The sequence below is a fragment of the Mobula hypostoma genome, chromosome Y (genome assembly GCF_963921235.1).
Source record: "Mobula hypostoma chromosome Y, sMobHyp1.1, whole genome shotgun sequence".
NCBI classification, from domain to species: Eukaryota; Metazoa; Chordata; class Chondrichthyes; order Myliobatiformes; family Myliobatidae; genus Mobula; species Mobula hypostoma.
Genome location: NC_086130.1, coordinates 3,108,255 through 3,220,112, shown reverse-complemented (window position 1 = coordinate 3,220,112; position 111,858 = coordinate 3,108,255). Strand labels below are relative to the sequence as shown.

Here is a 111,858-nt window from a genome sequence, read left to right as displayed (position 1 = left end):
CATATTTGCCACTTCGCCTGAACGAGGCCCAGTGTCAGCCTCACCGCCAGCACACGTGTAGGAGAGCAGCACATTGTACCTCTCTCTTCCATAGTTCCACGTTTTGCACGCGATCTTCCACCTTCTCAATTCAAGTCTCTGACACCGCTATTTTCTGATTGACATTGGCGAGCTCTGACTTTATATCACTGAATTGCTGCTTTATATCTTTTTGGAATCCCCGTATCTCTTCCAGAATCTTTGTCATATTTGCCACTTCGCCTGAACGAGGCCCAGTGTCAGCCTCACCGCCAGCACACGTGTAGGAGAGCAGCACATTGTACCTCTCTCTTCCATAGTTCCACGTTTTGCACGCGATCTTCTACCTTCTCAATTCAAGTCTCTGACACCGCTATTTTCTGATTGACATTGGCGAGCTCTGACTTTATATCACTGAATTGCTGCTTTATATCTTTTTGAAATTCCCTTATCTCTTCCAGAATCTTTGTCATATTTGCCACTTCGCCTGAACGAGGCCCAGTGTCAGCCTCACCGCCAGCACACGTGTAGGAGAGCAGCACATTGTACCTCTCTCTTCCATAGTTCCACGTTTTGCACGCGATCTTCTACCTTCTCAATTCAAGTCTCTGACACCGCTATTTTCTGATTGACATTGGCAAGCTCTGACTTTATATCACTGAATTGCTGCTTTATATCTTTTTGGAATTCCCTTATCTCTTCCAGAATCTTTGTCATATTTGCCACTTCGCCTGAACGAGGCCCAGTGTCAGCCTCACCGCCAGCACACGTGTAGGAGAGCAGCACATTGTACCTCTCTCTTCCATAGTTCCACGTTTTGCACGCGATCTTCCACCTTCTCAATTCAAGTCTCTGACACCGCTATTTTCTGATTGACATTGGCGAGCTCTGACTTTATATCACTGAATTGCTGCCTTATATCTTTTTGAAATTCCCTTATCTCTTCCAGAATCTTTGTCATATTTGCCACTTCGCCTGAACGAGGCCCAGTGTCAGCCTCACCGCCAGCACACGTGTAGGAGAGCAGCACATTGTACCTCTCTCTTCCATAGTTCCACGTTTTGCACGCGATCTTCCACCTTCTCAATTCAAGTCTCTGACACCGCTATTTTCTGATTGACATTGGCGAGCTCTGACTTTATATCACTGAATTGCTGCTTTATATCTTTTTGGAATCCCCGTATCTCTTCCAGAATCTTTGTCATATTTGCCACTTCGCCTGAACGAGGCCCAGTGTCAGCCTCACCGCCAGCACACGTGTAGGAGAGCAGCACATTGTACCTCTCTCTTCCATAGTTCCACGTTTTGCACGCGATCTTCTACCTTCTCAATTCAAGTCTCTGACACCGCTATTTTCTGATTGACATTGGCGAGCTCTGACTTTATATCACTGAATTGCTGCTTTATATCTTTTTGAAATTCCCTTATCTCTTCCAGAATCTTTGTCATATTTGCCACTTCGCCTGAACGAGGCCCAGTGTCAGCCTCACCGCCAGCACACGTGTAGGAGAGCAGCACATTGTACCTCTCTCTTCCATAGTTCCACGTTTTGCACGCGATCTTCTACCTTCTCAATTCAAGTCTCTGACACCGCTATTTTCTGATTGACATTGGCAAGCTCTGACTTTATATCACTGAATTGCTGCTTTATATCTTTTTGGAATTCCCTTATCTCTTCCAGAATCTTTGTCATATTTGCCACTTCGCCTGAACGAGGCCCAGTGTCAGCCTCACCGCCAGCACACGTGTAGGAGAGCAGCACATTGTACCTCTCTCTTCCATAGTTCCACGTTTTGCACGCGATCTTCCACCTTCTCAATTCAAGTCCCTGACACCGCTATTTTCTGATTGACATTGGCGAGCTCTGACTTTATATCACTGAATTGCTGCCTTATATCTTTTTGGAATTCCCTTATCTCTTCCAGAATCTTTGTCATATTTGCCACTTCGCCTGAACGAGGCCCAGTGTCAGCCTCACCGCCAGCACACGTGTAGGAGAGCAGCACATTGTACCTCTCTCTTCCATAGTTCCACGTTTTGCACGCGATCTTCCACCTTCTCAATTCAAGTCTCTGACACCGCTATTTTCTGATTGACATTGGCAAGCTCTGACTTTATATCACTGAATTGCTGCCTTATATCTTTTTGGAATCCCCGTATCTCTTCCAGAATCTTTGTCATATTTGCCACTTCGCCTGAACGAGGCCCAGTGTCAGCCTCACCGCCAGCACACGTGTAGGAGAGCAGCACATTGTACCTCTCTCTTCCATAGTTCCACGTCTTTGCACGGCAAGCTCTGACTTTATATCACTGAATTGCTGCCTTACCTTCTCAATTCAAGTCTCTGACACCGCTATTTTCTGATTGACATTGGCTCTGACACCGCTCTGACTTTATATCACTGAATTGCTGCTTTATATCTTTTTGGAATTCCCTTATCTCTTCCAGAATCTTTGTCATATTTGCCACTTCGCCTGAACGAGGCCCAGTGTCAGCCTCACCGCCAGCACACGTGTAGGAGAGCAGCACATTGTACCTCTCTCTTCCATAGTTCCACGTTTTGCACGCGATCTTCCACCTTCTCAATTCAAGTCTCTGACACCGCTATTTTCTGATTGACATTGGCGAGCTCTGACTTTATATCACTGAATTGCTGCTTTATATCTTTTTGGAATTCCCTTATCTCTTCCAGAATCTTTGTCATATTTGCCACTTCGCCTGAACGAGGCCCAGTGTCAGCCTCACCGCCAGCACACGTGTAGGAGAGCAGCACATTGTACCTCTCTCTTCCATAGTTCCACGTTTTGCACGCGATCTTCCACCTTCTCAATTCAAGTCTCTGACACCGCTATTTTCTGATTGACATTGGCGAGCTCTGACTTTATATCACTGAATTGCTGCCTTATATCTTTTTGAAATTCCCTTATCTCTTCCAGAATCTTTGTCATATTTGCCACTTCGCCTGAACGAGGCCCAGTGTCAGCCTCACCGCCAGCACACGTGTAGGAGAGCAGCACATTGTACCTCTCTCTTCCATAGTTCCACGTTTTGCACGCGATCTTCTACCTTCTCAATTCAAGTCTCTGACACCGCTATTTTCTGATTGACATTGGCGAGCTCTGACTTTATATCACTGAATTGCTGCTTTATATCTTTTTGGAATTCCCTTATCTCTTCCAGAATCTTTGTCATATTTGCCACTTCGCCTGAACGAGGCCCAGTGTCAGCCTCACCGCCAGCACACGTGTAGGAGAGCAGCACATTGTACCTCTCTCTTCCATAGTTCCACGTTTTGCACGCGATCTTCCACCTTCTCAATTCAAGTCTCTGACACCGCTATTTTCTGATTGACATTGGCGAGCTCTGACTTTATATCACTGAATTGCTGCTTTATATCTTTTTGGAATTCCCTTATCTCTTCCAGAATCTTTGTCATATTTGCCACTTCGCCTGAACGAGGCCCAGTGTCAGCCTCACCGCCAGCACACGTGTAGGAGAGCAGCACATTGTACCTCTCTCTTCCATAGTTCCACGTTTTGCACGCGATCTTCCACCTTCTCAATTCAAGTCTCTGACACCGCTATTTTCTGATTGACATTGGCGAGCTCTGACTTTATATCACTGAATTGCTGCCTTATATCTTTTTGAAATTCCCTTATCTCTTCCAGAATCTTTGTCATATTTGCCACTTCGCCTGAACGAGGCCCAGTGTCAGCCTCACCGCCAGCACACGTGTAGGAGAGCAGCACATTGTACCTCTCTCTTCCATAGTTCCACGTTTTGCACGCGATCTTCCACCTTCTCAATTCAAGTCTCTGACACCGCTATTTTCTGATTGACATTGGCGAGCTCTGACTTTATATCACTGAATTGCTGCCTTATATCTTTTTGAAATTCCCTTATCTCTTCCAGAATCTTTGTCATATTTGCCACTTCGCCTGAACGAGGCCCAGTGTCAGCCTCACCGCCAGCACACGTGTAGGAGAGCAGCACATTGTACCTCTCTCTTCCATAGTTCCACGTTTTGCACGCGATCTTCCACCTTCTCAATTCAAGTCTCTGACACCGCTATTTTCTGATTGACATTGGCGAGCTCTGACTTTATATCACTGAATTGCTGCTTTATATCTTTTTGGAATCCCCGTATCTCTTCCAGAATCTTTGTCATATTTGCCACTTCGCCTGAACGAGGCCCAGTGTCAGCCTCACCGCCAGCACACGTGTAGGAGAGCAGCACATTGTACCTCTCTCTTCCATAGTTCCACGTTTTGCACGCGATCTTCCACCTTCTCAATTCAAGTCTCTGACACCGCTATTTTCTGATTGACATTGGCGAGCTCTGACTTTATATCACTGAATTGCTGCCTTATATCTTTTTGAAATTCCCTTATCTCTTCCAGAATCTTTGTCATATTTGCCACTTCGCCTGAACGAGGCCCAGTGTCAGCCTCACCGCCAGCACACGTGTAGGAGAGCAGCACATTGTACCTCTCTCTTCCATAGTTCCACGTTTTGCACGCGATCTTCCACCTTCTCAATTCAAGTCTCTGACACCGCTATTTTCTGATTGACATTGGCGAGCTCTGACTTTATATCACTGAATTGCTGCCTTATATCTTTTTGAAATTCCCTTATCTCTTCCAGAATCTTTGTCATATTTGCCACTTCGCCTGAACGAGGCCCAGTGTCAGCCTCACCGCCAGCACACGTGTAGGAGAGCAGCACATTGTACCTCTCTCTTCCATAGTTCCACGTTTTGCACGCGATCTTCCACCTTCTCAATTCAAGTCTCTGACACCGCTATTTTCTGATTGACATTGGCGAGCTCTGACTTTATATCACTGAATTGCTGCTTTATATCTTTTTGGAATCCCCGTATCTCTTCCAGAATCTTTGTCATATTTGCCACTTCGCCTGAACGAGGCCCAGTGTCAGCCTCACCGCCAGCACACGTGTAGGAGAGCAGCACATTGTACCTCTCTCTTCCATAGTTCCACGTTTTGCACGCGATCTTCTACCTTCTCAATTCAAGTCTCTGACACCGCTATTTTCTGATTGACATTGGCGAGCTCTGACTTTATATCACTGAATTGCTGCTTTATATCTTTTTGAAATTCCCTTATCTCTTCCAGAATCTTTGTCATATTTGCCACTTCGCCTGAACGAGGCCCAGTGTCAGCCTCACCGCCAGCACACGTGTAGGAGAGCAGCACATTGTACCTCTCTCTTCCATAGTTCCACGTTTTGCACGCGATCTTCTACCTTCTCAATTCAAGTCTCTGACACCGCTATTTTCTGATTGACATTGGCAAGCTCTGACTTTATATCACTGAATTGCTGCTTTATATCTTTTTGGAATTCCCTTATCTCTTCCAGAATCTTTGTCATATTTGCCACTTCGCCTGAACGAGGCCCAGTGTCAGCCTCACCGCCAGCACACGTGTAGGAGAGCAGCACATTGTACCTCTCTCTTCCATAGTTCCACGTTTTGCACGCGATCTTCCACCTTCTCAATTCAAGTCTCTGACACCGCTATTTTCTGATTGACATTGGCGAGCTCTGACTTTATATCACTGAATTGCTGCCTTATATCTTTTTGAAATTCCCTTATCTCTTCCAGAATCTTTGTCATATTTGCCACTTCGCCTGAACGAGGCCCAGTGTCAGCCTCACCGCCAGCACACGTGTAGGAGAGCAGCACATTGTACCTCTCTCTTCCATAGTTCCACGTTTTGCACGCGATCTTCCACCTTCTCAATTCAAGTCTCTGACACCGCTATTTTCTGATTGACATTGGCGAGCTCTGACTTTATATCACTGAATTGCTGCCTTATATATTTTTGGAATTCCCTTATCTCTTCCAGAATCTTTGTCATATTTGCCACTTCGCCTGAACGAGGCCCAGTGTCAGCCTCACCGCCAGCACACGTGTAGGAGAGCAGCACATTGTACCTCTCTCTTCCATAGTTCCACGTTTTGCACGCGATCTTCCACCTTCTCAATTCAAGTCTCTGACACCGCTATTTTCTGATTGACATTGGCGAGCTCTGACTTTATATCACTGAATTGCTGCTTTATATCTTTTTGGAATCCCCGTATCTCTTCCAGAATCTTTGTCATATTTGCCACTTCGCCTGAACGAGGCCCAGTGTCAGCCTCACCGCCAGCACACGTGTAGGAGAGCAGCACATTGTACCTCTCTCTTCCATAGTTCCACGTTTTGCACGCGATCTTCTACCTTCTCAATTCAAGTCTCTGACACCGCTATTTTCTGATTGACATTGGCGAGCTCTGACTTTATATCACTGAATTGCTGCTTTATATCTTTTTGAAATTCCCTTATCTCTTCCAGAATCTTTGTCATATTTGCCACTTCGCCTGAACGAGGCCCAGTGTCAGCCTCACCGCCAGCACACGTGTAGGAGAGCAGCACATTGTACCTCTCTCTTCCATAGTTCCACGTTTTGCACGCGATCTTCTACCTTCTCAATTCAAGTCTCTGACACCGCTATTTTCTGATTGACATTGGCAAGCTCTGACTTTATATCACTGAATTGCTGCTTTATATCTTTTTGGAATTCCCTTATCTCTTCCAGAATCTTTGTCATATTTGCCACTTCGCCTGAACGAGGCCCAGTGTCAGCCTCACCGCCAGCACACGTGTAGGAGAGCAGCACATTGTACCTCTCTCTTCCATAGTTCCACGTTTTGCACGCGATCTTCTACCTTCTCAATTCGAGTCTCTGACACCGCTATTTTCTGATTGACATTGGCAAGCTCTGACTTTATATCACTGAATTGCTGCCTTATATCTTTTTGGACTTCCCGTATCTCTTCCAGAATCTTTGTCATATTTGCCACTTCGCCTGAACGAGGCCCAGTGTCAGCCTCACCGCCACGCGCACCCGTAGGACAGCCGCTCGCTACACCGCCAGCACACGTGTAGGAGAGCAGCACATTGTACCTCTCTCTTCCATAGGCTCTGCAGTGATGCTTTTTTTTAATCTCCATTCTTCCTCCCCATTCTTGCCTGCCTTATCCATTACCCCTACAATATTAGTCCCCCTCCAGTTCAGGTGCAAACCATCTCTTCTGTACAGGTCCAACTTCCCCTGGAAGAGAGCACAATGAGCAAAACTCTGATGTTCCCTCTTACACTAACTCCTTAACCACATAATAAACTATATTCTTCCTGTTTCTGCCCTCACTAGTACACAAAACAGGTAACAATCCTGAGATTACAGCCTTGAAGGTCCTGCTCTTTAACAGAGCACCCAAATCCCTGAACTTATTACAAAAGGACTGGCCCTCAGGCAAAACCCATTCATCATGATTTTACAAAAAGAGAATGCAAAAGTCCTGATATCCATAAGACATTGGAACAGAATCTGGCCATTCAGCCCATCCAAAGAACACCAAGAAAAGTCCAACAGATTTTGGATGACATTGCCTACAACCTCACACCACAGGGTGATGCATCTTTGGCCAACCATAAAGGCAATGATTGGTTGAAGTGTATGTTGCTTCACATTGTGACAAAGCTGCTTTGACCTTTTCAAAAGCCTCTTAACAGCGATCTTTCCTGAGTTGTCAATCTTGTTTTTAAGTGACTGTACATTCACTAAACAAGATGGTAGGCAGATGAAGCCTCATTGCTCTACGCTTTAGCCTGGTTTGAAACCCACCTCTACTGGCCTTGGCATTGACCATTAAAGATGTTACCCTTTAAGAATCCACATTTAACCATTGAACGTGAGGTCTGAAGATTATTGATGTAATTTCATAGTCTGATATTATTCCCCCCTCCCCCAAGTTAAGATGCAAACCATCCCTTCTGTACAAGTCCCACCTTCCATGGAGGAGGATCCAATGAGCCAAAAGTACCATGCTCTCCTTCTTTCTCAGCCGCACATTAAACTGAATAATCTTCCTAGTTCTGTTCTCAATTGCACATTGCACTGTTCAAATGTTGATTTATTATCAAAGCATGTATTCAACACAAATCTGTACTGCTCCAGAGAGCCACAAAACAAAGAAAGAAACATAGAAACATAGAAACATAGAAACATAGAAAATAGGTGCAGGAATAGGCCATTCGGCCCTTCGAACCTGCACCGCCATTCAGTATGATCATGGCCGATCATCCAACTCAGAACTCTGCACCAGCCTTCCCTCCATACCCCCGATCCCTTTAGCCACAAGGGCCATATCTAACTCCCTCTGAAATATAGCTAATGAACTGGCCTCAAAAGAACATGAATGTCATTCAGAGAGAAACATCAAACTCCACCCCCCCCCCCCAATGGTACACGATGTTACATATCCCGTAACTGGGTTGCCAAACCAGCAGAAATGGATCACTCAGTTGGAGTCTGGATTACTAGAACTAAGAAAGTTTTATTAAAGAAACAAGCAACACAGTACTCTAATCAAAAGGGTAATAAATGCAACAGTTCAGCAATGATAAACACACATGTACACAGAATTAAGATAACAGCATCAATCAAGCTCTATCGTTGTCTAGGGGTAAATGACCAATTTCAAAGTGACGCAAAGTTCAGTTCAATTTAGTTCAGTTCAGTTCACAGTAATCACTGCCGTGGTGATGGACAGTGTGGGGAAGGAGAGAGAGAGAGCAAAACGAATGAATATTCAATACGGCTTCTACACACACACCTTCGCAGTCAGCTTTCGGGCGAGTCCTTTGTGATGTCATCTGAGGTCACCGACCGTGACCCCTCCGTTTCCAGATACGATCGTTTCTCTGCGGTGAACCTGGCACCCAGGCAAGGGTGGACACACACCAGGTTCCCGCTGATCGTGCCTTTCCTCCCTGTGCGTCTATGGCTTGATCCCGCGATCAGCTGTCCAAAAGCTTCCCACCGACTTGTGAGAGACGCACCGCTTCCAGGGTCTCGTTACCTTGGGTGTCGTGTGTGTGCTGCCTTAGCGAACCTGTCCCTTTTTATCCCCCTGCTGGGGTATCACCTGTCCATCACTTCAAACAGTTCAGGGTTCAAAGGGGGAGCCGATCTTGACAGCTCTCTCCTTCTGTTACTCTCTCTCCCGTCCCTTCATTACACATCTCCAAATGCTGCTCCATTGTTTTCCTTATCTCTCTCTCTCCTGAAGACAGGTGGCAGACCAACTGCTGATCCCACTGGTGCCAGCACAGAACAGCTACATCTTAATCTATGTGTATTCTTGTCACACTTCCCCCTTTTAAGGATTTTTACTGGGGGGGGGTAAAAATTACAAACGTGAATACATTATTTGATACACACACAAATACACATCTTTATCAGCTATTTGGCTAATACAGAGAATTTGAAGCTGTCAACACCTTGACAGACAGTCATCACATTTTCTGTTCCTTTTACACGTGTTATTAATAATCCCTTAGACCAGGATCCAACTCAGCAAACTTCATAGTGGCCAAGAACACTGATGAATTGTGATCAAAGTAACCTCTCATTTGGTTTTGTCCCGGACCACAATAACAAGGGTCGTCCCATTCCGACTTAGTTTTCTCTCGCAAGGGCTTAGTAGGAGGGGGAGGGGTAGTGACTGCAGAGTTATTGCAAAACTTCCTACAGTACCCCACCATCTCCAAGAGCCTTCTGAGGGCCCTCTTGTCTGTCGGGGTTGGGAGGTCAGCGATAGCCTGCACTGTAGCTTGCATCGCTGCCAGCTGCCCCTGTGTCACCACAATTCCCAGGTAAATGACCTTCGTGTGGCCGAACTCATTTTTTTCAAGGTTCACTATCAAGCTGGCTTCAGACAGCCGTATTAAATTGCCAATACACACCTCTGTGTTCGTCAGCCCTTTAGTCACTGAATTACTCATTATATATGGATGTTGTTTGCTAGGCTGACCTACTGTAACAGACACCACCCAACATCCCAGTTCTTTGCATCGCCTCGGGACAATCAAACACATGGGTGCGAGTCGTTTAATTACTTCTCCTAAAGAGTCGCTTTGTTCGGGGATTAAGGGAGAGACCTTATCAGCAGCGCTGGCCAAAACAATAGCCTTCTCCCATCTGGTCGATACCATACTCATCTTTTCAAAATGGTTTTTTTCTCTTATCAGGGTTCATATCTAGCTTCATTGATTTCCGTGCTAACACCGACTGGGTTTGTTAGCATATCAAAAGCCTGTGACCGTCTCAGTTCGCGTCGGTCATAATCAATAACATCCTTCCTCCTGGGCAGCTGGTTAACCTCTTTCATGATTCCACCAACTGTTCTCTCCAGTACCGCAAAATGTCCACTGGGGGGTACCTTGTGGGCCAGGTTAAAAAACTCATCCCCATAACTCTTTTGCACCACCCCCCATTCCTCATCTGCGGGTACTGTACTTGATTTCCCTTTCTTCCTTAGCACTTCCTCCTCCACCAAAACCATCAGCCCCTCGTCTCGCTCCTGCGTCTGCACAAATTCTTTCCTGGCTACTGATACGTCTGTCCCAGCTCCCTCACTACCTCTTGTCTCACTACACTCCTTCTTTTCACTTTCTACCCCCATCTCGTACAAGGCTGGCAGAAACGTCTCAGCTAAATTCACTATCGCGGTCCCGTGATGAACCTGTGCGTCCATGAGCGGGGCCTCAATGCTGGCAGGCTGACCTGTCAATCTCACGATTGGGAACACGATTCCCCCGACGATGTCATTACCGAACAAGACTTCCACGCCTTTCATCAGTAATTCGGACCTCACCCCGATTGTGACTAGTCCAGAGACCAGGTTGCTTTGTAAGTGTATCTGGTGCAAAGGGACTGACTCTGTCCCTTCCCCAACATCTTTGACCTCTACCTCCCCAGTCTGGGTCTCTGAGCTAAACTCTAATACACTCTTCAGTATTAGTGACTGACACGCTCCCGTGTCTCTCCAGATCCGCACTGGAACTGGTTTTAACCCCTCCTTCACTGACACCAATCCAGCCGAGATAAACTTCTCGCGCCCTTCCTGAACTTTTTCAGACCTGTCCTTCCCTAGCGGTTCGTTTACCAGCTCGATACAGCCAATCAAAATTGCCATTTTTCCTTTCCCCGCCTCCTTCTTTGGGGCAAAGCACCTGGACGCAAAGTGTCCGATTTTCCCGCAATTATAACAGACGACCCCAGGAGACTTCCTACCAGACTGCTCCCGGTCTACCTTATCCTTTTCACTAGATCCTGGCTTACTTTCTGACTTTTCCGGCGGACTCTCCCCGCCGTCCTGACTACCCTTCTAGTAGCCTTTACTCGGGGCAAACTTCATTTTATGCGTCAACGCATACTCATCCGCTAACTTAGCGGTTGTGGCTAACGTGGCTGCCTCTTTCTCATCTAGGTAGGGTCTCATACTCTCAGGGACACAACCTTTAAACTGCTCAATCAGGATCAGCTGTAGCAGTCTGTCATAATCCCCCTCCACCCCCTTCGAGGCACACCAACGCTCACAATATGTTTGCATCTCATGGGCAAACTGTAAATACGTGCGGTCCCACCGCTTCCTCGCATTCCGGAACCTCTGCCGGTATGCCTCCGGGACCAACTCATAAATCCTGAGGATGGCCTCTTTTACCACCTCATACCTCTGGGCATCTTCCACGGACAAAGCTGAGTAAGCTTCTTGGGCTTTCCCTTTCAGTACACTCTGAAGCAAAACAGCCCACTTATCCCTCGGCCTGTCCTGACATATAGCAACTTTTTCGAAATGGAGAAAGTACCGATCCACGTCGGTATTGTCAAATGGGGGAACCAGCCTAACCTCCTGGGTCGCCCGGAACCCTCCACCTTGGTTTGGCACGAGCCCCTGCTCTGCCCTTTAACTTCTCCAGCTCGAATTCCCTTTCCCTCTGTTTCTCCTCTCACTCCAGCTGCCTTTCTCTCTCTGTCTCTTGCCTTTCTAACTCTCTCTGCTTCTCTTCTCGCTCCAACTGCCATACCCGGAACTTGTGCTCGAGTCTCAGTTTTTCAAGCTGCACCTGTACCGTGTCTCCAGCAGGTTTTTCAATAGACACCACCCCCAGCTCGCCTTGGGGAAACACACCCTTCGATACATAGTGCTCTACAATAGCTCTGTGTATCTCCTCTCTCCTCATTGTCGACTTCCCCTTAGCAAGATTCAACCGTTTGGCCACAGCTACCAATTCCGATTTCCTGGCATCCTCTAATGCCTCCAAGGTCGGCGCCTTTATAAATTCCTCAGCCTCCATTTCTGCTGTTTGTCTTTTCTTTCTTTCGGGAATTTTAACCCAATCAATTTACTCCGTCCCAAATTTAGCGTTCAAAATCGCGGACGAGAACCCCACTTATGTTACGTACCCCGTAACTGGGTTGCCAAACCAGCAGAAATGGATCACTCAGTTGGATTCTGGATTACTAGAACTAAGAAAGTTTTATTAAAGAAACAAGCAACACAGTAATCGAAAGGATAATAAATGCAACAGTTCAGCAATGATAAACACACATGTGCACAGAATTAAGATAACAGCATCAATCAAGCTGTATCGTTGTCTAGGGGTAAATGACCAGTTTCAAAGTGATGCAAAGTTCAGTTCAATCTAGTTCAGTTCAGTTCGCAGACAGTGGGGGGAAGGAGAGAGAGAGCAAAACGAATGAATATTCAATACGGCTTCCACACACACACCTTCGCAGTCAGCTTTCGGGCGAGTCCTTTGTGATGTCATCTGAGGTCACCGACTGTGACCCCTCCGTTTCCAGATACGATCGTTTCTCTGCGGTGAACCCAGCATCCAGGCAAGGGTGGACACACACCAGGTTCCCGCCGATCGTGCCTTTCCACCCTGTGCGTCTATGGCCTGGTCCCGCAACCGGCCTTCCAAAACTTCCCACCGACTTGTGAGAGACGCACCGCTTCCAGGGTCTCGTTACCTCGGGTGTCGTGTGTGTGCTGTCTTAGCGAACCTGTCCCTTTTTATCCCCCTGCTGGGATATCGCCTGTCCATCACTTCAAACAGTTCAGGGTTCAAAGGGGGAGCCGCTCTTGATAGCTCCCTCCTTCTGTTACTCTGTCTCCCGTCCCTTCATTAACATCTCCAAATGCTGCTCCATTGTTTTCCTTATCTCTCTCTCTCTTGAAGACAGGTGGCAGACCAACTGCTGATCACACAGGACAGCTAACATCTTAATCTATGTGTATTCTTGTCACAACGAAAAAAGACATCCTCCCAAAACCTCTACCTCCACACAAAATTGAACAGGAATATCAACCCCACCCTGAAAGCAACCCCTTCCCCACCCACGAAACTAACAGAACACAACAGAACATCAACCCCCAAAACCCCACCCCTTATACAACAAAACAGAAAGGGAATGGCCAATAAAACACAGACTATAAAAACCATGTCTGAAAAAGTCCGCTGTCCGTAAATGCATAGTCCAATCTATTCAATATTATCACCAATACTCTTCAAAAGAGAGGGACACCACATAAGCACAGAGACCTACCTTCCGCAGTGAGTCACACAGTGATAGGCCACTCAAAGACTCCTTCTCCATCAGCAATCCAAAGGCAGGCAGTCAGCACTTGCCTTCTGCAATCACCTTGGTGTCTCAATGGTTTAATCAGCAATTAATGAACAGTTTAAACAGCGAAATGGAGCCAAATATCAGCTTGCTCATAGTTTCTTTGCACTGAGGCCGTCTGAGTATGCGCTCACTTTCCGGAATCATCTCAGAGCCGCAAAGCGCTGGATCACTCAAATGATCTCCAAGTTGTAGATCACAGGCTCTAACTTACCCTGAAAAACACATAGCAAAATACATACATAAGAGGAGTAAAAAAGCTATTTTTGTTAGCTATCTGGAAAATTTCAACCAAGGGAACAATCTTGAGATCACAACCCTGAAGGTCTTGCCCTTTAACTTGAACTCCCCTGAATTCCCTTTGTAAACCTCATTACTTGTCCTATCAATGTCCAAGATGCCACCCTCCTATGGAAGCCATGTGACGAGCTCTGTACCAACTTTACAATGTATTACTAATTACTGCAATTTCCTTTGCATTTCTTGTTCAAGTAGCTGATAGTCACATCATATGTGATAGTCTGACTCTTCAGCACATTGTGAAGATGGCATTTACACACAACATGCTGCCTTTTCTACACTGGCAACCCCTACTTACACGCTTTATGGGAGGCTCAATTATTACACCGTTGCTACCTTGGAGGCCAGGGAGAAGGGCCAGCATCGTGATGAGGCTGAGACGGTGTGCTAATCAGCTGCCGCTGTCTAGCATACTCCTGGCTAACATTCAGTCCCAGGACAATCAATTGTGTGAACTGAGAATCAAATTTCCTACCAGTAGGAAACAAAGGAATGTAAAGTTTGTATTTTTTGGAAGCTTGGCTGATGGAGGAGATATCAGACCACACTATCGCGCCCCCTGGGTTCTCTGTGTTCTGGACGGACAGGTCTAAAAACCTCTCTGGGAAGAGTAAAGGAGGAGGGGTATGCTTCATGGTCAACAATGCTTGGTGGGATCGGGAATGTGTATGCCCTCAAATCCTCTTGCTCCCCATACCTGGAATACCTGGTGCTGCTGTGCAGACCCTACTGGCTGCCAAGGGAGTTCACAGCTGTTATCATCACAGTGGTGTACATTCCACCGCAGGCTGATACTGACCTGGCTCTCAAGGATCTGTACAAGATCATCAACACACTGGAGACTGCACACCCAGAGGCTGCCTTCATCATCGCCGGTGACTTTAATTGAGTGTTATTGACTAAAGTCTCTCTGAAGTTTTGTCAGCACATCCAGGTGAGCAGATGGGGAGATAGCATACTCGACTACTTCTACTCTCCCTTCCGTAATGCTTACAATGCACTCCTCTGTCTACCATTTGCGAAGTCTGACTACTCCTCCATCCTGCTTCTGCCTTGGTACAGGCAGGTACAAGAGATGGCCATAATTAAAACAATCCACTGATAGCTGACCAGTTGGTCTCCATGCTACAGGACTGCTTTGATGACATCAACTGGAATGACTTTCATGATGAAGATGTCTCCGAGTTCACAGAAGGCGTCACAAGCTTCATCTGGAAGTGCATCGAGGACATTATCCTCCAAATCACAAACCCTGGTTCAACAGTTCTGTGCAAGGCGGAGCTTTCACCACCAGTAACCACCAGGCACTCAAGAAATGCAGCTACGATCCACACAAAGATCTATACAGGGACAAGATCCAGACACAACTCACCACCAACAGCACATGCAGCTTATGGCAAGGTCTGCGCACCATCGCAGACTTCAGAGCTGAACGCAGTGGAGTTTCCAACATCGATGTCTCTCTCCCAGATGAGCTAAATCTTTTTTACGCTCGGTTTGATGTCACCAACGCTGATCCCCGGAGGAGAGCCACTGATGCAACCTGCACCTTGGTCATCTCTGAGGCTGAAGTACGCAGGTGTTTCCAACGAGTGGACAGCCTCAAGGCTACAGGACCGGACGGCATCTCTCCCTCTCCCAGTGTAGAGTGCTCTCCTGCTTCAAAACATTTCACCATTGTCCCTGTACCTAAAAAGACCAAGGTAACATGTCTGTACAACTGGTGTCCTGTCACACTCACCTCAATAATAAGCAAATGCTTTGAGAGGCTGTTCAAGGATTACATCTGCAGCTTGCTAAACACCCACACTGGACCCTCTGCAATTCACCTACCAACACAACCGATCGACAGATGACACAATAGCCACAGCTCAAAACACCATCCTAACACATCTGGAGAAGAAGGATGCTGATGTGAGAAAGCTGTTCTTGGTCTACAGTTCAGCACTCAACACCATAATTCCATCCAGGCTCGCAAGAAGCTCAGAGACCTTGGCCTTGACCCTGCCTTGTGTAGTAGCTGGATCTTGGACTTCCTGTCAGATTGCTGACAGGTTGTAAGAGTGGGCTTCCTCACCTCTGCCTCTCTGACCCTTAACACAGGTGCCTCTCAGGGCTGTGTCCCAAGTCCCCTCCTTTACTCTCTGTATACCCATGACTCTGTCGCCACCCACAGCTCCAATCTATTAACTAAATTTGCCAACAACACAATACATTGATCGGTCTAATCTCAAATAATAATGAGGCAGCTTATGGAGAAGTCAGCTCTGTGACACAGTGGTGTCAAGAAACCAACCTCTTCCTCAATGTCACAAAAACAAAGGAGCTGGTTGTGGACTACAGGAGGAATAGAGACAGGCTAACCCCATTGGAATCAATGGATCTGGGGTTGAGAGCATGAACAGCTTTAAGTTCCTTGGCATACACATCATGGAAGATCTCACATTGTTTGTACACACCAGCTGTGTGGTGAAAAAAGCACAACAGCGCCTCTTTCACCTCAGACTGTTGAAGAAGTTTAGTATGGACCCCCAAATCCTAAGAACTTTCTACAGGGGCACAATTGAGAGCATCCTGACTGACTGCATCACTGCCTGGTATGGGAACTGTACTTCCCTCAATCACAGGACTCTGTGGAGAGTGGTGTGGACAGCGCAGCGCATCTGTAGTTGTGAACTACCCACTATTCAGAACATTTACAAAGACAGGTGTGAAAAAAAGGTCCAAAGGATCACTGGGGACCCCAGTCACCCCAACCACAAACTGTCCAGTTGCTACCATCCGGGAAACAGTACCGCAGCATAAAAGCCAGAACTAACAGGCTCCGGAACAGCTTCCTCCACCAGGCTGTCAGACTGATTAACTCACACTGATACAACTGTATTTTTAAACTATATTGACCATTCTGTTGTATATCTTACTGTATATACTATTTATTACAAATTACTATAATTTGCACATTGCACATCCAAACAGAGATGTAACCTAAAGATTTTTACTCCTCACGCATGTGAAGAATGTAAGTAATAAAGGCAATTCAATTCAATTCATTGGCACCTACATAGATCACAACTACCGGATGTTCATTCTCCCACTTAAGGATGCTGACTTGATTTGAGAATTTCTGGGCTCTGGCACCCAGGAGGCAACATACCATCTCGGAATCTCTTTCTTGCTGACAGAACTTCCTGTGTGTTTCCCTAATGAATCCCATTTCACCATAGCATGCCTCTTCTCTCCCCCACCCCCAGCTTTCCTTCTGAGTTACAGAGGCAGAGTTAGTGACAGAGACTTGACCACTATGACTGTTAGGTCATTTCTGCAAACAGTATTCAAAATGACTGACCTGTTGCTGAAGGCATGTCCACAGTGGTACTCTGCACTGGCTCCTTAACCCCTTTCCCTTCTTGACTGTCACCCAGTTTCCTGTGTCCTGCACCTTGCCTCTCTATATCTCCTACCTTTCACCTCCTCAGCCTCCCAAATGACCTGGAGTTCATCCAGTTCCAGCTCCAACTCTTTAATACAGATTATTAGAAGCTGCAGCTTGGGACAGCTCTCACAGGTATAGTCATTAGGATACCGGCAATTTTCCTGTCTTCTCACATCCTGTAAAAGGAGCATCTCTCTATCCTGCTTGACATCTCTACTATCCTAGCTGAGCAGATGTAAAGAAGGGAAGAGAAAAAGAAACAATCTAAAACTTTTCTTTTATTTGCTTTTTCTGACTGAAGCTTCTTCACGCAGAACTCTATCCACTATGACGATGGCCACTACAACAATGGCCACTGTGCTTGAGCTACCTTCCTTTAATTTGTTCTTACTAATTTATCTCAAATGTGAATAGGTCACTAGTCAAAGCTCTATTATGCTGCCATGACCCACTAGATCCCTTTCCTACTCAGACAGTGAACCTGAATGAAGTCCCCTCCTCTTAAACTTTCAATGTTTGATTGTTCTGTTTGTCTTCCCCGAACAGTTCATTACTTCTGTCTGTCTCTCATGTTTTTTAAACGTGCACAACTTGTTTCATTTTCTGCAAATTTCATCTTTAAACTTGTAATGTTTGGTGCATGTGCTCATGCTACAATGGTAACACAATTTGATTGGCCAGGCCAGTTCTGTCTAAACGCCTCAATTTTGTTCATATTTATTTTTGTTACTATTGTTCAATTAGCTCATGAGCCAGTGACCCATAGTCAGCCATTTCTGTTCTTTTTTTAATGATTACTATCACCCAGTATTCTTTCTTTATGAATCAATTAATTCTTCTGTTTTCGGACATTTAAAAAAACTTTATCCTAGGCTCCAAGAACATGTGCTGTGTTGATTTTTGTCTAAATTCAATCTCTTTGAATTTGCTGGGCTGCATTTTTTACTCAGTGCATTTTTTGAATTCGAGCATGTTGCTGCATTTCAACAGGTGCTTCGACCTCATCACCAATGTTTTGTTTTACCACATCAAAACATTAAGCTAATTCAAATATTATTTGAGCTACGCATAGCCACACAGTTGTGGGTGTACAGAGAGTAGATTTCTGAGTTAAGCATGAATCCTTGAGGTGCACCACGTTGATTATCAGTGAGGAGGAGATGTTATTTCCAATCTGCACTAACTGTGGTCTCCTGATGAGGAGTTAAAGATGCAGTGCAGAGGGAGGTACAAGGCCCAGGTTTTGGAGTTTGTTGATTAGTAAATATCAGTCTGATGCAGTTATTACTATTGTTCACGTGATCCAAGATCGAGTGGAGAGTCAGTGTGATTGCATCTGTTGTAGACCTATTCTTCTGATAGGCAAATTGCAAGAGGTCCAGGTCCTTGCTTAGGCAAGAGTTGATTCTGAACAGGACCTGCCTCTCATGCAGTTCATTACAGTACATGTGAGTGCAACTGGGAATAGACATTGAGGCAGCTCACTCTTCTCTTCTTGGGCATTGGTATACTTGTAGCCTTTGAAGCAAGTGGGAACTTCTGATTACAGCAGTGAGAGATTCAAGATGTTCTTGTAACACTTGCCAGTTGGTTTCCAGTACCTTACCAGTTACACCGTCAGTGGCTGATGCCTTGCAAGAGTTCATTCTCATGAAAGATATTCTAAAGTTGACTTCTGAAACTGAGATCATCAGTGATTTGCTCAGTTGCAGTTTTATTCTCCTTTTCAAAGTCAGCATAAAAGAGATTTAGCTCATCTGGGAGTGAAGCATCACAGCCATTTATGATAGGTTCCTCCTTTGCCATGCATCTGATTCTTTCTCTAACTTCAAATTGTATAATCTCTTCATAATTGCATTTTCATTCTCAGCTCAGGACAGGTCCCCTGAAATAGTAACATCTAGGAATTTAAAGTTATTGATCCTTTCACCTCTGATTCTCTAATGAGAACTCATTCAATAATCTCTAGTTTCTCTCTCCTGTAGTCCTCAATCTTGACGACATTGAGTGAGAGGTTGTTGTTGTAGCAGATTTTCAATCTTCCTCTTATATACTGATTTGCCACAACTTTGATTTGTCCCACAATGGTGGTGCCAACAGCAAACCTAACTATGGCATTGGAGCTATGCTACGCCATGTAGTCATAAGGATGAAGTGAGTAGAGCAGGGGGTTAAGCACACAGCCTGTAATGCCATCAGTAATACGTAAACTGTGATCATGATTATGGGGGAGAACTCCCTAGATAAATAGAATGAATGACATTTGATCATTAGGTATTCATGTTCAGGGAAACAAGTGTTTGACAACACTGCCGCAATAGAACACCACCAAGAGTTTATCATGAAACACATATCTTCACTTTTTGCCTTTTCCAAATCAGCAATTCAGTCTAGTCGGTAAATCAGGAAGCCTTCCAGTTTGACTGCTATTATCTAGCATGCAGGAAGACATCCAAGTTTCACTCAGACATGGAATACAACAGTCTCTCATTTCCCTCCAACACAGCAATCTTTCTTTCAGGTCCTCAATCTTTTTCTCCAGTTAACATTTGTTTACATGATGCTGGTTGGAGGAGGACTCAACCCTTTGTGTTTCAGATTGACTTGGAGTCCATTCCTCTTGCTTTATTCTGGCCATGGTAATGAATCTTTGTTCTTTTAAACATGCTGTACATGTTGTTTTGCCCGTCAACATAGTCTATTATTGTCATACATACTCAGAACACAATAAAAAAATTGTCTAGCATACTGTTCTACGGTTCAACTCATTACAACAGTACATTAAATTAGTGCAAGGTAAAAGATAACAAAGTTAAGAATAAAGTAGGACAGATAAATTACAGTGCAGGCAGACAATAAGGTGCAACACATTACAAAATAGTTTGTCATAGTCATAGTCATACTCTATTGATCCCAGGGGAAATTGGTTTTTGTTACATTTGCACCATAAATAATTAAATAGTAATAAAACCATAAATAGTTAAATAGTAATATGTAAATTAAGCCAGTAAGTAATGAAATAAGTCCAGGACCAGCCTATTGGCTCAGGGTGTCTGACCCTCCAAGGGAGGAGTTGTAAAGTTTGATGGCCACAGGCAGGAATGATTTCCTATGACGCTCTGTGTTGCATCTCGGTGGAATGAGTCTCTGGCTGAATGTACTCCTGTGCCCACCCAGTACATTATGTAGTGGATGGGAGACATTGACCAAGATGGCATGCAACTTAGACAGCATCCTCTTTTCAGACACAACCGTCAGAGAGTCCAGTTCCATCCCCACAACATCACTGGCCTTACGAATGAGTTTGTTGATTCTGTTGGTGTCTGCTACCCTCAGCCTGCTGCCCCAGCACACAACAGCAAGCATGATCACACTGACCACCACAGACTCGTAGAACATCCTCAGCATCGTCCAGCAGATGTTAAAGGACCTCAGTCTCCTCAGGAAATAGAGATGGCTCTGACCCTTCTTGTAGACAGCTTCAGTGTTCTTTGACCAGTCCAGTTTATTGTCAATTTGTATCCCCAGGTATTTGTAATCCTCCACCATGTCCACACTGACCCCCTGGATGGAAACAGGGGTCACCAGTACCTTAGCTCTCCTCAGGTCTACCACCAGCTCCTTAGTCTTTTTCACATTAAGCTGCAGATAATTCTGCTCACACCATGTGACAAAGTTTCCTACTGTAGCCCTGTACTCAGCCTCATCTCCCTTGCTGATGCATCCAACTATGGCAGAGTCATCAGAAAACTTCTGTAGGTGACAAGACTCTGTGCAGTAGTTGAAGTCTGAGGTGTAAATGGTGAAGAGAAAGGGAGCCCCAGTGCTGCTGATCACTCTGTCGGACACACAGTGTTGCAAGCACACGTACTGTGGTCTGCCAGTCAGGTAATCAAGAATCCATGATACCAGGGAAGCATCCACCTGCATCGCTGTCAGCTTCTCCCCCAGCAGAGCAGGGCAAATGGTGTTGAACGCACCGGAGAAGTCAAAAAAACATGACCCTCACAGTGCTCGCTGGCTTGTCCAGGTGGGCGTAGACATGGTTCAGCAGGTAGACGATGGCATCCTCAACTCCTAGTCGAGGCTGGTAGGCGAATTGGAGGGGATCTAAGTGTGGCCTGACCATAGGCCGGAGCAGCTCCAGAACAAGTCTCTCCAGGGTCTTCATGATGTGGGAGGTCAATGCCACCGGTCTGTAGTCACTGAGACCGCTGGGGCGCTGTGTCTTCGGCACAGGGACGAGGCAGGACATCTTCCACAGTACAGGAACCCTCCGGAGCCTCAGGCTCAGGTTGAAGACATGGCAAAGTACTCCACATAGCTGAGGGGCACAGGCTTTGAGCACCCTGGTACTGACACCACCCGGTCCTACAGCCTTGCTTGGGTTGAGACGTTTCAGCTGTCTTCTCACCTGTTCAGCTGTGAAGCCCACCGTGGTGGTTTCGTGTGGGGGAGGGGTATAGTCATGAGAGCAGGGTGGGGGACTGTGAGGAGGGGTAGGAGGGGAGAGTGGAATATGTGTTGGTTGGGGGGCCAACAACAGATGACTCGTGTGAGGGATGGGCAGGGGCCACAATGTCAAATCTATTAAAGAACAGGTTAACAACAGGAATTCTGCAGATACTGGAAATTCAAGCAACACACATAAAAGTTGCTGGTGAATACAGCAGGCCAGGCAGCATCTCTAGGAAGAAGTGCAGTCGACGTTTCAGTCCGAGACCCTTCGTCAGGACTAACTGAAGGAAAAGTGAGTAAGGGATTTGAAAGTTGGAGGGGGAGGGGGAGATCCAAAATGATAGGAGAAGACAGGAGGGGGAGGGATGGAGTAAGGAGCTGGACAGGTGATAAGCAAAAGAGATACGAGAGGATCATGGGACAGGAGGTCCGGGAAGAAAGACAAGGGGGGGGACCCAGAGGATGGGCAAGGAGTATAGTGAGAGGGACAGAGGGAGAAAAAGGAGAGTAAGAGAAAGAATGTGTGGATAAAAATAAGTAACAGATGGGGTTCGAGGGGGAGGTGGGGCATTAGCGGAAGTTAGAGAAGTCGATGTTCATGCCATCAGGCTGGAGGTTACCCAGTGGAATATAAGGTGTTGTTCCTCCAACCTGAGTGTGGCTTCATCTTTACAGTAGAGGAGGCCGTGGATAGACATGTCAGAATGGGAATGGGATGTGGAATTAAAATGTGTGGCCACTGGGAGATCCTGCTTTCTCTGGCGGACAGAGCATAGGTGTTCAGCAAAGCGGTCTCCCAGTCTGCATTGGGTCTCGCCAATATATAAAAGGCCACATCGGGAGCACCGGATGCAGTATATCACACCAGCCGACTCACAGGTGAAGTGTTGCCTCACCTGGAAGGACTGTTTGGGGTCCTGAATGGTGGTAAGGGAGGAAGTGTAAGGGCATGTGTAGCACTTGTTCCGCTTACACGGATAAGTGCCAGGAGGGAGATCAGTGGGGAGGGATGGGGGGGGACGAATGGACAAACGAGTCGCGTAGGGAGTGATCCCTGCGGAATGCAGGGGGGAGGGAAAGATGTGCTTAGTGGTGGGATCTCGTTGGAGGTGGCGGAAGTTACGGAGAATAATATGTTGGACCCGGAGGCTGGTGGGGTGGTAGGTGAGGACCAGGGGAACCCTATTCCTAGTTGGGTGGCGGGAGGATGGAGTGAGAGCAGATGTACGTGAAATGGGGGAGATGCATTTAAGAGCAGAGTTGATAGTGGAGGAAGGGAAGCCCCTTTCTTTAAAAAAGGAAGACATCTCCCTCGTCCTAGAATGAAAAGCCTCATCCTGAGAGCAGATGCGGCGGAGACGGAGGAATTGCGAGAAGGGGATGACGTTTTTGCAAGAGACAGGGTGAGAAGAGGAATAGTCCAGATAGCTGTGAGAGTCAGTAGGCTTATAGTAGACATCAGTGGATAAGCTGTCTCCAGAGAGAGAGACAGAAAGATCTAGAAAGGGGAGGGAGGTGTCGGAAATGGACCAGGTAAACTTGAGGGCAGGGTGAAAGTTGGAGGCAAAGTTAATAAAGTCAACGAGTTCTGCATGCGTGCAGGAAGCAGCGCCAATGCAGTCGTCGATGTAGCGAAGGAAAAGTGGGGGACAGATACCAGAATAGGTTTGGAACATAGATTGTTCCACAAAGCCAACAAAAAGGCAGGCATAGCTAGAACCCATACGGGTGCCCATAGCTACACCTTTAGTTTGGAGGAAATGGGAGGAGCCAAAGGAGAAATTATTAAGAGTAAGGACTAATTCCGCTAGACGGAGCAGAGTGGTGGTAGAGGGGAACTGATTAGGTCTGGAATCCAAAAAGAAGCGTAGAGCTTTGAGACCTTCCTGATGGGGGATGGAAGTATATAGGGACTGGACATCCATGGTGAAAATAAAGCGGTGGGGGCCAGGGAACTTAAAATCATCGAAAAGTTTAAGAGCGTGAGAAGTGTCATGAACATAGGTAGGAAGGGATTGAACAAGAGGGGATAAAACCGTGTCGAGGTATGCAGAAACGAGTTCGGTGGGGCAGGAGCAAGCTGAGACAATAGGTCGGCCAGGACAGGCAGGTTTGTGGATCTTGGGTAGGAGGTAGAAACGGGAAGTGTGGAGTGTGGGAACTATAAGGTTGGTAGCAGTGGATGGGAGATCCCCTGAGCGGATAAAGTCGGTGATGGTGTGGGAGACAATGGCCTGGTGCTCCTTAGTGGGGTCACGATCGAGGGGTAAATAAGAGGAGGTATCCGCGAGTTGTCGCTGTGCCTCAGCAAGGTAGAGGTCAGTACGCCAGACTACAACAGCACCCCCCTTATCGGCGGGTTTAATAATAAGGTTAGGATTAGTGCGGAGGGAGTGGAGAGCAGAGCGTTCCGAAGGAGTGAGGTTGGAATGGGAACAAGGTGCGGTGAAGTCAAGACGGTTGATGTCCCGTCGGCAGTTAGCGATAAAGAGATCCAGAGCAGGCAGAAGACCAGAGCGGGGTGATCATGAAGAAGAGGAGGGTTGATGACGGGAGAAGGTGTCATCGGTGGGGGTGGAAGAGTCCTTGCTGAAGAAGTAGGCTCAAAGACGGAGACAGCGGAAGAAAAGTTCCGCATCATGGCTTGTTGACTTTATTAACTTTGCCTCCAACTTTCACCCTGCCCTCAAGTTTACCTGATCCATTTCCGACACCTCCTCCCCTTTCTAGATCTTTCTGTTTCTGTCTCTGGAGACAGCTTATCCAGTGATGTCTACTATAAGCCTACTGACTCTCACAGCTTCCTGGACTATTACTCTTCTCACCCTGTCTCTTGCAAAAACGCCATCCTCTTCTCGCAATTCCTCCATCTCCGCCGCATCTGCTCTCAGGATGAGGCTTTTCATTCTAGGACAAGGGAGATGTCTTCCTTTTTTAAAGAAAGGGGCTTCCCTTCCTCCACTATCAACTCTGCTCTTAAACGTATCTCCCCCATTTCACGTACATCTGCCATCTGCTCTCACTCCATCCTCCCGCCACCCCACTAGGAATAGAGTTCCCCTGGTCCTCACCTACCACCCCACCAGCCTCCGGGTCCAACATATTATTCTCCATAACTTCCGCCACCTCCAACGGGATCCCACCACTAAGCACATCTTTCCCTCCCCCGCTCTCTCTGCATTCCGCAGGGATCGCTCCCTACGCAACTCCCTTATCCATTCGTCCCCCCCCCCATCCCTCCCCACTGATCTCCCTCCTGGCACTTATCCGTGTAAGCGGAACAAGTGCTACACATGCCCTTACACTTCCTCCCTTACCACCATTCGGGGCCCCAAACAGTCCTTCCAGGTGAGGCAACACTTCACCTGTGAGTCTGCTGGTGTGATATACTGCGTCTGGTGCTCCCGATGTGGCCTTTTATATATTGGCGAGACCCGACGCAGACTGGGAGACCGCTTTGCTGAACACCTACACTCTGTCCGCCAGAGAAAGCGGGATCTCCCAGTGGCCACACATTTTAATTCCACATCCCATTCCCATTCTGACATGTCTATCCACGGCCTCCTCTACTGTAAAGATGAAGCCACACTCAGGTTGGAGGAACAACAGCTTATATTCCGTCTGGGTAGCCTCCAACCTGATGGCATGAACATCGACTTCTCTAACTTCCGCTAATGCCCCACCTCCCCCTCGAACCCCATCTGTTACTTATTTTTATACACACATTCTTTCTCTTACTCTCCTTTTTCTCCCTCTGTCCCTCTGAATATACACCTTGCCCATCCTCTGGGTCCCCCCCCCGGCTTGTCTTTCTTCCCGGACCTCCTGTCCCATGATCCTCTCGTATCCCTTTTGCCTAACACCTGTCCAGCTCTTGGCTCCATCCCTCCCCCCTCCTGTCTTCTCCTATCATTTTGGATCTCCCCCTCCCCCTCCAACTTTCAAATCCCTTACTCACTCTTCCTTCAGTTAGTCCTGATGAAGGGTCTCGGCCTGAAACATCGACTGCACCTCTTCCTAGAGATTCTGCCTGGCCTGCTGCGTTCACAAAGAACAGGTTAAGTTCGTTGGTCCTGTCCACACTGCCTTTAGCTCCTCTGTTGCTGGTTAGCCGGAACCCAGTGATGGTCCTCATCCCACTCCAGACCTCTATCATGTTGTTCTGCTGGAGTTTCCACTCAAGTGAGGTCAAAAATCCAACTTATTGTACTATGGGACTGTTCAATAGTTTTATTCAATGTCTCCCATCCATTACATAATGTACTGGTTGGGCACAGGGGTACATTTAGCCAGAGACTGATTCCACCGAGATGCAACACAGAGCGTCATAGGAAATCATTCCTGCCTGTGGTCATCAAACTTTACAACTCCCCCCTTGGAGGGTCAGACACCCTGAGCCAATAGGCCGGTCTTGGACTTATTTCCATCTGGCATAATTTACATATTATTATTTAATTATTTATGGTTTTATATTGCTATACTTATACTCTATTCTTTGGTTGGTGCAACTGTAATGAAACCCAATTTCCCTCGGGATCAATAAAGTATGTCTATCTATCTATCTATCTATTATAGAAGGATAGAAGCTGTCAAGCCTGATGGAACATATTTCCAGCTCTAATGTCTTCTGCAGATGGAAGGAGTGAAATCTTTGATTACGGTGTCTACTTTACCAAGGCAGCAAGAGGTATATGGAGTCAATGACTCTAAGTTCTTAGCTGTGACCACAGCTCTCCAGTTTTATAAAGTCACAGGCAAAGCAGTTGCCCTATCAAGCTGTGATGCATCTGCACAGGATGCTTTCTATAGTGTATTGATAAGAATTCCAGAGGGTCAAAGGGGACAAGCTAAATCATTTTAGTCTCTTGTTGAATCAAAGGCACTGGAGTCTTTTCTTGGCTGTGGTGTTAATATGTTTGGATGAGGGTATTAATGATATTTATTCCTCTCATTTCTCTCAACCTCAACACTACTGATGTAAACTGGTCAATGACCAGTGCTCATTAAAGTTGCTGGTGAACGCAGCAGGCCAGGCAGCATCTCTAGGAAGAGGTACAGTCGACGTTTCAGGCCGAGACCCTTCGTTAGTCCTGACGAAGGGTCTCGGCCTGAAACATCGACTGTACCTCTTCCTAGAGATGCCGCCTGGCCTGCTGCGTTCACCAGCAACTTTGATGTGTTTTGCTTGAATTTCCAGCATCTGCAGAATTCCTGTTGTTTGCGTTTTTTAAAAAAATGGACCAGTGCTATTGTTTTGCTAGCATTGAGAAAGAGGTTGCGCCATGGCACCATTTCACTGGTTCTCTATCCTCTTGCTGTACTCTGACACATTATTATTTGAGATACCACTTACAATGGTTGTATAATCTGTAAGTAGAGTGAGACCAGGATATAGTCATGCAGTCATGAGAGTATGGGAAGGAGATTAGGTCACTGAGGTCACAGCCTTGTGGGGAAATAAAGCTGATGATCATCATGGTGGATGTGTTGTTATTTATCCTTATTGATTGTGATCTGCTAGCCAGGAAGTTGAGGTTCCAGTTGCATAGGAAAATGTAGTGTCCCAGATATAAGAGTTTGGAGATGAGTTTGCTTGGAATTATAATGTTTAAGAAAGTTGTGTGTAATAAATATAGTCTAATGTAGGTGTCTCTATTATCCAAATGGTCTAGAGCAGGAGTCCCCAACCTTTTTTGCACCACGGACCGGCGGACCGGGGAGCGGGGGAGGTGTGGTGTTCAATTAGGGTTAAACTCACCTCAACATGTCTTTTACAGTTAGGGTTGCCAACTTTCTCACTCCCAAATAAGGGACAAAAGTAGCAGTCAAATCCCGGGACACTTGTGTTTACCCCAGGAAAGACTACCATGACCATGAAGCCTTACGCGGGCACCTGTGTGCGCATGTGTGACATGCGCATGTGATGTGCATATGCGTGTACGTGCCGAGTTTTTCCTCCACAAATCGCTTTTGCCTTCATCTTCCCCACTACACTGTAATACATGATTTCTACTTTATATAGGCTGTGTATTTATCATATCATTCCTGCTTTTACTATATGTTAGTGTTATTTTAGGTTTTATGTGTTATTTGGTATGATTTCGTAGGTTATTTTTTAGGTCCGGGAATGCTGAAAATTTTTCCCATATAAATTAATGGTAATTGCTTCTTCGCTGCATGCCATTTCGGTACGAAAGGTTTCATAGGAATGCTCTACCTTAGGAGGGGAAATACGGGACAAGAACGGTCCCATATGGGACAAACCAATTTAGCCCAATATACGGGATGTCCCGGCAAATACGGGACAGTTTCCAACCCTATGTTCAAGTTCAACGGTGCGTGACAGGGAATGAGGAAAGATGCAGCTGACTCATACCGTTTCCTCGCGGCCCGGTAGCACATACTTTGCGGCCCAGTGGTTGGGGACCACTGCTCTAGAGTGTTGGTCTAGGGAAATGGCACCTGCTGTAGACCTATTTAATCAGTAGTAGGCAAATTGCAGTTGGTTGAGATTGTCTGGATGTTAATGCATGCCAAAACCACCTTTTTAAGGGACTTCATGATGATTATCAGAGCCACTGACAGTAGTTGTTAAAATACGCTACATTTTTTCCCTTAGGTATCTTAGGATGATATTGGCCTTCTTAACACAGATGGAATCCTTAGATCGAAGTAGGGAGATGTCAAAAATGTCTACTACAAACCAGAATAAAGGCACAGTTAGGGATAATATCTTGGCTATTTGCTTTCCAGCTTCACTTTAAAGAGTAACCTTATGTGCACAACAGTCTCTGTGGGTTCAGATGCATTGGAGCCTCTTGGCGTGGGTGGTGATTTTTCATCCTCTTCTAATTGGAAAGGGATGTGCTCTTAACAGTGATGCTGTTAGAGAGCTTTGCAAGTTGTTAAAGCATATAAGCTCATGCATAGTTAATTACTGATTTAAATTTGATTTTGGACTGATATTGTCTCTTGGCATTCCTGATAGCTTCACAGTGGTTGTATAGGTAGAAAACCTCCTATCCAAAATGCCAGAAGTGTTTCAGATTATCCATTTTTAAATTTTGGAATATAGAAACATAGAAAACCTACAGCACAAATATAGGCCCTTCGGCCCACAAAGCTGTGCCGAACATGTACTTACATTAGAAATTATCTTGGGTTACCCATAGCCCTCTGTTTTTCTAAGCTCCATGTACCTATCCAGGAGCTTCTTCAAAAACCCTATTGTATCCACCTCTGCCACCGTCACTGGCAGCCCATTCCACGCATTCACCACACTCTGTGTAAAAACCTTACCCCTGGCATTTCCTCTGTACCTACTTCCAAGCACCTTAAAACTGTGCCCTCTCGTGTTAACCATTTCAGCCCTGGGAAAAAGCCTCTGACTATCCACACGATCAATGCCTCTCATCATCTTATACTCCTCTATCAGGTCAACTCTCATCCTCCATCACACCAAGGATAAAAGGCCGAGTTCACTCAATCTATTCTCATAGGGCATGCTCTCCAATCAGGCAACATCCTTGTAAATCTCCTCTGCACTCTTTCTATGGTTTCCACATCCTTCCTGTAGTGAGGTGACCAGAAGTGAGCACAGCACTCCAAGTGGGATCTGACCAGGGCTGTATACAGCATTAACATTCCCTCTTGGCTGTTGAACTCAATCCCAAAGTTGAAGAAGGCCAATGCACTGCATGCCTTCTTAATCACAGTCAACCTGCGCAGCAGCTTTGAGTGTCCTATGGACGGAAACCACAAGATCCCTCTAATCCTCCTCAATGCCAAAAGTCTTACCATTAATACTATATTCTACCATCATATTTGACCTACCAAGATGAACCACTTCACACTTATCTGGGTTGAACTCCATTTGCCACTTCTCAGCCCAGTTTTGCATCCTATCTATGTCCTGCTGTAACCTCTGACAGCCCTCCATACTATCCACAAAACCTCTAACCTTTGTGTCATCAGCATTTGTCATCCAGGTCATTTATGAAAATCACAAAGAAAAGGGGTCCCAGAACAGATCCCTGAGGCACACCACTGTTAACCAACCTCCATGTAAAATACAACCAATCTACAAACACATTTTGCCTTCTGTGGGCAAGCCGATTTTGGATCCACAAAGCAATGTCTCCCTGGATCCCATGCTTCCTTACTTTCTCAATAAGCCTTGCATGGGATACCTTATCAAATGCCTTGCTGAAATCCACATACTCTACATCTACTGCTCTACCTTCATCAGTGTGTTTAGTCAAATCCTCAAAAAATTCAATCGGTCTCATAAGTCATGATCTGCCTTTGACAAAGCCATGCTGACTATTCCTAATCATATTATGCCCCTCTGAATGTTCAATAATCCTGACTCTCAGGATCTTCTCTATCAATCTTCCAACCATTGAATACGACTCACTGGTCTATAATTTCCTGAGCTATCTCTTCTCCCTATCTTAAATATGGGAACAACATTTGCAACCCTCCAATCCTCTGGAACCTCTCCTGTCCCCATTGATGATGCAAAGATCATTGCCAGAGGGTCAGCAATCTCCTCCCTCACTTCCCACAGTAGCCTGTGGTATATGTCATCCAGACCCAGTGACTTATACAACTTGGTGCTTTCCAAAAGCTCCAGCATATCCTCTTTCTTAATATCTACATCCTCAAGCTTTTCAGTCCACTGTAAGTCATCCCTACAAACACCAACATCCTTTTCCACAGTGAATACCCCCCAAAGTATTCATTAAGTACCTCTGCTATCTGCTCCGGTTCTATACACACTTTTCCACTCTCACACTTGATTGGTTCTATTCGCTCATGTCTTATCCTCTTGCTCTTCAGAGACTTGTAGAATATCTTAAGATTTCCCTTAATCCTGCTCGCTAAGGTCTTCTGATGGCCCCTTCTGGCTCTCCTAATTTCATTCTTAAGCTCCTTTCTGCTAGCTTTGTAATTTTCTAGATCTCCATCATTGCCTTTTGTAAGCTCTTCTTTTCTTCTTGACTAGATTTTCAGCAAGATTTTGTCCATCACAGTTCCTGTACTCTACAATCCTTTCAGTGTCTCTTTGGAATGTACCTTTGCAGAATGCTATGCAAATGTCCTCTGAACATGGTCCCTTCTGGCTCTCTTAATTTAATTCTTAAGCTCCTTCCTGCTAGCCTTATAATTTTCTAGATTTCTATCATTACCTAGGTTTTTGAACCTTTCGTAAGCTTTTCTTTTCTTCTTGACTAAATTTACAACAGCCTTTGTACACCACAGTTCCTGTACCTACATCCTTTCCCTGTCTCATTGGAATGTACCTATGCAGAACTCCACTCAAATATCCCCTGAACATTTTCCACATTTCTGCCATACATTTCCCTGAGAACATCTGATCCCAATTTATGCTTCCAAGTTTTTGCCTGTTAGCTTCATATTTCCCCTTACTCTAATTAAATGCTTTCCTAACTTGTCTGTTCCTATCCTTCTCCGAATCTATGGTAAAGGAGATAGAGTTGTGATCACTATCTCCAAAATGCTTTCCCACTAGTAGACCTGACACCTGGCCAGGTTCATTTCCCAATACCAGATCGAGTACAACCTCCCCTCTTGTAGGCTTATCTACATATTGTGTCAAGAAACCTTCCTGAACACACCTAACAAACTCCACCCCATTGAAACCCCTCGCTCTAGGGAGATGCCTTTTATTACACCTTTCCAGAATCTGTCTCCCTATCTGCTCCTTGATGTCCCTGTTACTAGTGGGTGGTCTATTAAAAACACCCAGTACAGTTGTTGACCGCTTCCTGTTTCTAACTTCCACCCACAGAGACTCCATAGACAACCCCTCCATGACTTCCTCCTTTTCTGCAGCCGTGACACTATTTCTGATCAACGGTGCCATGCCCCCACCTCTTTTGCCTCCCTCCCTCCCTGTCCTTTCTGAAACATCTAAAGCCTGGCCATCCAAGTCTCTGTAATGACCACAACATCACAGCTCTCTAAGCTCATCTGCTTTGTTCATAATATCCTTACATTAAAATAGACACATCTCAAACCATTGGTCTGAGTGCGTCACCTGTCACCTGCCTATCCTCCCTCTTGCACTGTCTCCAAGCTTTCTCTATTTGTGAGCCAACTGCCCCTTCCTCCGTCTCTTCAGTTTGGTTCCCAACCCCCAGCAATCCTAGTTTAAACTCACCCCAATAGCCTTAGCAAACCTCCCTGCCATGATATTGGTCCCCCTGGGATTCAAGTGCAACCCATCTTTCTTGTACAGGTCATAATTATTACTTGGGATTGATTGCTACCATCTCTGACTCTGAATTTATGTGCTACTGGTGAGCAGCTTTGTCTTACACTTGTTTATCACATGTATGTACAGTACTTAACAGTAAAAAATTATTAATTACCATTAAAATAATGGAAGTATAATGCGTGCAGTGTAACAAAGGCAACAGAAGTGCTGTATTAGAAAATACCTGAATCAGCTGCTGTACAGCAACTAACAATGTTTTCCGTAGTGAATACTGAAGCAAAGTTCTCGTTAAGTACTTCTGCTATCTCCTCCGGTTCCATACACACTTTTCCACTGTCACACTTGATTGGTCCTATTCTCTCATGTATTATCCGCTTGCTCTTCACATACTTGTAGAATGCCTTGGGGTTTTCCTTAATCTTGTCCACCAAGGCCTTCTCATGGCCCCTTCTGGCTCTCCTAATTTCTTTCTTATGCTTCTTCCTGCTAGCCTTATAATCTCCTAGATCTCTACCATTACCTAGTTTATTGAATCTTTCACAAGGTCTTTTCTTCTTGACTAGATTTACAACAGTCTTTGTACATCACATTCCTGTACCCTACCATCCTTTCCCTGTCTCATTGGAACGTACCTATGTAGAACTCCACACAAATATCCCCTGAAAATTTGCCACATTTCTTCCAAACATTTCCCTGAGAACATCTGTTCCCAATTTATGCTTCCAAGTTCCTGCCTGATAGTCTCATATTTCCCCTTACTCCAATTAAACACTTCGCTAACTTGTCTGTTCTTATCCCTCTCCAATGCTATGGTAAAGGAGATAGAATTGAGATCATTATCTCCAAAGTGCTCTCCCACTGAGAGATCTGACACCTGACCAGGTTCATTTCCCAATACCAGATCAAGTACAGCCTCTCCTCTTGTAAGCTTATCTACAAACGTACATATTGTGTCAAGAAACTTTCTTGAACACACCTAACAAACTCCACCCCATCTAAATCCCTCCCTCTAGGAATGTGCCAATCGATATTTGGGAAATTAAAATCTCTCACCACGACAACTTTGTTATTATTACACCTTTCCAGAATCTGTCTCTCTATCTGCGCCTCAATGTCCCTGTTACTATTGGGTGGTCTCTATAAAAACACCCCTTTCTGTTCCTAACTTACACACACAGAGACTCCGTAGACAATCTCTCCATGAATTCCTCCTTTTCTGCAGCCATGACATTATCTCTGATGAACAATGCCATGCCCCCACCTCTTTTGCCTCCCTCCCTGTCCTTTTGAAACATCTAAAGCCTGGCACTTAAAGTAACCATTCCTGCCCCTGAGCCATCCAAGTCTCTACAATGGCCACAACATTCATAGCTCCAGGTACTGATCCATGTTCTAAGCTCATCCACTTTGTTCATGATGCTTCTTCCATTAAAATAGGCACATCTCAAACCATAGGGCTCAGCGCATCCCTTCTCTGTCACCTGCCAGTCCTCCTTCTCGCACTGTCTCCAACCGCTCTTCCTTCATCTCTTCAGTCTGGTTCCCACCCCCCCAGCAATTCTAGTTTAAACTCACCCCAATGGACTTAGTAAACCTCCCTGCCAGGATATTAGTTCCCCTTAGATTTAAGTGCAATCCGTCCTTCTTGTACAGGTCATAATTATTGCTTGGGATTGATTGCTACCATCTCTGACTCTGAATTTATGTGCTACTGGTGAGCAGCTTTGTCTTACACTTGTTTATCACATGTATGTACAGTACTTAACAGTAAAAAATTATTAATTACCATTAAAATAATGGAAGTATAATGCGTGCAGTGTAACAAAGGCAGCAGAAGTGCAGTATTAGAAAATACCTGAATCAGCTGCTGAACCGCAACAAACAATGTAGGCTTCCAGTCTCCACCTGTGATGGCATGTTTTAATTAAAAGGTTTCAGTGCATTGTATTTCTATTTAACTTTCTTTATATTTTATGTAAGATATAAAAACAATCAACATTGTAGACTTGTTCTGGTGTTATATTTTCATCAGTGACAATCTTTTTAAGCTTAATGAATCTATCTGCTGCTTCATGATCGGCAGACACTTTATGTTTACAGTTATTTAAATCTTTTAAAGGATAATACCATGTCTTTTCTTAAATTTTTGCAACCAACTTGTAATTACCTTCAATTTTCAGTTCATCATGACAGGTTTTTGCTTGTTTCATGACTAGAACACTGTTAAATGGTATATGTTCATTCTGACACTGATGGGTCCACTTTTTCCATAATGATGGAGATCTTCATTATTCAAATATATGCTCTGTTTTCTGTTTCTATTAACCTCTATTAATTACATTTGTAAGGTCACTTTTTAGAACTACCTAAGATGTACTGACATCTGGGAACCCTCTAGCACCTCGTGGAATTTTCCATTTGTCACACCACATCAATGCTCAGATCAATATAAGATTTCAAAGTTTTTCAGATTTTGGAATTCAAATAAAGGGTGCTCAACCAGAAACTAATTTTGGTTTTGCCGACATTTAGTGAGAGCTTGTTGTATAGTGCATACAATCACATTTTTAATTTTTCTCTTACATAATGATTCATTACCACCTTTGAGTCAAACAACAGTGGTGTTATCAGAAAACTTAAATGTAATACTTAGCCACACAATCATAAGTATATATAGAGTAGAGCAGTAAATAAGCACTCAAACTTGTGCTACATCTATGCTGGTTGTGAGTTTATAGACAATAGACAATAGACAATAGGTGCAGGAGTAGGCCATTTGGCCCTTCGAGCCAGCACCGCCATTCACTGTGATCATGGTTGATCATCCACAATCAGTACCCCATTCCTGCCTTCTCCCCATATCCCTTGACTCTGCTATCATTAAGAGCTCTATCTAACACTTTCTTGAAAGCATCCAGAGTATTGGCCTCCACTGCATTCTGAAGCAGAGCATTCCACAGATCCACAACTCTGCTCTAAATGGCCTACCCCTTATTCTCAAATTGCAGCCTCTGTTTCTGGACTCCCCCAATTTTGGGAACATGTTTCCTGCCTCTAGTTTGTCCAATTCCTTAATGATCTTATATGTTTCAAGCAGATCCCCTCTCATCCTTCTAAATTCCAGTGTATACAAACCCAGTCGCTCCAAACTTTCAACATATGACATTCCCGTCATCCTGGGAATTATCCTTGTGAACCTCCGCTGCACTCCCTCAATAGCAAGAATGTCCTTCCTCAAATTTGAAGACCAAAACTGCACACAGTACTGCATGTGTGGTCTCACCAGGGCCCTGCACAACTGCAGAATGACCTCTTTGCTTCTATACGCATCTCCGAAAACTTTCCAAAGGCTCCAGCACATCCTCTTTCTTAGTATCTACATATTCAAGCTTTTCAGTCTGCTGCAAGTCATCACTACAATCACCAACATCCTTTTTCATAGTGAATACTGAAATAAAATATTCATTAAGTACCTCTGCTATTTCCTCCGGTTCCATACATACTTTCCCACTGTCCACTTGATACATCCTAGTCTTTCAGGTCTTATCCTCTTGCTCTTCACATACTTGTAGAATGCCTTGGGGTTTTCCTTAATCCTGCCCGCCAAGGTCTTCTCATGGCCCCTTCTGGTTCTCCTAATTTCCTTCAAAAGCTCCTTCCTATTAGCTTTATAATCTTCTAGATCTCTAACATTACCTAGCTCTCTGAACCTTTTGTAAGCTTTTCTTTCCTTCTTGATTAGATTTATTACAGCCTTTGTACATCGCAGTTCCTGCACCCTACCATAACGTCACTGTTTCATTGGAACGTACCTATGCAGAACTCCACACAAATATCCCCTGAACATTTGCCACATTTCTTCTGTACCCTTCCCTGAGGACACCTGTTTCCAATTTAAGCTTCCAACTTTCTGCCTGATAGCCTCATAATTCCCCTTACTCGCTTCTCTAACTTGTCTGTCACTTTCTGTCTCCAATATTATTGTAAAGGAGATAGAATTATGATCACTATCTCCAAAATGCTCTCCCACTGAGAGATCTGGGAAATTAAAATCTCCCATCATGACAACTCTGTTATTATTACACCTTTCCAGGATCTGTTTCCCTATCTGCTCCTCGATATCCCTGTTACTATTGGGCGGCCTATAAAAAACAACCCTTCCTGTTCCTAACCTCCACCCACAGAGACTCCGTAGACAATCCCTCCATGATGTCCTCCTTTTCTGCAGCCGTGGCTCTACGTGCCACGCCCCCCACCTCTTTTGCTTCCCTCCCTGTTCTTTCTGAAACATCTAAAATCCGGTACATGAAGTAACTTGTATTTGCCACATAAACAACTCACAGCTTGCCAATATACATTTTATTGCGCCATCCAAAGGCATGCAGACTGATAAATGCTAAATATATCTCTCATCTAGTGAGGGGTTGTACTTGACCTGTTGTTCAGTAAAGTAACTGACCTATCTGTGGGTGAGCAGTTTATAACAGTGACCAGGATTTCTTATGTTTTAAAATAGCTGTAGTTAAGCTAAACTGGAGAGAACATTCCAATAAAATAGTGACCTTCAAACACAGGGAGCGGCACTTAAAGGCAAACATTTTCCTAGTGGCTTCATAGACCAAAGACGATCACACAACACTCATAGAAAATGCCTTTGAGAAATTTGGATGCTTACCTGATGTAACTCGAGAACTTCATAACAGCATCCATAAGAGCTCCAGGGTGGTTATGGAAGAGAAACACAAGAACGCCACCTTCCACTGATGTCAATACCAGGTACACCAGCATGACAGTCAGGATGCCAGTGTTCAACAGAGTGATCATGATGAAGAAGTCGCCAGTTGCTTCTACATCATGCAGCTTTGGTTCAAAATCTGTGTCTCACCAATTTCCAGTTCAAGACTGGAAATTAACCATCTCCATGATTGTCTCCAAAGCTGAAGAGGAAAACATATAAAGGAAGGTGGGGAGAGCACATACACCTAAAGGTCAGAACAACAGCATTTATTCAACGCAACCCAAATAGAGTTTTTATCTATGATACACAGCCAGCAAAAGGAGCTCTGTGAATTGAGACAGAATCAGTCTTAATCAGAACTTGTGCAAAGACTCACTGATCACATGGATGTAGTCCAGGGCTCCATTATGAGGAACATGGGGTGAAATGTTATCACAAGAACAAGATTAGAGATGAACAGATAGGATCTTGACAGAAAGAAGCGAAAGAAATGAACTTGTTCAGAGGTCTCAAAAAGCCACTAATATTAACCCAGTGAGTCAAAGCATTATACCTGTGAAAGCAAACAGCATACCAAAAGGATAATCAAACCACCTCTGAGACTGATTGAAAGTTGTTGAATCAGTAAGGGATTGTAGCTGCTCATCACAATTGAAGTTCACGTAAATACCTTCAAAGGACAACATTATTGTTTCTTGCAGGTTTCTGAGGGCACACTTTAAAGGGGGAAGACGTGTTATTATGTATGTACATGGTAAAGAATTTTGTTTCTCAATGTGCAATGTGGGTGGTTCACCTGGAAATGGAAGTGGTGTTGGGGAGCTGGTCGCACGTGCACAGGTTGAGCCAAGGCCATGAGCTTGTCTCATGCGCTTGTGCAGAACTAGAGCCATTCTGTAAATAATTATGTGCTATTTTCACCAAAGATGTTTTGCTTTATCAAGAACAAATGGAAAAGTTGAGTGTGTGCCTTTAGGCTCCTGTAACTCCGTCCTGATGGTAACAGCAAGTTGTGATGTGGGAGATTGGGGGTGCTTAATGATGAACACCTTTTTTGAAGCATCACTCCTTGAAGATGTCCTGGATACTGTGGAAGCTAGTGCCCATGATTGAGCTGACTAATTTTACTATTTTCTGCAGCCTATTTCAATCCTGAGCAGTAGTCCCCATCCCCATACCAGACAGTGATGCAGCCAGTTAGAATGTTCTCGACTGTACATCTGTAGAAATCTGACCTGTGTTTAAAGACCAACTGCACAGAGTAAAGTACAGGTGTATTCTGGTCAGAACGAAAGACGCATCTGGCAAGAAAACCTTGGATTTAATAGGTAAAAAATGTAATCAAGAATATAAAGGAAAAGTATATAAAGCTTAGGAAGATTTTGATAAGATGTTTAACAATGTTCCTTGTGGAAGGCTCAACCAAGAGAATAATATACATGGGATCCATGATATATAGGCCATTTAGATTTAGAACTTGCTTGCCCATTGAAGACAAAGGGTTGTATTCAAATGGACTTATTTTAGCTGGAGGTATGTGATTAGTGGTGTTTCAGAAGGATCTCCACAGGGACCTCTGCTGTTTGTAATGTTTATGTCCTGCAGGAAAATGTAGATCAGTAGGTTAGTAAGTTTGCAGGTGACATGAAGATTGGTGGTGTTGTGGATAAAATGGAAAATTGGCAAAGAATACAGCGGGATATAGATCACTTGCAGGTGTAGCTGAAGAAATAGCAGATGGGGTTTAACACTGCTAAATGTTAAGTATAGCACCTTGCTGGTCAAATGTAACAAGCAGTACGCTGTTAAATGCAAGATGCTCAACAGAGTTGATGACCAGGGAGATCTTGTTCATAGCTTCCTGAACGTGGTTACTCAGGTTGATAGGGTGATTAAGAAAGTTTATGGCATGCTTACCTTTGTTGGTTGAGACATTAGGCTCAAATATCAGGAATTTATACCTCAGCTTTATAAACTCTCAGAAGACTGCATTTGGAGTTCTGGGCATTCCATTATAGGTAGAATGTTGAGGCTTGGAAGAGGGTGCATAGAGAACATAGTACACAGAAATTTACAGCACATTACCAGCCCTTTGGCCCACAATGTTGTGCTGACCATGCAACCTACTCTAGAAACTGCCTAGATTTTCCCTAACATATAGCCCTCTATTTTTCCAAGCACTATATACCTATCTAAGAGGCTCTTAAAAGACCCTATTGTATCTGCCTCCACCACTGTCACTGGCCGAGTATTCCACACACCCACCACTCCCTGTGAAGAACTTACCCCTGACATCCCCTCTGTACCTATTTCCAAGCACCTTAAAACTATGTCCCCTCATGTCAGCCATTTCAACCCTGGGAAAAAGCCTCTGGCTATCCATAGGGTTAGTGCCCCTCATCATCTTATACACCTCTATCAGGTCATCTCTCATCCTCCATCACTCCAAGGAGAAAAGGCCAAGTTCACTCAACCCATTCTCATAAAATAACATCATCACAAATCTCCTCTGCTCTCTCTCTACAGTATACACATCCTTCCTGTAGTGAGGTGACAAGAACTGAGAACAGTACTCCCAGTGGGGTCTGACCAAGGTCTTATATAGCTGTAACATTATCGCAAGAGGCTCAGCAATCTACTGACTTGCTTCCCACAGTAGACTGGGATATAACTCATCCAGTCCTGGTGACTTATCTAACTTAACGCTTTTCAAAAGTTCCAGCACATCCTCTTTCTCAATGTCAATATGCTCAAGTGTTTCAGTCTGCTGTAAGTCATCCCCACAATTGCCAAGGTTTTTTTTCTGGTGAATACTGAAGCGAAGTATTCATTAAGTGCCTCTGCTACCTCTTCCAACTCCATGCACCTTTCCACTACTGCACCTGATTGATCCTATTCTCACAAAACTCATCCTCTTTCTCTTAACATATTTGTAGAATGCCTTGGGCTTTTCCTTAATCCTACCCCCCCCCCCCAAGGCCTTCTCATGCCCCTTCTGGCTCTCATAATTCCATTCTTAAGCTCCTTCCAAGCCATCTTGTAATTTTCTAAAGCTCTGACAGCACCCTAGTTTCTTGAACCTTTCATAAACTTTTCTTTTTTTCTTAACTGGATTTTCCATATCCTTTATTCACCATGGTTCTTTAACTCTACCATCCTTTCCCTGCCTCAGTGGAACATACCTATGCAGCACTCCATGCAAATGTTCACTAAACATTTGCTATATATCCGCTGTGCATTTTCCTGAGAACATCTGCTCCCAAGTTCCTATCCTTCTCCAAGATTATGGTGAAGGAGATAGAGTTGTGGTCACTACTTCCAAAATGCTTTCCCACTGATAATCTGACACCTGATCAGGTTCATTTCCCAATACTAGATCAAATGCAGCCTCTCCTCTTGTAGGCTTATTTACATATTCTCTCAGGAAACCTTCCTAAACACATCTAGCAAACTCCACCCCATCTAAACCCTTTGTGCTAAGGAGATACCAGTCAATATTAGGACATTTAAAGTCTCCCATCAGAACAACCCTGTTATTACTGAACTGTTCCAGAATCTGCCTCCCTATCAGCTCCTCAGTGTCCCTGTTACTACTGGGGGAGGTCTATAAAAACACCTAGTAGAGTTACCGCTCCTTTCCTGTTTCTGACTTCCACCCTTACTGATTCAGTACACCATCCCTCCATGATTTTCTCTTTTTCTTCAGCCGTGACACTATCTCCAATCAACAATGCCATGCCCAAACCTCTTTTTCCTCCCTCTCTGTTCTTTCTGAAACATCTAAAGCCTGGCACACTCAGCAGCCATTCCTGCTCCTGAGACATTCAAGTCTCTGTAATGCCACAACATCACAGTTCCATGTATTGATCCATGCTCATCCACGGTGTTTATGGTACTCCTTGCATTAAAATAGACACATCTCAAACCATCTTTGCTCTAACATCTGCTTATCCTTCCTCACAAATTCTCTACAAGCTTCTTGTTTGAGCACACAGGTATGACCTGTACAATACAGATAGCTTGCACTTGAATTAAGGGGACCCAATATCCTGGTGGGGTGGTTTGCTAGATTGGTGAGGTTTTAATCTAGATTTGCATGAAGGTGGAAACCAAAGTGAAGAGGCAGAGGATGAGGAGGTTGGAGCACAAGTAGTGGAGATAGGGAGTCACCTATCTGACCCCCTAATTATAGAGTCCCCTATCACTGCTGCCTTCTTCTTCCTTTCCCTACCCTTCTGAGCCACAAGGCCAGACTCTGTGACATTGTTGCTTCCCCGAGACAGGTCATCCCCCCAACAGCACTCAAAATGGAGTACAGGTGTCCCTCGCTTTTTGAACTTTTGCTTTACGAAACCTCACTGTTACGAAAGACCTACATTAGTTCCCTGTTTTCGCTAACAGAAGGTGTTTTCACTGTTACGAAAATGCAGCGCACGATAAAAGGCAGCTCGCGCCCCTAGCAGCCGCTCTCTCCCGGATTCGGAACTGCATTCTCGCTGGCATTGCTTAAGCGTGCGCCTGTGAGCAGCCCTTAGCAAGATGAGTTCTAAGGTATCGGAAAAGCCTGGAAGAGCTTGTAAGGGTGTTAAACTTAGCGTAAAACTAGACATAATGAAGCGTTTCGATCATGGTGAGCAAAGTAAGGACAAAATGAGTATAGCTTGTGGAAGCTGATGAAGATGATGTTGAAGAGCTTTTGGCATCCCATGACCAAGAGCTGATAGATGAAGAGCTGATTCAATTGCAAGAGGAAAGGATAACAATCGAAACCGAATGAGTAATGATAAAGTACGACTTTAATTTTGAAAGGGTACGTCGGTTTAGGGCACACAGTATTTGCAAGATGGTTTGAGTGCTTACAAAGAACTGTATGATAGAAAAATGCATGAGGCTCAGCAGTCAAGCAAGCCTTCCACATCAGCCACAGCAGACGACGAACCTTGATCTTCGACATCGAGACGGGCAGTCATAGGAGAAGATGAGCTGCTGCCCTAATGGAAACAGACGATGATGAGATGACACCCCAGTGTCCCACCACCCCAACTCCCAGGCAGCGGTCAGATACCAATTCACAGAGAATGCAGCGGTAGCCGGGAGGCACACAGCACATCTTTAAGAAAAAAGCCAAAATAAACAAGCTATTTAATTAGGTAAACACGAGGAATTCTGCAGATGCTGGAAATTCAAGCAACACACATCAAAGTTGCTGGTGAACGCAGCAGGCCAGGCAGCATCTATAGGAAGAGGCACAGTCGACGTTTCAGGCCGAGACCCTTCGTCAGGACTAACTGAAAGAAGAGCTAGTAAGAGATTTGGAAGGAGGTGGGGGAGGGGGCCAGCTCTTGGCTCCAGTCTTCTCCTATCATTTTGGGTCTCCCCCTGCCCCTCCCCCTTTTTTTTCACGCGCTGCTTTCCTCGTAATAGTGAAAACACCTTCTGTTAGTGAAAACAGAGAACTAATGTAGGTCTTTTGTAACAATGAGGTTTCGTAAAGCGAACATTCGAAAAGCGGGAGACACCTGTAAATGCAGATAAATCAAGCAGATTAGCAATGATTATATATAAGTAAGTATATCAGTAAGTGTAGAAATATATGAAAACCAAGCTTCTTCAATGTCTAGGGGTAAATAGATAGTATTACGATGATGAGTAAAGTTCAGTTCAGTTCGTGGTATTGAGTTGAGTAGTGATGGAGAGAGAGAGAGGGAACGATCTGAGTCTTCATGTGAGCTGTCGCTGTTGATTTTCCCGTTGTCCTTCGAAATCCTTTAGAAGTCACTGGCTGTGACCATAACAAAAGGGGACCGTTCTTCTGTGGTGGAGCTATCAACCCAGGCGAGGGTTGGACACACAAACAAATCCCCACCGGTTGCTTCCTCTTCACACTGCGAGAGCCACTGATCGATCCTCCAAAAACCCACTTTTTCTGTGGGCACAACAAAGCTCATTCAGTGTCAAAAACCATGTGACTTAGGTGTATCATCTGACCTTATATTTATCTCCCCGTGCTGAATACCAACTGTCTCTCAAACAGCTCCTCCCTTCTCTGCCTGTAAGAATTTCCAAGCAGGCAACGTCCTTGGGAAAGTATAAACAAACTGTGAGCAGTCTTCGTCTCTCTCACTTAAAAACAAGATGTCGGTGTTAATTACCTCTGTCTCTTCAAAAGCACAGTTCATAGGGGTAATTCATGACCCTGTCACAACAGTAACTCTGATTAGGTTGGACCCTTGAGCCATTGCCTACACGAAGGGGCAAACTATATGATGATCTAAACCCAGAGACGAAATAACATCTGTGGTTCACCAGACAGTGATGGGCCACTAATCTGCATTCTGCAATGGGGAAAGTGGTAAAACATGAAGGGCAGGGAGGATCCAACCAGCTGGCAGAACTGGTAGCCTTAATACTGCCATTAAGCAAGGTCTCAGGGCCAGTGTGCATACACATTGACTCCCGGGCCATGGCAAATGGAATGGTTATATGGATGTCCAAATGGCATGAATAAAATGGGGAGACTTATGCAGACCCTTCAGAGACAATCTTATTGGGAGAACACGTGGAACATTGCTCAGCAGCAGATTGCCCATGTGGAAGAAGGCGCAAAATACAGGTGTCAACAGAATTGCTCAGATAATGGCAAATGGTGACCCCAGTGGAGGAAGACTGGGGTTATTTAGCCATGTAGGCATAATAGAAGAACTTTTTTTTTAACAAAATAACAAATCAAGAAAAAGCCCTATTTCAACCTCCTACTCAACCCCACTGACACGTAGTACATGACGTTTCCAGACTCCAGCTTCTACAGGACTAATGGCTTTGCAGACATACAAACATAGAAACATAGAAAATCTACAACATAATACAGGCCATTTGGCCCATGATGCTGTGCTGAACATTTATTATTTTAGAAATTACGCAGGGTTACCCATAGCCCTCTATTTTTCTAAGCTCCATGTATCTATCCGATAGTCTCTTAAAAGACCCTATTGTATTTGCCTCCACCACCGTCACCGGCAGCCCATTCCAAATACTCACCACTCTTTGTGTAAAAAAAACTTACCCCTGACATCTCCTCTGTACCTACAACTAAGTACCTTAAACCTGTGCCCTGACGAAGGGTCTCGGCCTGAAACGTCGACTGCGCCTCTTCCTATAGATGCTGCCTGGCCTGCTGCGTTCACCAGCAACTTTGATGTGTGTTGCTTGAATTTCCAGCATCTGCAGAATTCCTGTTGTTCCCGCTCATGTTATCTATTTCAGCCCTGGGAAAAGCCTCTGACTATCCACATGATCAATGCCTCTCATTATCTTGTACACCTCTATCAGGTCACCTCTCATCCTCCAACGCTCCAAGGAAAAAAGGCCAAGTTCACTCAATCTATTCTCATAAGGCATGCACCCCAATCCAGGCAACATCCTTGTAAATCTCCTCTGCACCCTTTCTATGGTTTCCACATCCTTCCTGTAGCGAGGTGACCAGAACTGAGCACAGTACTCCAAGTAGGGTCTGACCAGAGACCTATATAGCTGCAACATTACCTCCTGGCTCTTAAACTCAATCCCATGGTTGATGAAAGACAATGCACCGTATGTTTTCTTAACCACAGAGTCAACCTGCATAGCAGCTTTGAGTGTCCTATAGACTTGGACCCCAAGATCCTTCTGATCCTCCACACTGCCAAGAGTCTTACCATAAATATTATATTCTGGCATCATACTTGATCTACCAAACTGAACCACCTCACCCTTATCTGAGTTGAACTCCATCTGCCACTTCTTAGCCCAGTTTTGCATCCTATCAATGTCCTGCTGTGATCTCTGACAGCCCTCCACACAATCCACAACACCACCAAATTTTGTGTCATCAGAAAATTTACTAACCCATTTCCTCATCCAGGTCTTTTATAAAAATCACTAAGACTAGGGGTCCCAGAACAGATCCCTGACACCACTGCTCACCAAACTCCATGCAGAATATGACCTGTCTACAACCACTCTTTATCTTCTGTGGGCAAGCCAATTCTGGATCCACAAAACAATGTCCCCTTGGATCCCATGCCTCCTCACTTTCTCAATAAGCCCTGCATGGGGTACCTTATCAAATGCCTTGCTGAAATCCATATACACTACATCTACTTCTTTCATCAATGTGTTTAGTCACATCCTCAAAAAATTCAATCAGGCTCATAAGGCACGACCTGCCTTTGACAAAGCCATGCTGACTATTCCTGATCATATTATGCCTCTCCAAATGTTTACAAATCCTGCCTCTCAGGTCTTCTTCCATCAATTTACCAACCATTGCAGTAAGACTCACTGGTGTTTAATTTCCTGGGCTATCTCTAATCCCTTTCTTGAATAAAAGAACAACATCTGCAACCCTCCAATATTCTGGAACCTCTCCTGTCCCCACTGATGATGCAAAGATCATTGCCAGTGGCTCAGCAATCTCCTCCCTCACTTCCCACAGTAGCCTGGGGTATATCTTGTCCGGTCCCGGTGTCTTATCCAACTTGATGTTTTCCTAAAGTTCCAGGACACCCTCCTTCTTACTGTCTATATGCTCTGCTTTTCAATCTGCTGTAAGTCATTCCTACAATCGCCAAGGTCTTTTTTCCGTAGTGGAAGTATTCATTAAGTACCTCTGCTATATCCTCTAGTTCCATACACACTTTTCCACTGTCACACTTGATTAGTCCTATCCTCTTGTATTATCCTCTTTATCTTCACATCCTTGTAGAATGCCTTGAGGTTTTCCTTAATCCTGCTTGCCAAGGCTTTCTCATGGCCCCTTCTGGCTCTCCTGACTCTTAAGCTCCTTCCTGCTAGCCTTATAATTTTCTAGATGTCTATCATTACCTAGCTTTTTGAACCTTTTGTAAGCTTTTCTCTTCTTCGACTAGATTTTTAACAGCCTTTGTACACCATGCTTTCTATACCCTACCATCCTTTCCCTGTCTCATTCAAATGTATCTATGTAGAATGTCACACAAATATCCCCTGAACATTTGCACATTTCTTTCATACATTTCCCTGAGAACATCTGTCAATTATAAACTTTCAAGTTCCTGCCTGATAGCCTCATATTTCCCCTTACTCCAATTAAACGTTTTCCTAACTTGGCTGTTCCTATCCCTCTCCAATGCTATGGTAAAGGTGATAGAATTGTGATCACTATCTCCAAAATGCTCTCCCACAGAGAGATCTGACACCTGACCAGGTTCATTTCCCAATACCAGATCAAGTACAGCCTCTCCTCTTGTAGGCTTTACTACATACTTTGTCAAGAAACCTTCCTGAATGCACTAAACAAACTCCAGCCCATCTTAACCCCTCACGCTAGGATGATGCCAATCGATATTTGGGAAACTAAAATCTCCCAGCACAACGATGCTGTTATTATTACAGCTTTCCAGAATCTGTCTACCTATCTGCTCCTCAATGTCGCTGTTACTATTAGGAGGTCTACAAAAAACTCCCAGTAGAGTGATTGACCCCCTTCTGTTCCTAACTTTCACCCACAGAAACTCAGTAGATAAAGTTGAAGGACAGGATCTCCAGGGTTGCAATCTCAGGATTGCTACCCGTACCGCGTGCTAGTGAGGCTAGAAATAGGAAGATAATGTAGCTAAATACGTGGCTAAGGAGTTGGTGCAGGAGGGAGGGCTTCATGTTTCTGGACAATTGGACCTTGTTCCAGGGAAGGTGGGACCTGTTCCGATGGGATGGGTTGCACCTGATCTGGAGGGGGACTAACATCCTTGCGGGAAGGATTGCTAGTGCTGTTCTGGGGGGTTTAAACTAGATTTGCAGGAGGAGAGGAACCAAAGTGTTAGAGCAGATAGTGAGGTGGAGGAGTTTAAAAGTCATACGAGAACTGCAAGTATAGTGCATGGAGTAAAGCCAGATCTAACATACAGAGAGGCTTTGAGGAAAGAGAAACAGAATAAACGGTGTAAAGACAGTAAGGTATAAGGGCTAAAGTGTGTGTACCTCAATGCAAGAAGCATCAGGAACAAAGGTGATGAACTGAGAGCTTGGATACATACATGGAATTATGATGTAGTGACCATTACAGAGACTTGGCTGGCACCAGGGCAGGAATGGATTCTCAATATTCCTGGATTTCAGTGCTTTAAAAGGGATGGAGAGGGGGGAAATGGGGAGGAGTGGTGGCATTACTGGTCAGGGATACTACTACAACTACAGAAAGGGTGGGTAATGTAGCAGGATCCTTTTTTGAGTCAGTATGGGTGGAAATCAGGAACGGGAAGGGAGCAGTTACTCTACTGGGGGTATTCTATAGTCCCCCTGGTAGCAGCAGAGATACTGAGGAGCACATTGGGAGGCACAGTTTGGAAAGGTGCAAAAATAACAGGGTTGTTATCATGGGTAACTTTAACTTCCCTAATATTGATTGGCACCCGGTTAGTTCCAATAGTTTAGACTGGGCAGAGTTTGTTAAGTGTGTCCAGGACGGACTCCTGTCACAGTATGTTGACAGGCCGACTAGGGGGGAATACCATACTAGATCTAGTATTAGGTAACGAACTGGGTCAGGAGACAGATCTCTCAGTGGTTGAGCATCTGGGGGACAGTGACCACCGCTCCCTGGCCTTTAGCACTATCATGGAAAAGGATAGAATCAGAGAGGACAAGAACATTTTTAATTGGGGAAGGCAAATGATGAGGATATAAGGCTAGAACTTGCGGGTGTGAATTGGGATGATGTTTTTGCAGGGAAATGTACTATGGACATGTGGTCAATGTCCATGGATCTCTTGAAGGATGTTAGGGATACATTTGTGCTGGTGAGGAAGATAAAGAATGGTAGGGTGAAGGAACCATGGGTGACAAGTGAGGTGGAAAATCTAGTCAGGTGGAAGAAGGCAGCATACATGAAGTTTAGGAAGCAAGGATCAGATGGGTCTATTGAGGAATATAGGGAAGCAAGAAAGGAACTTAAGAAGGGGCTGAGAAGAGCAAGAAGGGGGCATGAGAAGTCCTTTGTGAGTAGGGTAAAGGAAAACCCCAAGGCATTCTTCAATTATGTGAAGACCAAAAGGATAACAGGAGTGAAGGTAGGATTGCTTAGAGATAAAGGTGGGAAGATGTGCCTGGAGGCTGTGGAAGTGAGCGAGGTCCTCAATGAATACTTCTCTTCGGTATTCACGTGAGAGGGAACTTGATGATGTTGAGGACAGTATGAGTGAGGTTGATGTTCTGGAGCATGTTGATATTGAGGGAGAGGAGGTGTTGGAGTTATTAAAATATATGAGGACGAATAGGTCCCTGGGGCCTGACGGAATATTCCCCAGGCTGCTCCACGAGGCGAGGGAAAAGATTGCTGAGTCTCTGGCTAGGATCTTTATGTCCTCGTTGTCCATGGCTATGATACCAGAGGACTGGAGGGAGGTGAATGTTGTCCCCTTGTTCAAAAAAGGTAGTAGCCTTTCCCTCTGTCGTGGGAAAGCTGTTGGAAAAGATTCTTAGAGATAGGATCGATGGGCATTTAGAGAATCATGGTCTGATCAGAGACAGTCAGCATGGCTTTGTGAAGGGCAGATCGTGTCTAACAAGCCTGATAGAGTTCCTTGAGGAGGTGACCAGGTATATAGATGAGGGTAGTGCAGTGGATGTGATCTATATGGATTTTAGTAAGGCATTTGACAAGGTACCACACGGTAGGCTTATTCAGAAAGTCAGAAGGCATGGAATCCAGGGAAGTTTGGCCAGGTGGATTCAGAATTGGCTTGCCTGCAGAAGGCAGAGGGTGATGGTGGAGGGAGTACATTCAGATTGAAGGATTGTGACTAGTGGTGTCCCACAGTGATCTGTTCTGGGACCGTCAGTTAGTCCTGACGAAGGGTCTCGGCCTGAAACGTTGACTGCACCTCTTCCTAGAGATGCTGCCTGGACTGCTGCGTTCACCAGCAACTTTTATGTGTGTTGCTTGAATTTCCAGCATCTGCAGAATTCTGTTGTTCAAAGGTAGATAGGGTAGTTAAGAAAGCTTATGGGGTGTTAGCTTTCATAAGTTGAGGGATAGAGTTCAAGAGTTGCAATGTAATGATGCAGCTGTATAAAACTCTGGTTAGGCCACACTTGGAGTACTGTGTCCAGTTCTGGTTGCCTTAATATAAGAAGGAATTGGAAACATTGGAAAGGGTATAGAGGAGATTTACGAGGATGCTGCCTGGTTTAGAGAGTATGCATTATGATCAGAGATTAAGGGAGCTAGGGCTTTACTCTTTGGAGAGAAGGAGGATGAGAGGAGACATGATAGAGGTGTACAAGATATTTAGAGGAATAGATAGAGTCGATAGCCAGCGTTTCTTCCCCAAGGCACCACTGCTCAATACTAGAGGACATGGCTTTAAGGTAAGGGGTGGGAAGTTCAAGGGGGATATTAGAGGAAGGTTTTTCACTCAGAGAGTGGTTGGTGCATGGTATGTACTGCCTGAGTCAGTGGAATTTAAAAGACTACTAGACAGGTATATGGAGGAATTTAAGGTGGGGGGTTATATGGGAGGCAGGATGTAAGGGTTGGCAGAACATTGTGGGCCGAAGGAGCTGTACTGTGCTGTACTATTCTATGTTCTATGTTCTATCCCTCCATGACTTCATCCTTTTCTACAGCCGTGACACTATCTCTGATCAGCAATGCCATGCCCCCACCTCTTTTCCCTCCTTCACTGTCCTTTCTGAAACCTCTAAAGCCTGGCACTTGAAGTAACCATTCCTGCCCCTGAGCCATCTAAGTCTCTGTCATGGCCACAACATCATAGCTCCAAGTACTGATCGATGCTCTAAGCTCATCTGCATTAAAATGATACTCCTTGCATTAAAATAGACACATCTCAAACCATTGACCTGAATGCGTCCTTTCTCCATCACTTGCCTATCCTCCCTCTCACACTGTCTCCAAGCTTTCTCTATTTGTGAGCCAACTGCCTCTTTCTCCATCTTTTCAGTTTGGTTCTCACCCCCCCAGCAATCCTAGTTTAAACTCTCTCCAATAGCCTTACGAAACCTCCCTGCCAGGATATTGATCCCTGGGGATTCAAGTGCAACCTGTTATTTTTGTACAGGTCACACCTGCTCCAAAAGAGGTCCCAATGATCCAGAAATCCGAATACCTGTCCCCTGCTTCAATCCCTCAGCCACCTATTTATCCTCCACCTCAGTCTGTTCCGATACTCAGGGTCACCTGGCACAGGCAGTAATCCCAAGATTTCCAGTTTTGAGGTCCTGCTTCTCAGACAATGGGCACTGACTTCCCCGGCAGATATGCAGTGGATTTAGGGCTCCAGTTATATCAATCGACATTTGGGCTTTGATCTTTAGTGTTGTCCTTAGGACTCACTGATGATGATGAAGAAGCACTCTGCAAATTATGACTTGAATTGTAGACTCTCCGATAATCGGGACTCTGAATAATATGAAATAAGATTTTGTATAAAATTAACTGTCATCGTTGTCTTTATAATCAGTTTAATTCCTTATTTAAGCAACATACATCAAAGTTGCTGGTGAACGCAGCAGGCCAGGCAGCATCTGTAGGAAGAGGTGCAGTCGACGTTTCAGGCCGAGACCCTTCGTCAGGACTAACTGAAGGAAGAGTGAGTAACGGATTTGAAAGCTGGAGGGGGAGGGGGAGATGCAAAATGATAGGAGAAGACAGGAGGGGGAGGGATAGAGCCGAGAGCTGGACAGGTGATAGGCAGAAGGGGATACGAGAGGATCATGGGACAGGAGGTCCGGGAAGAAAGACGGGGGGGGGTGACCCAGAGGATGGGCAAGAGGTATATTCAGAGGGACAGAGGGAGAAAAAGGAGAGTGAGAGAAAGAATGTGTGCATTAAAAAGAGTAACAGATGGGGTACGAGGGGGAGGTGGGGCCTAGCGGAAGTTAGAGAAGTCAATGTTCATGCCATCAGGTTGGAGGCTACCCAGACGGAATATAAGGTGTTGTTCCTCCAACCTGAGTGTGGCTTCATCTTTACAGTAGAGGAGGCCGTGGATAGACATGTTAGAATGGGAATGGGATGTGGAATTAAAATGTGTGGCCACTGGGAGATCCTGCTTTCTCTGGCGGACAGAGCATAGGTGTTCAGCAAAGCGGTCTCCCAGTCTGCGTCGGGTCTCACCAATATATAAAAGGCCACATCGGGAGCACCGGACGCAGTATATCACCCCAGTCGACTCACAGGTGAAGTGATGCCTCACCTGGAAGGACTGTTTGGGGCCCTGAATGGTGGTAAGGGAGGAAGTGTAAGGGCATGTGTAGCACTTGTTCCGCTTACACGGATAAGTGCCAGCAGGGAGATCAGTGGGGAGGGATGGGGGGGACGAATGGACAAGGGAGTCGCGTAGGGAGCGATCCCTGCGGAATGCAGAGAGAGGCGGGGAGGGAAAGATATGCTTAGTGGTGGGATCCCGTTGGAGGTGGCGGAAGTTACGGAGAATAATATGTTGGACCCGGAGGCTGGTGGGGTGGTAGGTGAGGACCAGGGGAACCCTATTCCTAGTGGGGTGGTGGGAGGATGGAGTGAGAGCAGATGTATGTGAAATGGGCCACACATTTTAATTCCACATCCCATTCCCATTCTAACATGTCTATCCACGGCCTCCTCTACTGTAAAGATGAAGCCACACTCAGGTTGGAGGAACAACACCTTATATTCCGTCTGGGTAGCCTCCAACCTGATGGCATGAACATTGACTTCTCTAACTTCCGCTAGGCCCCACCTCCCCCTCGTACCCCATCTGTTACTCTTTTTAATGCACACATTCTTTCTCTCACTCTCCTTTTTCTCCCTCTGAATATACCTCTTGCCCATCCTCTGGGTCACCCCCCCCCGTCTTTCTTCCCGGACCTCCTGTCCCATGATCCTCTCGTATCCCCTTTTGCCTATCACCTGTCCAGCTCTCGGCTCTATCCCTCCCCCTCCTGTCTTCTCCTATCATTTTGCATCTCCCCCTCCCCCTCCAGCTTTCAAATCCTTTACTCACTCTTCCTTCAGTTAGTCCTGACGAAGGGTCTTGGCCCGAAACGTCGACTGCACCTCTTCCTACAGATGCTGCCTGGCCTGCTGCGTTCACCAGCAACTTTGATGTATGTTGCTTGAATTTCCAGCATCTGCAGAATTCCTGTTGTTTGCGTTTAATTCCTTATTTAACTCCCTAGACTCTTGTTTACTTGTTCTAAAACTACTTGATCCCCAATATTTTTCACACATATTTTGACTGAATTTCCCTTTCCCACTGTGAATGTCTTTTGGCAAGATAGATATTTAACTAACCAAACTATAGAATATGCTATAGAATAACCAAAATATAGAATATGCTTTCCTTCATACCACAAATTAAATATAATGATCACACAACAAGATACTGAACTTAATGGAATGTATAAAAGTAAGATATTGTGACACATAAAAACAGGAAATGTTGGAAATATTCAGCTCCTCAGACACCATTCCACATCTGCAATATTTCTGACTACACAGATTGTCTGAGCATTTTGTTTTTAATTAAGGAAGAGGCCACTGATTGAACGTCAGTACTTCTTAACCAGCTTTCAATAAATGCGGTTTCCAGACATCATACTGCATCGCGCTGTCTCCTTTCTATTACATCTGATAATTGCAGGGTAAAGAATGCAGCCGGAGCCAGTGATCCACGTGACACCAGACTCTGCTGTGGTAAACACCGTAAGTGAAAGGAAGCTATTAAAAACTGTAGGTTTAGAGTGCTCTGAATTCCGTCGCGCGCTAGTGTCTGTTTTACGACATGACGTACAGGAAACATTTTGCTGTGTTCATTTTGGTTGGTGGGTAAGAGTGGCTGGTGAGAGTGTTGATATTTACTGGTGATCGGATTCCTTCTTCAGTAAATCGGCTCAGCTTTGAGATGTCCAGTCAGGTGGGAGTTTACCATATTTTTTAATCAAAATTTGGATTCATTAGTTGTTTTTCGACGCTGATTGTAAGACCAGGACCAGCGTGCAAACACAGGGTTCAAATGGAGGCGGAAGGGAAGGAAGTCGAGTGAGGGCTTCAGCCCGTATCTAGTAGATCGAGGAAGCGCCCTGTACTGTTAGACACAATGTAAAATGTTACTGTACTTTTAAGAGATTTCGTAATGATATAAAGATTAAGTAGTAATAGGAGCCGGAGCCGACTCGCAACTCCATTTTGCTCAGTACTGTTTGCCATACAGGTATGTTGGTATTGAATTTTGGAATTTTGTTTTTCGAACACAAAATACTATATTCATGATTGCACAATCAGTATATTGGGCATAATCAAGTATATCCATATAAAATTCTTGGTTACAAATAAACAATACGAAATTTACATTGTATTTGCTCCTTTCTTGTTATTCACGTTTTCTTTAACAATGGTGTTGGCCCTTAGTTTGTTCTATTTTTACTCTTTCTTTGAAAAACTGAATTGTATTAATGGATTTGTGGCTAAATTTGCCAATGATACGAAGATAGCTGGAGAAGTGGGTAGCGTTGAGGAAACAGAGACCCTGCAAAGAGACTTAGATAGTTTAGGGGAATGGGCAAAAAAGTGGAAAATGAAATACAATGTTGGAAAGTGTATGGTTGTGCACTTCCCTGGAAGAAATACACGGGCAGACTATTATTTAGATGGGGAGAAATTTCAAAGTTTAAAGGTTGACCTCCAGGTTGAGTCGGTGATGAAGAAGGCGAATACAATGTTGATTTCTAGAGGTATAGAATATAAGAGCAGGGATGTGATGTTGAGGCTCTAGAAGGCACTCGTAGGACCACACTTGGGAGTATTGTGTTAAGTTCTGGGCTCATTATTTTAGAAAGGATATAATGACATTGGAGAGGGTTCGGAAAAGATTCACCAGAATGATTCCAAAAATGAAAGGGTTACCATATGAGGAATGTCTGGCAGCTCTTGGGTTGTATTCCCTGGGGTTGAGGAGAATGAGCAGGTGATCGCATAGAAACATTCCGAATGTTAAAAGGCCTGAACAGATTAGATATTACAAAGTTATTTCCCATGGTAGGGGATTCTAGGACAAGAGGGTATGACTTCAGGATTGAAGGATGTCCAGTTAGAACAGAGATGCGGAAAAATTACTTTAGAGAGCGGTAAATCTGTGGAATTTGTTGCGACCAGCAGCCATGGAGGCCAAGTCAGTGGGTGTATTTAAGGCAGAGATGGATAGGTTCTTCATTAGCCAGGGCATCAAAGGGTATGGGGTGAAAGCAGGGGAGTGGGGATGTCTGGAATAATTGGATCAGCCCATGATTGAATGGCAGAGCACACTCAATGGAATGAATGGCCTACTTCTGCTCCTACATCTAATGGACTTTTGCTCTTATTATTTCTTTCTTTCTTGCCCCACAAAATGCAAAGATGAACTTGATGGCTTTATCCTGTTATTTTAGTGGATCTTCTATGCTCCTGCAATTGCTTGCCTGTAAGACTCTTTTTGGTTACTTCAGAAGTCTTTTATATTAGATGTTTCTTGGAACTGACACTCAATGCCTCCCTTTGAGAGGTGACCTGATAGAGGTATATAAGATGATGAGAGGCATTGATCATGTCAATAGTCAGAGGCTTTTTCTTAGGGCTGAAATGGGTAACTTGAGGGCGCATAGTTTTAAGTTGCTTGGAAATAGGTACGGAGGAGATGTCAGGAGTAAGTTTTTCATACAGAGAGTGGTGGGTGCGTGGAATACACTGCCAGCGATGGTGGTGGAAGTGAATACAATAGGGTCTTTTAAGAACCTCTTAGATAGGTACAAGGAGCTTAGAAAAATAGAGAGCAATGCTGTAGGGAAATTCTAGGCAGTTCCTAGAATTGTGGCACAACATTGTGGTTATGTTCTATGTTTTATGTTCTAACTTTTAATAAAAGCTCTGTTATTTCTATATCATGTTTAAACTCAGTTTTGAAAGTTATCAAAATTATATTGGAAGTTTGAATATGTTTTAGGAATTATTATAAGTATATGGTTCCAGTGTTTAGAAGTATGTGTATGCCGTTGCATTATGTCAAGAATATAATTTTATTTTTAATGCCTCTATTATAAATTGCCTTTTTTATTAACTAAAGGTAAAATGCACATTGTCTGTAGTTTACTTGTCAACAATACTGGCTTTGCCACCAGTGATATTTAGATTGTTGTAATATACAGTTTAGCTAATGTCTGGCTAAACTACTTGATCTTAAGTAGATCAAACACTAGATATGATTGTCATAAAAATAAATATCCAAAAACTGAAATGAACTTTGAACAAGTTCACAAGCAAGGGAAATCCTGTAGATGCTGGAAATCCAAACAACAGAGACAAAATGCTGGAAGAACTAAGCAGGCAGACAGCATCTATGGAAAAATGTACGGTCAACAATTAGGGCTGAGACCCTTAAGCAGAACTGGACCAAAAAGATCAGGGATCAGAGTTAGAAGGTGGGAGGAGGTGAGGAAGAAACACAAGTTGATAGGTGGAATCCGGAGGGGGAAGGGTGAACTAGAGAGCTGGGAAGTTGATTAGTGAAAGAGATTCAGGGCTGGAGAAGAGGTAGTATAGGCCTAGCCAGTGGAAGTGTTAACAGTGTTACCCTCCAACCTGATGGCATGAACATCGACTTCTCTAACTTCCGCTAATGCCCCACCTCTCCCTCGTACCCCATCTGTTATTTATTTTTATACACACATTCTTTCTCTCACTCTCCTTTTTCTTCCTCTGTCCCTCTCACTATACCCTTTGCCCATCCTCTGGGTTCCCCCCATCCCCATCTTTCTTTCCGGACCTCCTGTCCCATGATCCTCTCATATCCCCTTTGCCAATCACCTGTCCAGCTCTTGGCTCCATCCCGCCCCCTCCTGTCTTCTCCTATCATTTTCGATCTCCCCCTCCCCCTCCCACTTTCAAATCTCTTACTAACTCTTCCTTCAGTTAGTCCTGACGAAGGGTCTCGGCCTGAAACGTCGACTGTACCTCTTCCTAGAGATGCTGCCTGGCCTGCTGCATTCACCAGTAACTTTGATGTGTGTTGCTGGAACAGTGTTAATGTTGTGTAATGACTTTTCATTTAGAATTGTGGAAGAGTTAGAGAATTCCTAAGATGCAAAGAAAAGAGTGGGAGACAAAGGATTGTGTTTGGTAAAATGCAGGAGGGGGCAACAAGCATGAAATTGTAGGATATAAAAGAGAAACAATGCAACAAATAATGTTACAAAAATGAGATTTTAAGTGGCAATATCAAAATTATTCTCTAAAATGGATTTATTCTTTGTTGTATGCAGAAATCTATATTGTGGTTGGTTGCCATTTATGTGAATGAAGCTCCTTTGGAAGAGTGCAGGAATTTGGGAACTGAAAGGTTGGGGTGAAACAGAACAACAAATTAAAACGTTGGTTGGAAGTTTGATGCTCAGATGCTTAATTTGACTTCAAATCTTAACTAATTTTTGTTTTCAAGCATAGGTTGAAAAGTTAAATAAGAAAGTTAATTGAGGTAAAGTATATTATTAAAGAACCTTAGTAAAACCAAAGTTGTTGGATATGAAGGTAAAAGATTTTGATGGTTGAAATCATATCTATCACGAATAAAGATAACTATATTCATTGCCAGACCCAAGATTTGTTGCAGGAATTTGTTAGGCTGATATGTTCAGTGAATCATTTTTCTTTCGATTGTGAAGTCAGCATTGGGAATGTTTTCTGATTGTTTACTTCATTGGCATCATCCTCATTTGTTACGGAAGCAGCAATGAAGAACCCTTCTACATCTGAGTGTGATAGTATTCCTGAGTCTCCATCCCAGGTTTGCATGGCTGACAAAGTTCAAAGTTTAAGTAAATTTATAATCAAAGAACATCTATGTTGCCATATAAACCCTGAGATTCATTTTCTTGCTACTGTAACTCTCGGTTCGGCTAGCGGCTTAATCTAGGGGAAGATAACAATTGGCCAGGACAAACTTAAGGTATCTCATTTTGGTGGACATTGCGCAATGTGTCCCATTAGAAATCAGTACCACAAAATAACAAACAGTACACAATATGCAAATAAACAATTTAGCTTTTAATTCTTACTTTGACTATATGGTTAGTAAAGAAACAAAAAAAAAGAAAAGGGCCCATTCTCATAAAACAGTCTAATGCACAATGTTGGAGCTCACTGTTCAGTCCACTAGTTTCCCGTCGACCTCCTCCAAGCATAGGCAACCCTCAGACCCTTGCTGCAAGTCCACTCCATCCAGCGGTCTACCAACTCTATCATTCCTCATCTGTCCTTGGCAAAAGACTGCAAAATCCCTGCTCCCAGACTCACAAGAAAGAACAACATACCTCTCATTGAATAGCCCACATTCCAAAACCCCGTAATCTCTAGTCATAACCCAAAGGTTGCTGCTACAGCGAGACTATTACCTTAGCAGTGAAACATTAGAGAGAGACATTACATTCTCCCCCTACCAAATTTAGTCATGTCCTCACGACGTTGAGATAATTCGCCAAGCCTTCATGCAAAACACAAAGCCCAATCCAAATGAAAAGGCAGTGCCATAGCTCTCCAGCATGTGTGGGTCACTTTCTGTTCCCCTGGTGCTATGTAGGCCAGCCTATCCAGTGGTCTCGTAATTCTCTGAGACCTCCACAGCCCCTCACCTAACTCTTCATGTTCAGACACTACTAGGGATACCTCTAATCCACCTGGCAAGGCCTCCCCCGACCTATCACTCATGTCCACCTGTAACTCAGAGCCCTCTGTCCCATGGCCAGGCCACGCTTCCTCCCCTGTACAGCCCCGCTACAACCCAGGCTGCCCACAGATAGCCTCCCCCCCCACCACCTCACCTGACTCAGCGGGAGAAGGGCCAGGAGTCTCTTCCTCAATCAGTGGGGAGTTAGCAAAAGGCAGCACTTTCGAATCATCATCTTCTGAATCAGTATCCCTCTCATGGCCCAGCCTCTCCTGCTGAGGGCCGTGCAGTCGCCCTGCGTTTTCGCAGAGTCCTCTTACTAGGTGTAGACTCCAGGTCGGGCTCTAGGTCCCCCTGCACCTCTTGACGCAGGGGCAACAGGTGGTTCCGATGGAGAATCTTGACAGGCCCATTCCCATCCTCTGGTTTCACCTGGAAAACCGGTAGGTTTGGCATCAGACTGTCCATCTCAAAGGGCATGGCTGCCCAGCGATCAGCCAACTTGTGCTTTCCAGGTAGTTCCAAATTCCTTATGAGTACTCCGTCTCCCAGCAGGAATTGGGAGAACCTCACCTTTTGATCATACCTCCTACTATTTCCTAAATTCTGCTTGGCAGCTGCAACCCCAGCTAATTCATAAGCCCTTTTCAGCTCTGTCCTCATGTCAGACACATTGTTCAGATAAGGCTTTGGTGGTAAGTCACTCTCGTCAGTCCCAAAACAAAGATCAATGGGCAACCTCGCCTCGTGCCCAAACATCAGATAATATGGCGAGTACCCAGTAGCTTCATTTTGTGTACAGTTGTAACAGTGAACCAGATGCCCAATATGTTGACTCTACCTGCTCTTCTTGTTGATCTCCAGGGTCCTGTGCATGTCTAGCAAAGTCCCCTCAGATTAAACCCCTCAGGCTGGGGATCGCCCTGCGGGTGATAGGGTGTGGTGCTCGATTTCTCAACTCCAAGCATGCCCAGTAACTCATAGATGAGTCTGCTCTCAAAATCCTGTCCCTGATCACTATGTTTCCGCCTGGGAAGGCTGTAATAAATGAAATACTTCTCCCATAACACTTTTGCCACCGTAGTCGCCCTCTGGTCCTTGGTAGGAAAAGCCTGAGTATATCTGGTGTAGTGGTCCGTGATGACATCAGGTTCTGTGGACAGGAAATTCATACACACCAGGTCCAGGAGTCCTGCACTCTGCAAGTGGGACAAAAGAGCTGCCCGCCTAGGCAGTATCTTCTGCCATATGCAGCGAACGCATGACTCGCAGTATTCTTCAACCTCCGACTTCATTCGGGGCAAGATCTCTGAGCAATCTTTAGGTCTTTTCCACCCCCAAATGTCCTGAAACATCATGAAGTGATTTAAACTCCATCTCTGATACTTCTCTGGCAGGACCACTGACAACGCCGAGGTCAGTCCGGGGGTGACGTGACCCGGTATAAGATCTGATTCTTCAACTTCAACCGAGGCCATCCTTTCAGTAATGGAGGCACTGAAGTGTGTTTTGTCCTCTCTGCCTGAGCCATGTCTCCCTTTTCGACTGCTGACCAAATAGTGCCAATGCCAGGGTCATCTCGCTGAGCAGCTGCCACTTCCCCAGAACTCAATTCCGGCAGCTGACTTGTCTTCAGAGCAGTAAACTTGGGGTATGGCATCATCAGAAGCTCCCAATTGATCCACTGCTGAATCTTGCCTGTCCTTCAGTCTGTCAGGGTCAGCATCTCCTTCAGCAACTGAAAGGCCTCCTCACATTTTGCATCCCACCTCTTTTTTCCCCCTCCCTTTCTTCCCCAAGGGAGGGTAACCACACAGAAGCTGATTCAATGGGTGACTCACTTTCGTGTAGCCCTTCATGAATCTCCAATAGTAACCTCAGAGCCCGAGGAACGAGCTCAGAGTGCTCACAGTCTGGGAGCTTGGCCAAGTGATCACCGCCTCTATCTTAGCCAGATCTGTAGCTACTGCATCCTGTGAAACTATGTGCCCAACATAGCTAACAGATGTTTGGCAGAACTGGCACTTGTCCAGGGAAAATTTTAACCCTTCAACTTTCAGGTGCCCGTGCACCTTCAGTAGCTTTGCTTCATGTGCTTCCAAGGTGGATCCAAACGCTATGACGTCATCCAGATACACCAATACCTCAAATAAGTTCTTATCCCCCACTGTCTTCTCAGTGACCCGCTGGAAGGTTGCAGGGGTTCCCGCTATGCCCTGGGGCATCCTTTCGAACTGGGAAAATCCCATGGGACATATAAATGCAATCTTTGTTGACCTCACTCATGGGGATCTGGTAATATCCACTCCTCAAGTCCAGCACACTGAACCACTTCACTCCACTCAGACAGGCCAGAGCGTCTTTGATTCTCGGGACCGTATGCTGGTTGGGGACAGTGTGACTGTTCAGAGTACTATAGTCCACACACATCCGTACTTTCCTATTCTTCTTCCGTGCTACTACTATTGGGGAAGCACAGGGGCTTTGGGACTCGGTGATGATCCCAGCTTCCTTCAACTTACACAAATGCTGCTGAATGTCTTTCACCTCTGCAGGGGCCATTCGCCATGACCCCTCTCTAAACGGGCTGTCCTTGGTCACCTCGATAGTGTGACGAGTGCTCTTGGAACATCCCACATCAAACTCAGTGGAAAAGACACCTTCCAGCTGCAACATCTTCTTTACCAGCCTCCTTTTCCAACCCGGCGGCACCGGGGAGTCCTGAAGTTGAATGACTCAGTGGTCAACTTTCCCCCCTTTTCCAATAGATTCTCCCCGGCGTGCCTCACGGGGGCACTAGACATTTACCATCACCAGGAACAAATGCACCAGGGGCATCCCCTGCTTGAAGGTGACCTCCCTCTTCGTAGTATTCCTGACAATCACTGCCATCCTGCTCGCCTGTGCAACTGAGGGCTTCTGTAATTCGGGCCTCACCAGTACTCCAGCAGGAAATCCCGACTCCGCATCGTTGTCTTCTGGAGTGTCCACTAAGAGGGTATTCCTGGAAACCTGGGGGTCCCCATCACTCTCGCTACTTTCCCGGGCTGTACTGTCCTTGGCTTCTACTGGATGAGCCACATAGTCCCTCGTCTAAATTCGGTATCCAGCCCAGTGCAGCCACACACTTCCTCAAAAACAGCACAAAACACAGGGTGCACGGACAACATCCCCAAAAAGCTCTCACCAGCCTTCTTCTTGCAGGTCCCCATGAGCCTCCTCACAAGAGGGGTGTTGGTCCCGACCAGAACTGAAATGTTGCCCGTCTCAACAGGGTCTGGACAAACCAGCACCAATGTATCAATGACCTCAGACACTCCCACATCGGCCTTGGAAAACTCCTACTTCACACTGTCAAATAACCATTGTGTGGATAATCACTAGCACTGATACCCCAGATCACTAGTGCATTGAATGGCGTCAATGGTAAATGTGTCAGATACCCGTTGTAAAATGAACGGTACAACAACATGATCTGTGACCCTGTGTCAGGTATGGCTCTGGCATAAATACCTTTGATCCATAGCAATACACTAGAGCTTGGTCCCACTGAGCCTTCAGGAATAAGTTTTTTGCTTTCGAGTGTTTCTTGATATGTTGCTGGGAATGTGTTCCCCCCACCCCCCACTTTCCCATGATGCCAGGCTGTTCCCTCACTGGGTCTCCTCTAAGTTTCTTAATGTTTCTCTCTGCTTAGGTACCGGGGGGCTCACTCTCCGAGGGGCTTCCTGCCATTCACATTTCCGCCGGAAGTGTCCCTCTTCCCCACAGCTATAACAGACAATACCAGTTGCTCTCCTTCTTGTGCGACTCCGGCTGCTAGCTGGGGGGGGGCCCACACCCACTGGTAACAACCGGGACATTTCATACTGGGGGGGCCCACACCCACTGGTAACAACCGGGACATTTCAGTTCTCAACCCTGCCACAATCTTCCCAACCACTCCCCAGGGCAGTCTACTGTATTCGTGGTCACTTCACCGCAGAGGACTGAGTCCTCTGCTGACTGAGTCCTCCCACCTCTCTGACACATTCTCCTCCTCCTGTACCTCTCTGATCAGCTCAACAAAAGATGGAGGGAGGCATGAATTATGAAACAGTCGGAGACCCCAAGCAATCAGGTCATGGGACTGGGCACCCTTGGATATCTGATCTGTTCTTAACTGATCCATCTCAGCTGTCTGGATGACTCCTCTGCGCCACAAGCAATTTATCTGCCTCTCTGGCCTGAAAATGTAGGCAGAAAGCTTCTCTCCCTTCTGCTGATGCACGTTCTGAAATCCTGTCATAAACCCCAATGGGCTTCCAGTCGCATCAAACACCTTTTTTAGTGCTTGCATGTAGGCTGTAGCGGTAGCAAAGGGGTTCTATGTCTTTACAGATCTCACTAGGTTGGCAGCCGGCCCCTTCAAACTTTCAACCAATCACTGAATGGTCTGCTCCTCCCACATCTCATACTCCTCTTTCCTTTTACGGGTGGACCATTCCTGAGAAAAGACAGAGCCTTCGATAGCTGGGACTTTGAACTTGAGTGTTTTTCCATTTATTTGCCAGTGAGGTAAGGGCGGATACTAACTCAGATTTCTCACTCTTTCCCAGAAACATTATCAAGAAAAAATTAATTTTGCTTGCAGCTTAATATTAATTCAATATGATTAGAATGTGTTTTAAAGATAAACTGAATGATATAGATACATAAATTTAACCATGATCACACTGAAAGTATATGATGAATCTCTTAGGCATTCTGGATTCCAACTTATCCTACCTCAGATCAAATAAACGTTCCTTTCTTTTCAAAGAGAAGGAGCTCTCCTCTTTGACATATTAAATGGTTTCCCTCTTTCATTTGTATTAAATGTGTAGCAAAGAAGACATTTAACATTTTAAAAATTCAACATATTAATCAGAAATACTTTATACTTTGTCGCCAAACAATTGATACTAGAATGTACAATCATCACTGCGATATTTGATTCTGCGCTTCCCGCTCCCTGGATTACAAATCGATAGTAAATATTATACATTTAAATTATAAGTCATAAATAGAAAGTAGAAAACTGGAAAGTAAGGTAGTGCAAAAAAACCGAGAGGCAGGTCCGGATATTTGGAAGGTACGGCCCAGATCTGGGTCAGGATCCATTCAGCAGTCTTATCACAGTTGGAAAGAAGCTGTTCCCAAATCTGGCCTTACGAGTCTTCAAGCTATTGGAGACGCGGCCCATTCCGACCAGCACCTCTCTGGAGAAGACGACCACACAGAAGTGATGTCGGAGAATGAATAGACCTGATGAATGAACCTCTTCAAGTCTACCAGACCAGCATTGTACAATTATATGTCATATCTATTTCAAAACATCATTGGCTACAAAACAATGCATTAAATAATTTTGTGATATGTTCCCTTCCACTATATTCAATGAATGTAGATATTAACAATGCTCTATTCAAGCAGAGATCCTTGAATGAAACGTGACTTTTCAAAATACAATATCAGAACTGCGTATTGTATCCACCTAAGCAATTGTATTATTTTTGTTAAAAAAAACTTTATAAAAATTCTCTTTTACATTGTAAGTAGGAGGCAAAGCCTTCCAGCCACTCAGGAGAAAAGAAGGATGGAGAATACATTAAATTAAAAGTTATAGGTCAGGTAAGTGTCATGCCTTAATAATGTTATTCAGTTTTAATTAAAATGAATTTATTTTAGATAAAAGCATAAAATATACTTTTTTTTTGTTAGGACAACAGTGAAATCCATTTCAAAGTGAAAATGACCACACAGCTAAGAAAGTTGAAGGAGTGTTACTGTCAGCGGCAGGTAAGAACATGGACAAGTGCTGTATCATTCTCCTTGCAAGGGAAAAGTTGTTTCAATTAAAAAGTTTGTATTTTTGTTCAGTGTGTTACGTACCCCATAACTGGGTTGCCAAACCAGCAGAAAAAGATCACTTAGTTGGAGTCTGGATTACTGGAACTAAGAAAGCTTTATTAAAGAAATAAGTAACACAATACTCTAATCGTAAGGATATAAATGCAACAGGTTAGCAATGATAAAACACACATGTACACAGAAATATGGTAATAGGAATCAAACCAAGCTCTATCGCAGTCTAGGGGTAAAATGATCAGTCTCAAGTAACGCAGAGTTCGGTTCAGCTGAGTACAGTTTCGCAGTAATCGCTTTTGTGCCGTTGGAGAGAGAGAGAGTGAATATGCAAATTTCTGATTCAAACAGACCTTCGATATTCCTCGCAGTTAGCTTTCGGGCGAGCCCTTTTACTGTCTTCTGAGGTCACCGACTGTGACCCCTCCGTTCCGGATACGACCGTTCTTCCGCAGTGAACCCAGCACTCAGGCAAGGGCGGACACACACACCAGGTTCCTGCCGATCGTACCTTTTCACCCTGTGCATCTATGGGCGGTCCCGCGACCAGCCCTCCAAACTTCCACCAACTTGTGGGGGTACACTGCACTTCCAGGGTCTCGTTATTTCGTGATCCCTTGGTGTCTGTCGTGCCTTAGCAAACCTGTTCCTTTTATCCCCCTGCTGGGGTATCGCCTGTCCATCAAACTTCAAACGGTTCAGATTCAAAGCAACCGGTCTGTCAATACTCGGAACTGTGTCTCTTTTCGTTAATCTCTCTCCTCTCTCATTAACATTTTGAACGCTTCTCCCTTTGTCTCTCTTATTTCTCTCATCAGCATCAATCTTCTGGTAACTTGGTTTTTCGTCACACCCCTACCCTTCAAAGGATTTTTACCGGGGTAAAAATTATAGGCATGAATACATTATTAGATACACTCTAATATACAGGATCATCAGCTATTCGGCTGATACAGAGAACTTTTAAGTTGTCAACACCTTGACAGACAGTCAGCAATCACCTTTCTGTTCCTTTTATACGTGTTATTTTAATAGCCCTGTAAGACCAGGCTCCAACTTAGCAAACTTCACAGTGGCCAAAAACACTAATGGGTTGTGATCAGTGTAAATTCTCGATGGTCTCCGTCCCGGACAAAGATAACAAGGGTTGTCCCACACAAACTTCGCATTCTTTGGCAAGAGCTTAGTAAGAGGGAGGGTAATATCCGCAAAGTTTTTCCAAAACTTCCGATAGTACCTCACCATCCCCAAGAAGCTTCTCAGGGCTGTCTTGTCTGTCGGGGTGGGGACCTCTAAGATAGCCCGCACCTTAGCTTGCATCGGAGCCAGCTGCCCCTGTCCTACCACAAATCCCAGATAAGTGACCTTCGCGCGGCCGAACTCACTTTTTGCGAGGTTTACTGTCAGGTTGGCTTCAGACAGCCGTTTAAACAGCTCTTCTACTGCCACAATGTGCTCCTCCCACTCCAGACGCTACATCACCAATATACACTTCTGCGTTCCTTTAGCCCTTTTGTCACTGAATTAATCATTCTATAGGGGTGTTGCTCACTAGGCTGACCTGATGTGACAACAACACCATGTCCCGGCTCTTTGCATCGCCTCGGGACATCGGGACCTACGTGTGCGTGCCGTTTAATTAGCTTTATTGGAGGCAGCTCGCTTTGTTCGGGGATTAAGGGAGAGAACTCATCAGCAAAGTTGGCCAACACAATAGAGTTCTCCCATCTGGTCAGTACCACACTTATCTTTTCAAAATGGGTCTTCCCCTTATCAGGTGGCCCCTTAGCCTCTTTAATTTTTGTGATAACACCGACTAGGTCTGTTCGCCTATTGTGGCAAGCTGTTAGCATATCAAAAGCCTGTAACTGTGTTAGCTCACATCTACAATAGTCAATAGCATCCTTCCTCCTGTGCGGCCAGTAAAACTCTTTCATGATTTTATCGACTGTCTTCCTCCCCCCGAAATGTCCACCGAGGGGTATCTTGTGGGCCAGGTTAAGAATCTCATCCCCATAAATTTTTGGCACCAGCCTCCATTCCTCATCTGCGGGCATGGTACATGTTCTCCATTTCCTCCTTAGTACTCCCTCCTTCACATAATAGCCCACTGGCTCCCTTTTTAATTCTGCTTCGGAGAGAGCTGTCTCCCCCAAAACCATCAGCTCCTCATCTCGCTCCTATACCTGTATAAATTCCTTCCTTGCTAATGATAAGTCTACCTCAACTCCCTTACTTCCTTCTGTTTTACTATGCTGCTTATCACTTTCTAACCCCTCCTGGTACCAGGCTGGTAAAAACGTCTCCGCTAAATCTACATTCGCTTCGGCAGCCTTTCTGGACATGCGCCGAGTCACCGCGCAAACGGGATAAACCTGTGAGTCCATGGGCGGGGCCTCAATGCTGGCAGGCTGGCTTGTCACTCTTACTGCTGGGTACACCTCTCCGCCGGAGAGGTCATTACCGAGTAAGACCTCCATGTCTTCCATCGGTAGTTCGGGCCTCACCCCGATCGTGACCGGTCCGGAGACCAAGTCGCTTTTTGGGTGTACCTGGTGCAAAGGTACTGCTTCAGTCCCTTTCCCAATGCCTTTTATCACCCTGACCTCCCCAGTCTGGGTCTCTGAACTAAAGTCTAACACAATCTTTAATATCAATGACTGACAAGCTCAGTGTCTCTCCAGATCCGTACTGGAACTGGGTTCAACCCCTCCTTTACCGACATCAATCCGGCCGAGATAAACCTCTCGCGCCCTTCCTGAACTTTATCAGACCTCTTCTCCCCTAGCGGTTTGTTTACCAGGTCAATACAGCCATTCGGAACCGTGGTTTTCCCTTTCTCCATCTCCCTCTTTGGGGCAAAACACCTAGACGCAAAGTGACTGGCTTTCCCACAATTATAGCATACGACCCCAGGAGACTTCCTACCAAACTGCTCCCGGTCTACCTTATCCTTCTCACTAGTCCCTGGCTTACTTTCTGACTTTTCTGGCGGACTCTCCCCGCCCTCCTGACTACCCTTCTGGTAGCTTTTACTCGGGGTAAAGTTCGCTTTGTGCGTTAACGCATATTCATCCGCTAACTTAGCAGTTGCGGCTAAGGTTTCTGCCTCTTTCTCATCTAGACAGGGTCTCATACCTTGAGGGACACAACCTTTAAACTGCTCAATCAGTATTAGCTGTAGCAGTTTGTCATAATCCCCATTTACCCCCTTCGAGGCGCACCAACGCTCACAATACATCTGCATCTCACGGGCAAACTCTAAGTACGTGCTTCCTCACATTCCGGAACCTCTGCCGATATGCCTCCGGGACCAACTCATAAATCCTGAGGATGGCCTCTTTCACCACCTCATACCTCTGGGCATCTTCCACGGACGAAGCCGAGTAAGCTTGTTGGGCTTTTCCTTTAAGTACACTCTGAAGCAAAACAGCCCACTTATCCCTCGGCCAGTCCTGACTTGTGGCAACTTTTTCAAAGTGGAGAAAGTACCGATCAACATCAGCCTCCTCAAATGGGGGAACCAGCCTAACCTCCTGGGTCGCCCTGAACCCTCCACCTTGGTTCGGCATGGGCCCCTGCACTAGCGTCATCCTTAACTTCTCCAGCTCAAATTCCCTTTCCCTCTGTTTCTCCCTCTCTTCTCTCTCTAACTGCCTGTCCCTCTCTTCTCGCTCCAACTGTTTTACCAGGAACTCGTGCTCGAGTCTCAATTTTTCCATCTGCAGCTGTACTGCTTCTCCACCAGGTTTGCCCATAGATACCACCTCCATTCCCCTTGGGGAAACGCACCTTTAGATACATAGCGCTCTACGATAGCTCTGTGCATCTCCGCTCTCCTCATTGTCGACTTCCCCTTAAAAAGATTCAACTGTTTGGCCACAGTTGCCAATTCTGATTTCGTGGCATCCTCTAATGCCTCCAAGGTTGGCGCCTTTAGAAATTCCTCAATCTCCAGTTCTGCTGTTTGCCCTTTCATTCTTTCGAGAGTTTTAACCCAATCAATTTACCCAGTCCCAAATTTGGCATTCAAAATCACGGACGAGATCCCCACTTATGTTACGTACCCTGTAACTGGGTTGCCAAACCAGCAGAAATGGACCACTTAGTTGGAGTCTGGATTACTGGAACTAAGAAAGTTTTATTAAAGAAATAAGTAACACAGTACTCTAATCGTAAGGATATAAATGCAACAGGTTATCAATGATAAAACACACATGTACACAGAACTAGGATAATAGGATCAATCAAGCTCTATCGCAGTCTAAGGGTAAAATGATCAGTCTCAAGTGACGCAGAGTTCAGTTCAGCTGAGTACAGTTCGCAGTAATTGCTGTTGTGCCGTTGGAGAGAGAGAGAACGAATATGCAAATTTCTGATTCAAACAGACCTTTGATGTTCCTCGCAGTTAGCTTTCGGGTGAGCCCTTTTATTGTCTTCTGAGGTCACCGACTGTGACCCCTCCGTTCCGGATACGATCGTTCTTCCGCGGTGAACCCGGCACCCAGGCAAGGGCGGACACACGCCAGGTTCCCGCCGATTGTATCTTTTGACCCTGTGCGTCTATGGTCGGTCCGCGACCAGCCCTCCAAACTTTCACCAACTTGTGGGGGCACACCGCACTTCCAGGGTCTCATTATCTCGTGATCCCTTGGTGTCTGTCGTGCCTTAGCGAACCTGTTCCTTTTATCCCCCTGCTGTGGTATCGCCTGTCCATCAAACTTCAAACAGTTCAGATTCAAAACAACCGGTCTGTCAATACTCGGAACTGTGTCTCTTTTCGTTAATCTCTCTCTTCTCTCATTAACATTTTAAACGCTTCTCTCTTTGTCTCTCTTATCTCTCTCATCAGCATCAATCTTCTAATAACTTGGTTTTTCGTCACAAGTGACAAAATAGGGAAACCATTTTTGAACTAATACTTTGTCATGATAATATTCTTGATGTGATTCTTTTTCATATATCATATCAAATTGCAGTTAATGTTTTAAAAAATGACAACTATTTACATATCACATTGTACTTTGACTCAAAGTGTTCCCTATAAGCGTACTTCTATTTTGAAGAAAGGCATCTATAATAGTATTTCTGGGTGTTTATTGCAGTTTAAGTAGTTTGGCAGAGAAATTTCCCATGTCTTCATAATAGTTTACTGCAGAATAATGCAGTACAATGTAAGATAATATCCAAATATAATCTGAAGTTTGACCAAAATTAGGATATTAAAAGGAAAGATGCACACTTTAAATTGTTGAACATGGTAGACAATTAATCTTATCATTGTTAATGATTTCTTTACATTTTGGCAAAATCTGATTTTGTTCTTTCACTCATATGGCCTTCCAAGATGGAATACATGATAGTATTCAGGTTAAGAACCCTGGGTAGATTCCATGTTTAGAAGTTATTTAAATCTTACATCCATCCCACAATGTGAGAGAATAACAATCTTTGTGTTATGACTGCTTCACAGTGTACAGACATGTGAATTTATAAGTCTATGGATTGTATAAGGAAGCAGTCCCGTAGCCTGTTGGTACTGGTTTTAATACTGTGCTAGATGGAAGCACTGAAACAGTTTATGATTGGGGTGACTAGTATTTCCGAATATTTTCCAGACCTTATTTAGACAACTGTAAATGTTCTCAAGTCCTGGGTATGACTCTAAACTGCAACTGGTGATGAGGCTGTGATTGGGGACTTCCAGAGCTTTGGGGCAGGTGGAGTTACCCCTTAGTCACTCATTGCTCCCAGGGCCGCTCTGACCCGGAACAGTAGCACCTGTGAGGGTTCCTGCTCAGGATACGAGTGAAGGCCAACGGCAGATCCAGCAGGGTCAGTAACTGAACTTTTGACGGAGAAGGCTGATGAGCTATGACCTCAAATGACAACGGCTATAGTATAGGCGGATGAACATTTGGGAAGAGAAAGGGCGATTTCTTTAGTTCGCCCAACAGTAGCAAACTACCATTGCAATTTGCTAAGAAAACCATGGTCAAACTCACAAAATGTATCACACTACAATAACATCACGAGGATCTTCAAGACAACTCTGAAGATGCTTCGCTTGGTAGGGTTAATTCTGGCCAGTAGGGGATCCCCGACCATCATCAAGCTACTGCTCATAAAATTAAAGTCACACAAAAGAAAATTATTGCCACTTGGAATGTAAGAACCCTATATCAAGCAGGAAGATTTTTACAGCTTGGGTCCTGTCTGTGAGGAAGTTGAAGATCCAGTTGCAGATCTGAGTGCTAAGGCCCAGGTTACGGAGCTTAGGAATCAGTTTATTTGGAATGATGATAATAAAGGCAGAGCTGTAGTCAATGAAAAGGAGCCTTACGTATGCGTCTTTATTCTCCAGGTGTTCTAAGGAGGAATGTAGGGCCAGAGAGATGGCATATGCCGTTGACCTGTTGCTCCGGTAGGTGAATTGCAAAGCGTCGAGGTTGCCCGGTAGGCTGTGGTTGATGTGTGTGTCATAACTAATCGCTGGAAGCACTTCATAGTAATTGATGTCAGAGCCACAGGTCGATAGTCATTCAGGCATGCCACCTTGCTCTTCTTCGGCACAGGGATTATCGTTGCCTTCTTAAAACACAAGGGGATCTTAGACTGAAGCAAGGAGCAGTTGAAGATGTTCGATGCCACCAGGTCCGGTTCATCCAGAGGGAGCGAGACGCTCCTCTTCTGTTCGAACCTTGCTTAGAATACGTTAAGTTCATCAGGAAGAGAAGTGCCACAGTTATTGATATTCCCAAGCTTTTCTTTGCACCCAGTGATCTCATTTAGACCCTGCCGTTGTCTACTGGCATCCCTCTGGTTAGCCTGGGCTTCCAACTTGGCTCGATATTGCTTCTTGGCGCCCTTAATGGCTTTCCGGAGTTGAAGCATAGATTCCGTGTAGCGAATGCTATCCCAGGACCTAAAAACCGCAGCTCTAGCCTTCAAAAGGGACTTGACCTCATAATTCATAATTTTAGATATGTGAAAAGAAAAAGATTGTTTTAGATATGTGAAAAGGATTGGTTAAGACAAATGTAGGTCCCCTACAGACAGAAACAGGTGAATTGATTATGGGGAGCAAGGACATGGCAGACCAATTGAATAACTACTTTGGTTCTGTCTTCACTAAGGAGGACATAATAATCTTCCGGAAATAGTAGGGGACGGAGGGTCCAGTGAGATGGAGGAACTGAGCGAAATACATGTTAGTAGGGAAGTGGTGTTAGGTAAATTGAAGGGATTGAAGGCAGATAATTCCCCAGGGCCAGATGGTCTGCATCCCAGAGTGCTTAAGGAAGTAGCCCAAGAAATAGTGGATGCATTAGTGATAATTTTTCAAAACTCTTTAGATTCTGGATTAGTTCCTGAGGATAGGAGGGTGGCTAATGTAACCCAGCTTTTTACAAAAAGGAGGGAGAGAGATACCGGGGAATTATAGACTGGTTAGCCTAACGTCGGTGGTGGAGAAAATGCTAGAGTCAGTTAACAAAGATGTGATAACAGCACATTTGGAAAGCGGTGAAATCATCGGACAAAGTCAGCATGGAGTTGTGAAAGGAAAATCATGTCTGACGAATCTCATAGAATTTTTTGAGGATGTAACTAGTAGAGTGGATAGGGGAGAACCAGTGGATGTGGTGTATTTGGATTTTCAAAAGGCTTTTGACAAGGTCCCACACAGGAGATTAGTGTGCAAACTTAAAGCACACGGTATTGGGGGTAAGGTATTGATATGGATAGGGAATTGGTTAGCAGACAGGAAGCAAAGAGTGGGAATAAACGGGACCTTTTCAGAATGGCAGGCAGTGACTAGTGGGGTACCGCAAGGCCCAGTGCTGGGACCCCAGTTGTTTACAATATATATTAATGACTTAGACGAGGGAATTAAATGCAGCATCTCCAAGTTTGCGGATGACACGAAGCTGGGCGGCAGTGTTAGCTGTGAGGAGGATGCTAAGAGGATGCAGGGTGACTTGGATAGGTTAGGTGAGTGGGCAAATTCATGGCAGATGCAATTTAATTTAGATAAATGTGAGGTTATCCACTTTGGTGGCAAAAACAGGAAAACAGATTATTATCTGAATGGTAACAACAGGAATTCTGCAGATGCTGGAAATTCAAGCAACACACATCAAAGTTGCTGGTGAACGCAGCAGGCCAGGCAGCATCTCTGGGAAGAGGTACATTCGACGTTTCAGGCCGAGACCCTTCGTCAGGACTAACTGAAGGAAGAGTTAGTAAGAGATTTGAAAGTGGGAGGGGGAAGGGGAGATCCATAATGAAAGGAGAAGACAGGAGGGGAAAGGATGGAGCCAAGAGCTGGACAGGTGATTGGCAAAGGGAGGATCATGGGACAGGAGGTCCGGGGAGAAAGACAAGGGGGGCGGGGAACCAGAGGATGGGCAAGGGGTATAGTCAGAGGGACAGAGGGAGAAAAAGGAGAGTGAGAGAAAGAGTGTGTGTATAAAAATAAATAACAGATGGGGTACGAGGGGGAGGTGGGGCATTAGCAGAAGTTAGAGAAGTCGATGTTCATGCCATCAGGTTGGAGGCTACCCAGACGGAATATAAAGTGTTGTTCCTCCAACCTGAGTGTGGCTTCATCTTTACAGTAGAGGAGGCCATGGATAGACATGTCAGAATGGGAATGGGATGTGGAATTAAAATGTGTTGCCACTGGGAGATCCTGCTTTATCTGGTGGACAGAGCGTAGGTGTTCAGCAAAGCGGTCTCCCAGTCTGTGTCGGGTCTCGCCAATATATAAAAGGCCACATCGGGAGCACCGGACGTAGTATATCACCCCAGCTGACTCACAGGTGAAGTGTCGCCTAACCTGGAAGGACTCTGGGCCCCTGAATGGTGGTAAGGGAGGAAGTGTAAGGGCATGTGTAGCACTTGTTCTGCTTTCAAGGATAAGTGCCAGGAGGGAGATCAGTGGGAAGGGATGGGGGGGATGAATGGACAAGGGAGTCGCGTAGGGAGCGATCCCTGCGGAAAGCAGAGGGAGGAGGGGAGGGAACGATGTGCTTAGTGGTAGGATCCTGTTGGAGGTGGCGGAAGTTACGGAGAATAATATGTTGGACCCGGAGGCTGGTGGGGTGGTAGATGAGGACCAGGGGAACTCTGCTCCTAGTGGGGTGGCAGGAGGATGGAGTGAGAGCAGATGTGCGTGAAATGGGGGAGATGTGTTTGAGAGCAGAGTTGATAGTGGAGGAAGGGAAGCCCCTTTCTTTAAAAAAGGACATCTTCCTCGTCCTGGAATGAAAAGCTTCATCCTGAGAGCAGATGCGATGGAGACGGAGGAATTGCGAGAAGGGGATGGCATTTTTGCAAGAGACAGGGTGAGAAGAGGAATAGTCCAGATAGCTGTGAGAGTCAGTATTATCTGAATGGTGGCCGATTAGGAAAAGGGGACGTGCAACGAGAACTGGGTGTCATTATACACCGGTCATTGAAAGTTGGCATGCAGGTACAGCAGGCGGTGAAAAAGGCGAATGGTATGCGGCATTCATAGCAAGAGGATTCGAGTACAGGAGCAGGGAGGTACTACTGCAGTTGTACAAGGCCTTAGTGAGACCACACCTGGAGTATTGTGTGCAGTTTTGGTCCCCTAATCTGAGGAAAGACATCCTTGCCATTTAGGGAGTACAAAGAAGGTTCACCAGATTGATTCCTGGGATGGCAGGACTTTCATATGATGAAAGACTGGATCGACTAGGCTTATACTCATTGGAATTTAGAAGATTGAGGGGGGATCTTATTGAGATAAAATCCTAAAGGGATTGGACAGGCTAGGTGCAGGAAGATTGTTCCCGATGTTGGGGAAGTCCAGAACGAGGGGTCACAGTTTGAGGATAAAGGGGAAGCCTTTTAGGGCCGAGATTAGGAAAAATTTCTTCACACAGAGAGTGGTGAATCTGTGGAATTCTCTGCCACAGGAAACAGTTGAGGCCAGTTCATTGGCTATATTTAAGAGGGAGTTAGATATGGCCCTTGTGGCTAAAGGGATCAGGGGGTATGGGGGGAAGGCTGGTACAGGGTTCTGAGTTGGATGATCAGCCATGATCATACTGAATGGCGGTGCAGGCTCGAATGGCCGACTCCTGCACCTATTTTCTATGTCTATGTCTATTAGGTAATCTGATAAATGAAGTGGAAAGACTAAAGATTAACATCATGGGAATTAGCGAGGTGCATTGGATAGGTGCTGGAACATGTCAAATTAGAAATAAAACACTAATTTATTAGACCATAAGACCATAAGACAAAGGAGCAGAAGTAGGCCATTTGGCCCATCGAGTCTGCTCCGCCATTTTATCATGAGCTGATCCATTTTATCCTATTAGTCCCACTCCCCTGCCTTCTCACCATAACCTTTGATGTCCTGGCTACTCAGATACCTATCAATCTCTGCCTTAAATACACCGAATGACTTGGCCTCCACTGCTGCCCGTGGCAACAAATTCTATAGATTCACCACCCTCTGACTAAAAAAATTTCTTGGCATTTCTGTTCTGAAAGGGTGCCCTTCAATCCTTAAGTCATGCCCTCTCGTACTAGACTCCCCCATCATGGGAAACAACTTTGCCACATCCACTCTGTCCATGCCTTTTAACATTTGAAATGTTTCTATGAGGTCTCCCCTCATTCTTCTAAACTCCAAGGAATACAGTCCAAGAGTGGACAAACGTTCCTCATATGTTAACCCTCTCATTCCCGGAATCATTCTAGTGAATCTTCGCTGTACCCTCTCCAACGTCAGCACATCCTTTCTTAAATAAGGAGACCAAAACTGCCCACAGTACTCCAAGTGAGGTCTCACCAGTGCCTTATAGAGCCTCAACATCACATCCCTGCTCCTATACTCTATTCCTCTAGAAATGAATGCCAACATTGCATTCGCCTTCTTCACTACTGACTCAACCTGGAGGTTAACCTTAAGAGTATCCTGTACGAGGACTCCCAAGTCCCATTGCATCTCAGAACTTTGAATTCTCTCCCCATTTAAATAATAGTCTGCCCATTTATTTTTTCTGCCAAAGTGCATAACCATACCCTTTCCAACACTGTACTTCATTTGCCACTTCTTTGCCCATTCTTCCAATCTATCCAAGTCTCTCTGCAGACTCTCCGTTTCCTCAGCACTACCGGCCCCTGCACCTATCTTCGTATCGTCAGCAAACTTAGCCACAAAGCCATCTATTCCATAATCTAAATCGTTGATGTACAATGTAAAAAGAAGTGGCCCCAACACTGATCCCTGCGGAACACCACTGGTAACCGGCAGTCAACCAGAATAGGATCCCTTTATTCCCACTCTCTGTTTCCTGCCAATCAGCCAACACTCTATCAACGTATGTAACTTTCCCGTAATTCCATGGGCTCTTATCTTGTTAAGTAGCCTCATGTGTGGCACCCTGTCAAAGGCCTTCTGAACATCCAAATATACAACATCCACTGCATCTCCCTTGTCTAGCCTACCGGTAATTTTCTCAAAAAATTGCAATAGGTTTGTCAGGCAGGATTTTCCTTTAAGGAATCCATGCTGAGTTCTGCCTATCTTGTCATATGCCTCCAGGTACTCTGTAACCTCATCCTTGACAATCGACTCCAACGACTTCCCAACCATGGATGTCAAGCTAACAGGTCTATAATTTCCTCTTTGCTTCCTTGCCCCCTTCTTAATAGTGGAGTGACATTTGCAATCTTCCAGTCCTCCGGAACCCTCTCTTCCCACTAATTTTTGCTTCCTTGTATGCCCTCTCTTTTGCTTTAACTTTGGCTTTGACTTCTCTTGTCAACACAGTTGCATCCTTTTTTCACTCGAAAATTTCATCTTTTTTTGGAATATACCTGTCTTGCACATTCCTCATTTCTCACATAAACTCCAGCCACTGCTGCTCTGCCGTCTTTCCCGCCAGTGTCTCTTTCCACTCAACTTTGGCCAGTTCCTCTCTCATACCACTGTAGTTTCCTGTACTCCACTGAAACACCGACACATCAGATTTCGGCTTCTCTTTTTCAAGTTCCACAGTGAACTCAATCATGTTATGATCACTGCCTCCTAAGGGTTCTTCACCTCAATCTCTCCAATCACCTCCGGTTCATTACACAATATCCAATCCAGTACAGCCGATCCCCTAGTGGGCTCAACAACAAGCTGTTCTAAAAAGTCATCTCACAGACATTCTACAAATTCTCTCTCTTGAGATCCAGTGCCGACCTGATTTTTCCAATCCACTGGCATGTTAAAATCCCCCACAATTATCATAACACTGCCCTTCTGACAAGCCTTTTCTATTTCCTGTTGTAATTTGTAGTCCACATCCCTGCAGCTGTTTGGAGGCTTATAAATAACTGCCATCAGGGTCCTTTTACCCCTGCTATTTCTTTGCTCAACCCATAAAGATTCTGCACCTTCCGATCCTATATCACCCCTTTCTAATGATTTAATATCATTTCTTACCAATAAAGCCACGTCTCCCCCTCTGCCTACCTGCCTATCCTTCCGATACACCGTGTATCCTTGGATGTTCAGCTCCCAGAGACATGCATCCTTTAGCCAGGTCTCAGTGATGGCCACAATATCATACCTGCCAATCTGTAGCTGTACAACAAGATCATCCACCATATTCCTTATGCTGCGTGCATTTAAGTACAACACCTTAAGACCAGTATTTGATACTTAATGCTTTGATTTCACTGCAACTTTATTGTGGAACATCCCATACTAATGGAGTAGGAATTCTTATGGATGAAAACATGGCAAAAGATGTTTTAGGACATTGGGCAATATCAGAAAGAGTGCTCCTTGTTAGATTCAGAGGACAACCGTTTGATTTAGCAATTATATAGGCATGTGCACCAACAACAGATGGAACAAATGAGGATATAGGTAAATTTATGAAGAGCTTGAATAAGCAAAGAATGGATACAAATCTCAATATATTGTTACTGTCATCGGAGATCTGAATGCTAAAGTAGGACAAGGTGCTGATGGAAACATCGTAGGAAAATTTGGACTGGGGAAAGAAATGAAAGAGGTGAGAAATGGGTAGAATGGTGCTAGATGAATAATCAGGTCATTATGAATACCTACTTTAAAAACCAACCAAGATGCTTGTGGACCTGGAAAAGTCCAGGTGATAACACTAGAAATCAAATTTACTTTATTACTATAAACCAAAGATTTAGAAATTCAGTGACGCAATGCAAAACATATCCAGGTGCAGACTGTAATAGTGACCATAATCCCAGCAGTATATCATGTAAAAGTAAAACTTAAAAAACTAAAGAAGCAAACTAAAAAACCTGAACAATCCCTTGACTACTTGCAATTAATTGAAGAAGAAAACTTAAGACAAAAATTAACAATTGAAGTAAGGAATAGATTTCAAAGTCTAGAAATAGAATCTGTTGAAGATGATAGCAATCATGGCGAAATGAAATTTAACTCTCTGAGGGATGCTTTGGTAGAATCAGCAAACTCAGTGATTCCTAAAAAAGTAAAAAGCACAAAGAATAAATGGATGACAGATAAAGTCAAAAATCTAATGGAAGAAAGGAGATGGAAGAAAGCAAATCCTATAGAATATAAGTCCTTAGATAAAACAGTTAAAAGCTTATGTCAAAAAGCCAAAGAAGAATGGTTAAACCAGGAATGTGAGCAAATAGAAAGAATCCTTATTACTGATCCAAAAAGGTTACATCAACAAATCAAGAATATCACTGGTGAAAAGCTCCTCTGTTCTTCAGGTGGATGTTTGAAAGCAAAGGACAGTACCATTATCATGGAAAAAGATGAGATTATGAACAGATGGACTGAATATATTCAGAAATTGTTTGACGACAATCAAGGCGAAAAACCAGAAATTAAGAAAAACATTGAAGGTCCAAGTATTTTAAAATCTGAAGTTCGTAATGCAATAAATAAGATGAAGAAAGCAAAGGCAGCAGGTCTGATGAATTAGTAATAGAACAAATTATCGCCCTTGAAGATTATGGAATTGAAAAACTTACTAATTTAATCAATGACATTTAGGAGACTGGAATAATACAGGAAGAGATTTTAAAAAATCAGTATTTATCACTCTTCCTAAGAAACCTGGAGCAATAGAATGTGAATTACATAGGACCGTAAGTTTAATGAGTCACATCACCAAGATACTTCTAAGAATTTTGATGACAAGAGCTAAAAGTAAGATACAAGCTGAAACAGGCAAAGAACAATGTGGTTTTGTGAAAGACAAAGGTACAAGAAACGCGATATTGATGTTAAGGATACTATCAGAACGAGCTATTCAAGTGCAAAAACACGTAGAAGTTGCTGGTGAACTCAGCAGGCCAGGCAGCATCTCTAAGAAGAGGTACAGTCGACATTTCAGGCTGAGACCCTTCGTCAGGACTAACTGAAGGAAGAGATAGTAAGAGATTTGAAAATGGGAGGGGGAGGGGGTGATCCGAAATGATAGGAGAAGACAGGAGGGGGAAGGGATGGAGCCAAGAGCTGGACAGGTGATTGGCAAAAGGCTTATGAGAGGATCGTGGGACAGGAGGCCTAGGGAGAAAGAAAAGGGGGAGAAGGGAAGCCCAGAGGATAGGCAAGGAGTATAGTGAGAAGGACAGAGGGAGAAAAAGGAGAGAGAGAGAGAGAGAGAGAGAGATATAAAGAAAAGAAAAAAAATAACGTATGGGGTTCGAAGGGGAGATGGGGCATTAATGGAAGTTAGAGAAGTCAATGTTCATGCCATCAGGTTGGAGGCTACCCAGACGGAATATAAGGTGTTGTTCCTCCAGCCTGAGTGTGGTTTCATCTTGACAGTAGAGGAGGCCGTGGATAGACAGAATGGGAATGGGACATGGAATTAATGTGCATGGCCACTGGGAGATCCTGCTTTCTCTGGCGGACTGAGCGTAGGTGTTCAGCAAAACAATCTCCCAGCCTGTGTCGGGTCTTGCCAATATATGGAAGGCCACATCAGGAGCACCGGACGCAGTATAGTCACCCCAGCCGACTCACAGGTGAAGTGTTGCCTCACCCGTAAGGACTGTCTGGGGCCCTGAATGGTGGTGAGGGAGGAAGTGTAAGGGCATTTGTAGCACTTGTTCTGCTTACAAGGATAAGTGCCGTGAGGGAGATCAGTGGGAAGGGATGGGGCGGTATGAATGGACAAGGGAGTCACGTAGGGAGCGATCCCTGTGGAAAGTGGTGGGATCACCTTGGAGGTGGCAGAAGTTACGGAGAATAATATGTTGGACCGGAGGCTGGTGGGGTTGTTGGTGAGGATAAGGGGAACACTGTTCCTAGTAAGCTGTCTATCCACGGCCTCCTTTACTGTAAAGGTGAAGCCACACTCAGGTTGGAGGAACAACACCTTATATTCCGTCTGGGTAGCCTCCAACCTGATGGCATGGACATTGACCTCTAACTTCCACTAATGCCCCACCTCCCCTTAGTACCCCATCTGTTATTTATTTATTTATTTTCTCTCTTTTTTTTCTCCTTCTGTCCATCTCACTATACTCCTTGCCCATCCTCTGGGTTTTCCCCCTCCCCTTTTCTTTCTCCATAGGCTAACCGTCTCATGATCCTCTCAACACCCTTTTGCCAATCACCTGTCCAGCTCTTGGCTCCATCCCTTCTCCCTCCTGTCTTCTATCATTTTGGATCTCTCCCTCCCCTCCCACTTTCAAATCTCTTACTATCTCTTCTTTCAGTTAGGCCTGATGAATGTGCGTTGCTTGAAATTCCAGCATCTGCAGGTTTCCTCGTGTTTACCAATGAATTGATCCACTTGACCTGAAACAGGAGTGTGTGGGCCATGGCAGTTAAAGCGCAAACTGGGCACAGCACCTGATGATGATGATGAAATGTTCTCAATGGAGGGAAGTTCACATCCACAGATGTGCTGGGCTGTCTATACCACTCTCTGTGGTGCCCAGTGATCAAGGTTGGTGCAGTTCCTGTACCAGGTGATGATACAGCCGTTTTGTATGCTCTCAATGGTGCCCCTGCAGAAGATCATAAGGATTTGGGGGCCCATGCTGAACTTCTTCAGTTGCCTGTGGAAGAGATGATGTGCTTTTTTTTTTGCTACAAAGGTGGTGTGTACAGTCCAGGTGAAATCTTCAGTGATGTGTATACTGAGGACTTGAAACTACTCACCCTCTCAACTGCAGACCCATTGATGTTGATAATTCTGTAATCCTGTGATCTGCAATTAGCTGTTTTGTTTTTTTTTGGACATTGAAACAGAGGCCTGACACCACTGTTTCCTTTCCTTGGCTTAGAGGGACTAATGCCAACAGTTAACCCTTTAAATTAAATTTCTTAGTATTTCTGAGGGTACAAAACTTGAGTTTTTCCATACCTTTCATAATGAATTCTAAATGTTAAATCATTTTACCAATGCTCTCTTATTTCAATGTAACATTGATCTGAAGATCCAGATTTAGAGAATCTCCTTTGACATAGGTACTCCAACCTTCTTAAAGTTGTTTCAGCTGAGTGTATATTTTGTATTTCCCTATGTTATTTGTGATTCTGAGTATGGATTTGGAGAACTTAATTCATCTTATTTCATCTGGATGCAACACTTTTAAGTGGTGAATATTTGAAATGTGTTCACTATCACGGAGAAATGGGTCAAATCCTTGCAATGCAGCAAAATTTCCCCAAAGAGTAATCTAGTCCAAAATATAGTCCTGATTAAGTATTGACCTGTTAACAAGAAAAAAGAAGATAACTACCCAGTTAAAATTATACTTTCCATTCCCATTCCGACATTTCTGTCTATGGCCTTCTCTGCTACTGCGATGAGGCCACACTCAGGTTGGAGGAGCAACACCTTATATTCTGTCTGGGTACCCTCCAGCTGAAGGATTCAACACTGATTCTCAAACTTCTGCTAATTATTCCCTCCACCCCCCTGCATTCATCATTCTCTATTTCTGTTTCTCTGTTCACTTTATCTTCTTACCTGCCCATACCTACCTTTGGTGCTCCTCTCTGTTGCCTTTCTTCCATGGAGTCCCCCTTCTTCTTCCTCTAACTTCTCTTTCTTTCTTTCTAGTGCTTATAAAAGGTGTCAGACCAAAACATCGAATGTTTTACACTTTTCCATAGATTCCTCCTGGCCTGCTGAGTCCCTCCAGCATTTTGTGTACAGGTCCACAATCCCTTATCTGAAATCCTTGGGGCCAGTTACATTTCGGAATTCAGAATTTTTCAGATTTTAGCAAATTGTTAATTATATTGATAATTAACCTGTCTCAGTGCAGGTGGACTTTAGGACCCGGGAGAGTTCCAGACCTATGCACATCCTCCCGTATACTTTGTATCATCTCTAGATTACTTATAATACCTAATACAATATAAATGTTATATAAATAGTTGTTATACTGTATTGTTTAGGAAATAACAACAAGGAAAAAAGTCTGTGCATGCTCAAACAACGAGTGCTGGAGAGAGAACTTCTGGGTTTTCCAGATCCGCGCTCCTTTTGACCTTGGCACAGTGAAATTAAACGCAATGTCAACAGTGAACACAAAACGTATAGTTAAGTGGGTTAAATAAAGACTACAAATACTATTACAGTTTTATTAAACATTCAATGAAACATAAAAAATATACAGCTTCAAATGAACTGAATCAAACACATGGTAAATGACATAAATACTCTAGGATGTATACAGGTTCAAACTAAGCTAGTTAAGTTGCATTACGTCTGGCAAACAAAGCTAAATACTCTACAGATACCTGATGGGCCAGGAACAGGATTCTCAAGTTATGAAGTAGCACTACTATGACTGACAGTGATTTTAAAGACTTATTCGAGTGTTGTCTGTCTCTTTAACATAGGTTTATGGCTAAGCAATCTCCCCTTAACTGACTAAATGTCCATAATCTCTTGCTCACTGATAAATACATGTTGTTCAAGGCCAGCAATGAATTGATCAGACATTTTCACCATATCGTCTATGGGGATTTTTTCACCTGTGTTCACAATGTCATCATCATCACTACTGTCTTCATGCTTATCTGTATTTAACACCATTTCAGCAATTTCCCCATCACTCAAGGAATGCACAACAGGTGCATTGTCAATGTTCAGCATTTCTTCGATATCAGCTTCCTCTAACTTATTTACACTTTGGTTCGATGGCATTTTAGAGTAAAGTTACGAGGTTTGATATTACCGTCTTCTCGTTAGTGAAACAAAATCCTTCAAAGTCTTGATCTGTAGGTTCATTTACATCAAACTTCGTTGTAGGCCAAAGTCTGTGCCAAGCATTTGTTAATGTTAGTGTATCAACATCATTGTAAGTGTAAGGGGTTTCTTTTTTTTTATGTTACTGCGAAGTCTATCTAAAATGGCTTCTTTGTCACTGTCACTGTCACTATAAAACTTCAGTAACTTGTCTTTCTGTTTATTTAAATCATATACAGTGGTAGTTCTGACACCATATTCTTCAGTAAGACGCCACGATCAAGCTCCTGCAAAACCTCCACCCTTTGTGTTATTGATAATGATAGATGCTTCCTTCTCTTCTCATTGTTACCCATAGGGGTATCTGTGGCTCCTTTTGACATTTTCACAGTGAAATTAAACACAAAGTCAACAGTGAACACAAAATATCAGCGAACAGCAAATGCACGTGTGACCAGTACGAGTACTGAGACACAACTGACGTCTGGTGGCCTCTGCTAGTGCTGCCACGTCACACCTGAGTTTTCGGAGCTTTTTGGATTTCAGAATTTCGGATAAGGGATTGTGGATCTGTACTAAATCAGAGTTGTGCAAATTCTTTGCCACTTTCAGTATATAGAAACACAGAAAACCTACAGCACAATACAGGCCCTTCGGTCCACAATGCTGTGACGAACATGTCCTTACCTGAGAAATTACCTAGGGTTACCCGTAGCCCTCTATTTTTCTGAACTCCATGTACCTGTCCAGGAATCTCTTAAAATACCCTATCGTAACCCCCTCCATCACCATCGCTGACAGCCCATTCCACTCATTCACTACTATGAGTAAGAAACTTACCCCTGATATCTCCTCTATACCTACTTCCAAGCACCTTAAAACTGTGCCCTCTCATGCTAGCCATTTCAGCCCCGGGAAAAAGCCTCTGACTATCCACACGATCAATGCCTCTCATCATCTTGTACACCTCTATCAGGTTATCTCTCATCCTCTGTCGCTCCAAGGAAAAGGCCAAGTTCACTCAACCTATTCTCATAAGGCATGCACCCCAATCCAGGCAATATCATTGTAAATCTCCTCAGCACCCTTTCCACATCCTTCCTGTGGTGAGGTGACCAGAACTAAGCATAGTACTCCAAGTGGGGTCTGACCAGGGTCCTATATAGCTGCAACATTACCTCTCGGCTCCTAAAGTCAAACCCACGGTTGATTAAGTCCAATGCACCGTATGCTTTCTTAACCAGAGACTCAACCAGCGCAGCAGCTTTGAGTGTCCTATGGACTGTGACTCCAAGATCCTTCTGATCCTCCACACTGCCAAGTCTTATCATTAATACTATATTCTGCCATCGTATTTGAACTTTTAAAATTAATCGCCCCACACTTTTTTAGGTTGAACTCCATCTGCCACTTCTCAGTGCAGTAATTACATGGGGCAATGTAATTCAGCAACAAAACTTAGACAGCTCTGTTCTATTTAAATTTCTTCTTTTCTAGTTGCAATTTGTAATTTTGTGAGTTTGAAATTTGGTAGAATTCTTGATGTTGCATCAATGATGGATAATCAGAATCATAATATAAATCAGAAGATCAAGGTGTGTTAGTATCAACGACCTGTGATATTAACAATTTAAAGGAAACATTGAATTACACTCCTTTATATGCACTTAAAATAAAATCATAATTGATACTCCAGTGCTAAACAGTGGTCAGTTCAATATTGTTTGTTTTCTTGTGATAAAGCAGTGTATTGTGAAGAATTACTGTGCAAGGACTTTTTTCACTTTCCCCCAACTGTCACACACAGTGCAGCTTTGGAGATGCCCATTTTATGAGAAAGTATAGTATGTCTGGCCATCTGATTTTAAACTTCCCTACTGACAAAATACCTGGCTTTGGTTGAATCATGGCATACTTTGATTTTATTCAAGTATTATTTCTTAATTATGTACTTTATTCAAATATAGTGTATTTTTTTGCTTCTTTTTATACAGGGTGTTCCCCCAAATTCTTTTCGATTTTTGTTTGAAGGTCAGCGGATTACTGATCAGCAAACACCTAAAGAGGTATGAAAGCAATAGATTTCTAATGTTATATTGATAACTAAGATGTGTTACCTTGAAGAGCTGTTGCTTCAGAGTTAGAATCACTGGAGATCTATTTAAATTTCAGAGTAGTAGTATTTGGTATTCTAAATATTATTCCTTACTCCAAATATAGGTAAAATCTTTAAACAAAATTAATGTAAATATGTTTTTTCAGCCTAACAGGTTCTGTCTAATTTCTCCAAGTTACTTTCTGCGTGGTGCAGGACTCATTATCTTTGTACAGTGACTTGTAAAGCTGAGATGAAGCTACATGAAATTATTCCCGGCTCAGACATTCACATAAATTAGAATAAGATTTTTAATCCCATTAATTTCATTGTGCAGTAATTTCTTGTCTAAAAATTCAATTTCTAAATTTTAACTATTTTAAAATTGATTTTAGCTTGCAAGGCTATTTTTTTGCTACTGTAAGCATTATAGGCTTTCAGTGTATGAAAATCCACGTAATATTTTTCAGCAATGTGTTATCAAAATTGCTTTAAAATTTGTATTTTGTTTTATTTTGAATTAGTTCAGTGTTTGCATATGTATTTGCAAACAAAAGGTTGCAAACAATGTTGAAGGCCATAAGATAGCAGCATTAGAATTATAACAAATGTAACACAGAAAGGAAAACAAATGATTAATGAGGTAGTGATAGAGAAAATAGCAAAATACTTATTATCCATGTAATAAGCTGATCTCTGCAATGTTGGAGGGAATAATGGATCTGCCTTCCTTTCATGCAATATTCTCTCACACCCCCTGTGGGACTCTAACCTTGTCGAGATACTTATCTTCATCTTCAACTCCTAATTCTAGCATTGTTCGTGACCTAGCGTTAAGGAAAACTTACTTGCGCAAAGGAAGTGCCCATTTTATACATTTCATGATTCCTTCAAAGTTATAACATAATTCTTACCAGAGTACTTTTTCATCCCTTAATAGTACCCACTTAGCTCTTACAGTCTTCAGTTCAGACACGATAACAGAGAAAACAGGTCAGAAAAGAGGACAACATTCACCACCATTATCGAATCCCAAGGGCATGCGTTCACATACATCTCCAGCCTATCATCACGTTGCAAACTGACACCATCTTGTATCTCAGACTTACATTTTATTTTAATATGCACTTAGAAGTAATCACAATTAACTCTTCCCTTACATTTCATCCCTTGATTTCTCTTTCACACATTATACAAAAATTACAATAAACACAACTATAATTGTTAAAGTTAAACAGTAGGATTATCTACTAATTCCATAGACACAATAAGCTAAAATGAAGGCACAACTACTATTATAATCATGTCCACTATTTATTCCCTAGTCCTGTACTCTTATCTTGGGGTCTGAGTCCATAGGACACTCAAAGATAGTCATAGTTTAGTCATAGTCATATTTTATTGATCCTGGGGGAAATTGGTTTTCGTTACATTTGCACCATAAATAATAAATAGTAATAGAACCATAAATAGTTAAATAGTAATATGTAAATTATGCCAGTAAATTATGAAATAAGTCCAGGACCAGCCTATTGGCTCAGGGTGTCTGACCCTCCAAGGGAGGAGTTGTAAAGTTTGATGGCCACAGGCGGGAATGACTTCCTATAACGCTCTGTGTTGCATCTCGGTGGAATGAGTCTCTGGCTGAATGTACTCCTGTGCCCACCCAGTACATTATGTAGTGGATGGGAGACATTGTCCAAGATGGCATGCAACTTAGACAGCATCCTCTTTTCAGACACCACCGTGAGAGAGTCCAGTTCCATCCCCACAACATCACTGGCCTTACGAATGAGTTTGTTGATTCTGTTGGTGTCTGCTACCCTCAGCCTGCTGCCCCAGCACACAACAGCAAACATGATAGAACTGGCCACCACAGACTCATAGAACATCCTCACCATCGTCTGACAGATGTTAAAGGACCTCAGTCTCCTCAGGAAATAGAGACGGCTCTGTCCCTTCTTGTACCTTCTTGTAGACAGCCTCAATGTTCTTTGCCCAGTACAGTTTATTGTCAATTCGTACCCCCAGGTATTTGTAATCCTCCACCATGTCCACACTGACCCCCTGGATGAAAACAGGGGTCACCAGTACCTTAGCTCTCCTCAGCTCTACCACCAGCTCCTTAGTCTTTTTCACATTAAGCTGTAGATAATTCTGCTCACACCTTGTGACAGAGTTTCCCACCGTGGCCCTGTACTCAGCCTCATCTCCCTTGCTGATGCATCCAACTATGGCAGAGTCATCTGAAAACTTTTGAAGATGACAAGACTCTGTGCAGTAGTTGAAGTTCGAGGTGTAAATGGTGAAGAGAAAGGGAGACAAGACAGTCCCCTGTGGAGCCCCAGTGCTGCTGATCACTCTGTCGGAAACAGTGTTGCAAACACACATACTGTGGTCATTCAGTCAGGTAATCAAGAATCCATGATACCAGGGAAGCATCCACCTGCATCACTATCAGCTTCTCCCCCAGCAGAGCAGGGCGGATGGTGTTGAACGCACTGGAGAAGTCAAAAAACATGACCCTCACAGTGCTCGCTGGCTTGTCCAGGTGGGAGTAGACACGGTTCAGCAGGTAGGCGATGGCATCCTCAACTCCTAGTCGGGGCTGGTAGGCGAACTGGAGGGGATCTAAGTGTGGCCTGACCATAGACCGGAGCAGCTCCAGAACAAGTCTCTCCAGGGTCTTCATGATGTGGGAGGTCAATGCCACTGGTCTGTAGTCATTGAGGCCGCTGGGGCACGGCGTCTTCGGCACACGGACGAGGCAGGACGTCTTCCACGGTACAGGAACCCTCCGGAGCCTCAGGCTCAGGTTGAATACATGGCGAAGTACTCCACATAGCTGAGGGGCACAGGCTTTGAGCACCCTGGTACTGACACCATCCGGTCCTGCAGCCTTGCTTGGGTTGAGACGTTTCAGCTGTGAAGCCCACCGTGGTGGTTTCATGTGGGGAAGGGGTATAGTCATGAGAGCAGGGTGGGGGACTGTGAGCAGGGGTAGGAGGGGAGAAAGGAATATGTGTTGGTTGGGGGCCGACAACAGATGGCTCATGTGACGGATGGGCAGGGGCCACAATGTCAAGTCTGTTAAAGTACAGGTTAAGTTGCCGGAACCCAGTGATGGTCCTCATCCCCCTCCAGACCTCTCTCATGTTGTTCTGCTGGAGTTTCCACTCAAGCTTCCTCCTGTACCTGTCTTTAGCCTCCTTGATCCTGGCTTTCAGGTCCCTCTGTATTGCCCTCAGCTCCTCCCTATTTCCATCTCTAAACACCCTCTTTTTAGCATTCAGGATGTCCTTAATGTCCTTTGTTACCCATGGCTTGTTATTTGAATAACAAAGGACAGTTCTTGTCGGAAGATTGCAGTCCACACAGAAGTTGATGTAACCAGTGATGCACTCTGTGAGCCCATCAATATCCTCTCCATGTCGCTCACAGAGTACCTGCCAGTCTGTCACCTCAAAACAACCCTGGAGCGCCTCATAAGCCTCCTCCAACCATTTCCTCACTGTCCTCGAGGTTGCAGGTTTACTCTTCACCAGAGGCACGTAGCAGGGTTTTAGATGTACCAGGTTGTGATCTGACCTTCCCAGTGGGGGGAGGGGAGAGGAGCTGTATGCATCCTTAACGTTAGCGTACATCAAATCCATAGTCCTCTCCCCTCTGGTTGTACAGCTGACATACTGCGTGAAGTTGGGCAGTGTTCTAGTCATGGTAACCTGGTTGAAGTCACCCGAGATGGTAATGAGGGCACTCGGGTGCTGGGTTTGTAATCTGGCTATGACGGTGTAAATGATGGTAGACGCCGATGTCGGGTTGGCAGAGGGAGGGATGTACACAACAACCACAATTGCATGCGAGATTTCCCTTGGCAAATAATATGGCCGGAGTCCAACAGCAAAAAGTTCAATATCTGGGCTACAGACCTTTTCCTTGATTGTAATTTGCCCAGAATTGCACCATCTGTTATTTACCAGAACCACCAGACCCCCTCCTTTATGCTTACCGCTCTCAGTGCGATTCCGGTCAGCTCAAACGGTCTGGAAGCTCTCTATGGAAACGCTTTGATCGGGTATGTCCTTGTGCAGCCACGTCTCAGTGAAGCACATGATACTGCTCTCCCGAAATGTTCCCTGACCCCTGACAAGCGCAGTCAGTTCGTCCATTTTATTCCCCAGTGATCTCACATTTCCCATGATGAGAGAGGGGAGACACAGCTTATAACTTCTCTTCTCCATAAGCCTCTGTTGTCTCGACCCGGTCCTCTTCCCTCACCTTTTTGATCCCCCTCTGCATCCTTTGTGTTTTCCTCCAGATTTCAGCCGGTATGTCCACTGCTCTGTTCACTAAACCGGCAGGCATGAGCGCAATCAATTGGTCCCTGGAATACACAATGCGGCCATCCTGCTGCCACGCTAACGAGACGTGTCCGAATGTAACTAATTCCAGCGCTAAAAAAAACAAGTAAAACTCTCTCCATCAGCATGTTAGAGAGGGTGCAGCTTTAACGTGTTACCGTGAGAAAAAAAATACAACAAATAACTAAGTTAAAAAGTTTAAAAGCAAGAAAACTACGGAGCAACTGTAACAGGCTGCATGCACGACCGACGCATGCGCACATATATGTGCTGCGCAGATTGACTCTGGTTAAGAAGGCATATGGTGCATTGGCCTTCATCGATCATGGGATTGAGTTTAAGAGCCGAGAGGTAATGTTGCAGCTATATGGGACCCTGGTCAGATCCCACTTGGACTACTGTGCTGAAATCGGGTTGCCTCACTAGAGGAAGGATGTGGAAACCGTAGAAAGGGTGCAGAGGAGATTTACAAAGATGGTGCCTGGATTAGGGAGCGGCCTTATGAGAATAGGTTGAGTGAACTCGGCCTTTCCTCTTTGGAGTGACAGAGGATGAGAGGTGACCTGATAGAGGTGCACAAGATGATGAGAGGCATTGATCGTGTGGATAGTCAAAGGCTATTTCCCAGGGCTGAAATGGTTATCATGAGAGGGCATAGTTTTAAGGTGCTTGAAAGTAGGTACGGAGGAGATGTCAGAGTTTTTACGTGTGAGTTCTTTACGCAGAGAGTGGTGATTGCATGGAATGGGCTGCTGGCGACAGTGATGGAGGCAGATACGATGGAGTTTTTTAAGAGACTCCTGGATGGGTACATGGAGCTTAGCAAAATAGAGGGCTATGGGTAAGCCTAGGTAGTTCTATTATGTTTGGCTCAGCTTTGTGGGCCGAAGGGCCTGTATTGTGCCATAGGTTTTTTATGTTTCTGTGTTTCTACTTCAAATAATATAGACTGCTTTGCAATTAACCATGGTTAAAGGTCACAGATGCATGGGAGGCTTGTTGCACTGGAGGACACCTTCTACAATAGATCGTTGTATGTTTTCCCCGCATGGAGAAAGGTCCGTTTAATTGTAAGATTAATTCCAGGACTCTCACTTCACTAGAGTAAAACAAAGCAGTTATTTTTATCAGTTTAAGTAATTTTCACTTAGTCAATTTACCCACTTTAAACAACCCAATTTGTCTTTGCTTTGTAATGATGAAGGATCTCAGCCCGAAATGTGAACTGTACTCTTTTCCATAGGTGCTGCCTGACCTGCTGAGTTCCTCCAACATTTTATGTGTGTTGCTTGGATTTTCAGCATCTGTAAATTTTCTCTTGTTTGTTTCCACTAACGACTATTAGCTGTCTTTGCTACAATATTCGTCTTGCAAAACAGGGAATTGGATTTGTGTCCATACTTTCCCTCCCATTGTGGGAGCTCTTCAGTACCTGTTTCCTCCTTCAAGTCCTAGGGTACACTTGAACATTTTAGTCATCAATGATCCTTTAGATATACAAGGCTTTGGATAGTATAGTAAGTCACCCTTGTAAAGCATGAGTTGGTGACAATAAACAAAGTTGGGGGTACTCCCTTTGTGGCAGCCCAGTCTTTCATAGCTTGTCTTGATTAATGAGATGCATTATATGACTGAATTTCTTAGGGGAACCCACAGCAGCTAATTAAATTCTACTATCGATTCAGTGTATAAATCTGGTCATCTTTTGTACTAGAAATTACCATTAGAAGACCTGAATAGGTATCTACCATAATAAATAAGTATTATTGTTGTGGGAAAGGTCTAGTGTACTTGATCTGCCATTCCCTGGTTAGAACAGCCCCTTCCTTTTAATATGGGAAGTCAGCTTCTCAGGGAGAGCTCTTTTTTCAATTTGCTTACAAATATCCTATACAGTGACAACTTCTTTAGTCATACCTGCTGGTAGTTGCTCAGAATCAGAATCAAGTTTATTATCACTGGCATGTGACTTGAAACTTGTTAACTTAGCAACAGCAGTTCAATGGAATACATAATATAGAAAAGAGAAAAATAAATTAAATAAAAATAATAATAAACAAGTAAATCAATTACAGTATATTTTCATTGAATAGATTAAAGATCGTGCAAAAATCTGAAATACTGTATATTTTTTTAAAAAGTAAGGTAGTTTTTACAGGTTCAAGGTCCATTTAGGAATTGGATGGCAGAGGGGAAGAAGTTGTTCCTGAATTGCTGATTCTGTGCCTTCAGGCTTCTGTACCTCCTACCTGATGGCAACAATGAGAAAAGGGCATGCCCTGGGTGCTGGAGGTCCTTAATAATGGACGCTGCCTTTCTGAGACACCACTCCCTAAAGATGTCCTGGTTACTTTGTAGGCTAGTGCCCAGGGTGGAGCTGACTAGATTTACAACCCTCTGCAGCTTCTTTCGGTCCTGTGCAGTAGCTCTTCCATACCAGACAGTGATGCAGCCTGTCAGAATGTTCTCCACAACAACTGCAGAAGATTTTGAGTGCATTTGTTGACATGCCAAATCTTTTCAAACCACTAATGAAGTATAGCTACTGTCTTGCCTTCTGTATAACTGCATCGATATATTGGGACCAGGTTGGATTCTCAGAGATCTTGACATCCAGGAAATTGAAACTGCCTACTCTCTCCACTTCTGATCCCACTATAAGGATTGGTATGTGTTCCTTCGTCTTATCCTTCCTGAAGTCCACAATCAGCTCTTTCGTCTTACTAACGTTGAGTGCCAGGTTGTTACTGTGACACCACTCCACCAGTTGGCTCATCTCACTCCTGTACGCCCTGTTGTCACCATCTGAGATTCTACCAACAGTGGTTGTATTGTCAGCAAATTTATAGATGGTATTTGAGCTGTGCCTAGCCACACAGTCATGTGTATATAGAGAGTAGAGCAGTGGGCTAAGCACACACCCCTGAGGTGCACTAGTGTTGATCATCAGTGAGAAGGATATGTTATCACCAATCAGCACAGATTGTGGTCTTCTAGTCAAGAAGTAACCTTGGGAGAAGGAGGTTACTTAGTCCATTTTCTTGTACCTGGTCATTTATACAGCATTTCATTTGCCACTGCCCAGGAATCTATGTGTAAAGACTTTATACCTGATCTGTTTTCTACTGCAATGATGGGGTGACTGATATCAGTTCAGCTAGCTGGCTGGAACCATTCTGTCCCTGTTGCTGCAGAACTGTTCCTGTTTCTGTGAGTCTCTACCCATGCAAATTGGCTTTCTGTCTCAGAATCAGATTCAATATCACCAGGATATATTGTTAAATTCGTTTTCTTTGCTCAGGAATAGAATGCAATACAAAATAATAGAGAAAATGTAAATTACAGTATGTATATATATTAAATAGCAAAATTAAGTAAGTAGTGCAAAAACAGAATTAAAAAAGAAGTGAACAACAGGAATTCTGCAAATGCTGGAAATTCAAGTAACACACATCAAAGTTGCTGGTGAATGCAGCAGGCCGGGCAGCATCTCTAGGAAGAGGTGCAGTCGACGTTTCAGGCCGAGACCCTTCGTCAGGACTAACTGAAGGAAGAGTTAGTAAGAGAGTTGAAAGTGGGAGGGGGAGGGGGAGATCCAAAATGATAGGAGAAGATAGGAGGGGGAGGGATGGAGCCAAGAGCTGGACAGGTGATTGGCAAAAGGGATATGAGAGGATCATGGGACAGGAGATCCGGGAAGAAAGATGGGTGGGGGGGAGGACCCAGAGGATGGGTAAGGGGTATATTCAGAGGGAGAAAAAGGAGAGTGAGAGAAAGAATGTGTGTATAAAAATAAGTAACAAATGGGGTACGAGGGAGAGGTGGGGCATTAGCGGAAGTTAGAGAAGTCAATGTTCATGCCATCAGGTTGGAGGCTACCCAGAGGGAATATAAGGTGTTGTTCCTTCAACCTGAGTGTGGCTTCATTCCCATTCTGACATGTCTATCCACGGCCTCCTCTACTGTAAAGATGAAGCCACACTCAGGTTGGAGGAACAACACCTTATATTCCGTCTGGGTAGCCTCCAACCTGATGGCATGAACATTGACTTCTCTAACTTCCGCTAATGCCCCACCTCCCCCTCATACCCCATCTGTTACTTATTTTTATACACACATTCTTTCTCTGACTCTCCTTTTTCTCCCTCTGTCCCTCTGAATATACCCCTCGCTCATCCTCTGGGCCCCCCCCCCTTTCTCCCCGGACCTCCTGTCCCATGATCCTCTCATATCCCCTTTGCCAATCAACTGTCCAGCTCTTGGCTCCATCCCTCCCCCTCCTGTCTTCTCCTATCATTTTGGATCTCCCCCTCCCCCTCCAGCTTTCAAATCCCTTACTCACTCTTCCTTCAGTTAGTCCTGACGAAGGGTCTTGGCCTGAAACGTCAACTGCACCTCTTCCTAGAGATGCTGCCTGGCCTGCTGCGTTCACCAGCAACTTTTATGTGTGTTGCTTAAAAAAGAAGTGAGATAGTATTCATGGGTCCATTGCCCATAAGGCATAAGGGAAGAAGCTGTTCCTGAATCATTGAATGTGTTTTCAGGCTCCTGCGTCTCCTTCCTGATGGTAGAAATGAGAAGAGGGAAGGTCCTTTTGTTTTGGTGTGTGCATGAGTGTGCGTATGTGTGCGATGTTGGCGGGACGACGTCTTTTTCATGCCTTTACAATGCGCGGAGCGAGAGAGAGATTGTGGCATGCCACTCCTCACACAACATCTCTCAGTATTTTCCCCTTAGTTTATGAGGTTGAGTTGCGATCTCGGCACTCAACCTGGCATAGATGGAAAGCGTGCTCGGGAGCGGCTCTAACTGGGTTCGAACCCAAGAACCTCCGTTCCAGAGTCCGGTGTCAATATCATTGCACCACCAGCTGGCCCGTGATGGGGGTCCTTAATGATGGATGCCACATTTTTGAGGCATCCCTCCTTGAGGACGTCCTGGATATTATGGAGGAGAGTACCCATGATGGAGCTGACTGAGTTTACAACTATTTGCAGCTTACTTTGATGCTGTGCAGTTGCACTCTATCCACCCTCACCCCCTTTTATACCAGGCTGTGAAACAGCCAGTTGGAGTGCTTGCTACAGTACATCTGTAGAAATTTGCGAGTGTCTTTGTTGACATGCCAAATCACCTCTAACTCCTAATGAAGTATAGCCACTGTCATGCCTTCTAAAAAAACTAAATCGATATGATGGATCCAGATTAGATCATCAGATATGGACATCCAGTAACTTGAAATTGCCCACTCCCAATCCCACTATGAGGACTGGTGCGTATTCCTGTGTCAAATCTTTTTTGATGTCCACAATCAGTTCTTTGGTATTACTATCACTGAATGCGAGGTTCTGGCATGATGCCACTCAACTATATATTGCTCCAGTACCCCCACTTGTATTCACCTGAAATTCTGCCAACAATAGCTGTATTGTCAGCATGTTCATAGGTGGAATTCGAGCTGTGATTAGCCACACAGTCATAGGTATGCCGAGAGTAGAGCACTGGGCTAAGTTCACATCCTAAGATGTGCCAGGGTTGATTGTCAGCAAAGTGGAGATGTTGTCTCTGATTCTGGTTTGGAAGTTGGAGATCCAGTTGCACAGGGAGGTACAGAGGCCGAGGTTCTATAGCTTTTTGATCAGGACTGTAGGGATCATAGTATTAATTGCTGAGCTGTTGTCAGTAGATGGAATCATGACATAGCTATTTGCATTACTCAAGTAAAAACCAGTGAGACCTGTTGTGGTGTTACGCAAATTGCAGTGGGTCCAGGTACTTGGGGGATAGGAGTTGATTCTAGCCATAACCAACCTCTGAAAGCACTTCAGCAGTGTATATGTGAGTGTTACTGGATCTTCTTGGGCACTGGAATAATTGTTGCCCTTTTGAAGCAGGTGGGAACTTTTAAATGTAGTAATGAGAGATGGATTGGCAGGTTTTCAGATCCTACCAGGTACTCCATTAGGGCCAGTCACTGTCTGAAGTATCACTCTCTTGAAAGACATTCTGACATTGGCCTCCGATGGTCACTGGGTCACTGGGTGTAGAAGGGATCTTCATAGCTGTAATTTTATTCTGTTTTCAAAGCGAGCTTAAAAAGCATTGAGCTCATTTGTGAGTGAAGCATCACACCCATTCATGATGTTAGATTTTACTTTGTGAGAAGCAATGTCTTATAAAACCCTGCCAGAGTTGATGTCCATCTGATTCCGCCTCCAATTTTAGTAGGAATTTTTTCTTTGTTCTTGAGATAGCCCTCCGCAAGTCACACCTTGTTTTCTTGTACAGACTTGCATCACCAGGCTTGAATGCCAAAGATCTAGCCGTCAGCAGACTATGAACCTCCTGGTTCATCTAAGGCTTTTGATTTGGGAATGTACAGCAAGTTCCTGCAGGCACACATTCATCCTTACAGGTTTTGATGCCAACAGTGGTGCACTCAGATGAATCTCTGAATACAGTCCAGTCTACCAATTCGAAACAGTCCTGTAGGCGCTCCTGTGCTCCCCTTGTCCATACTTTCTTGGTCCTCACTACTGGTGCTGCAGTCTCCAGTCTCTGCCTGTGCTTCGGTAGTAGAAGTTCAGCCAGGTGATCAGACTACCTAAAATGAGGGCATGGAATGCAATGGTAGGCATTCTTGATGGTGGTTTAACAGTCATCCAGTGTGTTGTTTCATCTGGTACTACAAGTGATTGTTGATGGTAATTATTTAGTGACTTTTTCAACCTGGCCTAGTTAAAATCCCCCAGAATGATGGTGAAGGCATCAGGATGAGCTATTACATTCCTACTTATTACCCCACTAAGTCATTTAGATCCTGATTTATATTGGCCTAAGGTGGAATGTATACTGCTGATAAAATGATTGCTGAAATCTCCTGTGGCAAATAAAATGGATGGCGTTTGATTGCAGGATATTCCAGGTTGGGTGAACAGCACCGGAACAGAACCCCTACATTTGTGAACCATGAAGGTTAATCATAGTATGTATTCCACCTGCTCTGCCTTTGAAAGACTCAGCTGTCCTATCTTGGTACTGAATCATAAAGCTGTTGGGTTGTATTGCTGAGTCCAGATTGGTGGGCGTCATCCAAGATTCCATGAAACACAGACCAAAGTAGGTCCTAATGTCTCACTGGTACAGCAATCTAGCTTTGAGATCTTTTGTTTTATTTACCAGAGACTGTATACAGGTCCACAATCCTTGGGGCTAGTTGCATTTCAGAATTCAGCATTTTTGGATTTCAGACCCCTCCCCCCACCCCCCACCCCCCCCGGATACCAAAAACCACGTACGCTCAAGACCCTTATCTAACCTGCTCAGTGCAGTGGGCTTTAGGACCCAGTGGCACACCAAACTTATGCACATCCTCCCAAATCATTGCTAGATTACTTATAATAGCCAATACAATGTAAATGCTATGTAAGTAGTTGTTATGCTGTATTGTTTAGGGAAGAATGACAAGAAAAAAATTTATCTCCCAACAAAAACATTCAATAAAACATAAAGATATACAGCTTCAAACGAACCGAATCAAACACATGGTAAATGACTTATTGGAATAAATGTAGAACATCACTGTCACTATAAAACTTCAGTAACTTGTCTTTCTGTTTATTTAAATCATGTACAGTGGTAGTTCTGACACTATTTTCTTCAGTAAGACGCCGCACAGACACACCACGATCAAGCTTCTGCAGTAACTCCACTTTCTGTGTTATTGATAATGATAGATGCTTCCTTCTCTTTTTCTCATTGTCACCCATAGGGGTATCTGCAGCTCTTTTTGACATTTTCACAGTGAAATTAAACACAAAGTCAACAGTGAACACAAAATATCAGCGAACAGCAAATGCATGTGTAACCAGTACAAGCACTGAGACGCAACTGATGTCTGGTGGCCTCGGCTAGTGCTGCCATGTCACACCTGAGTGATGTCAGCTGCTGGTGAAAAAAAAATGGTTTTCGGAGCTTTTTGGATTTCAGAATTTCAGATAAAGGAATATGCATCTGTATTTGCCAGCAAGATGGTCGGTATTTGGACTCAAAAAGCCACGCTTTCTTAGATAAGTTTTAAACCACCATGGCATCCCCTCTTCCACTGTCTTAAAGCAGAACCATGCCAGTGACCAGAGTCATTTGAGTTCCATTGACTTTGAGTAGTGATAAATTTTTAAAATTGCCTTAAAAATGATGCTACTGACTGTACAGACCTTAGATGTAGTGTGGTACTCAGTTTTTGCAGACTGAAATGGGAATATTTAATATTTTTGTCGGAGGTGCTCACACGAGTGATACCTTGGAAATAGACATTCTCTAAACCAGGTGTGGCTTTTATCTGATTCAGACATCTGTTTGTATGGCATACTGTATCATAGGAGAGTGAGTCACTGGTACAGAGTTTAACAGTTTCTATGCACAGGCATGTGGCTACACTTTTGTGTAATTGCTGCTCCTTCTGTGCCCTTACTTACCTATCTGCAATGTACCACTTTCACTTCATGCTAAAGGTTTGCTGCAGTCTCCCCATTCTATTAGGAGGTCTCCAAGAGCACCCTTATCATAATGGGAAGGTCTGATGTAGTAATAACTTTATTATACCTTTCTATCTGTGCAAGTTTCTCTTGGATGTGACTTTCTTATTAGATTAGACTGTTCAATTAGTATTTTCTTTGCAGTTTAACAAATATCTGCTTGTATTTTATAAAATTATTTATATATAAGTAACTGCTTACTGTTTTTCCTAGTGGTCACAACAGGTATATATGCAAGTTCTGTGTGTCCTCTTGTGGCTATATTGATATACTTCTGGAACCTTCTCTCCATACTGCATTATTTGAATAGAATTGATTAACTCTCACTTACAAATTTGAATGGAATTTTCTTCTCTTCTATAGTATAAAAAGAGCTGCATAGCACCTTGTTAATCTTAGTTCTTAGTCTATTTGTCTTTAAGCATTCTGCTACTAGTTTCAGCTGCTGTTACTGTCTATTTCAATTCCTGTTTGTTCAATTAAAGCTAAATAAGACAATTATGAAGCAACACACATAAAATGCTGGTGGAACGCAGCAGGCCGGGCAGCATCTGTTGAAAGAGGTACAGTCAATGTTTTGGGCCGAGACCCTTCGTCAGGACTAACTGTAAGAAGAGATAGTAAGAGATTTGAAAGTGGGAGGGGGAGGGGGAGATCCGAAATGATAGGAGAAGACAGGAGGGGGAGGGATGGAGCCAAGAGCTGGACAGGTGATTGGCAAAAGGGATACAAGGCTGGAGAATGGAGAGGATCATGGGACGGGAGGCCTAGGGAGAAAGAAGGGGGGAGGGGAGCCCAGAGGAAGGAGAACAGGCAAGGAGTTATAGTGAGAGGGACAGAGGGAGAGAAAAGAAAGAGAGGGAAGGGGGGGCGCGGAGAGGAATAATAAATAAATAAATAAGGGATGGGGTATGAAGGGGAGGAGGGGCATTAACCGAAGTTAGAAAAGTCAATGTTCATGCCATCAGGTTGGAGGCTACCCAGATGGAATATAAGGTGTTGTTTCTCCAACCTGAGTATGGCTTCATCTTGACAGTTGAGGAGGCCGTGGATAGACATGTCAGAATGGGAATGGGATGTGGAATTAAAATGTGTGGACACTGGGAGATCCTGCTTTCTCTGGCGGACAGAGCGTAGGTTTTCAGCGAAACGATCTCCCAGTCTGCGTCGGGTCTCGCCAATATATAGAAGGCCACATCGGGAGCACCGGACGCAGTATATCACCCCAGCCGACTCACAGGTGAAGTGTCGCCTCACCTGGAAGGACTGTCTGGGGCCCTGAATGGTGGTAAGGGAGGAAGTGTAAGGGCATGTGTAGCACTTGTTCCGCTTACACGGATAAGTGCCAGGAGGGAGATCGGTGGGGAGGGATGGGGGAACGAATGGACAAGGGAGTCATGTAGGGAGCAATCCCTGTGGAAAACGAGCGCTGGGGGGCAGGGAAAGATGTGCTTAGTGGTGGGATCCGGTTGGAGGAGGCGGAAGTTATGGAGAATAATATGTTGGACCCAGAGGCTGGTGGGGTGGTACGGTACGCAACAATTTTGTTTCTCTTTCTTGACCTCTGAAAGAACCTTGGATTACAACATACTTGAACAAATGGTGTAGTCAGTGTACATAGTTAAGAAGTTTAAGGACTTGGAAAAAAATCACGAAGTGAACTTCCTCTTATGTTCCAAATTGTCTGAGAGAAAATTATTTCAGGCATATAATCAGATGGCAATTAAATACGAGGAGCTGCCACTTTGCTATTTTAAAAAAATGGATTTCTGAAAAAGAAACACAAGCTGGTAGAGTCAAGTGCAAATCAGTACACAAGCTGATAGGGCATCAAAAAAAGTTAAATGGAAAAGATTACAGTTGATATTTTGGGCTGAAATCCAGAGAAGTGCTGAGAAAAAACCTGGAATGACTACTGGGATAGCAGACTGGCGCTGCAGCCTGCAGTCAACAAACAACACAACACGAAACTGAACTAAACTGATCATGCCTAGACTATTTCAATGATTTTGTCGTTTAATGTTTTATATTGTGTTTTTCAGTCTTCTTTGTTGTTTGTGCAATTTGTATTTTGTGCGTTGGGGTTTGATGTTTTTCTTTGAACAGGTTTTTCCATGGTTTTTCTTTGTTTCGAGTGGGAAGAGTGATCTCAGGGTTGTATACTTTGATAATAAATGTACCTTGACTTTGACTTGATTTAAAGATAAAGCCATGTAGTTGGATTGATTGAAAGTGTGAACAAAATAAGAAGTTAACGAGATACCTGTGGGAATCTCCAAAAACAGCATGCTAGAGACAGTAAAAAGTGTAAAGAGAATATCTGCATTAACTGAACAAAGCAAATAAAAACACAAAGTAATCAAGTTGATGAGGCATTTCAAAGTGAACTAAAAAAAAATGGAGAAACTGAATAGGCACTTCAAGGGGGCACTCCTGCTAGTGATACTGATAATGGTGCTAATTGTGAAGCTTCATTCTGGAAAACACCCCTACATTAAACCACCCCCAGAGACAATGATGCCACTTGAATACTGTGGAATTACAGGATGGACATGACATGGACTCTGCAGCAAACCCTAGCAACTTGTGAGGATGACAGTAAGATATGTCACAGATATGAATCAAAAGGATAATGTCTCAGCTTATTGCAATAAAAACCAAGGGAGTGAAATCGCAACGGGTTTAAATTAAATCATTCCTAATCAGTGTATTGACAAATTAGTAGCAGATCCATCAACTGTTGCTCAACCACTCTGCAATCTGCTGAAGGACATTGGGTGCTCAGGCAACTCCATGACTCTTAATGTCCAGAAGACAGAACTAAAAGCATTGAATCGACCCTGTAAATAGGTATTGAGCAGATCAGCTAAAATCTATGCTAATTTTTGATATGTTCTAGAAGTACTTCATGATTTTGGAGACTTATGGAGACAGAGTGTATTTCTTATGGCAGGAAGTAATCAGGAATGGCCAACTAGTACATGAACTCATTGATGTCATACACCTGCTTCAGAAGTTGCCATATTAAAATGTTAAGGTCACTAAAAGAAGTACAATGGAAAGCCATGCTAATACATTCATGGATGAAATTTCAAAAAGATTATCATGGAAAGGAATAAAAGAAGTAGAAGCCCCAAGAACATATGTAGTAGACCCAACAACTAGGATTATGGAAACAAAAGTTGAACTCTGTATCACTAATGGACATATAAGCTTATCTGACATAGCAGAAACATTCCCTGAGATACAGTGGCATTCAAAAGATGACTGACAGGTTTTCCCATTGCTGGTAAAAAAACAAGGTTTTGGGCACAAGTTCAGCATGACATGCCAGAAAACAAATTCTGGAGCAGAGGAAAAGCTCCCACAATTAAATGTTCCTGCTCCACCTGTATGTGTTATACTTACAAATGGACTACCTCTGTTTACCAAATGGTTAAGAATAGCTAGACATACTGATGTTTTCAAGATGAGTGAAACATAGTGGATGTTTTCAAGATGAGTGGAATATAGTTCCCCCAAGGAAAGCATTGTCTCACACACACAGCTGAAACTTTGATTGATGACTATATTCTTAAATGGGGTTGTCCATAAGGCTATAAGACATAGGGGCAGAATTAGGCCATTCAGCCCATCAGGTCTGCTCTGTCATTCTATTATGCTGATCCTGGATCACACTCAATTCCATACACCTGCCTTCTCACGATATTCTTTGATGCCTTGACTGATCAGGAGACAATCTCCTTCTGCCTTAAATATACCCACAGACTTGGCATTCTCCACAGTACGTAGCAGAGCATTCCACAGATTAAACGCAAACAACAGGAATTCTGCAAATGCTGGAAATTCAAGCAACACACATCAAAGTTGCTGGTGAACGCGTTCACCATTCCACAGATTTACTACTCTCTGGCTAAAAAAAATCCTGGTTACCTCTGTTCTAAAGGGTTACCCCACAATTTCGAGGCTCTGCCTCTAGTTTCAGATACCCGCGACATAGGAAACAACCCTCTCTAGTCCTTTTAACATTTGGTAGGTTTCAATGAGATTTCCCCCTCTCCCACATTCTTCTAAATTCCAGTGAGTATAGGCCCAAAGCTATGAAATGCTCCTCATATGTTAACCCCTTCATTCCCAGAATAATCCTCGTGAATCATCTCTGGGCTTTCTTCAATGACAACACATCCTTTGTGAGTTATGGGGCCCAAAGCAATTGACAATACTCCAAGTGTGGTCTGAGTTCACAGTATTATCCTTTTTACCAAAATCCATTATCATACATTTCCAATCACGGTACAGTATTCTATCTGCTAATTTTTTGCCCATTCTTCCAATTTGTCTTAAGTCCTGCTACAGTTGCATTGCTTCCTCAGCGCTACCTGCTTCTTCACCTACCTTTGTATCATCCGACATCTCATCAGTAATAATAGACTCTAACACTTTCCCAACCTCTGAGGTTAGACTAACGGTCTATAATTTCCCTCCTTTTGCCTTCCTCTCTTCTTAAAGAGTGGAGTGACATTTGCAGTCTTTTAGTCTTACGGGACCATGCCTGAAACGTGATTCTTGAAAGATTATGACCAGTGCATCCATTATGTCTTCAGCAACCTCTCCCAGGGCTCTGGTCCATGGTACACATAACTTATCCACCTTAAGACCTTCAGTCTGCCTAGCACTTTTCCCTTTGTAATAGCAATGGCACTCACTCCTGCTGTCTGACACTCAAACATAGAACATAGAATAGTACAGCACAGTACAGGCCCTTGGGCCCACAATGTTGTGCCGACCCTCAAACCCTGCATCCCATATAACCCCCCATCTTAAATTCCTCCATATACCTGTCTAGTAGTCTCTTAAACTTCACTAGTGTATCTGCCTCCACCACTGACTCAGGCAGTGCATTCCACGCACCAACCACTCTCTGAGTAAAAAACCTTCCTCTAATACCCCCCTTGAACTTCCCACCCCTTACCTTAAAGCCATGTCCTCTTGTATTGAGCAGTGGGGCCCTGAGGAAGAGGCGCTGGCTATCCACTCTACCTGTTCCTCTTATTATCTTGTACACCTCTATCATGACTCCTCTCATCCTCCTTCTCACCAAAGAGTAAAGCCCTAGCTCCCTTAATCTCTGATCATAATGCATACTTTCTAAGCTGGACATAGTACTCCCAAGTGTGGCCTAACCAGAGTTTTATAGAGCTACATTATTACATCGCGACTCTTAAACTCTATCCCTCGAACCCCATAAGCTTTCTTAACTACCCTATCTACCTGTGAGGCAACTTTCAGGGATCTGTGGACATGTACCCCCAGATACCTCTGCTCCTCCATACTACCAAGTATCCTGCCATTTACTTTGTACTCTGTCTTGGAGTTTGTCCATCCAAGGTGTGCCACCTCACACTTCTCCGGGTTAAACTCCATCTGCCACTTCTCAGCCCACCTCTGCATCCTTTCAATGTCTCTCTGCAATCTTTGACAATCCTTTACACTATCTACAACACCACCAACCTTTGTGTCGTCTGCAAACTTGCCAACCCACCCTTCTACCCCCACATCCAGGTCATTAATAAAAATCACGAAAAGTAGAGGTCCCAGAACAGAACCTTGTGGGACACCACTAGTCACAATCCTCCAATCTGAATGTACTCCCTCCACCACTACCCTCTGCCTTCTGCAGGCAAGCCAATTCTGAATCCACCTGGCCAAACTTCCCTGGATCCCATGCCTTCTGACTTTCTGAATAAACCTGCTGTGTGGAACCTTGTCACATACCTTACTAAAATCCATATAGATCACATCCACTACACTACCCTCATCTATATGCCTGGTCACCTCCTCAAGGAACTCTAACTGCCCTTCACAAAGCCATGCTGACTGTCCCTGATCAGACCATGATTCTCTAAATGCCCATAGATCCTATCTCTAAGAATCTTTTCCAACAGCTTTCCCACCACAGACGTAAGGCTCACTGGTCTATAATTACCCGGACTATCCCTACTACCTTTTTTGAACAAGGGGACAACATTCGCCTCCCTCCAATCCTCCAGTACCATTCCCGTGGACAACGAGGACATAGGTATCCTAGCCAGAGGCTCAGCAATCTCTTCCCTCGCCTCATGGAGCAGCCTGGGGAATATTCCGTCAGGCCCCTGGCACTTATCCGTCCTAATGTATTCTATCAACTCCAACACCTCCTCTCCCTTAATGCTGCAGAACATCAACCTCACTCATATTGTCCTCACCTTCATCAAGTTCCCTCTCATTGGTGAATACCGAAGAAAAGTATTCATTGAGGACCTCACTCACTTCCACAGCCTCCAGGCACATCTTCCCACCTTTATCTCTAATTGGTCCTACCTTCACTCCTGTCATCCTTTTCCCTACTCGCCAAGGCCTTCTCATGCCCCCTTCTTGCTTCTTGCAAGCTCCTTTCTTGCTTCCCTATATTCCTCAAAAGACCCATCTGATCCTTGCTTCCTAAACCTCATGTGTGCTGCCTTCTTCCACCTGACTAGATTTTCCACCTCACTTGTCACCCATGGTTCCTTCACCCTACCATTCTTTATCTTCCTCACCGGGACAAATTTATCCCTAACATCCTGCAAGAGATCTTAAACATCGACCACATGTCCATAGTACATTTCCCTGGAAAAACATCATCCCAATTCACACCCGCAAGTTCTAGCCTTATAGCCTCATAATTTGCCTTTCCCCAATTAAAAATATTCCTGACCTCTCTGATTCTATCCTTTTCCATGATAATGCTAAAGGCATGGGAGCGGTGGTCACTGTCCCCCAGATGTTCACCCACTGAGAGATCTGTGAGCTGACCCAGTTCATTACCTAGTACTAGATCTTGTATGGCTTTCCCCCTAGTTGGCCTGTCCACATACTGTGACAGGAATCTGTCCTGGACACACCTAACAAACTCTGCCCCATCTAAACCCTTGGAACTAATCAGGTGCCAATCAATATTGGGGAAGTTAAAGTCACCCATGATAACAACCCTGTTATTTTTGCACCTTTCCAAAATCTGCCTCCCAATCTGCTCCTCTGTATCTCTGCTGCTACCAGGGGGCCTATAGAATACCCCCAGTAGAGTAACTGCTCCCTCCTGTTCCTGACTTCCACCCATATTGACTCAAAAGAGGATTCTGCTACATTACCCACCCTTTCTGTAGCTGTAATAGTCTCCCTGATCAGTAATGCCACCCCTTCTCCCCTTTTTCTGCCCTCTCTATCCCTTTTAAAGCACTAAAATCCAGGAATATCGAGAATCCATTCCTGCCTTGGTGCCAGCCAAGTGTCTATAATGGCCACTACATCATAATTCCATGTACATAGCCCAGCTCTCAGTTCATCACCTTTGTTCCAGATGCTTCTTGCATTGAGGTACACACACTTTAGCCCTTCTGCCTTACTACCTTTACACCCTTTATTCTGCTTCTCTTCCCTCAAAGCCTCTCTATATGTCAGATCTGGCTTTACTCTATGCACTTCTTTCACTGGTCCAGGTCCCGTGCCCCTTGCAAATTATTTTAAACCCTCCCGAATCATGCTAGCAAACCTACCTGCAAGGATATTGCTCCCCCTCGAGTTCAGGTGCAACCCATCCAATCTATACAGGTCCCACCTTCCCCAAAAGAGATCCCAATGATCCAAAAATCTAAAACCCTGCTCCCTGCACCAGCTCCTCAGCCACACATTCAATTGCCATCTCCTCCAATTCTTACCATCACTGTCACGTAGCACTGGCAGCAATCCTGAGAACGCCACCCTTGAGGGGTTCTTCAGCCTTCTGTCTATTTCCCAAAACTCACACTTCAGGACCTCATCCCTCTTCCTGCCTATGTCGTTGGTCCCAACATGTATCACAACTTCTGGTTGCTTTCCCTCTCGTACCAGGATGTCGTGCACCCGGTCAGAGACATCCCGGACCCTGGCACCCGGGAGGCAACAAACCATGCGGGTGTCCTTCTCACGTCCACAAAATCTCCTGTCTGCTCCCCTGACTATAGAGTCTCTCCTCTTCTCTGTCCCACCCTTCTGCACCAGCGGGTCAGACTCAGCGCCGGAGGCCCTGCCACCGTGGCTCACACCTTGTCGGTCATCCCCGCCAACAGTATCCAGGACGGTAAATTTATTATCAGGAAATGGCTACAGGGATGTTCTGCACTACCTGTCTGCTCACCTTCGCTTTTCCCCTCTCTGACTGTCACCCAACGATCTGCTTCCGACAGCTTAGGTGTGACTTCCTCCCTGTAGCTCTCATCTACGACTGCCTCATTCAGCCTTATGAGTCGAAGGTCATCCAGCTGCTGCTCCAGATTTCTTACATGGTCTTCCAGATCACCCAGCCGTATACACTTCAGGCAGATGTGACTCTGCGGGAGAGGGGCATTCCCCCAAGACTGCCACATCTCACATGAGAGGCACATCACCGTCTTAGAAGGCATTGTAAAAACTAACTGGGAACAAGCTCATCCTCCGCCTCTTCTTACCGAAGCCTCTCGAATCAAAGCCTCAAGGACCTCTGGCATACTGCTGATGTCTTCCACGGTGAAGGCACATGCAAAATACCCATTAAGTTCATCTGCCATTTCCTTGTCCCCTCATTATTACCTCACCAGCATCATTTTCCAGTGATCCAATATCGATCTCATCTCCTATTTACTCTTTATATAACTGAAAAAAGCTTTTGGTATTATGCTTTAATTTATTGGCTAATCTGCCCTCACATTTCTTTTCCCTTTTATTGCTTTTTGGTTGCTTTTTCTTGGGTTTTTAAAAGCTTTCCAATCATCCAACTTCCCACTCACTTTGCTGCCTTCTATGCCCTTTCTTTGGTTTCTATACAGTTTTTAACTTCCCTTGTCAGCCATGGTTGCTGACCCCTGCTACTTGAGAACTTTTCCCCCTGTGGGACATATCTGTCCTGTGCCTTGTGAACTATTCCCAGAAACTTCAGCCATCTGTACTCTGCTATCATACCCACCAGTATCCTTCTCCAATTCACCTGGGCAAGCTCCTCTCTCACGCTTCTGTAATTCCCTTTATACTTTATACTTTACTTTATACCTTATTGTCGCCAAACTATTGATACTAGAACGTACAATCATTGCAATGATATTTGATTCTGCGATACTGAGTGTGAATTATGCCTCTTCTCAAATTGCAGTATGAAATCAATCATATGATCACTGTCTCCTAAGGGTTCCTTTATGTTGAGCTCCCTAATAAGATCTGGATTACTTCCTAATAAGATCTCGGTTACACAACACTCATTTTCCCCAAGTAGGCACAAGCACAGAGTGCTCTAAAAAGCCAATTCAAAGGCATTCAACAATTTCCCGCTCTTGGGATCCTGATTTTCCCAATCCCCTTGCTTATTGAAGTCCCCCATTACAATTCTGACATTACCCTTATTACATGCCTTTTCCAGCTCCCTTTGCAATCTCAGCCCCACATTTTGGCTACTATTTGGAGGCCTACATATGAATCCCTTTTTTTTTAACCCTTGCAATTTCTCAACTCAGCACACAACAATTCAACGTTCTCTGGAGGCATGATCAGGTCCTGAAGACCATCGCTGAAGCCGTCAGTGCAGGAGTTGAGTGGGCGAAGTGGTCCTGACCCTCCAAGCAGACCATTGCCTTTGTCAGAGCTGGGGACAAGCCAATACCTGCCAAAAGAACATCTGCAGGCATTCTGACCTCTGCAAGGGACTGGCAGCTGTTGGTGGACCTCGAAGGGCAGCTGAAGTTCCCAACCATATCGCAGCCTCCACCCTGCGACCAGACATTGTCCTAGTGTCTGAGTCTACTAAGCAAGTGGTGCTGCTGGAGCTGACAGTCCCATGGGAAGATCGCTTGGAAGAGGCCTTTGAAAGGAAGCTCTCCCAAGTACGCAGGACTGGTCAGCAACTGTCAGCAGGCTGGATGGAGAGCGAGGTGTCTCCCAGTGGAGGTTGGTTGTAGGGGATTCATAGCCCACTCTTTAGTTAGAGCCTTCAGCATTTTGGGCATCGAGGGAGAGAGGAAGAGGAGAGCCATCCACAGTACCACCGATGCGATAGAGAGGGCCTCAAGATGGCTGTGGCTCTAAAGAGGGGAGCCGTGGAGTCATAAGTAGCTGGCCATCTGGACACAAGCTGGGGTCTGATCAGCCCCGGCTGGGTCACCTGGAGGAGGTTGTATGATGGTTGAAAGACCCAAAACACCCGATGATTCCAGGAACATCACTGAAGATGTGTCCAGAAGCACCAATAGATGTATGTACACAGCTGACCCCATGTCACCTCTTTCTAAAGATGTAATTCCATCTCTCACCAACAGAACCACACACCGCCTATATCTTCTTGTCTATCCTTTCAATACAAAGTATATCCTTTTTTTTAAGCACCCAGCTAGGGCCTTCTTTCAGTGATGCCCACAATATCATTCCGACCAATCTCTAATTGCACCACGAGTCTCTCCACCTTATTCCGAATGCTACATGCATTTAAATACAGGCTCTTCAGTCCTGCCTTCTTTGCCCTTTTGAATTTTGCCGCGTGGTACAATTTAACTCTTTGCTTGCTCTGTCTGTATTTGTACCCAGTCATTGGCTTATTTTTCCTTACATTCATGTTACACCCATCATCTACTTGTAAACCTGCTGGATCATCCTCAGCTCTATCTTACTGGTTCCCATCTCCCTGCCATATTAGTTTAAACCACTCCCAACAGCTCTAGTAAATCTGCCCACAAGAATATTGGTCTCCCTTGGGTTCAAGCACAATCTGTCTCTTCTGTTTAGGTCCCAATGTTCAAGAAGTCTGAATCCCTTCCCCTTGCTCCAGTTCTTCAGCCACCTGCCACCTTCCATGGGTGGAAGTCAGGAACAGGAAGGGAGCAGTTACTCTATAGGCCCCCTGGTAGCAGCAGAGATATGGAGGAGCAGATTGGGAGGCAGATTTTGGAAAGGTGCAAAAATAACAGGGTTGTTATCATGGGTGACTTTAACTTCCCTAAAATTGATTGGCACCTGATTAGTTCCAAGGGTTTAGATGGGGCAGAGTTTGTTAGGTGTGTCCAGGATGGATTCCTGTCACAATATGTGGACAGGCCGACTAGGGGGAATGCCATACTAGATCTAGTACTAGGTAATGAACCGGGTCAGGTCACAGGTCTCTCGGTGGGTGAGCATCTGGGGGACAGTGATCACTGCTCCCTGGCCTTTAGCATTATCATGGAAAAGGAAGGATAGAATCAGAGAGGACAAGAAAATTTTCAGTTGGGGAAGGACAAATTTTGAGGCTATAAGGCTAGAACTTGTGGGTGTGAATTGGGATGATGTTTTTCCAGGGAAATGTACTATGGACATGTGGTCGATGTTTAGATATCTCTTGCAGGATGTTAGGGATAAATTTGTCCCGTTGAGGAAGATAAAGAATGGTAGGGTGAAGGAACCATGGGTGACAAGTGAGGTGGAAAATCTAGTCAGGTGGAAGAAGGCAGCATACATGAGGTTTAGGAAGCAAGGATCAGTTGGGTCTATTGAGGAATATAGGGAAGCAAGAAAGGAGCTTAAGAAGGGGCTGAGAAGAGCAAGAAGGAGGCATGAGAAGGCCTTGGCGAGTAGGGTAAAGGAAAACCCCAAGGTATTCTTCAATTATGTGAAGAACAAAAGGATGACAGGATTGAAGGTAGGACCGATTAGCGATGAAGGTGGGAAGATGTGCCTGGAGGCTGTGGAGGTGAGCGAGGACCTCAATGAATACTGCTCTTCAGTATTCACCAATGAGAGGGAACTTGATGATGGTGATGACAATATGAGTGTGGTTGATGTTCTGGAGCATTAAGGGAGAGGAGGTGTTGGAGTTGTTAAGACGAATAAGTCACTGGGGCCTGACGAAATATTCCCCAGGCTGCTCCACGAGGCAAGGGAAGAGATTGCTGAGCCTCAGGCTAGGATCTTTATGTCCTCGTTATCCACGGGAATGGTACAGGAGGATTGGAGGGAGGTGAATGTTGTCTCCTTGTTCAAAAAAGGTAGTAGGGATAGTCCGGGTAATTATAGACCAGTAAACCTTATGTCTGTGGTGGGAAAGCTGTTGGAAAAGATTCTTAGAGATAGGATCTCTGGGCATTTAGAGAATCATGGTCTGGTCATGGTCAGCATGGCTTTGTGAAGGGCAGATTGTGTCTAACAATCCTGATAGAGTTCTTTGAGGAGGTGACCAGGCATATAGATGAGGGTAGTGTAGTGGATGTGATCTAAATGGATTTTAGTAAGGCATTTGACAATGTTCCACACGGTAGGCTTATTCAGAAAGTCAGAAGGCATGGGATCCAGGGAAGTTTGGCCAAGTGGATTCAGAATTGGCTTGCCTGCAGAAGGCAGAGGGTCATGGTGGAGGGAGTACATTCAGATTAGAGGATTGTGACTAGTGGTGTCCCACAAGGATCTATTCTGGGACCTATACTTTTCATGATTTTTATTAACGACCTGGATGTGGGGGTAGAAGGGTGGTTTAGCAAGTTTGCAGATGACACAAAGGTTGGTGGTGTTGTAGATAGTGTAGAGGATTGTCAAAGATTGCAGAGAGACATTGATAGGATGCAGAAGTGGGCTGAGAAGTGGCAGATGGAGTTCAACCCGGAGAAGTGTGAGGTAGTACACTTTGGAAGGACAAACTCCAAGGTAGAGTACAAAGTAAATGGCAGTATACTTGGTAGTGTGGAGGAGCAGTGGGATCTGGGGGTACATGTCCACAGATCCCTGAAAGTTGCCTCGCAGGTGAATAGGGTAGTTAAGAAAGCTTATGGGGTGTTAGTTTTCATAAGTTGAGGGATAGATTATAAGAGTCACGATGTAATGATGCAGCTCTATAAAACTCTGGTTAGGCCACACTTGGGGGGGACTTCCGGTAGAGCTCATGGAGTGAAGTCGTGCTCTTGACTCGCTCCATCACCTCTGAGTTTTTTTTCCTATGATCAGCTATATTTAACTAACCATTAAGGCATCGACTCTTACAATAATCTGAAATAAATTGGGCTTTTTGATATTTGGATGCTTTTAAGGTCTGCTATGTCTAAGAACAGAAAAAATAGAAAGGACAGCAAACCTCCGGTTAGACCGAAAGGTACCGATCTCCCTCCGACTGAACCACCTTTGACTCTGAAAGCTATATCGGATCTAATTCAAAGGGAAATTTCAACCTCTATAAAGCAGCTGATTGTGTGTGGAAATTTCAATTAATTTCCAGAAAATTGCCGATTCAATCGATAAAATGCAAACATCTATCACGGAACATCAGTGGGCTATATCTAATGTTCAAAAATCCACGCAACAAAATGAACTCAAGATGGAGAAAATTGAAGAAACAATTACTATTATGAAGAAAAAACTTGACTTTCTGACTTTTAAAAACTCTGACTTAGAATCCAGAATGCGACGGCAGAATATTCGAATTATTGGTGTTCGTGAAGCTGCTGAATCTGACAACCCTATAAAGTTTTTTTCTCAACTTTTAAAAGATGCATTTCCTACTGTATTTCCTGACCAACCACTGTTATTGGATCGGGCTCACAGAGGTCCATCATATTCGTCTAAGTCAGATAAACCTCGGCATGTTATTTTACGTTTTCATTACTTTCAAGACAAGGAGAAACTGCTTTGATTTGTTCCATCTAAAGGTTACATGGGGATTCGTGGAGGACTTCAGCAAACAGATTCGGGATCAACGAGTTCGTTACAGATCTGTGATGTCGGAACTCTACAAGATGGATTTAAAACCAGCACTGCTTTACCCAGCGTGTTTAAGGATCCGCACGCCTGACGGAGCTTTCGGTTTTTTTGAATCTCCATTGGATGCCCAGAGTTATCTGGATCAATTTTCACCTTCAACATCTTAATCGTGATTTTTAACTATCTCTGTTTGATCGGAGGTTGTGAATCTGTCGGGTTTAATTTTTGTTTGCTTTATATGGGCAGAAAAGTTTATTTTTGATTAATTAATATGGTTGCCAAACTTTCTTTCTAACTGCGTCATTCCTTTCTTTTTCTCTGGGGATTATGGGTGGTTATTCCCTTAGTATCATTTTGCGTATTTCCTTTGAGGCCTTAAATTTCGTAGTCTTTAAATGTACTTTTTTTTGTAGGTTTTCCTAACTAGTTTATATTAATAATTTTGTTTCTTTTTTTTTGGTTAATCATAGGGTCTGTGGTCTGTTACTATATTTTCTAGCTTTTTCTCTGTTTTATATTGTGCTTGTCTTAATTGATCTACCTTTTTTTATTCTTCTACTGTTTTATAACTAGCTGATCTTTTTTATATTTACACTTTTTTAGTGAGCGTCTATCGGAAGTCATGGGGGTAGTTTTAGTGCTTGCTTCTTTCTGGTGGGTCTGCTTTAGATTTAGCCTTGGGGTCATGGGGTGGGGGGGGTGGTGGGAGGGGCTTCACGTTTTAGTTTTTTTCTTCTTGGGCTACTTACTTTACTGAAGTATTGGTTGCGTTCTCCTTCCCGTTATCTCTGGTTTGTTCTGCTCCCTTTCCCGGTTCATGGGTCGAACCTATTGTCAATCCTCTTTTTTGCGGGTTGACTTTAGGGTTTATGGAGTCTATTATTAATTTTGTCTCCTGGAATACTAATGGTCTTAATCATCCTATTAAAAGGAAAAAATGTTTTTAAAGTATTCCAGAGACTTAAAGCACATGTTCTATTTTTACAAGAGACCCATGTGCGGAGGGGGGACAGACTACGTTTTTTTAAATTCTGGAAGGGACAACAGTTTCATTCGAACTCTAACGCTAAGATTCGAGGCGTCTCTATTTTTATAGACTCCTCAGTTACTTTTGTACAACATGATATTATCTCTGATCCGAATGGTAGATTTCTACTGGTTAGTGGTCTACTATTTAATAAAAAGGTAGTTTTGGTCAATGTTTATGCACCCAATATGGACTGTCCGGAATTTTATAAATCATTATTTAATTGGTTCCCGAATTTGAATGAGTTTTCATTGATCTGGGCTGGAGATCTTAATACTTGCTTACCCCCGGTTTTGGACCGTTCGGCTCCTTTACGGACTTTACCTAATAAATCTGCAACTTTGATTAACTCATTCCTCTCTGATTCTGGGTCGACGGACATCTGGCGTTTTTTGCATCCTCAGGAAAAAGATTTTTCTTTTTTTTCCACATGTTCACCATTCCTATTCAAGAATTGATTATTTCTTTATTGATTCTCGGCTTATCTCTTCAGTGATTAGATGTGATTATGACTCTACAACCATTTCGGATCATGCTCCACTTAAGCTTTCTATTAAAATTCAGGTCAATGCA

General features: G+C 44.3%; 1 protein-coding gene across 1 annotated transcript; it reads left to right on the top strand.

Moving 5' to 3' along the window:
* The first annotated feature begins 56,557 nt into the window (after positions 1-56,557).
* On the top strand, positions 56,558-87,993 carry LOC134341073 (small ubiquitin-related modifier 1-like). Its single transcript, XM_063038820.1, has 6 exons — positions 56,558-56,569; positions 63,011-63,082; positions 63,173-63,250; positions 83,526-83,597; positions 87,607-87,701; positions 87,945-87,993. Exons 1-6 carry the CDS (start codon positions 56,558-56,560, stop codon positions 87,991-87,993), a joined length of 378 nt encoding a protein of 125 aa, XP_062894890.1.
* Positions 87,994-111,858: the final 23,865 nt, after the last annotated feature.

What these genes read in the sequence shown, in the direction of transcription:
- LOC134341073 (XM_063038820.1), top strand. An exon ending in AATTAAAAGTTATAGGTCAG is followed by an intron (nt 63,083 to 63,172) that starts GTAAGTGTCATG and finishes TTTTTTTGTTAG; the next exon opens with GACAACAGTGAAATCCATTT. An exon ending in TATGGAAACGCTTTGATCGG is followed by an intron (nt 87,702 to 87,944) that starts GTATGTCCTTGT and finishes GTTTTCCTCCAG; the next exon opens with ATTTCAGCCGGTATGTCCAC.